The following is a 144,179-nucleotide window of genomic DNA, read 5'->3' as shown; positions in this document are numbered from 1 at the left end:
GGAAGAGACCTCCAAGTTCATCCAGTCCAACCTATCACCCTGCCCTATCCAATCAACTAGACCATGACACTAAGTGCCTCATCCAGTATACATACAGCTTATAGGAGACAGTAGAATGTAAGAATGGTCTTTAAAAAACAACCAAACAAAATGTCTAGACTTCAGTATTTAGGCTTCCAGCATAAACACTATCACTTTCCCTATAAGTAAATGTGAGAATTCAATCTTACCTCAGCCACCAGACAGGGCACTCACTCAAAGGAAGAGGATCTGCTACAAGCAGAGTCCATATTGATGGATGTGAATCAGGTTTTTCCATAGAATCATAGAATCAACCAAGTTGGAAGTGACCTCCAAGATCATCCAGTCCAAACTAGCACCCAGCCCTAGCCAGTCAACTAGACCATGGCACTAAGTGCCTCAGCCAGTCTTTTTTTGAACACCTCCAGGGATGGTACCTCCACCACCTCCCTGGGCAGCCCATTCCAATGCCAATCACTCTCTCTGGGAAGAACTTCCTCCTAACATCCAGTCTATACCTACCCTGGCACAATTTGAGACTGTGTCCCCTTGTTCTATTGCTGGTTGTCTGGGAGAAGAGGCCACCCCCCACCTGGATACAATGTCCCTTCAGGTAGTTGTAGACAGCAATGAGGTCACTCCTGAGCCTCCTCTTTTCTAGGCTAAACAACCCCAGCTCCCTCAGCCTCTCCTCACAGGGTTTGTGCTCCAGGCCCCTCACCAGCTTCCTCACCCTTCTCTGGACACGTTCCAGCACCTCAACATCTCTCTTGAATTGAGGGGCCCAGAACTGGACACAGCACTCAAGGTGTGGCCTGACCAGTGTTGAGAACAGGGGCAGAATACCCTCCCTTGTCCTACTGGCCATTTCTATGACAATGTCATAGCCTGTGAATAATTTAAAAAAAAAAAAAAATTTCCTTGGAACTTTAGGGGAATAGGTGGGGGGTGGTGAGAGAAAGGCTGCTTGCTTTCCTAGCAAAGGAACCTATTTCAGATGTAACATAGATATGTTGCCCTACCAAGCAAAATATCAGCTGCATGCCATAACTGTGAAGCCACTATTTAAATCCAGATAATTGTCATTCTTCTTTATTTTATTCTGTAGGGAAAGTCTATTCTGACTTGAGAAATCTTCCCAATGAAAATTTACTTTTAGCCAATAAAACATAGCCTCATGACTATGAGGCTGATATTACCAGAAGTTTACTCACATCCAAAAAGAAAAAAAGTGTCTTTCAAAAGTTTTGGACTGGCTTTAGGATGGACTTTGAGAGTTGCATGTAACTACTTTCAGTGTCTGATCAACATATTTACATATCTTGCCTTGTTACATATATGATCAAGCACAGTGTAGACAGGCATGCTGCCCAATAAAATCCCAAAAAGCAGTGAAATATTTCCATCAGTGCAAGCAACCATCCTCAGTATAAATAATAGTCTTGTCATCTCTCCCCAGGCTTCTTCTCTTTCCTTTCTTTCTTTCTCGCCTGCATTTCCTCAGAGATATTCTTTCTCCGTCAACATAGCCTCATGTTACTTCTCTGCAGCTCTGCTGCCCTCCATTCTAAAATCTGGCATTACAGTGAAACTTCCAAGAATTCCATTCTCTGAAGCATTATGAGTCACACTGTAGTCTTCAGCAATATTTTTAAAACACCAATGTTTTTTTAATCACTCTTGAGACCCACAGAAGAAAGTAAGATTATTATCTTGCTAACTTACAGTCGTGGTTGTTTTTTCTATTGCCACCCACACTCTCTCATCTTTCTCCAGATACTCTGCTCCAGCCTCTCAATAGTGCAGGCATATGGTATTCAAGCATGCCAGAGTCTGACTTCAAGTTTTAGTCATTTTTCTTCCTGTAAAAAGGATGGAGGGACAGTAAGCCTATAACCATTTGTGAGCTTTCTTTATGTAAGAGTTTTATTAGGGTTTATAGCTTAATAAATGAAAGTATATGCTATACCATAAAAAGAACAAAGTCCAGAGCTGAGCCACAGTTTGCCATATCTGGATACTCGCAATGCCATGTGTCTCGTATGTCAGAGGCAGTGCAGAATTCACTGGTGCAACAGTGAACATAGGAAAGGGAGAATTCCTGCCTGCTCCATGCAGTGATTTCCAAAAAAAAAAAAAAGGCTGTTAACAGAGGAGCTGGCTGTGTGTAGGAGTTATAGATTCAAATACTGTCCCTGATAATAAAAATATAAATCTTTCTTCAACAATTTGAAGACCTGTCCATTTTAATAAGAAGATAAATATTACTAAGCTATGGTAAAATATCAGTCAATTTTCATGGCATGTTTTAATGCTTTCTCCCTTTTCCTGTGCATGGGGGATGAGGCAGCTTGCATTACAAAGGAGTTATTTGCAGCTTAGGACAAAAGTTCTGCAAATTGCTGTTATCTGCCCTGCAGATGCTCATGTGACACACTGAATAAATATACCTCAAGGCAAGCACATAACACTGGACAATGGGTGTTCAATAAAGTAGATCCATGAAGGCAACAGTTATCTGAGCTGCTTTTGGGATCAGCTTCTTGCATAAAGCATCCAAGGATGACTAGCTGCCCCATGATAGTCTTTAGAAAAAGCTGTCAGGAAATAAGAGGGTGAAGAGACCTAGATTTCCAATTACCACCTGATCATATGAAGAAAGTACATTCTTAGGTCTCAAAAGTTACTGAAAAATGGTCAGTGAGCTTGCCTGTGCAAGAGATGGTTGAGAGAACTGTGAAAATAAACACATCATTGAGAAATGGAGGTAGGATGGGTGTGATTGCTTAAGAAAAGGTGAGAACAGTGTTAAGCGAAATAGAAAAGGATACATATTAAATAGTAGCATTAATGCAGCAAACCAGGAAACTAAGAGCAATCAAGACTCCTTGAGAATCAAAGGTAGATGAGGGATCATGGAGCAGATCCTCCTGAAGGCTCCACTAAGGCAAATGGAGAAAAAAGCAGAGGTGATTGGTGGTAATGAGCAATGGCTTCACCAAAGGCAAATCATGCATGACAAATTTAGTGGCTTTTTATGATGAAGTCACAGCAACAGTGGACAAGGGAAGGGCAACTGACATCATCTATCTGGACCTGAGTAAGACATTTGGCTCTGTCCCACATGGCTGGACCTGAGCAAGGCCTTTGACACTATCCCACACCACATCCTGGTCTCTAACTGGTGAAACATAGGTTTGATGGGTGGACCACTAGATGGATAAAGAACTGGCTTGATGGCTGCACCCAAAGAGTGTCTGTCAATGGGTCCATGCCCCAGTGGAGGCCAGTGACAAGTGGAGTCCCTCAGGGATCAGACTTGTTCAACATCTTTGTCAGTGACATGGACAGAGGCATTGAGTGCACCCTCAGCAAGTTTGCTGATGACACCAAGCTGTGTGGTGCAGCAGACACGCTGGAGGGAAGAGATGCCATCCAGATAGGCCTGGACAGGCTGGAGAGGTGGGCACAACCCAGCCTCATGAGGTACAACAAGACCAAATGCAAGGTCCTGCCTCTGGGTCGAGGCAATCCCAAGCACACATAGAGGCTGGGCAGTGAGTGGCTGGAGAGCAGCCCTGAGGAGAGGGACTTGGAGGTGCTGGTGAACGAGAAGCTCAGCAAGAGCCAGCAGTGTGCACTTGCAGCCCAGAGGGCAAACCAGATCCGGGGCTGTGTCAGAGAAGTGTGGCCAGCAAGGCCAGGGAGGTGATTCTCCCCCTCTACTCTGCTCTGCTGAGACCCCACCTGGAGTACTGCATCCAGTTCTGGAGTCCCCATTACAAGAGGTATGTGGATGTGCTGGAGCGTGTCCAGAGAAGGGCCACCAGGTTGATCTGAGGGCTGGAGCACCTCTCCTGTGAGGACAGACTGAAAGGGTTGGGGCTGTTGTGTCTGGAGAAGAGGAGGCTCCCAGGCAACCTTCTTGTGGCCTTCGAGTATCTGAAGGTGGCCTACAAAAAAGCTGGGGAGGGACTTTTGAGGCTATCAGGTAGTGACAGGAGAAGGGAGAATGGAGCAAAGCTGGAAGTGGGGCGATTCAGACTGGATGCAAGGATGAAGTTCTTCACTAGGAGTGCTGAGAGCCTGGAATGGGCTGCCCGGGGAGGTGGTTGAGGCCCCATCCCTGGAGGTGTTTAAGGCCAGTCTGGATGAGGCTCTGACCAGCCTGATCTAGGGTAGGGTGTCCTTGTCCGTGGCAGAGGAGTTGGAACTAGATGACCCTTTTGGTCCCTTCCAACCCTGACTGATTCTATGATTCTATGACATCCTGCTCACCAAACTGGAAAAACAGAGAGCTGATGGGAGGAGCACTGCTGGCTGAGGAACTGGCTGGATGATCGGATGCAGAGAGTGGTGATCAACAGCACAGTGTCCACCCGGAGACCAGTGACAAGTGGTGCCTCTCAGGGGTCAGTGCTGGCACCAGTGCTGTTTAACGTCTTCCTCAGTGACATGGGCAGAGGGATCGAGTGTACTCTCAGCAAGTTTGCAGATGACACCAAGCTGTGTGGCACAGTAGACTTGCTAGAGTGCAGGGATGCCATCCAGAGGGACCTGGACAGGCTGGAGAGGTGGGCCCTCATGACATTCAACAAGGCCAAGGGTATGGTCCTGCACCTGGGTCGGTGCAATCCCAAGCACAGGTACAGGCTGGGTGATTAATGGCTGAGAGCAACCCTGAGGAAAAGGACCTGGGGGTCTGGGTTGATGAAAAGCTCAACATGAGCCAGCAGTGTGCGAGTGCAGCCCAGACAGCAGCTGTGTGCTGGGCTGCAGCAAGAGAAGTGTGGCCAGCAGGGCAAGGGAGGGGATTCTCCCCCTTTGCTCTTGCCAGACCCCACCTGGAGTACTGTGTGCAGTTCAGTCCAGAGGAGGGCCACAAAGATGCTCAGAGGGCTGGAGCACCTCTGCTATGAGGAAAGGCTACAAGAGCTGTGGCTCTTCAGCCTGGAGAAGAGAAGGCCTTGAGGAGAGCTTATAGAGGCCTTCCAGTACCTGAAGGGGGCCTGCAGGAAGGCTGGGGAGGGACTATTGACAAGGTCTTGTAATGGCAGGACAAGGAGTAATGGGTTTAAACTGGCAGAAGGGAGATTCAAACTAGATGTTGGGAAGTTCTTTCCTGTGAGAGTGGTGAGACACTGGCACAGGCTGCCCAGGGAGGTTGTGGCTTCTCCCCCCCTGGAGGTGTGCAAGGCCAGGTCGGATGAGGCCTTGAGCAACCTGTTTTAGTGGGAAGTGTCCCTGCCTGTGGCAGGGGGTTGGAGCTGGATGACCCTCGAGGTCCCTTCCAACCTAAACCATTCTATGATTCTATGATTTTACACACAGAGGTATATATATTTATGTTTATTTACATAGCATAAAGCACATGCACACTGAAACTGCTCATTTTATAGCCAGCTCGTAGAGGGCTTTTCTCCCTCACTGCCTCATTTTCAGAAATGTGGAAAAGCAGCAAAATTATCACTCCTTTTAGTAGGATTTTGATCCTAGTCTATGCATCTTTAAGAGATTTAAGCATTTTTTTAACTTGATTGAGCCAATCCTAAGTTCTTGGAAGATGCTCTACCAGGCCAAGGTATTTAGAAATTGCTTTACTCACTGTGGGTTTTTTAAGATCAAAAAGAAAATTATCATTTTTCTTGGAAATAGGACCAAAATATTAGCACAGTTTCCTAATGTTAAGCTTTTCAATCCGTATTTGATCTCCCTAGTATCAGTAAAGTTACACCTCAGTGATGGATATCCACATATTTCCCTGAATAGCTGTGAGACACAACCCAAATAAACATCAACCTATGTATAAATTTGTCATCATCATAGATTCAGAAGCATATTTAAAACAGAAGCATCACATTTTGAACGTTTGTCCTAAGACTGTAGCAGTGATGGGCTGAGAACTTTGCTAACTGCTGGTGTCATGGATCAGCTGTAAAGATTTTAATTTTTCAGCAAAAGAGCACATATTTAAGCACCTTCTGTTTCATTATTTTGTATTACTTCTAAGAGAAAGACCTGAATCTTCTCTGAACTCCCTTCACTGCAGTTTTGTGCCTTGGACAGAACAGGATGCAACGGACACCACAAACAACCTCTGGCCTGGGCAGCACACGTCAGGCTTAGCAAAAGGATTTTAATTTTTCAGCAAAAGAGCACATATTTAAGCACCTTCTGTTTCATTATTTTGTATTACTTCTAAGTGAAAGACCTGAATCTTCTCTGAACTCCCTTCACTGCAGTTTTGTGCCCTGGACAGAACAGGATGCAACGGACACCACAGACAACCTCTGGCCTGGGCAGCACACGTCAGGCTTAGCAAAAGGATTTTAACTTTTCAGCAAAAGAGCACATATTTAAGCACCTTCTGTTTCATTATTTTGTATTACTTCTAAGTGAAAGACCTGAATCTTCTCTGAACTCCCTTCACTGCAGTTTTGTGCCCTGGACAGAACAGGATGCAATGGACACCACAAACAACTTCTGGCCTGGGCAGCACACGTCAGGCTTAGCAAAAGGAAAGTCGTCAAAGATCAGTAGCTGAAACTTCCAGCTTAGTCTGAATCATTCCCCTGAGTGCCCTTCGTACTGCCTCTTACTGGCTTTCCAGGGCTAATTAGAAACAGGCAGTAGTTGTACCATTTCTGTAAGTTTGAGGCAAGCTGAAAGTCAGAATTGAGTTGCTACATTTTCAACAAGGGAAAACGTCAACAGCGCAGGCAACTTTCATTTGAATTGAAACACACTTTCTTCTCAGTGATTTACAGAAAGAAAAGCCAATTGACACAATAGGGAAACCTAGCACATGCCAAGTATGAAGCTCTGAATATCAAGACTGTTGTGAAATTTAGAAACATGATATTGATGTGAACGTGCATGTCTCTGAAACAGACTCTTACAGATCTCAGATTTGTATATGCCAGACATAGCTGAATGAAAACCAAAGCTTAGATTAATCCACTTTCTATAAAACTTGCCTACGTATCTATCTAAAAATCAAAGCACAGAAAGCAATACCAGAAAGCTCATAAAGAAAATAGTATTTTATATGTTACAGATTGGTAAGCAATTAGTTCAGGAACTGAATCACCTTGGAAGATTTTTTTAGTTTGATTTTTCTTGTACAAAAGACACTTCCAGGATTTCATTTTCTTTATAAGCATTCTTCAATAAACTCCCCAGAACTAATTACTTAGTCACAAAAATAAGTTATTTTGATCACTCTTGCTTTATTTTTCTATAATATATCTCCCTCAATATAATTTATGGGGAAAAAAAAACCTTGGGGTAATGAAAAGGTAAGCATCCCAACAATCCAGAAGACAAAGACTGCATAGTTTACCCTAGCACAACAATATAATGGGAGTTACATCTGTAACAGAGATTTTACCTGGGGAAAAGCTGAAGCAGATTTGCAGATGGAAGTCGTGTCTCAAAAATGTGTTAGGCTTGTCTAAAGTGTTAGGCTTGTCTAAAGGAACGTGTGGATAAGATAACCCGGTAATTGTGGTGTTACAATTCTACACCTGGGTGCATATGACTTGAATTTCCATACAGCTTTGGGAAAAATCCCAGGCCTTTAAAAGAGTGAAGCTACCATAGTACAAGAGGAATGGTCCTGGCATGCATTATTTGCTTTGTCCAAGTTAGGAAAGAAGGGTCAACTGTCAGAAGGGAGAAAGGTTACTTGCAAAGCACTACAAGGTCTCTGCTGGAGAGCTTACTGTTCAGCATAGACATGAGTAATCTCAAATACAGAGTAAATAGAAACTTTATACACTCTGCTGGTGATATGAAATTACTCAGGATAGTCAAAACTAAAGTTGTTTGAGACAAAATCTAGAAGCATCTCACAGTTCCAAATGACTAGCTGGTGAAGTGACAGATCAAATAAAATGCCATTGCTAAGTTGGGAAAAAAAGATGTGCACACATTTTTGCACATATTGGCAGCCTGATGTGACTCTGAACAACAGATTCTATGGAGATTTACAAGAAATAAAACTATTTATTTTCATTAATTCATATCAGTGATTCAGAGAATTTCTGATAGTGCCTTCTGGTTTTGTTGAAAGTTGGTGGTATTGAGACTATCTACTACAGCATTTTATCATTCCATCGGGGCACTGACTTTCTGTGTCTTTTACAGTGCTTAATAAATATGAATTAATTATCCTAACACCCTGTGAGCTCAGTAAAATGTATAATTCTCTTTTCACATAGGAAGAAAACTGAGGTGCCTCAGTTAAATTATTTGCACAGAGTGCTAAAAATCTGTGGAGCAACTGTCCACTAGAAAACTGTCATTTACACTAAACCTCTTACTAAAAGAAATTAAATTTGATTCTGGCTTTTCTTTACGAAGTGGAAAACACTTCTAAAATTCAAGCACAGCTCAATGAGACATTTCTGGAAAAGAAAGGTTCACATTTTCACGTTACAAGATTTCATATTTTAAATTTCACAAGCAGTTAAACCAAATATATTCATTTTAGCCAAACAATGTAACTCAAATGACCCAAAGTAGCATTGATTTGAATAGGGTTTTTTTTCCTGAAGATGGTCAGCAACTTGTCTTTCTGTTCTCGCTCAGGATGACTTTCTTTTACAAAGTCTCTTTTTTTTTTTTTAAAGAGGAAGAAAAATATTCATTCTCTGGCCCCATCTGTTTGTCCATGAGTTGACAACATCACGAGAATTATCTATGAGCATTTCTTAGCAAAATGTTATATTGGAAGATGAAGAAAGACAGGACTGCAGGAGTGATTGCTCAGTGTGCTCTGCAGGCTGTAACACATTGAAGTATTTGAATAACACAGCTCCAGCATGCCCACACATACATCCACACCAAGGGCACCACTTCTGATGGGTGTGGTGATCTAGTCCTGTCAAATTCCAGGTACATTTTATGTCCACACAGACAGAATGCCATGGGACCAAGAGATGTTATTTCCCAATGCCATAATTTCTCATTTTTAGACCTGCCTCAACACAAATAAGCTCTGATCATAACAAATAGCTCCACTTTGAGAAAGTTACGAAAATCAAGTGTATTGTTCCAAATATATTTGTCATGTGATGAAACACAACAAATGCATCTAAGTTATTAATTCCAGAAGGCATTAGCATGGCAAACTTTCTAGCTCATCCATTGAAGCACCTGAAGAAAAAAAGCAGTAGTCACCACACCACCATTATAGTCTCTCAAATGCCTCAGTAACAACCTGGAAGAGAAGGCAACAAGAATATCCCAGTCACACACACATCACTGCATCATCTCCTGAGTTATTATTCTGAAAGGAAGGAAGGAAGGAAGGAAGGAAGGAAGGAAGGAAGGAAGGAAGGAAGGAAGGAAGGAAGGAAGGAAGGAAGGAAGGAAGGAAGGAAGGAAGGAAGGAAGGAAGGAAGGAAGGAAGGAGAAGGAAGGAGAAGGAAGGAGAAGGAAGGAGAAGGAAGGAGAAGGAAGGAGAAGGAAGGAGAAGGAAGGAGAAGGAAGGAGAAGGAAGGAGAAGGAAGGAGAAGGAAGGAGAAGGAAGGAGAAGGAAGAAGAAGGAAGGAGAAGGAAGGAGAACGAGGAAGAAGAAGGAAGGAGAAGGAAGGAGAAGGAAGGAGAAGGAAGGAGAAGGAAGGAGAAGGAAGGAGAAGGAAGAAGGAGGAAGGAGAAGGAAGGAGAAGGAAGGAGAAGGAAGGAGAAGGAAGGAGAAGGAAGGAGAAGGAAGGAGAAGGAAGGAGAAGGAAGGAGAAGGAAGGAGAAGGAAGGAGAAGGAAGGAGAAGGAAGGAGAAGGAAGGAGAAGGAAGGAGAAGGAAGGAGAAGGAAGGAGAAGGAAGGAGAAGGAAGGAAGGAGAAGGAAGGAAGGAAGGAAGGAAGGAAGGAAGGAAGGAAGGAAGGAAGGAAGGAAGGAAGGAAGGAAGGAAGGAAGGAAGGAAGGAAGGAAGGAAGGAAGGAAGGAAGGAAGGAAGGAAGGAAGGAAGGAAGGAAGGAAGGAAGGAAGGAGAGAGAGAAAGAGAGAGAGGGGGGAAAGAAGGAAAGAAAGAGCAAAAGAAAGAGTGGAAGGAAGGAAGGAAGGAAGGAAGGAAGGAAGGAAGGAAGGAAGGAAGGAAGGAAGGAAGGAAGACAAAGAGAACACAATCCACCTACAATTTTAATAGAGGAACTCATATGAATTTTAAAGTCTGTGGTAGCAACACCACAGAACTGTGATCTAAACTGGTTAGTGTCACCTGCTCAATCTGCATACAGCTCAGCTAAGGCTCTCTGTGTACGAATATAAGGCATTAGGTAACTACCTGTGCCTTTTCAGATGTTTTTCAGCTGCTGGTCTTTACCTTTGCAGGCTCCCTGTTAAGTATAAAATCAAAACGTGCTAAAATAACCCTGTGCTGGGAGAGAAGTAATTGAAAAGTAGCTTTGCGGAAAAGAACCCCAGGGTCCGTTGGATATCAAGTTGGAAATGAGCCAATTACTTTGCAGTAAACAAAGATGGACAAAGTTACTCTGGACTTCCTTAGGAGGTGTGTTGTGAGCAGGTCAGGCAATAAGCTCATTTCCTTCTGCTCAATACTGGTAAGGCCACCTCTGGAGCACTGTATCCAGTTCTGGGCTTCCCAGCACAAGTGACACATAGAGCTACTGGCAAGAGTTCATCAAGGAACTACATCACTTCACTCGAGGAGAGAGGTGATGGCTATATAACCTAGAGGAGAGAGGGTTCTGGAGGACATCCTCAGGGAAGGTGTAGAAAAGTAGGTTCTTTTCATCAGTGCCCAGTGACAGGACAAGAGGCAATGTGCACAAACTAAAACATGGGAATTTCCATTTGAACCTCAGGAAACACTTCTTTACTGTGAGGGTGATTGAGTACTGGCACAGGTTGCCCAGCTGGGTTCTGTACTCTCCATAAATAGACCATTTCTATCAACATGGCTTTGGGCAACTGGTTCTAAGTGGTCTTTCTTGAGAAGCAGGGGTGAACCAGGTTCCTTCCAATCCCAGCCATTCTGTGATTTATGATTATGTGAAATGTTACTCAAATTGATAGAATGTTAAAGAGAGAAAATGAAAGAATAGAGGAACAATTCAGAAAAATTAAGTGTTTACCAAGAAAACTATGGAGAAGATTCCTGAGCAACTAGAGCAGCAGAATCTTCCTGGTACATTTATTTATATCAGTACTTAATAAAACAGCTAGAAAAAAAAAGTACAAACCAGAAGGAGGACATATGCATCCCCAGATCATAAAGGAATTAGTTACTTAATTTATGAACCACTGACAATTATATTGATATGTCAAGAGGAGAAGGCACTGAGAAATGAAAAAACTCCAAAGGGGAAAATATGGATTAGTATTTTCCCTGTGGATGTCTAAGGAATTCTAGCTGTCACTTTCCAGTATCCCTCACTTCTTCCAAAAAATAAGAAAAAAATAATTGACTAAATGTTATTAGGAAAAAATGTGTAAATCCAGAGAGAGATCAAGAGCATACTAGAATCATAAGCAACAGAAAACATGAAGAGGATAGAAAGATCATAGAATAATTCAGGTTGGAAAGTATCTGGATTTGATATAGTCCAGTCTCTTCTGGCTTACAGCAGGGTCAGCTATGAGATCTGACCAAATTGCTCATGCAGTCTGGTCTTAAAAACCACCAAAACACTTCTCTGATAAATCTGTCCCAATGCTTGTCTATCCTCACTATATAAAAGCTTATTCTTATATCCACTCTGACCTTGCCCTGTTTCAACTTCTGTCCATTCTCTTCTCCTCCTATGCTTGATTCCATCCCCTTGGTGATCTCACACCATAAGGTGCTCCAAAAGCAATATATTTTCCAGGCTGAACAAGTCTCAGCTTTTCCTGCTACAGCACATCCTTCAATGTCTTGACCATCTTGGTGGTCCTCTGCTAAAAATCACTTCAAAGATAACTGTACTGTAGTGGTGAATAGTCTTCACAGCTATCAACTTTGTAGAACAGTTTGGAATTGTTCATCTTAGAGAACTCATATACAAAAGACACAATTTGAAAAGACCTCCCATTCTCTTTATTCAGGAATGAACATTAAGTTTTGCTTAAATTTGAGACTGAAATCACACTTAACAATTACATAGAATCAACCAAGTTGGAAGAAACCTCCAAGACCATCCAGTCCAACCTATCACCAAGCCCTATCCAATCAACTAGATCATGGCACTAAGTGCCTCATCCAGTCATTTCTTGAACACCTCCAGGGATGGTGACTCCACCACCTCCCTGGGCAGCCCAGGTTAAAATCTATTTTCATTTCTTAACAAGGATAGATTTAAGCACATGTTAAAGTGCTTTCCTGAATCTGGGCAGAAGTTATTATAGATAGAATATAATCTACAACTGGACTTTATATCTGATTACAGTGCCTTTCAAAACTTTACCCACAAATGATTCACATTTTCCCAAACACTGACAAAACCTTATGAACTGCAAAGTAATTAAAAGACTGAAACAAAAGGTAATGGAAGAACATATATCAAATTTGGAAAGAGATGGTAGCACACACAAGAGTTCACTCAGTTTTACTTAAGATTTCCAATAGCTATCCATGGTGACAGATAAACAGCCCTTATGTTTCTAAATTATGTTGTATAATTAAGAGAGGTAGTGAAGAGAATTAAATACAGTACAAAGGAGCCTGAAAATATCAGACTATGGAAGCTGATATTGCTTGTCTTGCTTATATAAAATCCCTATTAAAACAATAAGGTGTGCAGAATTTGGCTCCTGGATATAGGAAATAAAGGAACAAATCCAAAGCCCACTGAAGTCAATAGGAGACATTCTTCTGACCTCAATGGGCTTTGGATATCACCCAAAATTATATTCATTCTGGAAGAATGCAAGCTGAAGGAAATAATAATTCAAAAAATATCTGGGAGAGAGAAGTTTAGAAAACCTGAAAATCAAAGAATAGCTAGGAGATTTTGTATAATATATGATACATGACAAGAGCTTATAAACACCCTTACAAGATTGTACCTTTTCTAAAGGCTTATTGGTCTAGAAATGAAGACAAAGTGTAAGAGAGAAGAAAACAACCCGTTCCATCCAGTTAGGGAGCAGAACTCACAGGGCTATCACATCAGAGTGCAGGCAGGTTGTTTTGTATGGAATTTATGATGTACAGGGCATCCAATAAAGGCACAGCCCTAAAGGTAGTCATCCTGCTTGAGAAGTCACAGATATCTCAGCTATTGTCCTAGGACAAGTCTGCTAGCATCCACAAAGATGAAAAGAACAAATAGTTTGTGTAATAGGAGCTTATGCGGTTTGGTGTCCCCATTTTAGTTATGAAGGTCAGGGGAACCTTTTAAGTTTTTGTCTTTCTGACTACACATCAACACCTTTTGCTAAATCAAGGATGTCCTTCCTCCTCTTTGATGGATGGACACTCACTTTCATTCTCTTGTGTAATTTGCTGCTGTCAGATGGAGAAAATTTCCATGAGTACACATACAGCTCAGTATAAGAAGGTCTGATTTTAGTCTCAAATGAACTCAGCATATGAAGTGTAAATTCTCAAGCTACCTATCCTCAGAACTTGTTTTCCTACAATCTCATTGTTGAGAACTGGACAATGACATCTGTAAGCACCTGGAAAACAGTGTAAAACAATGATAGAGCTAGTTTCCTCCCACCTAGTCTTTTGCCAGCAGAAGCACTTCTGTCTCCATTTATGCAGCGAAAGAAACTAAGAATGGTTTGCATAAAGAATAAATGTATTGAACTGAAAAGCTATGGGCTGCCTGACTAACCCACCTACTGCAGTTCTGAATGAACTGATCCTTCTCTGATGTCAACTTTGTTTCTCACCATAAGAAAAAAAAACCCTCCAACCCTCCCCAAACCCCTCGAATGCCAATACCAAACATGTGTGGCTCAACGAGTAAGATTCATCAGGCTTTCTAACCTGCTGTTTCATTGGTTCAGACCATCTCTATATCTTTGCTTGTGAGACACAGATAAGAAAAAGGGTGAAGACAACCAGACATACCTGAATAAATGTACTGGGATAAATAACTGTAATAGTATTACAATACAGGCTATTAAGCTCCAGTTCATTCTGCAGTGTCTTTAGGTTTCTGACGCTGTAGATTATATGCATAATTTCTGGTTGAAAATACTTCTCAGAGTTTAAAACAAGATCTGATTTTGGGGTTTTTGGAAAACAAGAGTTGTTTTTTGGGTTTAGTGGTTTGCTTTTTCCTTGGTTTTGTTTTTTTTGTTGGTTTTTTTTTATTGTATAGCTGACCCTTCACAGAAAATGTTGGAAAATATTTTATTTTGAAACATTCTGCTTATGTTTCATATATTTATTTTTTAACACTTTGCACTTAAAGCTCATTGGCTTTTGCTAGAAAACCATATCTCGACATGACTAATTCTTTTCAGTGGGCTTAATCCTCTGAAACCCTGAGCACTAACTTCTGCTAGTTCTTAGGTTTTCTCTGGATCTGATCTTCTATGACATCATAAAAATTTCAATGGAATGAAGTCACAAATAGAGAATTAATGCACACGTGTAGGTATAAAAAGGAGCACATGGATGTTAAAAGATAAAGCTTGCAAAGAAAATGCCTCAATAAAACAAAGTGGAAAAGAGACATTGTGCATTACTTGACACAGAAGAGAACATTTCTGAGTAGATTGTTTTGCAAAAATCTTTTTATGAAGCTTGGGCAGGTTTTTTTAGAAGGCAGATCCCTATGCTCTTATTCTAAATCCTCCTTGATTTGATACCATTGATACTGGAAAAATCGAATGTCTCTCCTGAAAGCTCTAATTCAATTCACAAAGATGTTAAGCTTTTTTTTTAAGATATGTGAAAAGAGTGACAGGATTATAGACCACCAAATAGTTGGTATTTTAAGAATCTGACAGGCTCAGCACCATGTGCCATTCTAGCCTTTCTGTGTATCCTTTGTGGTTAAAACTCTTAAGCACTTTAAATTCTTTTGGTCAGTATTTTTTTTCCCCTTTTAGGGCAGACAACTAGAAGCACATTCCAAGTAACCATTTATGGTGTACAGAAAATTATAAGATACCAAAATCACCTCTTTGAAGGTGTTTCCAGACTTTGGATAGTAAAACAAATATTTTATTTATAAAAAACCAAAGTTGTTGTCTTAAATCTAGAAGGTAATTATCTGTGTTCCAATTCAAATGAAAGACAGTAACAGCACAAGGACACAGAAAAAAAAACACATGTCAAATCCTTTACTTGGGCAAATCTCCCATCGAGCTTTGGTGGCAGCTTTGCCAGTTGAAATATTGGTGAGCTGCACCTGAAATAAATAAAACTTCAACAAGCAACACCAGTTGAATCAGTTATGAAACAACAAAGGAAGTATTTCTTTTTTCTTGTATCTGAAAAGTAATGACAAACTGGTGAATTATGAGTACAAAAGTGGAAGACCACTTAAACAGCAGATTTGCCTACCTAGACAGAGTAGAGGACCAAAAACATGTTTGAAGGAGCAGATGACTTTCCACAATATTTGGTATAGACTGAAAGAAATACACAAACAAAATTTTCAAATCATCAAGTTTTGGCAAACAAAACTGACTGCAGCTTTGAATAGCTTTATTACAAATAGCTCAGCCCTTCCATGTTTTTTCTTTCCCAGTGAATAACACGAAGCTGTAGACTGGTCCTGTGCAGATGACCTATCTAGATGCTGAGGCTTACACTGGGGAAGAGGTCAGCATTTCATCAGTGCAGCCAGGAAACATGCCAAGAAGCACGTTCTTTGAAGCCCAAGAACTTGGTAAGGACTGGTGGACATGTAGCTCAGGAGACTGTCCCATTCATCAGACCAGCACACTGGGAGACACAGGAAGCAGCTGCCAACCACCTGCAGCTGGTATATCAGGTCACAGAATAGGAGAAAGATTCTGGCTCTGTGCTAGGAAAGTATTTAAGACATACCCCTAACTGTGGGGGTGCATCGATGTTGGAGCCAAATCTATGAGTCTCACACTCAGTGGACAAAAACTTAACAGCTTAGATGGATGAGTAAAATCTGTATCAGTGTAGAAACTGCATAAGATGAAAGCTTCACAGCTCTGCAGAGGAATCTGGTTCTGCTCTGTACCATCTGTGCACCAGTTGTGTGGATTTCTGTTGAGCTTTGTTTGTTTGTTTTTTTAATTTGGGAAAGACAGAGAAGTCAGTAAAAAGAATCCACTTTAGGTCACTAACTCTTGAGCTTTTTATTTCTTTTCTTTTTTTTTCCCCATGTTACTGTAAATTACAGGTTCATATTTCTCAGAAGAGTCAAAAAGAAGATTCATACTTGATTACTATTTTCTGCCATTTGTATCATTTCAAAGATAACAATTTAATTTTGAAGTTTGTCCACGTTACTGAGGGAAGTAGAGAAAAGCCAGAAATATAAGACAGGTAAGATTCAAGGTTTGATTTTTCAATGTTAGATCCTTGCAGCTGACAGTATATTTCTATGTGCATGTATTACATATACAGCCTGTTTGAAACCTAATGACCACATGATAGTGAATGAATGGCAGATCCAGACCTTGAAGGGGATGCTCCCATCAGATTTGAGCTAATACCACCAATACTTTTGTTTGTTTGCATGTATTCTTACAGTTTGCATACAAATTAGATGGAACAGTTCCTAGCCACAAGTAAGTGCAACATAATGCAATAACATGCTTATACATAGATGAACTGGTTTTTCACATATGCACATTTGATGTGCATCTAATAAACACATTTCAGTCTACGTGCATCTAATAAACCCATTTTAGACAAAGATTTAAGAGATGTCCACAGGCCCTCCAAATGTGCTGTGGCATTCAGAGTGAAATCTGAGAGTATTAAAAACAAATGGGAGCCTTGCTTAATCAGGGCTCTGCAGAGTGCAGAAGCTCAGAGGGGCAGCCAAGAGAATTCTTGATGAAAATTAAGATTACAACGACATCTAGGTGAAAAAAAGCCATTGCTCTTGTCTGCTTCTCCAGAAGCTTCTCTTGACTTACAGGAAACACAGCACCTTATGCTCTCAACTAACAGCAAGGAGCAGTTGAAGAGATGGATGAAGAGTTGCATAAACATTGGTAAATGTCTTACAGGAATGTTTTTTAAAATTGTGATGTTCTTTTTTGGCTTCTGGGGTTTTGGCAGGAACACCAGTCTCTAGGCCCAGTTCTGTGTACACACTTTAATGATGGGCTTGATTAAGAGGCAGCAATTCCCTGGAGGTTTAGCTATCTTAGTTATTGACATGAACATGGGTACGACATCAAAATCACAAGGTTATGTCCCAAACAAATGGGAAAATCACAGATGCAAAAAAAATAATGGGTTCTTCACTCTTTAGATTTCATGTATTTCTGTCATATAAGCTTTATAATCTAACCAACACTCAACCTGGCCTTGAAAGAGATTACCTTCCACCGCATAACATGCAGTAGCAAAAACACCAGCCTACATCTGCCCCAGGGGAATTACATTGAGGTCCAGTTATATTTGTCCCAGTAACTCTGCCTGCCAAGTGAGCCAGCTTCCCTCAAATGAGGATCTAAAGCAAGAACACAGATGTTGGTTCTGGGATAAGCAAAGGAAAATTCTAGACAATGAACTGTTACAGAGTAGTTCAGGAGTCAACCTCAAAGGAAAACAAGGAAATGAGTCCTGCAACCTTCTCCAGTACAGGATTTCAGATTTCCAGTGAGGCCAATAGGAATTGCAGGCACATAATATAACTCAGAAGAGGACTTCATATTCAAAGCTCACCTTATTTCAATGAAGTGCAACCACCATTTCTGGGATGACACTTGTTTAATAGTGATAGGGCACAAAATGAATCTATCCAGCAAAGCAGAATGTGGGCAGGGCAGCACACTTAGCACTTATAGTATTTGGGAATCATAGAATCATAGAATCAACCAGGTTGGAAGAGACCTCAAACATCATCCAGGCCAACCTATCACCCAGCCCTATCCAATCAACTAGACCATGGCACTAAGTGCCTCAGCCAGTCTTTTCTTGAAGACCCCCAGGGACGGTGCCTCCACCACCTCCTTGGGCAGCCCATTCCAATGGCAAAATCATTACTGATCACAGAATTTGTATCTCTAAGATTACTTGGAGATCAAAGATAATACATTCAGAAATAGAAACAAAAGGTAATACAAAGAAACAAATCCTTGCCAGCACCTGTACTAAACTAGCGGCAATGAACTTCAGGCTAATTGACTCTTGTCTTCTTCCTCTCACTGGATGGAAGGGTCAAGCATAAGAACCTTCTCCTATGGCTCTGTATTCCCATGAAAACTTGGTCTTCTGAAGCCTTCCCTCTCACAGGAGAAGGTGGAGATGCTTCACAGCCTGCAGTTCTCCCATATATTCTTTTACAGAAATAAGAAATGTTTCTAGATCAACAACTTAAGAAGCCAGTGGAGCATCTGTGTGCCAACATTGAAGTCTCTCTTCATCTGTGAGAATTCCATGCTTTCTAAAAGCTTTGCATTCCCATAGGAAGATAGCCAAAATCTTACTGAGATTGTGGCAGAAATCTAGAAATTTCCATCACATTATTTCTGTTTTTTAAATACAGCTCAGTGCATGAGCATACATTATTTTGTATGGTTTAATTGCTGTTTTGTTTTTTTTTTTCCTTCAGTTTGACATTCATTTGATTTTTGGTGTATTACACAATTGTGAATATTTTATCTTTCATCCTTTTTTTCATTTTGCAGTAGTTCTCATTCTGGTGCTTAGTGACTTTGTCCTTCGCTCTTGTTTTTTTGTTTGCTTTTGTTTTCCCTTGAGGCTGCAAGCCTTTCTTGTGCTGCTGTATGGAAATGAGGGAAGCTGTCAGCCAAGTTCTGATGCACACGCAGTAAAAGTCCTCTCACCACCAGGTGAATCAGAGAATCAGCCAGGTTGGAAGAGACCTCCAAGATCATCCAGTCCAACCTAGCACCCAGTCCTATCCAGTCAACTAGACCATGGCACTAAGTGCCTCATCCAGGCTTTTCTTCAACACCTTCAGGGACAGTGACTCCACCACCTCCCTGGGCAGCCCATTCCAATGCCAATCACTCTCTCTGGCAAGAACTTCCTCCTAACATCCAGCCTGTACTTCCCCTGGCACAACTTGCGACTGTGTGCCCTTGTTCTGTTGCTGGTTGCCTGGGAGAAGAGGCCAACCCCCACCTGGCTACATTTCTTATTTCAGTAAAAGAATGTATGGGAGAATTGCAGGCTGTGGAGCATCTCCACCTTCTCCTGCAAGAGGGAAGGCTTCAGAAGACCAAGTTTTCATGGGAATACAAAGCCATAGGAGAAGGTTCCTATCCTTGACCCTTCCATCCAGTGAGAGGAAGAAGACAAGAGTCAATTAGCCTGAAGTTCTTTGCCACTAGTTTAGTACAGGTGCTGGCAAGGATTTGTTTCTTCATATTACCTTTTGTTTCTATTTATGAATGTATTATCTTTGATCTCCAAGTACAAGATACATTTTATCATGAGAGGTAATTGTGAACTCTCCATTTGTCACAAGATTTATATATATCATATGCATAGATATTTATAACATAACATGATAATGTAGCAAGAACTTATATATATATTATACATATGAATGCATATAACATTTTCCAATATACCAAGGAGCACAACAAATTCTTAAACTATCTGGTACTTGCAAACACCACTACATGAACAGAACAAAATATAGTTGTCAACTGAAAATATTCATGTACAAGGAATATATATATATATATATATATATATATATATATATATGCTATATTTGATTTTTTATTTAATTTTTTAAAAGATACTTAGATCACAAAATAGAATATTTTCATCAGCTCTGTCTATATGAAATCTGATCATTCATTTGCTGAAACAGAAGCCCAACATGTGATAACCTTAAAGAATCAGTGACTGGATGATCTTGGAGGTCTCTTCCAACCTGGTTGATTCTATGATTCTATGATTCTATGATTAACTCAATACAAAAAGCCTTTCCAGTCTAGTTTCTTGTTTTGACAAACTGCAAAGCCCAAATATTGAATCTGAGGAATATAAATGATGTTGTAATTTGAGTAAGTGTGCCATGGAAGACACTGATCTCTTTTGGAAACCGAATTACATAGAAGGCCAAAGTGAGAATCTAGTACAGCAGAGAAAAAAACCTGAAAAACAATTAACTATGTAAAGGTTATTGATGGTGCAATGAGTTTTTGAATATTGTATTCAAGTCTTCTTCAAAAGATATTTAGCTGAAGAGAGAAGTGTCAAAGACAGGTAATGAAGTTGTAGTTGAAGGTACAATATGGCCCTGTTATAAGAGGAGGCTGAAATGAGTAAGTTATAGTATGACACAGTCACCAGATAGTGAAATTTTGGCCAATTACAGTTATGTCCATGAGGCTAACAGGAATTTGTAGAAAAGAAACACGTAAAAGAAGCATGTTGCTGATCACTATGTAACAAAGAAAGAAAATAGAGGGAGTCAGTCATGACTAAGGAAACCAGAAGCTGTTTGATTTTCAGACAACAAAGATGAAGTGGAAAAAAAAAAAAAAAAACAAAGTGGAGAAGCTCTGGGTAGATATTTTTCTGGTAGAAAAAGACAGACACGATACTTCATTGCATTGGAACAATACAACTGACTGGAGACTGTTTAGTTTTATTAAATTAACAACTAAAAAGCATTAGTTCTTCAGATATACACTGAAGATGTTTAAGCAAGGTACAGAGAGCTTTGGAAAAACAGAAATTCAATTGGAAAGTGTGCTTTTCATTATCAATGATGCTCCTGTGGAAGTTCAACACAACTATGGAGTCAATCTTCCTAATGCATTAATGGACTGACTAGGATAGACTCTTTGAGAAGAGATTGGACTGGATGATCTTGGAGGTCTCTTCCAACCTGGTTGATTCTATGATTCTACCAGAAACCACTGATGCACGAGAAGGAGATAGCGACACAGAGGTATGAATGTATCTAGAACAAATCTCTTCTTGTATGCCAACAGCAGGATATAACCTAGTAAGGTAATGAATTCTGCAAAACACTTTTTAACACATTTCATGAGATATTAATTCATACTTGCCAGTGATGGTTGACAAAAGTAGTTGCACATTCAAGTATGGTCATCACATAACTTCCTCAAATTAGTTTTGACTTTATCACTCAACATTGCTCCTGTGTATGCACAAGTGACCTGTGTTTCCTCCAACTCTGGAAGTTGATATGGCAGTCACATCACTGCATGCAAATTATACTTGTTCTGTAATCAGAAGTTAAGCCAACCAGCAGTGGTCTGAAAGACTACTGGAAAGACAGCTTTTCTTAAAAAATCCACCATTTGAGAGCCAAAGTAAGGCAAAAGTCAGCAGTCCCTAGCCCAAGGAGACCATGCTGCATTGTATAGCATGAGCGACACACTGGCCTCTCAGATCCAGCCCTACTGGTATTATCTTTCTGTTTGCTTATCATTCTCTATTTCTTGGGTACTATATTCTCCCTAATTAGATATTTAATGATTTCTTTACTATCTCTTACTGGTGTGTCATGATTTAAGCTCATCTAGCCAACACCAAACACCACACAGCACTTGCTCACACCTACTCCTCTCTGGTGGAAAACATAAGACATGACTTCACATCAAAATTGACTGTCTTACATTCTCCACAGTGTTTAGTATCATATGCATTGAAATAATTTTATCAAGCTATTTGTTGTATCTTTTCACTAAGTATTCATATGTCCAATAAGTATCCTTATGTCCTGTAGCATGAGTTAGGAAAGTAGGAGCAACTAAATCAGGAAAGCCAAGCTGAAGGAGTTACAGAAAGAAAGCATTTAAATAAGCAACGTTCACCACTAGAAAATGTAGAGAAAGAAACAGAAAAGGTGACCATCTTAAGTCCTACAACTATTCAGGAAGAAGCATTCTTAAATAGTTTTTTAAATATTCTGCAGTGGCACACATTTTTTCTTCCACATACTCAGCACTGTGACAAACAAGTGTAACACAAGAAACGAAGACAGTTTCAAGAAAGAAAAAAAATCAACTTGCTATTCAAGCCATGGGTCTGGTAACAGGTGGAAATTGAACTTCTTAGACTGTTCTTACCATAATGACTACTTGGAGAGCTTACTACCTCAAATCGTAGCCACGGTTAGCACTTTTTAAGGGCACACATGCAATAAAGCTCTGAGACAGGCCTAATGCACACAAAAAAAATATCCTGTTTTCTGTTGGCTTATAGCCCTCTGCAACTGGAAAAGGATGAATCTTTTCACCGCTTGCCCATATTTCCTCAGTGTCCTGTTTACAGGGGATGGGTTTGTCTTTGTGATTTTTAGTGACACCTGCAGTTCTATAAGAGAAATGCAGCGAGCAGTGCTTTTCCTGTGGAGCAACGCCAGCACAGTGCGTTCTTGCCTCGTTTATCTACCACTAACGGCACTGGGCATACACCAAAAGGCACAAACCGAGATTTGCCAGTGGCTGTTGGAACATCCCACTGAGGCCACTGGCACTTAGCATACCTGGGACTTAGACCAACTCAGAGCATTCTTTTGCTGTCAGAGAACTTAAACAAAACTTTCCTCCCTCTACCTTTGGCAGCCCCATGATGTATCCCAGTTGCAGCTCAAGGGTTACCTCTTTATTGACACAGTCAATGTCTCTCCTATCTACCAAATCAGAGACAGAACTTAGTGCTATGTAGCTACACACTTAACATGCTTTGCAAATCCTAATGCCACTTCCTTTAGCTCCTTCTCACAGAATTTTGTGCAATGTCATTAACAGATATACATTTGAGTGATTGTTAAACGTTACCTAGAGAAAAGTAATTGATTCAGAAAGCAAAGATAGAGTTCCTGTTATGAAATGAACTTCTGACATCGACAGCCTGTAATGATGCTGCTGCCTATCACACATAATTGCTCTCTGTTTAAAAGGCTTCCAAGAAACTCTGAGAAGGCCTATTGGTATTTCTCCCAAAACATGAATGTTAGCCTGCAGTTGGAATGGAAAGTAATAACACTTCAAAAAAGAAAAACCAACCCAACCTAGCCAAATTTTAATTGTAGCTATACAGCAAATAAAACCTTTTCCTAAGGAAAAGCAGTCTCTGAAAACAAAGCTGTATCAATGATTTTTTGGGTTATTTTCACACCAAAAGCCTAAACAATCGGAAGTGTATGCAGGAAAGTATTCAGAAACCCTGGAATGGATAAAGAAAAGCCAAAGCTTTTATTCCAGAAAACAGTGAGGTGAATACTGATGTATTTTTCCAGCGTGAAGATGCTTAGGAATCTGATACACTTAGCAATCTGATATTCCCAGTCCCATCTGCTCATTCTTAAACTTTTTAAATTAATCATAGTGATTTTCATTCTGCAGCTTTAAACTAAGTGTCAGTATGCTCCAAAGGCTTCACTGCCTCTTAAATTTTCACATTCCCAAGAAGTCATTAAACAATTGCTTTTCATTGTAAACACTGTTTCCTTCTTGGAGTAATGTTTATCTTTAATGGATAATGGTCCAGTGAATATTCTGGAGTAGATCAATTGTGTATCACTACAACTTGTAAACTTGTCCAGTAATGAAGAGATAACTGCTATTCTGTAATTCAGGAAAGGAAAAATACATGGCACTTAAACATGCAATTATTGCCTTTTGTTTATAAGACACACATACTAAAATTCATTCAGCAAAGCAGTCTGGAATTGTTAATTCCTTTGAGGATTACACTTCCTGGAAAACTTTGTATAGAAGCTTCTTCTGTAATTCATACTGACACCTTACTAAATCCAAGCTAAATACTCTGGATCAAGACTATAGTTGCTGTGTTCCATAAACAAGGATTGTCTGGCAAAAATACCCTTAGAATGCCTAAATCTCCACAAAATACCAAAAGCAGTCACTTGAAAGCTTGCATAAAGCCTGAGATTATGGCAAAATTAAAATGTAGCCAAGGGCTATGCAGTAAAGTTGTAAAGGCTTAGTTGGGGAACTTATGTGCCTGTCTTAGCACTGTCTAGACCAGAGACATTATTAGAGATTCTCTTCCATTTGAAGAACAAGATCATCAAGCATCCTGAAGAACAAAGCTTTTTCTAGGGGTTAATGGTAATACCATCATATAGAATATGACCACTAGGCACTACAATTCATCCCTTTCAGCAACTAATGAATTCTAACAAAAGACAATTTATTCATTGACTTCCTCCTTCAAGCACTTGGATCACTAGACATGTCCAAGCCAGAATGCCTAGCTCGCCAGCTATTCCAATAATCTTCTCCAGTAGCCAGATGCTCCACCCAAAAACAGTACAGAATGTAGAAAATAGGGGGATCCTGTATCTACTGCATGTTCCCTAGTTGGAAGGAAATAGAAATTGTGGACCCAAAATGGATAATGCATTGCCAAGGCCTACAATCTTCAAAGACTGTAGAGGCACATACCATCTAATATTAGTAATTAGAGAGACATTGTTCCCTTTGCAACAGAAGACTCTCGGCGAACAGAACTGGTCTATGAATTCTTAAGACAGTAGAGTGGAGTTTAGCTCTGGAAATGAAAATGAAGGAATGATTAGACAGCAAATTCTCAAGAAGTGTTACATGTCCTAAAAGAGACAGAGCTCTACAGCTATGAAAATTGCCACCGTTGAGTAGGTAATGCAATAGAATGGAAACTCACCTGCCACATTGAGAACAGCTTGGAACAATGTGATGCATAGGAAACCATGTGGCTTTAGTTAAAAAGAGAAAAGAAAGTATTAGGACATAAAAACACAGAGAATAAACCTGTCAAGCAGTTAGAAATCTGTGTCTAGAAAACAAATCCAAATGATTCAGCAGCCATCACTGCACTGATGTTGAGAAATGTGCAAGCCCACTCAGACTGATGAGAAAGGAGACTGATCCACATAAGCCAGTTCAAGAAGCTGCTATATACATAGTATTGGGTGCTGACATTGAATGTTTATACTCCCTGGTCTGGGCTCTTCTTCTAATGAAAATATCTTTTCTCAACATTTCTTCTAGCAGAATGCTTTACATCCATGAGTATCAAACAAATAACACTGTTGCTGCCAGGGATAAATGAAGAGATTTTAAGCATCAAGATTTCAGGAAGTAGAACCATGCAGGCAGGACAATGTGTATGCTACTGATCATAGTAGCCTTATTGATCTAAAAGATCAAAGAAGCAGAGCCACCAGGTCAGAAACATTCAGGAAGCAATAGCAAATGAGTCATAGAATCATAGAATCAAACAGGTTGGAAGAGACCTCCAAGATCATCCAGTCAACATGTGTACTGTCCTACTGTGCTCTCTGAATGCTGTCAAAGCTGATATGGCTGCATAGCAAACTGAAGCTGTATGAGACAAGTGTGTGTGAACTTCTAGCATTTTCCCCATAGACTGTAGAGAGTAAATCTCTAGGGTGCCTGACGTCCCTGGTGATATAATTAGCCAATGTACTTACCCAGGTGGCACAAGAAATTTTGCCTCCCTGAGGAGACCATGAAAAGACAAAATCCTTCCTATCTGAGAAGAAAACTTCATAGTACAGCTGCCTTTTGCACAGCATTTGCATCTTGGACAGCCATCATAGAGAAAATTATTGAGAAACATGTCCCTAGTTGAACAAAACAAGGTATCCCACATGTAGGCTTGATCACAGGACAAACTTCACCTGTTCTGCACAAGTGAAATGAGGCTTCGGACTAAATACTCAACAGAGGAGAAGCAAAAGGCAATATATTTCCAAGGGATCTGCAAAACATTCCGCTTCAACTAGAGAATTTCCTTTCGTGGCATGTGCTGAGCAGCAAGGAAAGGAGCCACAGCACACCTCTACTAATACTGCAAAGTCAAACTTTTACGTCTTGAGTGCCTGGGCTATAGCAAACCCATTATAACAGCTAACATGGATCCATTCCAAGAACTTGCAGTTTAGTGACTGCAACTTAGACTTGCAAGAGATTAGTGACTCTGGTGAAGACCAGAGGGCATATCTAGAATGAAGCTTTATTTCTCCAGCATCAATAGTGTCTGAGGTAGAGAATATAACCTCTAAAAAGGTTGATCTGGCAGTAAATGGAAACAGCAGTGCTAAATATGAAAGGCATTTTTTAGGGCCTGTTTCTCCAAATAAATAAAGATTTAAGGCAGATGCCAGGCTTACAGGGGAGAAAAGAAAAGTGAGGACTGTTCCTCATCAAAGAGATTATTGGATAATGGGGAAATACCAGGAGAAAAGCTTAAATTACTGCAGCTGATTCTTCTTCCCACAAGGTAAACTGCAAGTCTGTTCTTTCCATAAGCCACAACCCATGCCTAAAATGTTAAATTGTTCACAAGGATAATTACACATTTATTTCTGGTTGCACACAATATCACTCTTAAAACTGTGCTTTGTCAATGCACTTTGGGAATTCACCACAGTGCTCAGAATGTAAACAGTGCTAAAGTTCTTCTCTCACATAAAAACCCATCCCAGGTAACTTTTAATCTTTCCAAGCATCCAGGTGCACGTTGGTGTCCTAGGCCCTGATCCTTGTAAACAAGGTCAAAGAAGAAATTTCCATTGATTTCAATAATGCAGTATCTAATCCAAATGCTTCAACTCAATAATCTTGAAGGTCTTTTCCTGCCTTGATGATTCTATGTAACACTAGACAAGAGACTGTCTTATTTTCAGGCAGGTTCTTAGTCAAAGACCTCTTGCTTAAGGACAGTGTTTTTTGCAAAAATCCTGTGTGAACATTAAAAAAAAAAAAAAAGGTTAAGCAGAAAGACTTTAAATAAAAAACTTTTCAGCTCTTCCCATTTTTATCCCTATTCAAATCATATCTCCTCAAAAAAAAAAAATAGTGAATTACTTAAACAGCTGCAGCTGGTACAGAATGCATTTGGAATAACCATTAATTTCTACAGCTTCAACAGCAGCATGCTTTGGCTTAAACAAAGGATGGCTCAAAATCTATTCATCTCTTTGTCAAATAAGTGCTTTCTACCTTGTGTGAAAAAAATGTGTTACATGCCAAAGCAGGAAATTAAACAGTTTGAGATTTAACAAAGGATTGCAAAAAACATAAGCTTCCATTTGATCTGACCAAAAAAAATGTAGACTGATCAATTAACTGTCTACATGGACTTGAAAGTTTGATGCATACTAATTGGCTTAATTACTTCAATTACAACTAACAGCATATGGACAGATTAAGAAGAAGTATTATTGGTGATAAAAATCAGTCGGACAGACAAATCTAAAACTTGCTGCAAGGATTTGCAGAAGAATTAGAGAGTACTGAGGAACAGGAAACAAAATTCATTAACTACAAAGACAGTATCTCTGACTCTGGAATTTCCTGAACTGCAAACTGCTGGAGCTGGGGAGAATATTCTGACAAAGTACCAATGCATCATTGCTCTGTTCTAGTGTTGGTGTTTGGTTGGTTTTTTTTCCAACAGCATTTTATTTTAGCCACTCTTGGAGACAGGAAACAGGCCTAGAGCAACCTTTGGTCTAACCTAATATAATGATACTGATGCTTTTAAAATGAACAATGGATGGATGAAAATTAATAAAGGTAGCATAATACACAAGGTGGCAACATTTGACACCAAGCTAGGAGCAGATATTGATCTGTTGGAAGGTAGGAGAGCCCTGCAGAGGGACCTGGACAGGCTGGATGGGTGGGCAGAGGCCAACAGGATGAGATTTAACAAGGCCAAGTGCAGGGTTCTATACTTTGGCCACAGCAACCCCAAGCAGCGCTACAGAATGGGAACAAAGTGTCAGGAGAGCAGCCAGGCAGAAAGGGACCTGGGGGTACTGGTGGATAGTAGGCTGAAGATGAGCCAGCAGTGTGCCCAGGTGGCCAAGAGAGCCAATGGCATCCTGGCCTGCATCAGGAACAGTGTGGCCAGTTGGACAAGGGAGGTTATTCTTCCCCTGTACTCAGCACCGGTCAGGCCACACCTTGAGTCCTGTGTCCAGTTCTGGGCCCCTCAATTTAAGAGAGATGTTGAGGTGCTGGAGCATGTCCAGAGAAGGGCAACAAAGCTGGTGAGGGGCCTGGAACACAAACCCTATGAGGAGAGGCTGAGGGAGCTGGGGGTGTTTAGCCTGGAGAAGAGGAGGCTCAGGGGTGACCTCATTGCTGTCTACAACTATCTGAAGGGAGGCTGTAGCCAGCTGGGGGTCGGTCTCTTCTCCCAGGTGTCCCGGGTTTGGGCTGATCCCTCCCCCGGGAAGAAATTCACAACACAAACCCCCCTACTTTTTTTGAAAGTCAGGGAAAGATGAAATTGTATTTTCTTATAATATAAGTATAACAATGTAAAGAGAAATAATAACTAGAGAAGGAAGGAAGGGAAAAAAAAAAAAAAAAAACAATACAATAACCTTAAGGGAGATGGGGAGGGGGTCAAGCGGCGGCGAAGCAGCAGAAGCAGCAGTAGCCAAAACAGCAGCCGGGGAAGATAGGCGAAGCTGCAGCAGCAGAAGCCAGCGGGAGAAGGGGGAGAACAAACTGTGCTTCTAGACATTAAGTTCTTGATGCTCCAATGAAATTATATTAATTTATCTATTGTTGCCATTTATGTGGCCTATCCCTGGAATGTTCATCTCTCCCCTATGTCTGAGCTAGAGGATCAGCTCAAACGGCCACACCAGGCAACCAGCAACAGAACAAGGGGACACAGTCGCAAGTTGTGCTGGGGGAGGTATAGGCTGGATGTTAGGAGGAAGTTCTTGACAGAGAGAGTGACTGGTATTGGAATGGGCTGCCCAGGGAGGTGGTGGAGGCACCATCCCTGAAGGTGTTCAAGAAAAGCCTGGCTGAGGCACTTGGTGCCATGGTCTAGTTGACTGGCTAGGGCTGGGTGCTAGTTTGGACTGGATGATCTTGGAGGTCTCTTCCAACTTGGTTGATTCTATGATTCTATGATATAAAAATACGATTCAAAAAAGCAAACACCACAGACTACCAGAAATGAGATAAAACAATTCTGAGACAATATAAACCTACCATGTTTCCATCATCTATGAAGTAAGAAATTCTGATATCCCATCTTAGGGAAAAAAAAAAAAAGGTCCTGTGAAACTATAATTTTAGTTCATAAAAACTACAGTTTCCATGAAACTATGGAGTGTCAAAGATAAATAGATGAACGTAACAGCTTCACAAAAGAGAAAGAAAACAAACTAAGGTGCTTCACTTCAAAAATAAAACAACTCAGAAGACTAAAAGCAGACTAACGTCATCAATGTAATTAAGACAGTTAATGAAAACCACCAGTCTCACACAGCAGGTGAGAGGCAATATTAAGCTCAGATGAACATGTGTTCTCATTTAATGTGGCCGATCTTATATGCTACATGACATGAAGTAAATGAAGTCAAGAACTTCTATGTAAATATTCATATGGTTATAATATAAACACAGCAGATGTTCACAATTACTGTAATTATTTTATCCATTTTATGGAAAGAGCTAGTGAAAGTTGAAGCAGATTAGCAATCAGAGTTCAGGAAAAGACCAACAACAGTAGTTTCCTGTAACATTCTTATATCTTCTTTTGCGTAAGGGAGGACACAGGACCAGATGGAATTCTTCTACTCAGAGTAACATAAAAGGCAAGTCTTTGAAGTTCGAATTTTTCACAATTCCTGAATAATTTTCATTTCATACACACTCCAGCCAATACATTTGAAAGGTCTTGTTTACTGTTCTGTATTGCCAATATGTCTCAAACCTACTTCCCAGGACTGTATCTTTGACAGTGTCACATCCCACTGCCCAAGCACACCCATGTTTTGCCTTTTTTTTCAAACTCCAAAAAGACTTAGGCACACTGAGTAAACAGATTTAATAAGCTGAACTCAATCGTGACTTCTCCAGTTACATTTTGTGGCAGAAAATGCCTTTCTGAGTTTCTATTTCAGTAAAACTCACTTAATACAAACAAGCAGAGTAGGCTTTGATCCACAAAGTTAAAATACACGGAGAAAGAATAACGCTGGGAAAATACTCTCTTGGCAAATAAAAGCTGCAGCAAACTAATCCCATCAATTTCCCACCTTTAAGAGTTCAAAGCTTGCCAGCACTAATAATACTTAAATAGCCATTAACATTTCTATAAAAGTAATTAGAACAGATCTTTGGACTTGCCAGTAGGATCGGAAGCTATTGGAACTTCTATCATATGAGCAAGATCAAAACCAAAGCAGCTCCCTTGCTTTTTTTTTTTCCTTTTGCATTAAGTAACTTTCATAGATCAAGCATCTGACTATCATCTTAACTTAAAGCACTTGGCTGTGAACCAAAGACAAGTTCAAATAAGGTTCTTTGGTTCGCCACACATGCACACATTCTTTCGATCCTCTCTTCTTCCGCATACATAAGTCAACATGAGAGAAAGGCAGTCAGCACCTCAAAACACATTCAGCACTTTGTAAGGGGGGGGGGGGGGGGGGGCTGTCTTAGTAGAATAGAATAGTTTGCATACAGCAGTTCTGTAAATTTAATGGCAGTGAGGAATTAGAAAATTCAGTAGTCTTCTGGACATCATTTATAGATCAAAGCAGTCATTAGTGTCTGGAAGATGCAGTCCTGAATGCACATTTAAATTCCAAACCAAAAGTGACTTGAACTTTTTGGAAGATTGCCAGCAATCTGATTGTTTGTGAGCCTGTAAAGGTGCTGAGGAACCATATTTTATCACCTAAGCTAGACAATATTAGTTCAAATGTTTTGGACTTTACTTCTGACTACTACAATGTACTACAGTAAATCACAGTGTATTTAACTGTATAAACATTTTGTTTATTAATTAAAACTCATACTAGCAAAGTAGCAATCAATAAATTCCCCACAAAATTTTAGAGGAGTCAGGTTGGAGGATTGTCCCGTTGGAATATGAACTGTGGAAATAGCAGAGCAGGATGTTTCATTATTGGCTTGTTAACCAGAATACAGTCTACAACTGTCTACAACTGTCTGAAGGGAGGTTGTAGCCAGGTGGGGGTTAGCCTCTTCTCCCAGGCAACAGAACAAGGGGATACAGTCTCAAGTTGTGCTGAGGGAGGTATAGGCTGGATGTCAGGAGGAAGTTCTTGACAGAGAGAGTGATTTGCCATTGGAATGGGCTGCCCAGGGAGGTGGTGGAGTCGCTGTCCCTGGAGGTGTTCAAGAAAAGCCTGGATGAGGCACTTAGTGCCATGGTGTAGTTGACTGGCTAGGGCTGGGTGCTAGGTTGGACTGGATGATCTTGCAGGTCTCTTCCAACTTGGTTGATTCTATGATTCTATGAAAATTTCTAATTTTGAGGAGTCAAGTAAAAGGAAGAAAAAGTCTTCCTCCTTTTGAGAGACACTGGTTGTTTGAAACTTTGGTGTTATCTTTCATTTTTCTTTCTACTTGAGCATCACCACTTTGTGTCCTGTTTCCAATTAAATGAAATACAAACTGAGTTTTAATACCTTTTCACAAGTCCACTAGAAACTATGGGAAGGAAACAGTTATCAAGACAGATAAAAGCACACCTAAAGTACTTGCCACACACATTAACACACTCCAGCTTCTTTAAGCAATCTCCTGAGTAGTGTTTGACTGGTTACATCTTCTTTCCAGGACTCTAATTATCTATAAACCAGGTATCATGCTTCTTATCAGAAAAAGCATCTCTTTACTTCATTAATATTTGTTAAGTAATTAAAAATTGTTAGATTATTCACATTAAATAAAAAATACTGCAAACAACTTGAAGACTCCTTATTTAGCAAGTCTCATGAGATAGTTTATTAGCAAATAGATTCTCAGTGAGAAAATGAGAACGTTACCCACATATTAATGTATAAATTGAACATTTTAAAATGCCATCCACATAACTTTTATTATTGTTGTTGTTGCTGTTATTATTAGGTACTAGAATCACAGAATCACAGAATTTCTTAGGTAGGAAATGACCTTCAAGATCATCAAGTCCAATTATTAGTTTCATGCTGACAAGTCATTGACTAAACCAAATCCCTCAGCACAACATCTAATCACTATGAATTGCTATGGTTAGAAAGGACCACCAGGATCATCCACTCCAACCTTCATCCAAGCATCCTTAATCACTAGACCATGGCCTCAAGCACCACATCCACTCTTTTTTTAAACACCTCCAGGGATGGCGACTGCACCACCTCCCTGGGCAGCCTGTTCCAGTGCCTGACCACCTGCTCAGGAAAGAACTTCCTCCCAACATCCAACTTAAACCCCTCCTGATGCAACTTGAGGCCATTTCTTCTTGTCCTATCATGAGCAATTCAGGAGGCTTACAGCCCTCACTATTGGTATGCTCACTATACCTATATTTACTGCTTCAGTAGTGTTGATACCTCACTAAGTCAGTATGCAGTTTTATAATAGCAAGATTTAAGGTACTCCACAGCTCATTCCTTCCAACAAATCAGTGATAGGAATCCTAAAATTGTTAGGCACTCTCTTTTCAAATTTGGAAGTGTTACACTAGGGCCAATCTCAAAGCATGCAACTGATCCACCTAAACACAAATATACTTTTTAATCTACACCACATTAAAGAGTTATTGATAAGTCACATAAATGTGACTAGCTAGATAGCATTTCATTTAAACACAGGCAGGATTTTTTTCCCTTGTGAGGGTGACAGAACACTGGAACAGGCTGCCCAGGGGAGTTGTGAAGTCTCCCTTTCTGGATAGAATTCCTTGATCACAAAAATCAATCCTAGCTGCCTAGAATAAAGTATAACCAATTCCTGTAGTCTAAATTAGTAACTAGATGGTCTTCAAAGTCACTTCCTACACAAATCATTCTATGATTCAGGAAACAGGCACAGAACATAGGCAAAACAATTCCAGTTGGTGGACTGTGCATCGTGTGGATTGCAATTATGCTTAGTGGTCCCCTTTTTGTAACGCTGCAAGAGCCGATGTAAGAGTGAATTCAGAATCTGAATCTCCCTGCTGGTCCTTTATTTTCCTTTGCCACGAAAACCAGTCCATTATAAATTGTGAATCATCATTTCAATGGTTTAATTGTACACCTCTTGCAGAAGCAGTGCTTAGAAAGACATTTGGTTAATTACAGCAGTAAAGCCTAGATGCCTAAAATCCTCATGTTGCCCCCTTTCCAGGCATCCCCTACTATATATAATTGCTGAGTTGCAATTCCAATGGGGTTCTTTTGTACAACTCTTACATGCATTCTTAAATACATATAAATGATGTTCTTTCTGTAAGTAACAAGAGCACTGTTCTACAAACCTCAGTAATGTTTTAGAGTTATGATTTTAAATCTATTCATGCTAATTAAAATTCTGCTTGTGCAAGGACAGCCACATCAGGGACTAGTCAGGAATATGGAAAAAGCAGAGTACTGTGACTAATATTGTTCATGCCTCTTTACACAAGATTACAGAGTCACATTCTCAAATCCTGAGGGAATTTGGCTTAGTAGCTCACCCTCTTTGATACTTTTAAAGAACAGAATGTAATATGCTAAAAACATTCATTTGGCAAGAAAACAGTCTGAGACACTTCTAAGGGTGAAAGAATTTCACAGTAGGTGGGTCCAGGCATCGGAAAATGTTTGGGAGGTAACAAAGAAACTGAAGAGTGTTGTGATTAACATACAAGATGACATCACGGAGTCATGTTCTTCATTCCTCAAAAGAAATGTGACCAGTAACAAACTCACTGCATGATATGTTTCTCAAAGTTTCTGCTTATTTCTTCTGAGTAGCACATCACTTAGAAAAGAATATTATAAAACAAGACAGATGAAGAATCTTGGACTGTAGATTCTTGTGTGGTTTTTTTTAATCTAGTTTAAAAATAACAATTAGTAGCAATGAGTTTGTTTTAGAACCAAATTAAATAAGCAGACACCATATAGTAGGATTATTACTTAATTTTCAAAAGCACTTTCACCTAACATTGCTAACTCCCACACAAGTTTGTATGTCCAAACTGAAAAGAAGAATGTAGAATTTAATGACTGGGTGTTTTTTTTTACAGATAAGGTAATGAAGAATGTGTTCTGTCCTGGAAAGAGCAGAGGCTGACATAATTAGTCAGAAAAATTAAGAATGAATACTATTTTAGAGTATTATAGCAATACAGCACTATGTGGTACAGGTAAAAATGCTTATTATTCTTAAAGGACTTGGTCCTATCATATTCTGCTACCAATAAGTTTAGTACTGCTGTTTCCCAGGACACAGCTGTTCAAATAAAGAAAAGGCACTCCCCAGAAAAGCTGTGTGATAAATCTGGGAGTACTTTTGTTACATAATATTTTGATCAAATATTTACAGGTCTTTCTTAATGCAAGATTCTTTTTTTTTTCCCCCACATCTGATTTGTTCACTTCATCAAATATAAAACCAGGATCTCACATCCTAAACCAAACTACTAATCACTTTAGTACCATGTCCTTCCAGCCATAGTCAGCAAATTCTATTTCAAAGACAGGAAAGAAATACAGACCTAAATATTCTGTAACTTGTGACTTGAAGAAACAATTTTCTCCCCTCATCTCTAAAGGTTCTCAGTTTAAAACACAAGGCATGATGCTTAACAGGAGAAGGCTCCCAGAGCCAGAATATGAATGATTTTCCTTTTTTCATAACGGTGAATACTTCGTCTCTTACAATAGTCCCAATTCAGCAAATCAGACTACTTTTTCTATTTGTTTATTTTATTAAGTTCTGCTTTTCTGTTCTACTTGGTAACAAATTAGTAGTTTAAAAACTTGTAATAGTAGTTTTGTAATAGTTAGAATCACAGAATCAGTCAGGGTTGGAAGGGACCACAAGGATCATCTAGTTCCAACCCCCCTGCCATGGGCAGGGACACCCTACCCTAGATCAGGCTGGCCAGAGCTCCATCCAGCCTGGCCTTAAACACTTCCAGGAATGGGTCCTCAATATTTCCATATGCAATATTATTTTTCAAGTGAGAAGTAGGGACAGAGCTTCTTTTTCAATATCACCAGTCAACTTCTTTTTTCTCATATAAGATTTGAAATCTCATCACCAGAAAGAATATACCAGCTTGTACCCTATGTTTGTGTCGAATCCAAAGAGGTGCTACCCCTTTCACAAGCCAAACTCTAATCCATACCATATCTAAGAACACTGCTTTAAAAGACTGTAAAGTGAAAAAATAAGGTACTTTTTTCTCCTCACAAGTTACATGAAGTTGTATAGTGAAACCAGTTTAAAATAGAAAAGTTACAGAAAGATTATATTAAACATCTACCACCATCAAAAAATACAGTATTCAGTCATAAAATTTCCTCTCTCTGTTTTTTTTTTTTAGTAAACACTTTTATTTCCCCCCCCTGGGTCCATAGTATGGGAGACCACAAGGCTTTTCTATTCCAGAAAGATTAATCAGTTGACCAAGGATTTAACTTAGCAGAAGATCCTGCTTGTCTGTACTTCTACATTATAAAGACTACTTTACAGCTACACTTCATTATACTTCACATTTTGCATTTTTAGCGCCTATTATGCATTCTAATTAATTAGAATAAATATTTAGCACGTGCCTGTATGATCTGTCTATTCAATTTACATTAAAAAGCAGTTCTTAATACTCTTCAGGTACTCAGCTTGGGCAGTAATACTAATGAGAGTGAGTTGTACCGAAAGGTTTAGGCCAAATCTAGCATGACAGTAACTAAAATGAATGAAGACAGGATTTCAGATCTATTGACATAGCTCTGCCACATACCATTGGTCTGCTTTCTCTAACTGGAGTTGTCAGGGCTCTTTTTTAAGACCAACTGCTTCCAGATGTACAGGATAATGTCAGTGGAGAGAAAGATGAGGTGTAATTCCCGCTGGCATAATTGAAATCTTAGTGAAAAAGCAGCCTCCACAAATCGAAGTCCATCTCTTCAGTGACTTGTTTCTTCTGTCCTCTGTTACACACTGCATTTTTCTTATGTATTTAGTCAACCACTCAAAAAAATGAGACATTTTGCCTGTGAAATTTCTTTGCTGATGTAATAGGACTCTGCTGCCTTATTCAGAGCAAGGTGACATCCTTATTCTCACAGATCACCCGCCCTAATGAATTTACTTCAGTGAAGCCATTTGTAAAGTGGTGCATTCACCAAATGAAAGATCACTGCATTTTAATCATGACATGCAGCATGCTGTTACACCATAACAGGGACCCATTCAGCAGGTTATTAGTGGAAGGTCATTCTGCCCCTGTACTCTGCACTGGTTAGACCACACCCTGAGTACTGTGTCCAGTTCTGGGCCCCTCAGTTTAGGAGGGACATTGAGATGCTCAAGCATGTCCAGAGAAGGGCGACGAGGCTGGTGAGAGGCCTTGAGCACAGCCCTACAAGGAGAGGCTGAGGGAGCTGGGATTGTTTAGCCTGGAGAAGAGGAGGCTCAGGGGTGACCTCATTGCTGTCTACAACTACCTGAAGGGTGGTTGTGGCCAGGAGGAGGTTGCTCTCTTCTCTCAGGTGGCCAGCACCAGAACAAGAGGACACAGCCTCAAGCTGCACTAGGGGAGATTTAGGCTGGAGGTGAGGAGAAAGCTCTTCACTGAGAGAGTCATTGGACACTGGAATGGGCTGCCCGGGGAGGTGGTGGAGTCGCTGTCCCTGGAGCTGTTCAAGGCAAGATTGGATGTGGCACTTGGTGCCATGGTCTAGCCTTGAGCTCTGTGGTAAAGGGTTGGACTTGATGATCTGTGAGGTCTCTTCCAACCTGATGATACTGTAATACTGTGAAATGGAGTATGACTCTGCTAGTTCACATTCATTAGTATGCACTTATTACTTGTGTGACATTAGAGCTCTCCAGTAACTGGTGAGAAATACATTTGGTTATTTCGTTTCTAGTGTTTCTTTACAGATTTCTAACAGAAGAGAACACTTAGCCACTACTGTGCTCTTTTTGTGCACATCAGCAGGCAGCCCAAGTTTTAAATGAGTGCATTAAATGGACCATGTCATGGGTCAGGAGAGAAGGAAGTTATCCAAGGAGCCTTGGCTATTCTTCCTGTGTTGCCTGGCTAATTCAGAGCTTCAGAGCTAGTAGTCAAGCCCCATTAGAAAATACAATAACAGATAAGAACATCTCTGTTTATTGCAGAGCTCTTCTAAAGCCTACTCTACACTTTAACAGAAAACTGAGAAAACATTGCACCAGAATCCCAAATGATAAACAATTAGACTGCAATGCTTCAGAGCCAAACGTAATGGGAAATACAGCAAAGTTAAAGGTGGGTAGATTTGGATTGGGTGTTGGGAGGAGGTTCTTCACCATGAGGGTGGTGAGACACTGGAACGGGTTGCCCAGAGAGGCAGTGGAAGCCCCATCCCTGGAGGTCTTCAAGGCCAGGCTAGATGGGGCTCTGAGCAGCCTGATCTGGTGTGAGGCCAGTGGCAAAGGGGTTTGAGCTGGATGAGCCTTGGGATCGCTTCCAGCCCTGACAATTCTATGAGTCTATGATTCCTCCATGCTAATTCAAGCTTCTTAAAAGGCTTCATGGATTTATTCCTGGCTTTTTTACAGTTTTACAGGTGAGCAGAAAGAAGCAGCTAAACAGAAAGGAGCTCAGCCTAAGTAAAGACACCTAGCTAGTGATGTTAGAGTGACCATCAACTCTCTGCCCTGCCTAACTGGATAGCCTTTCTGTCCCCTTCCCATTCACCCAGTGTACCCCTTGGGAACTCACCAGAGGTGACAGGAGAATGCCTCTGCCCAGTTTGCACAGCCTGGGGCTTCCACTTTTCCTGAGGGCTGATTAAAAAGGGGAGTGGGCAGGGAGGGTAAAACGGTCATACCTGGGATGGGAGGAGACTCCAACAGAAGCCAGGTGCTCTGAGTTTGAGGGGAAAAAAAAGGGAAAATGCAGTGTGGGATGGGGAAGGGGCAGATATTGAGGAATAAAGGAGGTGGTGCTGAAAGGAGGGTAGATGGAAGGGGAAAAGATGGAGAGGAAAAGGATGAAGATGAAGTGAAAAGAGGAAGATGGGAGGAAAGAAAGGAGGTGGAGAGGAAAGGCGGAAGGTAGGGGAAAATAGGAGATGGAGAGGAAAGGAGGAGGATGGGGGAGAAGTGAGATTAAAAAAAATCATGAAAATGAAAACTGGACTGCAGTGTTTGCACTGAAACCAGCCTTTGCACGACCAACCCTTTGTCATTTCTGTTTGGAGTAGTAATGAGACTTCTTCACTGGCTCACTATGTTGGCTGGAGAAGAGCAAGTCACACATGTCTAGGAAGACAAAATGAGGAAATAAAGAGGAAAAGTAAGAAATAAACAATGAAAAACAAAAACTAATACAAATTATAAATATATACATATACAAAGCATGAGGTCTTTCAGCAAGTTCCACATGGGCACTGGCCTCCCAATGTGCCCTTGTGGCCAAGAGAGCCAATGGCATCCTGGGCTGCATCAAGAAGTGTGCCCAGCAGATCTAGGGACATTCTTCTCCCCCTCTACTCTGCCCTGGTGAGACCACACCTGGAATACTGCACCCAGTTTCAGGATCCCCATATCAAAAGAGACAGGGATCTGCTAGAGAGAGTCTGACAGAGAGCCGCAAGGATGAATGGGGGGAGGCTGAGACACCGAGGGCTGTTTAGACTGGAGCGGCTGAGAGGGGATCTGATCAGTGTCTATGAATACCTGAGTGATGGGTGTCAAGTGGATGAGGCCAATCTCTTTTCAGTGGTGCATGGTAATAAGACAAGGATCAATGGGTACAAACTAGAAAATGGAAGTTTTCACCTCAATGTGAGAAACTTCCTTACAGTAGGGATGACAGAGTCCTGGAGCAGGCTGTCTGGGGAGGTTGTGGAGTCTCCTTCTCTGGAGGCTTTCAAAGTCCACCTGGATGCATTCCTGTGCAGACTGCCCTGGGTGATCCTGCTTTTTGCAGGGAGGTTGGGCTCGAATTCTGGAAGTCTTTTCCAACCTCTAAAATTCTGTGAATCTATGATAATGTTTTCAACTGCTTCTTCACAGAGAGAGTGATTTGCCATTGGAATGGGCTGCCCAGGGAGGTGGTGGAGGCACCGTCCCTGGAGGTCTTCAAGAAAAGCCTGGCTGAGGCACTTAGTGCCATGGTCTAGTTGACTGGCTAGGGCTGGGTGCTAGGTTGGACTGGATGATCTTGGAGGTCTCTTCCAACCTGGTTGATTCTATGATTCTATGGTTCTATGAAGAGTTCCAGACTCTCATATGCAGGTGGATCTGGGTCAGTAAAGACCTGATGGATAGGCTTTACAGCCCAGATTACTCTTGTGCCACCAAAAGAACAACTCTTAAAGTCAAATACTTGTATTTAAGGTAACATTCATGCAATTACCAACATGTGAAACTGCAAATTATATTTAATGTTTGGTTTATTGTACTGCTTAATACATAAACACAGTATTTTTTAGAAGAAAATTTTAAAAGGCTTCCTTTTCAGGGCAAAAAGAAAACACAACCCATTCCAAAAGACACTGATAGAGTCATCAACTGAGCATGCATTTTTCAGTAACACAATATCAAATTGATTTGGTTTCAGTCAACACTAAAACACATAGCAACCCACATAACAGAAAATTCCAGCTTCTCATACCCTTAAGTTATTAGTTCTAAGTATATGGAATAAAGAAACACAGAGTTCAAGAGAACTGAGCAAGTGGAAGTAGGAACAAGAGACAGATTCACCTGATGATACTGACATATTTAAGAGAATGTGGAGCTAAGATCAAAGTTTCTTTGCTCTTTCTACATCACTAACTTATTTCAGTATAGCTTAAGAGATAAAGAGCATCATTTTGATCACCTATGATATAGGGCCTGTCTTCAGGCAAACAGATGGCAGCCTGTCACTAACATGCAGCTTCTTTTCACAGGTCCTCACAAGCATTTCCACCAGGCTGTCTACACACTGTTTATCTCATCTCTGACATTACTTTACAGTTATTTATTTATCTGTAGGACAGACACAATAGAAGCAGACACTCTGAGACTTCTCTGTATTTTCCACTGACAGTGCTTAACTTTCAGAGAAGGTTGTCTATGTCAATGGAAAATACAGAGCACTGGAGAGGCTGGAGAGGTGAGCCCAGGCCAACCTCATGACATTCAACAAGGCCAAGGGTAAGGTTCTGCACCTGGGTTGTCGCAATCCCAAGCACAGGTACAGGCTGGGTGGTTAATGGCTGAGAGCAGCCCTGAGGAAAAGGACCTGGGGGTCTGGGTTGATGAAAAGCTCAACATGAGCCAGCAGCGTGCATGTGCAGCCCAGACAGCAGCCGTGTGCTGGGCTGCAGCAAGAGAAGTGTGGCCAGCAGGGCAAGGGAGGGGATTCTCCCCCTTTACTCTGCTCTTGTCAGACCCCACCTGGAGTACTGTGTGCAGTTCTGGAGCCCCCAACATAAGAAAGACATGGACCTGTTGGAGTGAGTCCAGAGAAGGGCCACAAAGATGCTCAGAGGGCTGGAGCACCTCTGCTATGAGGATTGGCTACAAGAGCTGTGGCTCTTCAGCCAGGAGAAGAGGAGAGATCTTATAGTAGCCTTCCAGTACCTGAAGGGGGCCTGCAGGAAGGCTGGGTAGGGACTATTGACAAGGTCTTGTAATGGCAGGACAAGGAGTAATGGGTTTAAACTGGCAGAGGGGAGATTCAAACTAGATGTTAGGAAAAGGTTCTTTCCAGTGAGGGTGGTGAGACACTGGACTAGGTTGCCCAGGGAGATTATGGCTGCTCCCTCCCTGAAGGCGTTCAAGGCCAGGTTGGATGAGGCCTCAAGTGACCTGTTCTAGTGAGAGGTGTCCCTGCCTATGGTGTGGGGTTGGAACGGGATGATCTTTGAGGTCCCTTCCAAGCTAAACCATTCTGTGATTCTATGACTCTAAGAACTAGAGACCAGAGTCTTCATTCAGACACTGGCAACAAACACTGCCAGCAAAATCACCAGTTGGAGTTTTCCATAGTGAGCCAATCTGCAGTGTAAACTTCTAGCTGTATTCTTTGGGAGCTGGACTCACACAGTTCATTCATGAAACAGTGCTCTACGATCTGCCATTACACAGTATTTTGTCACTAGCAATGTGAGCTGGAATTAAACTGAAGAATCAGAAGCAAAGGGCTCCATAATTCGCCACAAGCCCTTGAATAACATCTTTCAGGTGTAATAACATCTGAACTCTTCACAAGACATCTTTAAAATAACACTGCTCATTGCACAGTTACATCTGACCCTTACTGGGGCCCCACTTTAATCCTAATAGCTTTTATTGGCACTAAAAACAATTGTTGTCTGGTTCATGAGAATTTTTTCATGACTGTTTATTGTTCTCTGGCTACAGTCATGTTGTCACAAGTTTTATATTTTCACACTGCAGTTTACCACTGCCCTTTAAATCATAGAAACATAGAATCAGTCAGGGCTGGAAGGGATCCACAAGGATCATCATGGTCAGGGACACCCTACCCTAGATCAGGCTGGTCAGAGCCTCAGCCAGCCTGCCCTTAAACACCTCCAGGGATGGGACGTCAACTACCTCCCTGGGCAACCCATTCCAGCCTCTCACCACTCTCATGCTGAACAACTTCCTCCTCACATCCAGGCTGAATCTCCCCACCTCCAGCTTTGCTCCATCCCCCTAGTCCTGTCACTCCCTGATAGCCTCAAAAGTCCCTCCCCAGCTTTTTTGTAGGCCCCCTTCAGATCCTGGAAGGCCACAGGAAGGTCACCTGGGAGCCTCCTCTTCTCCAGACTGAACAGCCCCAACTCTTTCAGTTGTCACAAATTACAAGACTATGACTTCTCTTTGGCATATGAACTACACAGATCAAGTATCTCCTTTGGTGCAAGAGCAGATCTCAGAGGGGAAGGGAGGAAAAAAAACCCAGAAACACCAAGCAGAAAGATGACTGTTGTAGGATTTTTTACATGCACACATAAGTTCTCTAACTTCCAGAAAAGTAACAATTTTAAACAACAAAGAAGAAATCATTTAGATTTTGGTAACATCTATCTTCAGAGCAAGCAAATACCCTTTTAGTCTGGACTGGCCTTTCAAGTGGGTAAGTTTGAAAGTGATGCATTGGAATCTCAGAGTTTCTTCTCTTGCATAAAATTTTGCTTTTCCTCTATTTCCCTTAAGCTTTCCCTTAACATTTTAAAATGAAAAATGAAATTAAGAATATTTTATGTGCTTGCAGATGCCAGTTTCTAGAGGCACTCACCATGAGAATGAGAGTTTAATATCAGAGCTCAAGAATAGGCTAAAAATGAACTAGTAATCCTACCAATGCATATATGAGAAAACTATCAACACAGAATACAACTACAGAGGTTTTATAGTCTGTGAAATCAAAAGAAATCATTCATATATATATATATATATATATATGACAACCCCAGCAGCCCTATGGGCTGGGGGAGGATGGGCTGGAGAGCTGCCTGGCAGAAGAGGACCTGGGGGTGTTGGTGGGCAGCTGGCTGAACATGAGCCAGCAGTGTGCCCAGGTGGCCAAGAAGGACAACAGCATCCTGGCCTGTATCAATTGGTGTGACTGGCAGGAGTAGGAAGGTGATCATGCCCCTATACTCAGCACTTGGGGGACCACACCTCAAGTACTGTGTCCAGTTTTGGTCACCACAGTATAGGAGGGACATTGAGGTGTTGGACTGCATGCAGAGAAAGGCGACAAGGCTGGGGAGAGGTCTGGAAAACATGACTTATGAGGAGCAGCTGAGGGAACTGGTGTTGTTTAGTCTGGAAAAGAGAAGGCTGGGAGGGGACCTTATTGCCCTCTACAACTACCTAAAAGGAGGTTGTAGTGAGGCTGGAGCTGGTGTCTTCTCCTGAACTACTAATGATAGGACAAGACTAAATGGCCTCAAGTTACATCAGGAGGGGTTTAAGTTGAATGTTGGGAGGAAGTTCTTTCCTGAGCAGGTGGTCAGGCACTGGAACAGGCTGCCCAGGGAGGTGGTGCAGTCGCCATCCCTGGAGGTGTTTAAAAAAAGAGTGGATGTGGTGCTTGAGGCCATGGTCTAGTGATTAAGGATGCTGGGATGAAGGTTGGAGTGGATGATCCTGGTGGTCCTTTCCAACCATAGCAATTCATAGTGATTAGATGTTGTGCTGAGGGATTTGGTTTAGTGAAAGACTTGTCAGCATGAAACTAATGATTGGATTCGATGATCTTGACGGTCTTTTCCCATCTAAGAAATTCTGTGATTCTGTGATATATGCTCTGTATTATAGTCACATAAAAATACACACAGTGCAGTTGATGATGGTGGTTGAAGCATTTATTGCCATCACATTGCATGCAGCATGTCGTTAATCAACAAAACTCTGACTCTATCAACAACAACGTGGCCAGCAAGCCATCTTCTCAACACGCCTAAACCGACTCACACGGATGGAGACGGCGACTTGTGCTAACACAAGCTACCACCAGGGGGCAGTGTTGCCATACCACTATGCATCCCCATTAAGCACACGAAGCCCGTGGGGCACCTGTAAAGTTCAAGCCATTTCCTTCCTGAAGTCAGCAAAGGGAAAAGGACAGTCCTGTTTCAATTAAGGAGTTCTCTTTTCTGCCTGGAAAACCCCGAAATCTTTTTTTTTTTTCAAAGTAAAAACTGAGGAGAAAAGTCATGCAGCAGAATTTCTTGTTAGTTTGTAGTCTGTAAAATATTCAATGTGCTATTTGTTTTCAAGCAAGTGACAGGCATCTACCTCAGGCTGAGTGTGCTGTGTGGTAATCTCCTGGGAGAAGACAGTTCTGTGCAGTGGCCTGGAGAGCGGCCAGACAGAGAGGGATCTGGGGGTGCTGACTGATACCCGCCTGAACATGAGCCAGCAGTGTGCCCAGGTGGCCAAGAGAGCCAGTGGCATCCTGGCCTGCATCAGGAATGGTGTGGTCAGCAGGAGCAGGGAGGTCATTCTGCCCCTGTACTCTGCACTGGTTAGACCACATCTTGAGTACTGTGTTCAGTGCTGGGCTCCCCAGTTTAGAAGGGACATTGAGATGCTTGAGCGTGTCCAGAGAAGGGCGACGAGGCTGGTGAGAGGCCTTGAGCACAGCCCTACGAGGAGAGGCTGAGGGAGCTGGGATTGTTTAGCCTGGAGAAGAGGAGGCTCAGGGGTGACCTTATTGCTGTCTACAACTACCTGAGGGGTGGTTGTGGCCAGGAGGAGGTTGCTCTCTTCTCTCAGGTGGCCAGCACCAGAACGAGAGGACACAGCCTCAGGCTGTGCCAGGGGAGATTTAGGCTGGAGGTGAGGAGAAAGTTCTTCACTGAGAGAGTCATTGGACACTGGAATGGGCTGCCTGGGGAGGTGGTGGAGTCGCCGTCCCTGGGGCTGTTCAAGGCAGGATTGGACGTGGCACTTGGTGCCATGGTCTGGCCTTGAGCTCTGTGGTAAAGGGTTGGACTTGATGATCTCTGAGGTCTCTTCCAACCCTGATGATACTGTGATACTGTGATACTGTGACATAAGCAGATAACTGAGTTTTACTGTGCTGCTGCTGGAAATACATGATCTGAGCTGTTTGTGAAACATGACGCAGATCATGGTAACCTAAGCTGGCCTAAGTGCTTGGTGCTACATTTCTACTCTCTTCTCTTGTGTTCTCCCTTGCTCTATACCGACTCTTTCCACCACATACTTTAGTAAGTTTTCTGGAGGTGTTCAAGAAAAGCCTGGATGAGGCACTTGGTGCCATGGTCTAGTTGACTGGATAGGGCTGGGGGATAGGTTGGACTGGATGATCTTGGAGATCTCTTCCAACCTGGTTGATTTCTATGATTCTATGATTCCAAACTGATTCTCTGTGATCAAGGAGATAGTGGTCAGCACAAAAGACGAGCAAGAATATACTGCCCCAGCAATGTGTGGCACTGAAGCCACTTCAAATCAAACTGTTTTGTAATCAGTGTAGAAAAACTTGCTCTCCAATTAAAAATCTATCTTTTTCTGTTGCAGCTAGTATAGCAATTAAATAGAAATAAATAGGGGGGGGGTTGAGTTTTAAAATTAATTGCATAACTATTGACACCAACTGTATAACCTTTTGACAGTGTCATATATACTATAAAAATGGGCTACTATAAAAAGGGGGTATTCATAGAATCATAGAATCAACCAGGTTGGAAGAGACCTCCAAGATCATCCAGTCCAACCTAGCACCCATCCCTAACCAACCAACTAGACCAAGGCACTAAGTGCCTCAGCTAGGCTTTTCTTGAACACCTCCAGGGATGGTGACTCCACCACCTCCCTGGGCAGCCCATTCCAATGCCAATCACTCTCTCTGGCAAGAACTTCCTTCTAACATCCAACTTATACCTCCCTCAGCACAACTTGAGACTGTGTCCCCTTGTTCTGTTGCTGGTTGCCTGGGAGAAGAGGCCAACCCCCACCTGGCTACATCCTCCCTTCAGGTAGCTGTACACAGCAATGAGGTCACCCCTGAGCCTCCTCTTCTCCAGGCTAAACAACCCCAGCTCCCTCAGCCTCTCTTCATATGGTTTGTGTTCCAGGCCCTTCACCAGCTTTGTTGCTCTTCTCTGGACCTGTTCCAGTACCCCAACATCTCTCCTGACTTGAGGAGCCCAGACCTAGACACAGTACTCAAGGCATGGTCTGACCAGTGCTAAGTACAGGGGAAGAATAACCACCCTTGTCCTACTGGCCACACTGTTCCTGATACAGGACAGGATGCCATTGGCTCTCTTGGCACACTGCTGGCTCATGTTCAGCTACTATCTACCATTACCCCCAGGTCCCTTTCTTCCTGGCTGCTCTTCAGCCACTCTGTCCCCAGCCTGTAGCACAAAGGCAGGAAAACTGCAGAGATTTGTATCTGATATGTCTTCAAGTGTTTTGGCCAGAGAGATACTACCTAACGTTAGAAAAAATAATAATTGTAGATTAAAAAGAACTTTTATTTTGCAAATTATCAAGGATTACACCTTTATGCCATTCTCTCCCAGGCATAGAACTACTTTCCCAGTGTATACAAACTGCCCCTCTAAGGAAAAAAATATATAAATCAATATTTCAAAAGACTAAGACTTTCAGTGAGAACTTAACAGCTAATACTGTCATGTTTTGACTGCAAGCTTTAATTCTGAAGACTTTTCAGATCATACTGTGCAACAACTCAAAAGAAAACAACTCCCTCAAATGCTAAGAATATAGGCTTTCGTTTTGAATGGCTTAAGTTCTAATGCAATCATGTTATTGTGTCTGGTGGAAGTGTTTATTAATAAACATTTAAACACTGTCCAAACCAAACAAAAGAGATATTTTTTGCCATCTTTCTGGCACTGACATTTCCACTGTCTTTGATACAGCTGCACCAGTTTCTGACAGCATTACGCTCCCTAAGTCTCAAAGATTACCCTACTCATTATGTGATTTCTATTATCAAGTACTAGATTAGCACAGCTCTGTTAGCTGTAATAAACTATTGATACAAGTTACTCTTTTTTTGCTCCCACTCTCTCTTTCCAAAGGTACTTTGAAGTAGTGATAAAACCTATTAAAGTAGTATGGATTCTTATGCAAAAACTAAGCAACCTCATGCTCATGGATCAATTTTAAAGTCACATCATTAGTTTCAATTCCCTTTGTCACCTAAAATAGAAAATACCAAGCAATTTGCCATGGGTACTAAGGAGATGTTAGAGCTCAGAAGCTAGATAATGCCGACATAGCTCGTGCTGGTAGCATTAATAGTAGCATAGAAGATGGAGTACAATCCATGGATACATTATTAATGCATTTTCTTCTCAAATCAGCAGATGGACACTGAATGGCTCAGGTGACTGGCAATGGGATACACAGCTTTTCATCTCAAAGTAACTGCCTCAGACCTGCTTCATGTTGATCATACCTGACAGTCACTACTTGACAGGTACTCAATAGCGAGTACGTATTACCCAGTCTTAGTCTAGCTTTTCCTGTACAATCAGGTTAAGAAAGCTGGTATGCTGTTTGTAAACTTAGATCTGACCAGGCCAGAAGACTTTATTATCCTTTTATGTCTAAAGATTCAAATAAGTTTGAAACCCAGGTGCCAGTGGGACAACAGATTTAGAAGATATTGCACTTTGTGAGTTGTCAGTTTCCAGTATTGTCTGCCAAGTACTTCTCTCAGTGGCCAAAATAACTTTTAAGAAAATCAACCTGAGATAAATGGGCAAATGGTCAGCAGGAGCAGGGAGGTCATTCTCCTCCTGTACTCTGCACTGGTTAGACCACACCTTGAGTACTGTGTTCAGTTCTGGGCCCCCCAGTTTAGGAGGGACATTGAGATGCTTGAGCGTGTCCAGAGAAGGGCGACAAGGCTGGGGAGAGGCCTCGAGCACAGCCCTATGAGGAGAGGCTGAGGGAGCTGGGATTGGTTAGCCTGGAGAAGAGGAGGCTCAGGGGTGACCTTATTGCTGTCTACAACTACCTGAGGGGTGGTTGTGGCCAGGAGGAGGTTGCTCTCTTCTCTCAGGTGGCCAGCACCAGAACGAGAGGACACAGCCTCAGGCTGCGCCAGGGGAGATTTAGGCTGGAGGTGAGGAGAAAGTTCTTCACTGAGAGAGTCATTGGACACTGGAATGGGCTGCCTGGGGAGGTGGTGGAGTCGCCGTCCCTGGGGCTGTTCAAGGCAGGATTGGACGTGGCACTTGGTGCCATGGTCTAACCTTGAGCTCTGTGGTAAAGGGTTGGACTTGATGATCTGTGAGGTCTCTTTTAACCTTGGTGATACTGTGATACTGTGATAAATAAAGGAAGCTTTGCCATGTGAATTGTGGACAGACAATTATCAAGCTGCTTCTTTTACATGCTAATAAGAAGGATTTTCCATTTCAGTTTAGACTGAGAAGCAGTTAACCCTAGTTCAAATGCCTGCTAATTCTTCCTAGGGGGAAAAGAAAGGCATCTCTAAAGTAACCTGTGCATTTATTCTAAAAGTTCAAACAAAATCAAAACCAACCACCAACAACAAAAAGCTACCCATAAACCCACAAGATTGGCTGCTTCTGTGAAAGGAAGGGGGAAACAGCTCTCGAAATTGATTCTTGAATCAATGTTACATGTATATAGAGTATTTCTCTAAACAGCCAAGAAATATATGAACAGAAAGTCCTCTGAAAAAAAGCTTCGTAGTACAGCAATGAACATAGAGCATGCTGAAGACATGAGGTGGTTTGTAGGAATTGAAATCTGTAAGAACAGCTGTGGTTAATCAGCTCAGCTCACATCAGTAAATGTCATTTTCATGGACAGGAAAAAACTATGGGCAGCAAAAAAAAAATAAAGAGAAAAAAGAAAGCATAAAGTTAATTAAAACCCTAAGCCCCCTTTAAAAAGGAAAAGCACTGAGTGCAAAGATTGTGTATTATGCTTTTTTGTAAGGCAAAAAAAAACCAATCTCTTGATTTTTTGTCTTCTTATTAGTTGTTTTCTTATTGTCTCCAAGTAATTTTATTCAACTTCCTGGTGAATCAACTAGTATTCAACTATCCACGATGATACAAAAGTTCTTCACTGAGAGAGTCATTGGGCACTGGAATGGGCTGCCTGGGGAGGTGGTGGAGTCGTCGTCCCTGGGGCAGTTCAAGGCAAGGTTGGATGTGGCACTTGGTGCCATGGTCTAGCCTTGGGCACTGTGGTAAAGGGTTGGACTTGATGATCTGTGAGGTCTCTTCCAACCTTGGTGATACTGTGATACTGTGATACTGTGATACTGTGATACAACCTTTTAAAGCAAAATACTGAACACAAGGTACAGACAAAGTTAACTTTGGGGCAAAGTCTGTTCAGGCATAGCAGACGGTCAGTGCACAGCATGATATAATACAGATGGAAAAGCAGTCTGTAGTTAAGTTTACCTAACACTTCCTATTAGAAGGTTCTAGTTTGAAATGTCTAAAAACTTTGCCAATGGCTCAATCTAAATTGTTTCAGAGTATCTTTTTTAAACCTTCAGTAAAAACAGAGATGACACCTTCTAAAATGTGACTAAGCAAAAATATTCTGGTTTGCCAAAGCTGACAAATTCTTGTAACTCCTAGGCTGAAAACATGAATCTAGAATGATGGACTTGAGAGTCATGTCCCAGTAGAATCTACAGCTGAGTAACAGACCAAAGCTCCCAACATAACACAAAAGGAGATTTCATAGAATCATAGAATCAACCAGGTTGGAAAAGACCTCCAAGATCATCCAGTCCAACCTAGCACCCAGCCCTAGCCAGTCAACTAGACCATGGCACTAAATGCCTCATCCAGTCTTTTATTCAACACCTCTAGGGACAGTGACCCCACCACCTCCCTGGGCAGCCCATTCCAGTGCCAATCACTCTGACAACAACTTCCTCCTAATGCACCAGTGAATTAGTTTCAATAATCACTTGTTTTGTTCCAAACCCCTCTTCCTTAAAATTCATTCTGTGCATGCTTGATTATTCCTGGAGTCGCCTTGTACTGGTTTGAGGCTAATTGGAATATTTTAATGAGAAAAATTAGATTATAAGATGTGAAAATAAAACCTTGATTATGTCTACTTCACTCATAGGCTTGCTGAGACATTAAAAGCAAGGACACAAACATAGATAAAACAGTCTGTCAGGGTCTGTTTCTCTTCTGCTCGAATCGGTGTAACTCAATCATTCTGCTTCTAACTGCCCTTACTGATCCTCCCAACTCACCTTTCATGTAAGAGAGACTCTGCGACAAAGTAGAGGGGTGGAGAGAAGGTGGAAGGGTGGTTGGGACTCCCTCCTCAGTACTCTGATTTCTGGGAGGGGTATTGTGTTTCTGTATTACTTTTAACTTGCATATTTCTGTATATAAGGGTAAATATTTCTAATATATTGTAAATATCTGCTTGTATATTGTGCTAAGCTGTGAATATAAAGCTTCATTCCTTAACTTCCAGACAGCTGAGTCTAGCTTAATTCATTGTTGGAGAGGGTGGGTAACTCCCAAACTATCACACACCTTCAAAGAAAAATAACAAGGCTTCTGCTTGGACAAAACCTAGAAGCCATTCCAGGAACTGGTTTGTGTACAAAGCCTCCCTCCTTCCACTTGATGGACCAACATCATCCTTGCAAGTCTTTTGCCTGGCATGCATGCATAACATGTCTCTCTGGTAACATGCTATAATGGCAAGTACGTGTCATGCTGCAAACAGTTTTCTTTTGATTCTTGACCACAAAACCAGAGTATTTATTATTAAAGAACCTTTCAAAATTGGTCAGATGTCTCTCATGTGAAGACAGGCCTCAAGAGCTGACCCTGATTTCCAAAAGAGATGTGGTAGGACAGCTTGGTGCTGAAGGATTTCAGTATAGCCCCCCAAGCAACAGTACTTAAAAAAAAACTTTGTCCATCTTAATGTACACAGTAAGAACTGACATGATCACAAGATGCTGTGTATGGAAAAAGTGTATGGAAAAGACTATAGAAGACTACAAGATCCCTCCATCTGCACTGCATGGTGGAGATGCAGGCAGTCTGCCATAGAGGAGCAAGCTAAAAGCTGTGTTGGTGGAACCTACTCCCATTCTGACCAAGAAGCACAGATGTCTCCTGAAGCAGATCACAAATCCAGCATGTGTATCACCTGAGAAAGTGGACAGTTCTGAGAATACTCAGAAGTGGACCCTAACACACCTACAAACTTATGGAACACGCAGGGTTAAGTCCTCAGTATGCCTTCTGAGTCTGTCTTTCAACTCTTCCCACACTGAGATAAGAATACATAGCTACATTAGCTATGACAATTCCTTAAAAAGGCAGAAAAAAAATATGAAGTGTTGAAAGATAAAATCTTGTATGGCATCAACAGGAGGTACAATTAATTGGATCTCTTCACTCATTCTATAAATACCAACTTAAACATTGTATAAAAGAAAATGTAGGAGTCCTAGCTGCAGTCACCTTTATGTTATTAATCTCACTCATCTGATACAAAATTAGTCTTCCCTTCAATATCATGTGTGAGGAGAAAACGGTAGTATATGAATAGGAACACTGTACTTAATGCAGCAAAAACCTCAAAATAACAAAGCTTCCTACAAATCACACCACAATAATAATCAATTTGGACAGGAAAAAGAGTTGAACTGTCAAATAAACCTGTCCCTTTGCATGCTTAGGCACAGCCAATAAATCTAAAATAAATTACTGTCTCATATTTTAAAGTATCTCTCAACTAATTATAAATAAAAAAGGACCCAAAAAAGGGCAGAAACATGAAAGCAGACATCCTGATTTCACACATGTTACCAGGTGAGTTGCACCTGAGTTTATTTTCTTGGAAAGATTCTACTACATGACATGCAGCAAAGTCTTGCTTTTATGGTCTTTTAATTCACTTCGCTGAGGCAGAGGAATGTCAAGTGTTATAATGTTACTATTTTTGCAATTCCTATCTCCATGGAATTTTGGTACCAGCAAAAAAGTGCAAGCACTTTTCAGAGGAATTGACAAATAGGGTCATAGGGTAAGACAAATAGTTCATCCAGCTTAGTAGCCAATCTTTTATTTTGACCATGATGTGCATGCTCACATATAGGTTATTTTAATACTTAATAACCACTATGCAAAACAGTAGCCACACACAAATACAATGTTTTAGCTACCATCAGATATTATTAGATATTGGTGTTATATATTATTTATCCAGAACATTATTGAACCTCAGTAATGATATGTTGTGATTTAACCCCAGCACCACCCAGCTGCCTGCTCATTTACTCACATGGGAAGGGGGAGAGAGTCAAAAAGGTAGAGTCGTGACATGTCATAGGTTGAAATAAAGACAGTCTAGTAGTCATTCAAAATCAACCAATCAAACAAACACAACAACAAACAGCAGAACAAACCAAAGAAAATAATAAAGTAGGGGGGAAAAAGAAAGACAAATGAATGATGCAAAACACCTCAAACAATTGCTCACCACCAGCAATCAATGGCCAGCCAGTCCCCTAGCAAGGGCCACCACAGTCAAGCTCCTCACCTCTCTATCCAGTTTTATTGCCAAGCATGAGGTCACACAGCCTGGGATGTGTCTTTGATCAGTTGGGGTCAGCTGTCCCAGCTGTGTCACCCCCCAGGTCCTTGTGCACTCACAGACTACTCAATGGTGGGGAAGTATAAGAAGCAGAAAAGGCCTTGAAGCTGTGTAAGTGCTGCCCAACAATAACTAAAACATCCATATATTATTAATACTGTTTTCATCACAAATCCAAAGCACAACTTACCCCAGACTAGCTACTATGGAGAAATGTAACCCCAGCCCAGCCCAAACCACTACAATGCCTCAGTAACACAGCATGTTCTCCATGGTCATCATTTATGTTTTTCTTGTTCACTCTAAAATTAAGAAGGTCCAAACAGAAATCCAGAATTAATGTGTTCATGAATATGGACAACAGCTACTGATGATGGCTAATACTAGGCTAGCCACCAATCATGTATGACATTGTTTCTAACTGGTCCAGGAACTACATTTAAGCTCTGGTCTGGGTACCTGAACCTGGTCTGCTTTGTCACAGTTTTATCTGCGTCCAGCCCTGTCTCCTTCCACCTTGATTATTGGCTGAGCTTCCTGGATGGAGCCCAGGCACACACTGACTGTACTCTTGTTCCAGGCCTTACTCCTATGTGTTGAGTTGAATCTGCTGCTGTTATTCATACCACACAGCAGTCAATCCAGCTTCAAAAGTGAAAGAATTAGCTGGAGCAAAGTATTATGGGGCTTGAAGTTCACACTGTAACATGGGAGGCTTCCTGTTCCGGTTGCTGCTTCTGGGTTTCAGGTTTTTGGGTGTTGGCTCTTCCACAGGGATAGTGGTGAGACAAGTGGGAGTGGGGTAGCTTATTGGGGTTCTTTTATGCTGTTTTTTCCCCTATATTTTCCTGGGTTTCTTCTGCAAATAGGCTAAGATAAGGTAATCATGCATTGCATTATTCAATTGATGAAACTATTAGCTAATTGTGCCCTTATGTTGTCTAATTTATTGAGTAAACTCTTATCTCTTTATCTGAACCCCCAGTTTTTGTATGTTACTTTTCCCTCACTTCTGTGTTGGGGGAACAGACATTGCATTAAAACATTACACCTTGTTTCAAGTAGTTCTCTCTTTGGGCTTGTCTCGTGTAAGCTCAGACTTGCATTACAGGTAGTGTTGCTTCCATGTTGGACTTCAGCCCTGTCTCCTGTTGTTCCTGAGTAGACTTCATGGATAGACTTCTGACTTGTGATGTTGCCTTGTCTCAAACTGGTGACTATCACCACCCTGACCCCACCAGGATGGTACCCCTGGTTAGAAAGGCTCTGCCTTTGCTGTAGACATGCTCTTGACCCATCTCTTTCTCTCAAGTGAAGCTGCTTCACTCTTTCTCTCAAGTGAAGCAGCTCCACTCTTGATGCTCCCCAGTAAGTCATAACGCAAGCTGATTTCTGGTTTTGCCAATAAGCCTCTGGGAGCATGGTGAAAAGGAGGCTTATCATGACCTTTCACTACTTACCTGAATGAGAATGCTGAATTTTTAACAGAAGTGAAACTTCTCCTAGCAAACATTTTCTATAATGCTTCAATTGCCTAAATATCTGCTATTACTATGTTCAAAAGGAAATATCTTTTTTTTTTTACCCTTAAAAGGCGAGAAAGGGAATGAGAATGAAGATGTTAACAGGCAAAACTCGAGGATCTGCATTCCAATACAGTACTTCCACATAGCCACTGAAAATTCTTAAAGCTAAGATTTAGATAGTATAATTAATCATATATGAGCACATTTTATCAGCCTCAAATTTATAGAAATATGGAATAATTCCACTAGGAGGTATCCAATACAGACACTACCATATGTACATATGATTAATTATGGTTCTGAATGTGCATCTCTGGTTCTTTGTTAAGTGATGCAAACAATTGCAACTCCCCTGGAAGTTTTTAAGGCCAGTCTGCGTGGGAGTCTAAGCAACCTGATCTAGTGGAAAGTGTCCCTGCCTATGGAAAGGAGGTTGGAACTAAATGATCCCTTCCAACCCTGACAGTTCTGTGATTTTGTATGATTCTGTGTAACTAACTGGTCACACATGGGGCTAAGTTTTCATGTGCTTACGTGCATGCAGTTCTAAAATTTGACCTTTTTCTCATTACTTCAAAAAAGTCTGACTTTTATGCAGCTTTGATCACACTATTTTGTAACCTTTACAACACTGTCCCAAATCATGACAGTAAGGAACCCAAGAGCAACAGATACTAAAAGCACTGAGAAGAACTAAAGCTTTACAGTTAGACAGAGAACAGACCAAGAATTACTTAATGTAATTTAGGGCAAGCAGAATAAATCCATGCTAGTGGAGATGGTTTCTGAAAGACATTTAAGCTTTTGTGTGACATTGAACATACTGGCTTTTCAGCTTTTGATGCTAGGCTGTGTAGAAGCAGCCAAACACAGGTGCTGTTGAATTTATTCCCCTAATTAGTTCCTCCAGACATAATCTGGCAGTTTCACTGCTCCTAAGAAGAAAGTTACCTTAACTAGTAGTTTAGCCTGCACATCTATTTCAGCCTCACTATTGCCAGTGCTGCTTCAGTTTTCAGTTCTCTCTTCACATTTGACACAAAGTGCCAGAAAAGAGATCTGTTTCAGTCAGTAAAGAAGTGTTTTGAGAAATGGCCTGCCAGCATTTGACAGTTAGGTATAATAATGATACTTCACTGGCTTTGCAAACCTTGTCCACAAGTACAGTTGCATAGTTTCAGTTGAGCCAGCTTGCTAGCAAAATATCTCACTGTCTCCTGTCTTCCCTGTTGTGGTAGTTTGTGAGTTTCCTGGGGCCCCATGAATTCACCAGACTAACTCAGCAGGCTGGAAGTTATGGAATGAAACTATATTTACAGCGTGGCACAATTTACAAGCATATATACACAATATATACAGATATTTACAGCCATATACAATTATATACAAGTTAAAAGTAACACAGAAATACAAAACCCCTTCTGAACAGCAGAATTGCCCAGGAGGGCTTTCAAATCAACTCCCCTCCTTCATTTCATCCCTCCTCCCTTATCTCAGAATCTCTTACTTGCAAGGGGTGAGATGCAGGAAGACAGATAGGGAATTAAAAGCAGAATAATTAGCTTGAGTTATACAGGTCCAGGCAGAGGAATTAGTTAAGTGGCAGCCAGACAGAGACTGACTGATTTTTGTTTATGTCTCTTGTTTTTTTATCTCTCAGCAGCACAAATGAGTGATACAGACATCACTATTATTTTCACAGCCAATGATCTAATGTCTCTCATTAAAATATTCCAATTAGCCTCAAACCAGCACACCTGTTCAGAGAGTTTTCTGCCATTTTAGTAAGTCGAACAGGCATACCATTCCATTAAAGAGTGCATGGAAAGCAGTAAAATCATCCAACTGAGGATGGTAGATATTATCCCTATCACAGTGATAGTGACTTGTTCAATAAATCTGGGCCAGAGCATGACTGCAAAAAGAAGAATATCCAATGTAGTTGGGAAGGACTAACTATGTAAATATTCCACTTCTGTTGGCACACAGGACACTTGCCCCAGTTTTGAGGCACTATATATTACCCAGGTGTTTTACACAAGACTTGAAATTATTTGGTGATTTAACTTTTGCAAGTTTAGACAATTTAATTTATACTGTTTTGAAAGTGCATGTTGCTAGCTATGCTACAAGCATTAGCTTTTGCTATTTTAATTACAGAGATAGCCTGTCATCCTGTATCTGATTTTGTTTTTGAAAACATCTAGTTTGCATGAAACATGTTCAGAAGTGAATGCAAATATTAATATAGTCATATTCACACTCATATTACATCATCTTATTCATAGAGTTAATCCTACTCTTCAGCAGAATAATTAGGCCCAGAGTGATGTACCATTGTGGTAAAAATGTGATTTCATCTCAGTGCCATGTGAAAATGTAAGTCGCTTGTCTTATTCTCCTATTTTATAAAGACACTGGAGCATGCAGATGGAGCTATTTTTCTTGTAAACTACCTCCACCCACTGATTATTTCATATAATACAGCAGGCCTTGAAAAACACAATTGCTTTTTGTTACTGGTGGGGTGAGGGGGCGTCAAGTTTTTACAAGAGTTTCTGTATCTGTGGTCACAAAGAAAACCTCCCAGATGTTAACTGAGTCAGTGCCATCACTTGAACCTGTACTCAGTCTGGCATATTGATTCAAGGTTTCCTAGCTAACATCAAAATAAGAGCAGACAATTGCTGGTGCTACTCAGAAGTATTTGGATAACAACGATACTGACAGTTTTTCCATTATTTGGAAAAACTATGAGCATTACCAAGCACAAAAGAGGCCAAGAGCCAATGAGAAACTCATTAAGCTGCTTAAACTGATCTAAATCTAGGCTGCTGAGGTCACATCCCGCCCCCGCCACATATTTCCACCCCCTTCCTTCAGCCAATGCTGATGTTTACAGAAGCAGGTGGTGGTGTGCCAGTTCAAGGGAAAAGAAGCCAACCAAATAACAGATCAGTTTGGAGGGAGAGTTTTCAAGCTGATCAATTCTATGAACTGGTTTAAGCAGCTGCATAGTACAAGCATCAGTGGCAGAGGAGGTAGACAGGTACGAACAGCTGGGAACTGAGAGTAGTTTATGCTTCTATGAAAATCAAACCTATCGAAGAACTGGAAGCTCTCAACCTTACCCTCAGCTGTAAAAACTGTTTCACAAACTTTAAGCTACAGATGGAAGTAGACTTTTTTCTTTTACTGTCTCTTAGTATGTTCAAAATCGGCCTTGTTCTGTTGGCAAAAAGTCTCATTTAGCAGCAATTTGTTCATGGCTGGCTCCAAACAGAAGCACAATAGTGATAACTGTGCCTGATTTCTAAATCCTCAAACCAGAGTAAAACAGGAAAACAAGGCAGTTCCTAAAATTTAAAGCACAGATGCTTGCCCTTGCTGGCTTCGATACTCACAGGCTGGGTATGGAAAGAGATCAATTTCACTTCTATAGTGGAATTTGTTAGGCTGCAATTTTTGTATCTTTTAGTAGCATTTAATAAGCATGTCTAATCTAAAGTTTAAATGTTTTATGCATTATTATTATGAGACTTAATATTCCCTGTACTTTTTACTCAGCTAACAGTAATTTGAGGCTTAATCTAGCCATGTGAGGGTAAGTTTGTACAATTTTCCAGATGAAGTACATGCACCTTTCTTCTTTTGTCTGAGAAGACTGTTCTGATTTTTGCATTCTGGCTTGGAGAGATTAGAGTGACGTCTGAAAAAAAACCTAATCCTGGTACAGGTGGGCATCACTAAAGTAAGCCCATCCTTACCCAGGCTTTAAAAATAAATAAGGGATAAAGATATTATTATATACCAGGTACACGAAGCTCACATTTTCCTTATCCATACACTCAAATCCTATATTGAAGTCCTCAACTCATGATGACCACAGTGAATTTGAACGAGGGCCAACGTGCCTCAAATACACTGTCTTGGTGGGTTATTTTCCTCCTTAACCATTTGCCGCTTTCCAGCGACAGGCTCCTGGACCCCGCACGGTGGTCCCAGCTTTCCCTGCATCCACAGCGGCGGAGCTCAAATCCGTTGTTCCAGAGAGGGCTCCGGTAGGCAACTCGGGCCTCGGGGTCTGCAGGGCACTCTCACGTCCCACGGGCTGCCGTGGTCTGCGGGAGATCCCGCTAGAGGCCCAGGGCACCTGGAAAAGATCAGCCTGCCCCACTGTCCCCTCTTAGACAAGCGGCAGGACTCCACTGCGGAGGCGGAACGACTCAAACCTACGGGATCCACCCCAAGGCGTGGCTGGCGTTACTGGGCTCGTCCCACAGCCCGGGCAGAACGGAGAAGCCCGGGCCCGGGCCCGGGCCCAGGTCCAGGCCCAAGCCCAAGCCCAAGCCCAACTCCTAGCCCGCCGGGCACCGCCAGCGCTCGGTGACAGGCGGGGCGGGGGGCGGGGAGCCGCCGTTAACCCCGCCCGCCAGTGACGCTGCGGGGCCGCGGGTCACGTGAGGCGCGCAGCCAATGGCGGGGCAGAGGCTCGCTCTCGGCGGGCGGGGGGCGGAGGAGGAAGGGGCAGGGGGAGGGCTGAGGCTGCCGCCGTTGCCGAGGCCGGGGGTAGCGGCAGCGCGGGGCGGGCGCAGCGCGAAGCGGGGCCGCCGGGGGTTGCGCCTCTCCGGTCGTGGCGCGTGGGGCGGCCATGCCGAATAAAAACAAGAAGGAGAAAGTGAGTCGATGGGGTTCGGGGTGAGCCAGGCCCCGCGGCAAAGCTGTGGGGTGCAGGCCCCGCGGGGAGGAGGGGCTTGGGGCAGAGCGCGGCGGGGGGCAGCGGCGAGCGGAGCCCGGCGTCGAGGCGGCCGTCGAGGCGCTCCTTGCCGCTGGAGAGAGCCAGGCGAGAGGCAGCCCCCTCACATCACCACTGTGTGCCGGCCACCTTCTTCTCGGAGCCGGGTGCTGGGGAGGGGGCAGCTCCTGGTGGGGCCTAGTCCAAAGGGTGCTGTGGTGGCCGTTTCTGGGGGGTGTCCCAGTATCGACTCGCCGGGTCCTGAGATCCCGCCCCGCCAAAGTGGGGGTGCCAAGCCCGCGATGGGCGGACGCGGATTTGGAGGCAGCCAGAGAGAGGGAGTCAGTGGAGGGAGGCCATGGTTTTGGCGTGCGGGGGAGTGCTGGAGAGAGGGGCTGGGAAACGTGTCCTCCAGTCGTGTCTGGCGAAGGGGCGAGCTGGGAGGGGGGCGGCTCGGATGTGTTGAGCAGGACGTAATGTTTTTCTTGGTGGCACAGCAGGGCTTAGGGGAGTGGGCGTGGGTGTCTGTGCCCGCAGCTGCTTAGCCGGTCTCTGTCCTGGGAAGTTTCGCTGCTGCGTGTCTCTGGCTGCAGTTGGAGTTGTGCATAGGGAATCACCATAAGCATTCAAGGAGCACTAATTGCCGCTCGAAGTATTTTCCCCTCCTTTTCCTGACAATGGAAGAGGATCTAGTTTTAGCCTCGCTTTGCCTTAGTTTTCCTCGGTGGTCCCAGGAGTGATTTGTGCAGCAGTCGCGTAAGGGGCTTGCACAAGTAATGTTCACAGAAAATTTCTGAATCTAACCAGAAAGTTAACTGGATTGCACTTTATTAGATGTGATAGGCGATTAGCCGTATGAGTGGAAGTCAGAAACAGTGACTGGTACCCCTTTAGACCTCCGTTTGGTTGGCTTCTGCTTATCTTTTCGTTTTTCAACACAGTTTTAAAATCAGATGCAGGGAGGATGGTGTTACAGTTTGTGGGTGCTTGTTTGTTTTGGCTTTTTCTCAATATCCTTGCCAGCTTTGATATTAAAAACATTCAAACTTTTCTTCTCTGAGAATGAAAAAAAACTCAAAACTCTGCTATATGTGAAGGATGCAAGTTGAAATACAGTGCCGGGAGGGAGAAATTTCAGTTGCTTCTAATACTGGACTTTCTAACTCCTAGAACAGATGAAATAATAATGTGTAAGTTGTGCACTGTACTGATTTCAAAGGCATATTAAATATTCTTAAAACTGAAGAAAGCAGGGTTAGCTCTTAGACACAGTTCAAATCACTTGCATTCTTTATCCACACTTGCTTACTTCTAGGAAAGCTCATCTTTCTATGTCCATAGGTGAATTTTGAGGCATAAATAACATTCAGAAACTTTTCTGCATGTGAAATATGTTTAAAGCAGATTTTTAGAGACTGATAGTTCAATATTATGGTCTTCAAATAAAACAGTATTACTTTTTCCCCCATTGATTGTAATATTCTTAGCGAGTATCTAACGTAGAAAAACTAAACCTTATTTCTTGACTTGAAAAATCTATCTAGATCTCCTCTATCTCGATCTCCTTTTCAAAGTAACTAAGGCTGTAAACTTTTCTTTTAAGGAACCTGCAAAATCAGTCAAGAGTGGAAAAAGTGGCAAAGATGGACAAGATAACCAAGAACATGAGGTAAATATTTGTAAAATATGTAATTTATTTCCACACAAATGTGTCATGACTCCTGAAGAGTGTTTTAGGGTTTTCTAAATTGTTATAATCTTGATGTAACAGGTGATGTAAAAGTGATTGTAAGCTTCTGCCCTGGTATTTGACACAGAAGTGTTTTGAAGACTTAAGATGCTTTTGAGAAAGTTAATTTTTAGTAAATGCATGCTTGTTTCCTACAATCTTAGATACTCATCTGTTTCCTTTTTCATTATGAGACGTTTAGCTATCCTGTTTTCTAGTCTTACCATGAATATTAGTGCGTGTCTTATAGTTGGTCATTGCAGTTTTATTGTTCTTTGCAATTCCCAGAGCTCTCATTGTCAATGTTGGCATGTCAGTTAAGTGTTACATTGTCAGGAGACTTCAGCCTTAATCAAAGGCTGCCATTTGTTTTGTGTGATTTCTTTTTATAGGTACACAATGGAGAGTTTAATTTTTGACTGATTATTCTGCTGTTGGTACCGATTTATTTTATTTTTTCTTTCTGTGTTGTTCTCTGTTTTGCCCAACAACAAGGTACAGAGACTTGAAAGGGGTCACTTAAATATTCACTCATTTTCTCACAGTAATCCAGAAACTCAGCATTAGGAATTTGGTTATTTAGAAAGCCACTCTTCAGGCAGATTCTGAAATTTCCTTCAAAATGTTCATGCCAATCTGAATGTAAAATCCTACGCTGAAAAGCTTATGTATTTCAGCTTCTAAACTATATGTTTTTCAGTATAAAGATAATGTTTGAGAACAAAATACTTATCCAGCTTTACCATTTTCTGCTCCCCAAAATGATGGTTGGGGTACATGAGTGGAAATACTTAGTGTACTCTTTGTCATGCACTTCAGAGAGTTCTCCTTAGCTTGCTGTGCAGATAGATGCAGTGCTACTATTGCAAATTAATAAGATCCATTGAAACTTGTAAACTGCCTGTAAAAGTATTTTGGCAAATTCGGATAAAAGAGCAACTGAGTTTTGGTGGAGTCTATTCAGCTGCTGGGAGAGTTTGGAGAATGAAATATGAACTGTATCAGTGTAAATGTTTGTGTGGTGTATATTGATGTATTTTATTGTAATATACCATCTTCATAATATGTTGTCTTGGCATTGAAAAGAACATTACTTCCTGGCTATAATTTTAGTTCCTGTGCAATAGTAAGGCTTATCATTACCAGCATCTTTACTGTAAGTTTGTTGACTGCTTATTTTCTCAGACTTCTGAATGACAAGTTGCTGACACCAAATGGATTTTTTATTTCTTCTTGATGCTTTATGATAGAGTAAAGCTCATGTAGTTAATTAGTGGAGAGCTTTAAATATTATCAGAAAATTTATATTCAGTTTCATTTGTAATCTCTTTTCATGTTTCCAGATCTGTTTCACTTTTTTTCATTTGAAATATGAGAGAGATTAATCTCAACAGGGGAATATGTTGTAGTGTTCATGCATCTTTCTTTTTCAGTAGTCCTTCCACGTAGAATTCCCTGTGAAAAGTAGTTTATCTGCAATACTTAATCATATGTGAGTAGGGGCAGAATGGGAAAGGCACTGGGAATGTGACTAGCGCATACAGTATGATTTCCATTCCCAGTGGGCATTATTCAGTCTCCATGCAATTTTGAACACCTCAGTGCTTGACTCATTAACTTAATTAATAAAATACTTGCACAGAAATAGCATTGTAGACTTTGCACTCTAATGTGGCTGGCTCTAAAGCTGCTGTCTGTTAGCTAGTGCTTATATGATCAGAAAAGAGGGTATTAACATAGTGAAGATTAGTAAACAAAAATACTCTGGAACATACTCAATACATTTTTATTTTTAAAATTGTCTTCATGCCTTGTGCATGTGTTTTAACATGGCTTTTTAAAAAATCTAGACTATGAATGCATTTAGAAACAATTGTGTTTTTTGTTTTTTTTTCCTTAAAACGCATTTAGTGCTAATGGCAGACTGTAAAAACTAGAAACTGTCTGCTATTCAAAGAACAGGGACAACACAAGCAGCAGCATCCCACAAACACTTTATAGATACTTTCATAGCACTTAACTAAATTCATGATGCCTTAGAGCTCTGTAGGCAAAAGTACAACAGATCTCAACATTCACAAAAATGAACAAGTGTGTTTTCCTGTCGTGCAGCCATGGAAGCGAGATCTTAGTTGAAGCTGTACAGTAAGCTTGAAAAGGGATTGAAATGATTCTTAGTATGTCAGTCAGGATGCTTATGCCAAACGGATGAAAACAACTTAAAATGATGCTTTCTTGTGAAAATTACAGTTAAACATATACAGAAGTGCTGCATAGAGGCTGAAGTGCACAGATGACCTACTGAAGTAGATGCCACTTCATTTAAATCTCATAGAATTCCATTGTAGTTGTTCTGGAAATCCATGTCCATCTTGCCTATTTCTCTGTCTCCAGCATTCTCACATAGCAGATTGTTAAGGTGAAAGAACAAAAGGCAATTATTCATGTTTTATCTGTGCCTTGATTACTTGATGTAGTATTAAAATTCCTGCTACTTTTTGGACCTCTTTTTTTTTGCTTGCCATGTCATCAGTAGTTGATACTCAAGAAGATAGATTCAGAAATGGAATAGACATGTGGTCTTCCATCCTGATATGCTTTAAGCCAGCGTGTGACTTGGAAGATTGCTTAACAGAGGTGGTGTGTGTAAAATTGATGGTTTTTATATTATGAATTATTTCATTATTTTCTTATATAGTCATCTTTAGCTTCTACCAAGCCCTATGTAATCTCCTTTAGGTGGGATTATCCATCTCTATTTCCATCTTTTGTTCTTTCTGTGACAAAGGTACCAGAAATGCACCCTATGTATGAGATGAGGTTAAATTTTTGTTCTGTACCCTAATGTTGTCATTCCAGTTTCCAGTTGCACATATTGTTCACATTTTAAACATTGAAGAGCTAATATGATTGAGTACCCATCAGTTTTTAGTTCATAATCTGTTAGTAAAAATTAGTGCGTTAGAACTAGGGTCACAGAGTGCTGGAAGAGGCTTCCCAGAGAGGTCATGGATCTCCTTCTCTGTCTGGATGTGTTCCTCTGTGATCTGTGTTAGACAGTATTGTCCTGCTCTGGCAGGGGGGTTGGACTCAGTGATCTCCTTGGGTCCCTTCCAACCCCTAATATCCTGTGAACAAATAGTTGCCAGAACAATTTAATTGGTTCCTCTAAGTATAACCTCTAACTTCAGTAATCACTCCAGAATATTAGTGTCTCTAGGTTGTGAATAAAAACTTAATTTGTTCTGTATTGGTTTTCATTTGTGTGGAAGTAGTATCCCCACTTTGGTAAAATACCTGGGAGGTTTGTTTAGCAATGCCTAAAACCCATACTCACACAAAAAATAAAGTGGAAAAAAAATGCCTGAATGTGAGGATTGGCTCTTGCAACACTTGGCAACTTGTGAACATAGTCCTGAGACATAACTGGCCTTTGCAGAAGTCATTTGCCTCACAGATAAGCTTTGTTGTAGCATTCTGTTTTGTCATGGGTGTAGAGATCTGCTTTGGAGTTAAGGCAGTAATAATTTTTGATCAGTATAATTTCTTCAGAAAGATGTGGCTTGGTAATCATCAATGATTATTGACAAACTTTACATTTTTTTTCTCTCTAGCAAAAAACCTGACACTTCTAAAAATTGAAGTGCAGTACTTTAACAGTGGTTTTCAGATGTAACCACAGGGGAAGGAAGTTAAAATTTTAACCCTGTTTACTCTTATTTCTGTCTGTGTTGCCTGTGGGAAGGTATGTGCTAAAACTTGCGCTTTTTCCCAGTCACTGAAATGATGTGTGACCACTTGGACAATTAATTGCTGTGGTTCACCGAGGGAATTGAAAGGTCAGAAGTAGCCAACAACCCTTAATACAAGACAATAGTAGAAGCAGTAGCATCTTCTGGGTCTAATTGGACTGTTTAAAGAAGACACAAAACTTGGGAATTTAATTTTTTTTTCATTTTGAATCTATGTGCTGAGCATGAGTAGTCTCTAGAAGGGAAGGACTACTTTTGTTTAAAAAATTAGTGACTTAATGACTTTCGAGACATGAGAACAGAAACAATAATGTTTTCTTCAAGTTCTCCTGCCAACGTGGTTTGAGGAGAGTGTGTGTGTATTTGTGTGTATTATCTCATTGTTTCCATGTGTTGCACTGGTTAGTTCTTTGTGTTTTAAAGATCAGTGTTGGGGTTTTTTTTATACAGACAAATCAAAATGTAATAAAATACAAACTGCACTGACCAGTTTTCTTGCTGTGCACAAAACTGCTTGATTTTACTGACAGCAGGCATTACTAACTTTAGACTATAATCACTTTTGAGACCAGTTTTTAAAATTAGTAGAAAAACTTTTAAGTGCTGGTCCATGCTTCTGTCCTGCCTCTGCCTCACAGCTATCACTTTTCAGTAGGTTTATTAAACAGTGGTAATAGCTTCCAGTGCAGCAGTTTTGTCAGGCTTTGTTTTCAGAGTTTTTTTTTCCTTGTGTTGTGAAGCCTTTTTTGTTTAAAAAAAGGTATTCAACATAGAGATTTTTTTTTCATGTATAGAATGAAATGACAGATACCACTTTTTAATGGGCTATCTTTAAAATACTTCAGCAGAAGTAAGGATTTTCATGTCTTTGGAGGAACCTTGAGAAGTAGCTATCTGGTTTTCTGTGGTTGCTTTTCCTATGATAGCCAAGACACAATGAGGAAAGATTATCAGTATTCTCATTGTTACATTTACTGATTCCTGGTTACTTATGATGGCTACTTACCTTAAAAATAATAATTTTAGAAAGGGGTGGACATTGATGCTTTTGTCTGAGTTTCTTAGCAGAAATTATATGTAGAATTATGTTAATGCTAAAAAGAGAAGTAGGTGTAGACAAAAGCAAAAATCTGTTATTTTTTTGTGTTAACGGATTCCTGTGATTGGCAATAGCAATTTATTTAGAAAGTTGACTCCATGTTTTCTATGTACTGTAGTGCTTTTTTCCTCATGCTTCATGTTTGTGATTTTTCATTACAATTCTGTACCAGGTATTAGTAATCCTGAGAAACAAACATGCCAGATACGATGCTGTAAAAATCTCCATATGCCATCATCAACATCTAGCTGGTGACTAGAGTGTTCTACTTCAGAACTTTTAAAGCTGTAGTTGCAAGTCTTAGCACAGATATGTATTTATTAGACAGCTCCCTAGGGACTGCACCAGAGTTGCTGAAGACTTGGAGGCTGTAGAGAGGAGATAATTTTCCATTAGTTCTGGAGTTCTTTCCCTCTCTGCCATGTTTATATGTATCAGGACTAGTTCTGCTCCTAAGTAATTTCTGGAAATATCTTCACACTGGAGAGCATTCTTTTAATCTGCTGAGATTATTATTTTTCAATTATTTAGCAGGCTAGTTTGTGCCTGCATGTAATTGACTGTGTGTATGTATATATAGTCAAAGTAACTGTCGTTTAAGCTCTCTTCTGTTGTTAGATGGGCGGTCTCTGTCATTCAGTGGCACAGATTGTTTGGCTGCATTGAGTTCAGTGTCTCTGAGGTGTATGATTCTTTTGTATTTGTCGATCTTCATAGAAGCAGATCTTTCTAAAAAGAGTTATATTTAGCATAGATTGAATTTATCTCCTTTGATTAATGCACAAGGTAATAATTTATAACGTGAAACTGTTTTAAGAACTTTGAGAGTGCTCTTTACCATACTGTTAATTTGATGCTGGTTGTATTGCTGTCTAGATCAGGAATGGTTTGATAGCCTCTAATAAAGCATCCTAAAACCTCCAAGTTTTCAGTGAACGAAATCAATAAGCTGTGTTTGTCTGGTGTATATGGTACATAAGGAACCTATCTGTATCCTAGCTGGAACACATTATTCCTGAATACATACTGAAGAAGCGGCTAAACTCACAGGCAGAATAGCCAGTGTTTTTATAACTCCATGCCACGCAGTAGATGCTGCTGTAAGCAAGTATTTTGCTACCTAAAAGGAGATGCTTTTGAAAGTGGAGTACTATGCCATTCTAGTTTTTACACAGGGCTGACAGCTACTTGCATAATACACGATATGTGAAGTCTTTGGCTTGTAGTTTGCTTCAGTATTTCCTTTCTTCTAATTTCTAATCGTGCTTTTCAACTCTGAATCATTCCCGAATGAAAACACAGCAATGAAGACAAATACTGTTCTATTCAAAAGGAGCAAAGTGGCCTTCAAAAATAGTTGTGGGCAGTTTGTAAACTGAAAACACCCTTTTCATCCTTTATGTCAAATTGTTTCTCTTTCTTCTGTAAGAGTTAAGGTCTAACGCTCCTTAAGTTTGCAGAAGACTTGGGTGTTCATTAGTGCATATATTTATCTTATAGGGAATGCAAATAGTGAGAGAAACCAAGTAGCTGTTTAATCCACCCATATGTTAATGGGCCTTCAAACCTTAAAGCTGGTTGTTCTGGGGTTGTTTGCTTTTGTTGGTTGTTTTTTCCCTCTTCAGTTTTCATTTGAAGCTGGAATAAATTTCTTTTTTGTTCATGACTTTTCACACACCCCAATCCTAACAGGCTTTGGGATCCAATTAAAAACTAAAAGAAAACACCCCAAACTTAACCTCATTCTTAAAAGATGGCTGCTGAATAATATTATTTGCTACACCTTTACAGTGACTATAACTTAATACACTTCATCACTTCTCAGTTAAGTAATGTGAAGTACTGAGATGTTAACTTTTCTAATAACTTGAAAATAAAAGCATGATGAGAGGCAAAGATGAAATTATTTTCTAAAAGAAACATTTCTTCACAAGTGGTCAAAGTTATACTACTAAAATGCCCAGGAACCTTGTTATGGACTGTTAACATTCTTATGTAGCATCTAATACAACCAAATTGGTGCATAGGGAGTAGAGCAAAAAATACTTCAGTGTAAGTGAAATGAGAAACTATTGTGAATGGATCAGGAAGCGCAGGAAGACAGGCATCATTGGTAAAGTCATACACATATGTACATATACAGTAGTCTTAGCTCATCAGTACCTTTGTATAATTAAAATTTACAGTAGCATAGAGGAGTTGAGGCTTAAATGAGGTGAGTTTGTATGTGTTCCTTCAAATGTGGAAATATTCTATATGTGTGTATATATATATGTGTGTGAAGAACCACAAAGGTAGTTCTTGTTGAGTTTTTTGGAAAGTAAAATGATGATTCAGACTGATCATAAATAAACTGTAAATGAAAATGAAGGCCATCATTTACTTGGAGTCTTCATCTCAATTCGTATAAACGCTCTGAAATAATATTTAGGACATAAACATGATTAAAATCAGATTAATTAGCTAGCTGATAGTTGCATGCACCAAATCTTATTTTTTGCTTCTTAGAAGGTTCATTATAGAAGATGAATTAAGAAACAACTGTTGCTTTACTGCCTGCATTTGTGAAGTACCAGGTGCTCACTGATGGTGGTGTTTTCAGCAAGCACAGAACAGTGTGAATCCACTTAACATTGTGTGTCTTGGCACCCCTTAATTTTTGCCAATACTCTGCAACCTGAGACTGTAGATCTGATCTCTGATTGAAAGGAATCAAATGTTAGTTTGTTCCTAGAGTAAACCAGCTGAAACAAAATTAAGTTTGCAAGTAGCAAATGGAAACCAAGCCTTATGCTGCTGATGAATAACTGTGAATATAAAATTACAGTGCAAGAATGCCAAAGATGCAGTACGCTGAGCTGAGACATTTCTGACAATTGTCAGGATTGATTTGGTGTGTTGCAAGTCAAGCATGTTGCACGTAGCTCTGATACAATTCTTTAGAAGGTAATATTTGAGCTGTATTTGTAAGCAGCTACCAGGAAATACAAAAATAATGCTCTGTCATGAAAAATAAATGCTATCAAGAAAGGCCAAAGAGCTTCAGTAAGTTGTAGATCAGTCTTCTAAAGTGGTCTGTGCCTGTAAAACTTGCCACAGTAAAGAGACCCAGGTGACCTTCATTACTCATAAAGAACTTTCCAGTCATTGATGCAATTCGGCATACTCCGTGTGTCTGAAAAGACTAATAAAACTCAGTAGCTAGGCATTAGGAATAGCTAGCAGTAGCATTGCTATATGTGAATGAAAATCATAGCTGCTGAACAAGTGCTACAACGTAAATCACTGAGTAGTGGTTACAGTGTGCTAGAATATATAAACTTTGTCCTCACCACCCTGTTGAAATGTTAATCTTTTTGCTTATCATTATAATAACTTGGATCCTTAAAGCTTTAGACTGCAGCTTTTGCTGTCTTACCAAATAAAAACATAAGTTATGCGGAGACCACCACTGGACCATCCAGTGTATTTTAACCATGGAGACAAGCTTTAGTGATAATAAACATACTTGCTAGAAAGGCATCCACAAAGATCACTCTAGTTGTCCAATCCACATATCGTTCTGTCAAATTATTTCATTGATGAAGAACAATAGAAACCTACATTTTGGGCTGTGTGAAACCAACCAAAGTCCTTAGCACCATGAACTGCACCTCCAGAGACTGTTCCATAACTTGTCTCTCCAAAAAGTCCTGTGGTGTTGGAACCAGTGAATACAAGTGGCATGGTAGCAAGACTCTTCAGTAGAGTGGAAACCTCAGAAGTGTTTGCTCTCCAAAATGGCACCCAGCAATATGTGGCTTCCCTGACATTTTTATCTGGATTGTTTATGGTTCAGTGGCCCTTTTTATGTGTTCAGATGATTAGGAATTCATATCAAGCTTTGCATAGTTTGCACTGAGTCTCCCTGGATTGAAAATACTGATGATAAAGGTCATAGCTAGTTGTTCCATCAATCAGTAGTGGATGAGCACTACTTGACGTAATGGAGGGGTAACTAATTAATGCAACATTTTTGCTGAATTAATATGGTTTATGAATGTTGATATTCAGAACTCCCACCACTCCTGACCACTAATTTTAATAATAATCGATTCTTTGCAAGGTCACAGAAATGTTATACAGAGGAATAATTGTTCTGTTACTGTCAGCCACAGGGGGTTCTGATTCTTCCCAGGCTTCAGAGTGCTGGTAAAGGAGACAGACAATCTCTGACCTTATCTTGATATCTCTGGGCAATCTATATATCTCCAGGACTTTCCATCTTGGCAGGAGACTTTCAGGTGTAGGTAGAGTGTCTTGGGATGTGCAGTCTTTGCATGATGTCATGCTGGCTATGCAGGCTGATCGAGTGGAGGCACTTAGAGCCTGTTCCTGATAAACTCAAGGCTGTGTAATTTCCAGACAAACAAATCCCAAGTATCAGGATTTGTTACTTTGTGGCAGAGCTAGTTTATAGCTCAGCATAGCATGGCAAAATGCATTAGGCAGTAAGGCAGTATACTTCCAGGAACAGAGAGCAATAGCAGTAGACAACGGCAGGCACAGCTACAATGGCTAAGCACGGCAGAGCACCTTGTGTTACCTGTTCATCTCTTTGTATCAGTGTAGCCCAAGACTAATTGGCCTTTGGACACATAATAGCCAATCAGAGTGGCAGTTAGCCAAGGTGAAGCCATAAGCTTGCTTTACCCAAATTTGGGAAAAGCATAGGCCTTGCACAAGGCGGGCACAAACTAAGTATGTGTACCTTGTTTACCATAGGAGCAAACCAAGTCTGGACGGGCCAGAGTCCTTAGACTCAGTGGCTCCAAGTTCTTTGTCCTCTTTCCTGTGATTCCTTCTCCCCTGTCGTGGTTTTTGGAGAGAGCTGACTGCCTTACCTGGCAGGGGAGACACCATGATCAGGCAGGTGGTTTTCCCAGGGCGAGGCTCCTCCTTTGCACTGCAGATGTGCTGACCCCTGCAATTTCCCCAAATGCGGGAAACTCGACTGTGTAATTTGTGGCAGTGGGGGAGGGACTGCGTTCATGCTCTCCCCTTTAGGAGGATTGGATCACTGGGGAATGTAGATTTAGTTTTTTGGGCATCGGGAAAACGTGGAGGGGATTTGCCGTGGTAATTGCTTTGTAATGTCTATCTCTGTATTTCTCTCTCTAAGTATAATTCTGTATTTTCTCTCCCATTTGATTTTGAGCTCTCTTTAAAAACCACAACAGAATTTTTGGTGGCCTGTACAGGGAAGATAGGCAGGTGCAGCTCAAGCAGCAGAAGCCAGCAAAAAGGGGAGAACAAACTGTGCTTCTAGACATTAAGCTCTTGATGCCTATCCGTGGAATGTTCACCTGTCTCCTATGTCTGATCTAGAAAAATCAGCTCAAATGGGCACATCCCCAAAACAGAAGGAGGGAGAGCAAGCATAAAAACATAAGTCTATTTTTGGCTATCAGGCCTACCATGACACTTGCATGAACTGGAATTACTGTAGGTTGTCTGGATAACTCTCTTTGGGTTGTATATTTAATAACAAGAGTTTATTCTGCTGTCCTCTTTGAAGACGCTGAAATTAGCAGCCAAACAGTGCTCTCCTGGTAGTATGTGATCTTGAACAGCTTTACCTTGGTCCCAACTGCCAATATAACACCACTAGCTCATTTACTGAGTATATTTATCAGCTTTATGGCTACAGGGCCATATGTTAAGTATGGTCTGTCTCCTTTCCAGCCTCTAAAACAGTAAATGAAGGTCTGCAAAGGTGAGAGCTCTGCAGCAGAATTCAAGATTCCTGGAATGTTCAAAGTAGTGTGAATATCTCTGAAGTTAACACACTGGGAGAAAAAAATGCATAGAAAACTTTTTACTGCTTTCCACTCATTTTTTGCTTCTTGATCTTTGATTTCAGTTCTCATTTCAGGAGATAAAGTTCAATTTCTCAGCCTAATTACATTGATTATGTATTGGGCTTCAACTTCATAGCCAAATTATTTTGATTATGTGCTGGGCCTTCATACACTTTTGAAAATGAAGCTGTAAATATCACTTCCATGTTTTCTCATGTTCTTTGTTTTGTTACAGTACGTTGTATTTCAGTTTCATTGTATTTTAGATACAGTACAGAATGCTTTCATAGCCTCTTCTAAGGGTGCCTTGGGCAAGAGCTCTTCTTGGCGCTATAGATCAAAAGCAAGTCCATGGAGGCAGTTTCTTGTACCAAAAGGAGAAGAAGGGAGGGATTAATTCTGTATTAATATAAGCATTCTCCTTTTCTCAGGTTTATGCTAATGAATCTCATAAAACATGTTACATGCTTTTTGCTCTGCACTTGCATTTCACAGGGAGTCTCAATCATGTGTAATTGATATGAGGTTCCCATACCTATGGTTTTTATTGAGGTTCTTTCTGGTGTGAGGCTTGCTGCTGCTGTACCACGATGATGAACACATTGATACAGACTTCAATTCAGTGGTGATGTACATTAGAGGGAACAAATTGCATAGCATTAGACTGATCTGTGTCAAGAAACTCCATATAGGGTGATGCCTAGCACTGCATTTACTTCAGGCAGAGAAAGGCTCTCTTGTGCTTAGGAGGTGAGCTGATTTTTGTCACTACTAAGCCATCTCATTTATTAAAAACTCAAATGACACCTAATTTTTGTCATCTTCAAATCCTCATCCTGCTCTGACCATCTTAACTTAAAAATTAGTATGAAAGCTTGCATCATGGTTATAGAGGTGACCTCACCCTAGTTCTGGTCTGGCCAGGCTCTTGGTTTTATGGAGTAAAAGGCTTTGTGTGCTTTGGTGTAACTCCCTTGTTAGTGAGTGTGCTTTGAATGGTTGGGTTGGGTACAGTTCTGGTTGTCCATGTTTGCTGAACATGGCCTGAATGCCAGTTTTGTGAGAGACTGTCAGAAAGGGAAGAATTGGATCTTTAAAAAGACTTGATGACATACAGACATACATGGGATGCAGAATGGGCTCTCCTTGCACAGTCCAGTTTCTCTCTCTTACGTCTTAGGTGACTGGCCAGAAGTAAGTGTTGCCGTGTGTGCTGTTTGATGGCAATATTTTTATTGTTTGGTTTTTTTTCCTAAAAAGAAAAAAAACGTCTGTGGCTATAGATGTGCTCTGTCTACTCCTATCTTTTGTTTTATGCTTACAAACTTCATGTCATATGCTGATCTGTACCTGCCAGTAAAGAAATCTGGGGATGAAGGATCCAGCTTTGCTCCAAACAATGATATTAAGACCAGCAATGTATCACATCCTACTTGATGCAGGAGGATTCAAGGGAAGAAAGGATACAAGGACTATATCCTGAACTATTGTGACTGGCAAGAAATATCTGCTCCTTGCCTTTCGCTCTCTTGAATATGTTTTAAACTTATTCAAGAGCATTGAAGAAGATAAACTACTTTTTCAGTTCTAAGACTCCAATTCATACTTTCATAAACATTTAGGTAATAGGGAACAGAACTTTTAAAAAACTAAATTGATCAGAAAACCTGAGAGTTTTATTTTAATTATGATCTGAAGAACCATATTATTAATCTGACTATTTTTTCAATGTAATATGTACATAGTGGCAGGAATTTATCAGCGTTTTTGGAATTGAATGTGTCTGAGCATATGAAACTTCAAGTATGAGGGAGCTGTTTGCCAGAACAAGAGGAAGAAGAGGTATTTCCCATTCTAGTCACAGGAAGGGAATTGATAGGAACATATCTGTAGTTTGACTGTTACGGTGTTGAGTAAGTTGAACTGCTCACTGATGTAACCGAATGTCCATCAGTTATACTCAGGAGTTGTGGTTTCTGAAGTAGTTTGTTACAGGGAGGAAGAAGCTAAGCTTTTCTATCTGAGCTAATGAGCACTCTACCTTCATAAAAAGTTAAATATGCTACTTTTAGCAAATGAATACAGAGTTGTTTTCTGAATTTGTTTTCTTTTTAGAGGGATGGTTAAAATTGCCTAGCTCTGTGACATGACTTAACTCACTTTATCCAGGTGCCCTTCTGCACGGTCGTCTGCAAGCTCTAAAGGCCAGTTCTCCTGTGGTAGCACCAGAATGCCATTTAGAGAGGTCATTTGGTACAGCTGTGTAGTATTAAAATAATGATGAACTGGAAACTCTTTGGGCAGCTTTCTGGTATGTGCTGGCTGAATGGATGGAGCATGACAGAAAAGTGGGGATAATCATGGCTGATGGTAGAAAGGAGGAAGTCTGTTGACTAAATTGCCCAGCAATTCAGAATTACACTGGAGTCATTACTGTTAGATGGGAAGTGGTCATAGCAACAAAAAAATGCTTCCTTTTACCATAATTAATTAGAAATGTTACCCATCTTCTTAATCACTTCTGGCTAATTTTGGAATGTATCTGCAATTTAGAATAGTTGTTTCCCTGAGATGTGTGTTACCTCAAGATACTGTAGTGTGCACATGCATGCAGGCACGTGAGCACTTGTTAATTTGAAATTGAGAATTTGTTTGGGAATAGAGGAAACAGGAAAGTGGCTTTTCCTGTTCCAAGTAATGAACAATGAACAGGTGGCAGTGGAAGATAGGTTGTTCTGAAAACACCATTAGATTCAAGCACAGTGTTGAAAAATGTGGAATTCTGTGCAGTAGTAATGTTTATAATACATTTTAATTAACTTTTATTATTTAATACATGGTAACTCATTGCTTCCTAATTTTTAGTACATTTACGTTCTGTGCAGTCTATTAATATTTTTATTTGGAATGCCTTATTCTTAATTTGAATTAATGGATAGAATTTACCTTGCTGGTCACTTGTATTTCAGCAAAAATATTCTTAAGCATTTAGTGTTTGGGATTAAAAAAAGTGAATTAATCTGAAAAATGCAGCATTAAGAGGTGTTAGTTATACAAAAATGTTTTTAAAATGCCACTGTGTACCATTTTAACTGAAACAAGTTTTAGAGATTCTTTTGGTAACTTGAGACTCTTGAGTGTTCAGTGGGTGTTGTTTCCTTTTATTTGTTCTATAGGGGGGTTTGCCATTATAATAGTCTCCAAATGGTTGTCATAAATGTGTTTAATGAAAACTAGATTTCAGTCGTATCTTTGATGAGTCAAGTACTGTGAGTATAATATAACACAGTTGTTAATCTGTTGTTGAAGCATATACATTTCTCTCCCAGTTATACTACTAGAAAAAAAATGAAATAGTTACTGTCTTAAATTTTATCTGCCTTGTAAAAGTCTCTGTGCATGGTAAAATTTCAGTGTATGCTGGATATGTATACTCCCAGACCACATGGAAATTGTTGATAAATACGTTATTCTGGAAATCATTTTTAGAACATCAAGTGTGGTCTCATGTTTTAGTCATGTCCCTGTGAAAATGCCATTTATCTCGTTCCATGAAACACTGCTTTCATATATTCTATACTTAACACAACTCTTAATTAAATCCATTCAGACTACCAAAGCAGCAGCATTACAACCTGATTTCCAGCCCGAATCCCATTCTGGTCTGACCTTTTGCCTGTTTCTTCCCCTTTTCAGAAAGTACTCATGGGAGAATATGGGGTTTACTGTAACAGAAAAGTGACAGGGTGTATTTTCAGGTGTTTGTTTCAGTATAAAATAGTTTACAGATTTGAAAGGCTTTCACAGGAAGTTAAGTTAAATGAGTTGCAAAACTTGCAGATTTCCTGCTCAGTTGTTACTGTATTTTCAGTGTGGATCATTCCTAGGTGTTTGTACCATTCTTGTCTACAATTTTATGACGTTCTTTACAATAGTTAACTTTTTAAGTACTTTAAACCTGCTTTTTCTACTTTAAAAAAATGAATGAGGAAGGCAGCATTACACGTTCTGACAGGCTTTTGTTAATGATGCATTTTATTCAGCTTGAGAGAAGAGTGCAATGTCAAGTATAGTCTGGGAAATAATAGCAAAATAGAAATAAAAAGGTAGCAACAATTTTTCTGATTCTGTGTTACAAACAAACTTCTTACAGAGGTACAGTGACAATCTGATAAGGATTATTACAGTAAAAGGAACTTGCTCTGAGTGGGCAGTTAACTGCCACAAATTTCAATACATTTTAGAAGGTGCTGAACGTACTGCAATAAGAAGATTCACTCATTTAACTCTATTTCAAAGCCTGAATACCCTAGCCAAGCTTATGACTCTAGCAATGAAAAACAGTACAAACAGGCAGTGAAAGGTTCACCTCTTGTAAACAGACAAGATCTTGTGGTCCCTTTGAAGCTGAAGACAGCCAAATACCTGTGAGACCTGGACTTCTCAGGGAAAATGAGAGTAGCTGAAAAGCTGCACCATTTGAAAATTTCTTCTCAGTTGGCCCAAATAAATCATAGAACAGAATCATAGAATCACCTGGTTGGAAGAGACCTTAAGATCATTGAGTCCAACCATAACCTCACATCTGCGTGTACACAGTTGTTAGACCATGTCCCTGAGCATTTTGTCTTTTAAACACATCCAGGGATGGTGACTCCCTGGGCAGCCTGTTCCAGTGCCTCATGACCCTTTTGGTGAAGATTTTTTTTCATAATATCTAATCTAAACCTCCCTTAGTGCAACTTGAAGCCATTTCTTCTTGTCCTGTCACTTGTTACCTATGAGAAGAGGCTGGACCCCACCTTGCTACAACATCCTTTCAAGTAGTTGTAGAAAACGAGGTCTCCCCTCGGCAGCCTTCTGCAGGCTGAACAAGCCCAGCTATTTCAGCCTATCCTCACAGGACCTGTGTTCAGGACCCCTAATTGGCCTTCTCTGGACATGCTTCAGCACCTCAATGTCCTTCTTACAGCAAGGGCCCAAAAACTGAACATAGTACTCAAGATACAGCCTTACCATTGCCAAGTACCAGGGTAAGATTACTTCCCTGATCCTGCTGGCCATGCTGTTTGTTATACAAGCCAGTATGCTCCTGGCTTTCTTGACCATCAAGGTTGTCAATAAACATCTTAAACAGAACTAACCCAAATACCAAGCTCTGAGGAACACCACTTTTGACTGGCTGTCAGATGGATTTAACTATGTTCACGACCACTCTCTGGGCCTGGCCATCCAAATAGTTTTTTAATCAGCAAAGTTTGCACCTGTCCAGACCATGGGCTGCTGGTTTGTCCAAGAGGATGATGTGGAGAACCATGTCAAAGGCTTTACTAGAATCCAGGTACCCCACATCCACAGCCTTTCCCTTATCCACTAAATGGGTCACCTTGTCATAAGAGATCAGGTTTGTCAAGAGGGACCTGCCTTTCATAAACTCATGCTGATTTGTACTGATTCACTGGTTATTGTGGATATGTCCCATGATCATAGAATCATAGAATGGTTTAGGTGGGGAGGGACCTCAAGGACCATCCAGTTCCAACCCCTTGGGACACATCCCACTAGAACAGGTTACTCAAGGCCTCATCCAACCTGGCCTTAAACACCTCCAGAGGGGGAGCATCCACAGCCTCCCTGGGCAACCTGTTCCAGTGTTTCACCATCCTCACTGTAAAGAACTTCTTCATAACATCTAGTTACGAATCTCCCCTCTTCAAGTTTAAACCCATTACCCCCTGTCCTGTCATTACAAGACCTTGTAAATAGCCCCTCATGATGGCATGACCTTCCCTAGCACCGAGTTTAGACTAAGCCAGTATATATAGCAGGGTAATCTCTTCCCATCTATATAAGGGCATTGTTACAGAAATTAACACTGAAAAGATGGAATAGAAGAACAGATAGCTATACATCCAGAGGATGATGAATAGAGAAATTTGAATAAAAGTTTTGCTTCATTTTTATATCTGGTACAAAAATCAGTTTTTAGAAGATAGCTAAGTTCAGCTGTGATTAACTGCTTTCCTTTATTTTTTAAACAGGTGTCAAACAAAAAATCAAACAGCGCTCCTCCCCCAGCACAACTATCTAAAATCAAAGTACCAGCACCACAGACAGTACTGAAGAAGGAAAAGCGTCAGAGTTCTTCAAGGTTTAATGTTAGCAATAACAGGGAGCTTCAAAAACTGCCAGCTTTGAAAGGTATGTGTTTCTAAATTAGAATGACTTGCATGAGTTCTTGGGCATGAGACAGATACATACATTATGTATCAAGTGTATACATGTGCAGACTTGCACATACTCATATGCTCAAACACACTGGGTGCTTTTTCTTTTCTTTCATTCCTGATACGGGACTTCAGTGTGTTTCCTTTTGGCAGTCGATATGCCAAATATCTGTTTCTTAAACTTAGAAAAGGTCTGTGACAGTATGCTGGCTTATCTCATATAAAACCAGAATATTTGGACTCTGTATGTAAAACATTGATCTGTCCTCAGCCCAGTATGCTCAAACCCTGTTTTGTTTGTACAAGCATATCTCTTGGCACTGCAAGAAGACACTATCTATTACTGTTTATTGATCTGATTTTTCTGAGCATGGGTCAGGCAGAGCAGCATCATTTTAGTGACTTTTTAAGTGACTTTTAAGACTTTGTGGTGATTTGTGGCGTTTTCTCTTGCTAACATGGCTTGTATTGTATTTATTTTATCTACTGTCTGTTGTGTAGATACTCAGCATACTTAAATATGAAGAAATGGTAAAAGTATTTTGTGTAGGCATTGTATTTGCCACTCGGTCTGCAGACACACCTCTCCACTCTCAAGTGAATTCAAATAAGAGATCTTGAGCTTATCTCTTGTGGATGGCTGATGTTGTATGTGTGTCCTCAGGCTATCAAGGGTCACACTTTGTGGTGAAACACTGCTGCAGCTGCTGATGGATAATAATTACTGTCTTTACTAATAAAGCTATGTCCAGTCTCTTGGATCATAGCAGGTGTCTAATTGCTGTGCTCACTCATGACTTAATTCTGGCTGTTAGGGTTGCTAAGAACATTGTTGGCCAGTCACCCCATTCTCTAATGTATATACAGATGCATGACTTGATGTGCTTTCTGTGGATCAAGTGAAGCTGGGAAACTTTCTTTTTGAATAGCTTTAAGTGTGTTCTCTATGTCTAGACAGGAGTTAAAGTGGACTGGCAGGCTGTAATTTCGAGAACTGAGATGATTAAGGCAGATTTGACTTCTATAAAGTGCTGGGAAGAATTTAGCATTCCTTCAGATTACCTGTGTTTAACCATCTTTTACACTCGAATTACTTGTAACTACTGGCTGTATTTGTATAGCTACAGTACCTGGGAAACCTTTCTATCTGTAGTAGACCAAAAGATGTTTAATTTCTTAATTGGTGTTCACTATGGTATACTGTGATGTGCCTTACACAAGATCGTATTTTAAGCACATGTAGAATGGGGTTGGTTTTGCATACTTTAAGGTCTGTATGAGATTTATGAAAGCTTGTAACTGGTAAGCTCTGAATGGCCACAGTACTGCTGAGAAGTACCTTGCTTTTGTGCCGTGGGGCTGGAGTTAAGGTCAGTGGATCACCTGAAATAGTGACAAGGGAAAGGAGGAGCTGCAAAGTAGGTTTTCATCAAGGTTTTTTATTTAGGCAGTACTATTTGATCTTCAGTCATGCTATGAACTCTCTCTTGGGCGTTGCACAGAATTGCTTATGATAGACTTCTGGAAATACCAGCCTATTTGCCCTGGTGACTGGTATTGGTGTGATATAGGTTATATTAATTGGAGCAGCTTATCATTTACATTAGTACATCTCCAGTTCAATCAGGAAATGTAGGAGCAGAATAGCTCAGGTAATGCAAAAAGAAAGGGAAGTAAATTGTGAGTTAAGAGGCTCTAGGAATAGTGATGAACATAGAAGAGAGAAGTCTCTGATGCAATTGGTGTGTGGAGCATTGAGATCCATAAACTAGCAAAGATGCAAACCACCAAAGCTCCCTGCAGCACAGTGCAATGCAGCCTGATTTAGTTCAGGTAGAACAGGTGGTTTGTTTTCCCACAGACAGCTCTGACATATCTCTAGAGAAATGCCTCCAAAATTATCAAACGTCTTGAAAATAAGATAACCTGTTTCTGGATATTTGTTGGGGGAAAATTAGGTTAAGAAGTAAAGGTGTATTTTGTTTTAGGATTTCAAAACTTGCAGATTAATGCTTTGGTTATATCAGAGATAAATGGCAGAGGATGTTTCATCCTTCAAAAACTTATCAGCTTCTTTAGTTTTGCTTCTTTAAGAAAACATTTTGTAACTTGGGTTATATTAAAATTGCTTGTGAATTCAAGCATGTGTTCCTCAGTTTGTGTAAGGGGATTTTAATTTGTGTAAGAGATAAACAATAGAAATGTTCAATATGCTTGCTTAATAAATATAATTTAAAGGTATCATATCTGAACTTGTGTGTGCTTGTATTGCACTGGCGCACTGAAGTAGTCTGTGCTCTTTGAAACTGCTTGCTTCAACTTTATGCAAGATGCTTGAATTCACTGTTAATGTTAATGATAATTTTTTCATGGTTAATTAGTAGATAATTACACAGCATCTATGATTTAGTTTGTGTGCTGGCATTTATTTCTGATGATGTTGATAAATCAACTTCAATTTAGTTCTTGATTCTAGGTTACTTCTATGAACTTCTGACACCCAAATACATTAGATACTGGAAAAAGCTCTGGAACTTGAGTATGTAGTGTATATGTGTTACTCATCTAGCAGTGTTAATTCAGATCTGGGAAGAAACTTATCAGAGTGTGATGATACGTTATGAATTCCATGCTTGTGTGCTTCACAATTTCAGTAATACATTTTCAATTAATCCCTCACAATGTGCCAAGACCATTATATATATATATATATATCAAGTCTCTAGAATTTTAAACAACAAAATAAAAATCACCTGCTTGTAATACTGAGGGAAAGGAAGGCCATCTTTTTTTTTTCTTCAATGAGATAATTGCATGTACTTTGGGAACTAGCTGTTGGTTGGTTGTTGTTTTATGTGCATATTAATAAAACTTACTATGCAAACATTTGTGAATTCTACAAGCTTAGTTTACTGTCTAAAACACTGAATTTTTCCTGGAATAATTTTTGATAATTGTTTTTTAAACTGCAAATTAGGGTTCTAGTTTTTTCTCTCTGGCTTCACTGAGAATATAGTTGTCCCTTACCACCTAGCAGTGGGTGAGTAGCAGCATCTGCAGGATTGACGTTGGTGCTGTGGACTCATTAAGTAATAGACCAAGATCAAAAAAGAACAAAAAAATACAGCAGCCAAACATGTGTTTCATAACTGGCAACCTAAGTGTTAATGTGTTTGACTTCTGTTCAAAACTATAACTACAGAAAAGTAAAATTTAAGGATTCAAAAGTGTATGTTACTAAAAATGAGAATTTGTATTCATAAGTATTTATAATTTTAGTAATACTTCCATTACAGGTTGACTCTTTTTTCCTGTAGTACAGTCTTGCTAATTGTGTACTTGTGCATACACCATTGTGTGTGCTTATACACTACGAGAGATCTTTAACAGTACAAGTAGAATCATATAGAATCATAGAATCAACCAGGTTGGAAGAGACCTCCAAGATCATCCAGTCCAACCTAGCACCCAGCCCTAGCCAGTCAACTAGACCATGGCACTAAGTGCCTCATCCAGGCTTTTCTTGAAGACCCCCAGGGACGGTGCCTCCACCACCTCCCTGGGCAGCCCATTCCAATGCCAATCGCTCTCTCTGTGAAGAACTTCCCCCTAACATCCAGCCTATACCTACCCTGGCACAACTTGAGACTGTGTCCCCTTGTTCTATTGCTGGTTGCCTGGCAGAAGAGGCCACCCCCCACCTGGCTACAATGTGCTTTTAGGTAGTTGTAGACAGTAATAAGATCACCCCTGAGCCTCATACTTGTATGCATTTTAGAAGGATGTGACTTTAGTAAACTCTGTATATGTATAGAATTTAGAGACAAATTTTGTACAAAGTGGTGAGATGTTTAAGGATGTGGTCTGAAACCCTACAATATGAAACAGAATGTTGCAATGAGAATTCCTAGATACAGAGCTAAGATGCCCTGAATGGGATTTAAGGTCTCATACACTGTCAAATGCAACTGTATCACAAATCTGACTTTAACATGCAACACTCATTAAAAAGTAACACTTTATGTCAGTCCTAGAATAATAAATAAGAAAAAAAAAACCAAATTCAGTGCTCCTTAATATTCTGAAGTGTTGCAAAATTTCCTAATGAACATATGTTAGTCATGCATGTGTAAATTCGAGTATGATTCAAAACCAGGCAATTTGGTAGCATTTCTGTATGTTGTTTGAAAGCTGGATAGACTCCTTTTACAGCCTTATCGAGGATTCCTATAGTACCAGTGCCATGGTTTTGTTTGATGGTTTGGGGTTGGATTTTTTTGTTTCTTTTGTAGAATGAACATTGTTTTATGTAACCTTAAAGATAGGAATGGAAATTCAGCCTTTATTTTCAGAAACAGTTACTAATTTATTTACAGAATTACTGTTTACCTCTTGGAGTTGGATTTTTGATGTAAAGGATGTGGATACAGTAGTCTTATAGGTGTATATCAAGGTAGGAAGAAGTGAGCTACATTGACAGATGTGAGCATATATACTAACTTTAAATGCTGAGAAGTACAGAATATCAAATAATGTACTGCTTTCTAAATGTAGAGTAACTGCATGTGATACAATTAAACAGATTCCAGAATCTAATCATTGATGATCTTATTGTGCATGCTTATTAGTCCATCAGACCTGGTGGAGATGCCTGTTTCTGACTTAGCATGATTGTAACATGAAAAAAATATAACAATGAACATAACAGGTCTCAAGGGTGCCATTTTTGTGAACACATTTCATGCAGAGTGCATGGGGTTTTTTTTTTCTTTTTTCCTTTTTTGTGCTTTTTTTACTTTTTTTCCCTTTTTCCCCTTCTTTTCCTGTTCTCTTTTTTTTAATTTTTTTTTCCCCCTGGGTTTTTTTCTGTTTTTTTCTTGTTTTCTTTTTCCCTGTTTTTCTTTTTCCCTGTTTTTCTTTTTCCCTGTTTTTCTTTTTCCCTGTTTTTCTTTTTTCCCCTTTTTTTCCTTTTTTTTTCTAAGCAGATTTTTTAGAGTCTGTGCCAAATTCTGAGTCTGTTCTGTGTGAAAGGAGAACATCAGGGTGGTGTCTCAACTTGTCTGCCTGTGATATAGGACTGCAATAGAGAGGCAAGCATTATTAAAGCTTTCCTAATGTTTATTAAGTCATAAATGGCTGTCTATGAGATAGATCTGCAGCCTGTACAGTATTAAAGTCTGATGAATCAAGATTGCCGAAGAGATTATTCCAGTTTAAGATTCTGATACTTAGAAAAACAACTGGACCAAAATTTCATTGATAAAACTGTTGTAACCATGAGGAAGGAGGAATAAGTGAGAATTTCTCATAAGGTCAGAAATGTAAGCAATCAGACAGCAAGGTAAATTAAGAAGCAGGCAAGTATTGTTCTCTGTACTAGAGAGAAATTCAACATTGTGTGTTGGTGATTTCCACAAACTCCTGTCAGGGTTAAGTTCAAACTTAGGCAGCAGAAGGTGTTAGCTGTTACTTTGCAACTAGTGTCTAATTTTGTGATACAAAATTCACTGACTGGATATACACAATATAAGTGAATTTGTGGGAATCATAGCGATAATGGACTACTTTGAGGCTTGAGGAGCATTTTACTTATAAGCTGCTGAAACTGCAGAACTCAATGTTTAATGCCATTTTCATCACAGAAACATGTTCCTGCCAGTTGTAGATTAGGTAGAGAACAAAAGTTCAGTCCTTTGGCCCTTTTAGTTTAATTGTGCTTCTTTGTGTGCATGGGCAGGCTTGAGAAGTGTGCTCAAACCAACCTCATGAAGTTCAGCAAAGCCAAATGCAACATCAGGCACCTGGATTGGGGCAATCCCAGGCAGAGGTGTAGTGTGGGTGAGGAGTGACTTGAAAGTAGTCTCAAGGAGAAGGACTTTGGGATGTCAGCTGATGAAAAACTCAGCATGAGCTGGCAATGTGTGCTTGCAGCTCTGAAGGCAAACTGTACCCTAGGCTGTATCAAAAGAAACATGACCAACAGGACAAGGGAGGTGATCCTGTCCCTCAACTCTGCTCTTGTGAGACCCTGCCTGGGGTATTCTATCCAGTACCGGTGCCCTCAGCATAAGAGGAACATTGAACTGCTAGACCAGGCCCAGAAGAGATCCATGAGTATGGTCAGAGGGCTGGGGCACCTTCCCTACGGGGACAGGCTGAGAGAGCTGGGTCTGTTCAGCCTGGAGAAAACACAGCTTCAAAGAGACCTTATAGTATCTTTCCCATATTGAAGGGGGCCTTCAAGAAAGCTGGGAAGGGACTCTTTACTTATAGTGATAGGACATGAGGGAATGAATTGAATTCAGGTTGAGGAGGGTAGATTTAGACTAGATATAAGGAAGAAATTCTTCATAGTGAGGGTGGTGAGACACTGGAGCAGGTTGCTCAGAGAGGTCATGAATGCCCCTCCCCAGAGGTGTTCAAGGCCAGGTTGGATGAAGCTGATCCAGGTGAATTACCTGATCCTAGTAGAAGATGTCTCTGCCCATGGCAGGAGGGTTGGAACTAGATGACCTTTAAGGTCCCTTACAGCCTAAATAATGGTGGTAGCATTGCTTTAAAGTTAACTTTTAAGTTAAAAAGTGGTTTTTGCAATGTGAGAGAATACATTCAACAAGGTATTGCTACTCCTAAAGATAATTTACCCTAATAAAACATTCTAAAGGCAAAACGTTGAGGCAAAACAAATCAATTCTCATGCAAAACATTGATGAATACAGTTTTGTGAAACAGATGATATTATTCTGCATTGTATACAAACCTACATTAGACTAACTTGGTCTGTTAAGTGCTATCCTTCTGGCCCCAGCTGTGCAGCCCAGTACTGTGTTGAATTTATTGGGACTGAAAGACCATAATGGAAAAGAACTGCAGAAACTTCACTGCAGCAATATGGTTAGATGTCAGTGAGTGTGTGTATTTTAGCACATGGAAGAATTGTTGGAGACTTTCTTTGACATTTAGTGGCTTTGTCTTGGAACTTTGATCTTAACATTGTCATGTAGTGTTGCATGCACAGACTCTCCTATACTCATTTATCTTTTAAATATTTAGAAGAATTACTAAAATACATATGTGGTAAGCATATAACTTGCTTAAAGCAAAAATGTCAATTGTTTGGTGTTCATGCAGGAAAGTAACACATGAGTAAATATTTTAATACTTAATGATTATAAAATTATTATTATTAAAATATTTAGCAATTAACCAGTCTGAATAACTATGTAACATTGTAAAGATTAAGAAATCTGTTAGTGAGTGAATAATTTCCAAAAGAAAAGGTTATAGAGAAAAATACTTCACTTGAGTGTGTAAAGTTTTCTTTCTTTAGTTTGCTTCACATGAAATCATAGGCTTGGATTAATAAGCCATTTTTCATTTCAACTGCCCGATCCAACACCTACTTATTACTCAGCAGCTGAAAGTGTTAGAAGAATGCTCTAAATCTGTCACTGGCAGCATTTCCTACCAAACTTGTTTCCACTGAAGCTTGGAAAGAATCCATGAATTTAGGATTTCAAGCACAGTATTGTCTTTTCTAGATTCTAACCTGTTTCTGAATTCAGAGTTTAGAGACCTCTTAGGTGCTTTTGTTTACTAAAAGAACTTTTCATCCCATTGCACAGGCCTTTATTATAATCAGTCCTAAACATAGCTGCTGCTGCACTAAACTCACTTTACCTCTACTGATCACACATTGAATGCAATATTTATACACTGAATGCAATATTTATACATGTAAGTATCACAGTATCATCAGGGTTGGAAGAGACCTCACAGATCATCAAGTCCAACCCTTTACCACAGAGCTCAAGGCTAGACCATGGCACCAAGTGCCACGTCCAACCTTGCCTTGAACAGCTCCAGGGACGGTGACTCCACCACCTCCCCAGGCAGCCCATTCCAGTGTCCAATGACTCTCAGTGAAGAACTTTCTCCTCACCTCGAGCCTAAATTTCCCCTGGCACAGCCTGAGGCTGTGTCCTCTCGTTCTGGTGCTGGCCACCTGAGAGAAGAGAGCAACCTCCTCCTGGCCACAACCACCCCTCAGGTAGTTGTAGACAGCAATGAGGTCTCCCCTGAGCCTCCTCTTCTCCAGGCTAAACAATCCCAGCTCCCTCAGCCTCTCCTCATAGGGCTGTGCTCAAGGCCTCTCACCAGCCTTGTCGCTGGTGATAATGAGCATGCTCAAGTTTTTGCTCTTAAATGTTATATTTAATGCTTAATTTCTTGAAAATTACACATGTGACCTATACAATAAGGCCACAGACAAGAGTGAGTTTGGTATGCATGCTAGCTTTTATACTGAGCTTGGTTAAACTAGTAATACTTCACATGAGGTCCTGCAATCAGCTCTGGAAAATATGTTTTTGTACCAGATACTATTCTTAAAATGTATTTTCTTTTTAAGGTAGGTAACTAGCATTTTTTTTTTTTATGTGTGTTGTACAGCTTTCTGAATTCACCAGCAGACTAGTGTTTGTGGGGTTTTTTTTTCCCTCTTTCTCACACCCCTCCACTTAAAAAAGCTTTTCAATAAGCAATATTAGCTGAAGGAAATATTGGTGCTATTGAGTCTGTGTGCTACAGTGGCCATGCAAATAGTAGGAAATCTGAATAGATACAAATCCAGTCAAAAGCAGATATTTGCCAATGCCACTTGCAATCAGTTTTTCTTGTATTAGGAGGAGTAAAAAATCTTGATTTCTCATCAAGAAACATAGAATTTTGCTACATTTCAGTCTTTTGGTGTGTTTCAGTCAAAGGAATACTTTAAGGAAGCAAAATAGTAGGTCATACCTATTTCTTTTACCCAGGTGAGGGTCTTCTTCTTATCTGTGTATCCTTTTGATAGCTAGGTACTAACATGGTGTTTACTGCCTCTGTTTCTTTGAAGAATTTATTGTTGGCTGCCTTCTGGAATTGAGTCAGAACTTTGTAGGAGAAGCTCAGTATTATTCCCATTTCTGTGGTTTCTCTTCTACAGTGTGTATATCCAGGCCTTTTCTTCCCTAAAGCTAAGTTATTGTCCCAGGGTAATTAATTATTCAGAGCTGTGAAGAGACCCTCATCTTCTACAGCCTGACATGATTGGATATTAGGAAAGAGTGCACATGCCTTAGAATAGGTTGCCCAGGGAAATGGTGGAGTCACCATCTTTGGACATGTTCACAAACTGTGGATGTGGCTTAATGTCTGTAGCAGTATTAGGTCAACGGTTTGACTCGATTTTAGAGGTCTTTTCCAACCACAACAATTCTATGATATTCGAGCATGGTAACTTTTATTTGGGCTATAATTGGAAGGGAAAAAACCCACAAGTTGGTCCTGCCAGTAAAAGCAACTCAAATTTATCCCTGTCTTTTTTTTTTTTTTTTTTTTTTTTTGATGGCTGTCTGGTGACCCAGATAATGGCTCAAACTTGCCCTTTTCCTTTTCTCTTTAGCTCTGCTCGATTTCCTAATCTGGTTCAACCATGCAGCTGCACAAGCCCTTGCACAGCAGCTTCAGATGGTTGTGCATGTGTGCCTCAGAGGTGGGAGCGCAGCAGTAGCTTTCATTGGTATAGCTCAGCTTAGGCTGCCATGGCACATGGTTTTAAGTTAACAGGAAACCAACCTGACAATAAAGTGACTGCCTCTTGGTTTAGTGGACTAAGCTACTTCAGCTGTCTGGCTGATGACTACTGAAGAAGACAAGTGCAAAATACAGCAGAGGGGAGTTCAGGAAGGGGAGCAAAGCAGTCTGTAACTAGGGTGGCTTAGGCTGCTGAGAAATAGAATTATGTCTTTTGTTACTTTACGGTTTTCATTAGCCCAGTCCTTCTGCCAGTGTGAAAATGAAAACTCATCTAGTCTGAGGGGTAGCCAACTTGTTCAACATATTTGCATGTACATAGCAGTTAATCCAATTTTAGTCTTCTCATACATAGTGGATTCTCGTGCTTTCAGTTAGAATACTAAGTAGTTCAGAATGGAAATAGAGGCAGCCTTTGGGCTGGTGAATTCATTGGTAGGGGTCCTGGGTGGGTAGGGCTGGTTGTTTTTTAAATCACAACCCAAATAAAATATTTAGTTTGAAAGAAATCCTACATGACTTCATGGTGTAAAACTAATTCACCAGCTGTAGTGCTAGTTCCTAAATGTAACAAGGTCAATTATATTCTGAGAATTTTACAGTATTTTCCTTCATCCCCATCATCAGGAAGTTCAAGTGATGAGCAGGGTTTAGAAGAAACCTGTAATAACTAATTTTGCTATACTGTCCATATGTTTTTTCATTTGTTTAATTCTAAAAATGGATAGCTGAATTTAATGTTTTTTGATTCTTTTGTAACAGAAGTGTCTTCATAAATTTCCTCAAGTAACCTCTTCCTCTTCCCATTGATATTCATTAGCGTCATTCCATTCACACTAATATTCGTTATCTCTCTGTTAGTAAGTCAATTCCTAGCTCAATTTTCTTCACAATTTTTTTCCCAAATGAGGTATTTAAGTAAATATATCCCTTTGGTGGCAAATCAAATCACTTAAAACTGAAACAGAAAGAGTGTACACAAACCTCCTGAGCAGAATGTACCTCTCCATCTGCACAACTGATGAGAAGACAGACGTTGTTAACAAGTGGAAGTCTCACATTTCAGATTGTATTACTGTAGTGTGATAGAACTTTTCTAGCAGAGTATGCATATTCCCTATAATTTTTCTTGCAGTTTCATCAGCGAATTACATAGTCTCTCTTCTGCCTTTTTTTTAGTGTTCTCCTTGTTTTGGGGGCAGATATAAGTTAGGACAGTGTTTATAGATAAGGTAATTTCAATATTTAAACAGCATTTGGGGAGAAGCACAGGTTTGGAGATGAAATAAGTATTACATTGCCTGTTTCACTGAATATCACTCCCAGAGCTGCTTTATCCCTGAGCTTCACATAATTAATGGTAAAAATAAATGTGAAAGCATCATATGAAGGACAACAGGGTGCTTGTGGTTTTGTTCCAAATACCTTAAGTGATTTAACTGAAATGTTGAGAAATTTTTAAGCAGTGCTGTGCTGCCTGTTTTTTTTTCTTGTGAGACTTAGCAGCAAAACTCTCTTCTTGTGCCTTTATACTTTTTTCAGTATTACAGACTAAATACTGAACTTGTCTAGAAAGGAAAACCTGCATTTTGCAATTGCAAATTGCAATTCACATAAACTTAAGGTAGGTCCATTTCTAGACTGCAATACTCAAATGAATATGAATCATCATGTTTTCATTTCCCTGAATGTGTAGGTATTCATCCTATACATTATAGCAACCTGACATAAAACACTTGAATGGGAATGCTCATCACTTTTTATGTTTATAGGTTACTAATTCAAAGACCTGCGTCTTAGTATGGGCTGCCTTTTTAATACGGCTCTTGAAAGACTCAGTTGTAGATGCTGCCTTTATTGCTGCGTTTTCCCAGGGTTAAGTTGGAGCGTTGGCAATTCCTGGCAGCCCCGGTGAAGGAAGGGTTAAGCCTTCGGCGTTTTCGGGAAGAGACACGATTTAAAATGCATGTGCTTATTCTAGCAGGTGCGTTCTCGATATTGCCGGGGCGGAGACGACGCGGGGGTGGGGGGTGGAGGGATAACTAAGCAGCGATAGGATGAGCTTGGTTTAAAAAGAAACGCACGCAACAGACCCGTCACCTCCTCCGGGCGGGGTTCCCCGCTCCGCGGGTGCGAGGCGAGGCGCGGGGCCGGCGCAGGAGCGCAGTGACAGCCCCGCGCCGCCTCCGCTCGTTTGCGGCCTTCTCCGCGTCGTTTTGACTTGCTGCCGTGAGCCAATGGGGCTCCATCCGCCCGCTGACATCATGAACTAGCCAGTTCCCTCCAGCTGCAGAGCTCTTCAGTTTCTGTCTTTTTTTAAACTAAAATGGAGGCTGGGTTCTTGCCTTAAGGAATACACTGCCTTGCCTGCTGGAGCCTAGATGTTGACATGTAACAGAGCTGGCAGCAGGATGGTGGTGGACGCAGCCAATTCCAATGGGCCGTTCCAGCCCGTGGCCCTTTTGCATATTAGAGGTGAGTTATTGTGCGGCGGGGAGAGATTCGCGACCCTCCGGCGAGCTAATAAATGGCTATTGTGGCGCCAGGGTCAGGGGCAAGGGACGTCCTTTGTAGCCCCGTGCCCTTCTGGCTGTCACAGCCGCAGGAACAGATCGAAACCCGCTTTCTGTTAAGAGCATTTGGGGAAGCTTCGTAGAGGCATTGCATGCATAGTTAAAAGCAGGTTTTACTGCTTTCAGCCGTGACTCTCCCATCCCCCTTTCAAGCTGCGCTGATGTCAAAGGATGTGAAGTCACTACCCCAGAAAGGTAGTGTGTTGGGGGAGGGAAGAGCCAAGTTCTCACTGTACAGTTTCTATAGAATAAGGGCAAATGCTGATGTGCTTCAAAGCCCTTTTTTGTGTGAATCGGCCATATAGGGCTCCTTTAAAATCCACTGCGGCTTCTAAAAGAATTGGAAGTGGGGAGGAGAGGGGAGGGGAGATGTGACATTTATGAAAATATCCTTTATGTATTCAGAAAGCATTTCCTAGAAGAGATGTGGCTCAGCTTCAACAAGCAAGCTCTTATGTGCCTGCCACTTTGTGCAGCTCCGACTGTTCAGTTTCCTGACAGAACTGTCTTCTTTTTGGCTTATAAAATGAGTGTATTGCAAATCTGTATTTAATATAATTCATTGGTGTGACATCTCTGCATCATAGTGTGTGTCTCTTGTTTTTTTGCAGTTTGTAAGATGTTGCATTGCTATGGATTTTTTTTTTCTTAATTTTTTTTGCTGGCTGTTAACCAACCAAGCCTGCTTTTCTTTTTTTTTTTTTTAACTTAAAGATGGCTTTGGCTCAGAACTTTTTATGGAAGCAGAACCTGTCTGTGTTTGCTGGAATCAGTACACCTTGAAGAGTGGCATTTATATGCAAGAAATAAGGAACATAGCTAGCCGATAGCATTCTTACCTTTGCTTCTCAGTTTTCGTTGGCATAGGCTAGATGTTAGTGCTGAAAGGAGTGTTTTTGTCATTAATTTATACAATGAAAAAATCTTGCGTTAAAAGTTTAACCAAAAAATCCACAGCTGTTGAGAAGGCTGTTCCTTTAAGCAGTAGCACCGATCTTTGTCTTCGTGTACTAAAAGGTGATTTCCCGTAACCTTTTGAAAGAGCCCTTTCCTCCTCTGAAGTGAGGCTGAATGTATTCTAGAAGACTCTACGTTTGGTCTGTGGGCAGGAAGGAAATGTGATAAAATTCCCTCGAGTTAAGTAGGGATTGTGCTTGCTGTCAGGAGAATATAAATATAATTGCCTGACCCATGGGCTTTTGTTTTTACACAAATCACCTTAATTCTCTGTCAGGTGATGCCTTTTGGAAGGGGAGAAGCACCATCTTTTAAAGGTGCAAGTCAGGACAGAGAGCCAGGGTTGTAATCAGAATGATGAAATGTTACAATGCTGAACCTTTGTAGTCCTTTGGCTCAATATGACAGCAAAGTAAATTTCAGTCAGTGAATTTCTTAGCACTGTTGTTGCTTCCAGTCAGATATATAAATTGTGGAAGCAACAGATTTTAAGAAATTATTCTGAAATTTATTTTCTCCAAGACCTATACTTCTGTATTATCCAGTGCACCAGAACTAAAGTAGAAGTTAAGGGCTTTTGTGGTTTGGTTTGTACTTTGGGTTTTTTAAATGGATTATAAGAGTGGACTTTCTTGTAAGCAATTAAGAAATAACTGGGAGATTATTTTTGGTTTTCAGGTGGTAGGAAATAAAATGGGTCTCTGATATTGTAGCCCAGAGGAGTTGCTTGACAGTGAGAGGATAAGCATGTCTTCCATCCATACATGTATGCAGAAGTTAGTTTGGTTTTTTGAACGTGCCTCATCTCACTAGCTGTTTTGATGTTGTCAGTACTGATCCGCCTCCAAGATGAGGCCTGTCAGAACAATACATACAAAATTACTATATGTAGAAATTAACTGGTAACTTTGAAGCCTACTGACACATTTACTGTTTGCTCAAATACATCTTGCTTTTATAGTTAAAGTCTTTTTACATCATCTGTTCTTTGCAACTGTAAAAGCTAAAACTTCAAAGACAGAAGAGACACAAGCACCTCACTTGTTTCTGATGGACTTAAGTTGCTGTAATAGAGAAGAATATGATTTATCACCTATAACATATAATCTTTACAATAAAATGTTGAGGTGATGTATTGTATTTTACCCTTATATTGTAGCCACCGTGTTTGGCCTTAATTTTCTAGAAAAAAAAAGCCACTCTATGGAGCTTTGTGGACTGTACTGTCAGGACTTATTTGAAAACAAAAAATGCAATCTTGCTTTTAAAGTTAATTCTAAAGCATTTCCTATACCTGGATCACATGGAGTATGTAATACTTGCAGAATAAAAAGGAAATCTTCTGATCTGATTTGGGATGGGAGCTTGCTTCCCTTCCTCCTGGCCTTCCTGAACTGCCAACAGCCTTATTGTCTGTGCTACTTGAGCTTTGCTGAAAAAAACATTTGGAAAAAATAGATGCAAGTGCTTTGTAAAAAATGTTATGAGCCTTGTAAATAGGAAATAAGGGTCAGAATTTTTGTTGCTTCTGGTTCGTGTTACTGATATTTGCACTGTCAGCAATAAAGAGACCAGCAGATATTGGCAGGCTCCAAGTTCCCTATCCTCCAACAGTTCATTTGGTGCAGCCGTGTAATCTTGAGTTGGATTGCTGTGGAAGTAGCCATCAGAAGGCTTGTTCAAGTTCCTTTTGATTCAGGAATTGTCTTTTGGGCTTGGCTGTTACCTAAGCTAAATTGCAGGTGTGCAGTTGTCAAGACACATATGTTGCTGGTAAGAGAAAACTGCCATATGATGAAAGGCTGAGAGAATTGGTTTTGTTCAGCCTTGACAAAAGAAGGCTATGGGAGACCCTATCACCATGTTCCAGTAATTAAATTATGACTCAGAGAAGATGGAGACTCTTTTTACAAGGATTCACATGGAAAGACTAGAGGTAATGGGTGCAGCTTTTTCTTGGGGTGATTCTGATTGAATGTGAAAGGAAAATTTTTCATAACAAGAACCATCAGCCATTCAAATTATCTTCCCAGGAACTCTGATGGATTCCCCAGCATTGGACATTTTTAAGATTCAGCTGGACAGGGTGCTAGACCATCATAAAAGGTTGAGCCAGATGATTCTTGAGGTCACTTCCAAGATACTCTAGAATGAATCTTAAAGTGTTGAGTTACCTGGCTTAGTGGGCATCTTCAGTATAGATTGGTTCAGCAACCACTGGATTGTTGACTGACCTGAGCACTGTCAGTGCACCTGCTTTCCTTTCCTCATTCAAGTACAGAGAGATTATGCCCTTCGTGGCAACTGTAGACTGTTGGCAGTTGTCCAAGACCAACTATGTAGAAATCAAGTCTGCAGAGATGACTTTGAACCCATTGTTGGAAAAATCCAAGCACCAAATAACTTAATCCACATTGAACACAAGTAGCATGGAGTGATTACTGGATATTATTTGCTTATGCTGAAAGCTCTGGCTCAGTGAGAGTGTTTGGTGTGCTGGGGTAGTGAGCCCTTGGTCATTCAACCTGCAGCAGGCTTTCCAGGAGTCCAGAGTGACACTGCTGCTGCTGCTTTGATCTTTTTAGAATACAGCTACAGTGCATAATGAGCAGCTGAGCTGCTTGTCACTGGTTATCGTGGTGAACTGAAAACTTACCTCATATTGGAATGATTCAAAGCTTCTAAGAAAACAAAAATTGTAGTTTGAGCAGCCGTTGTGGCCATGGAATGACTGCTGTGACTTGTGATCCTGGTTGTAGGCTTGAGCTTGTAGCTGGCTGTGAAACAATTCGTGTAGCCAAAGCAACCAGTCATGTGGTATCTGCAGGGAGAGCTCCTTTAGGATATTTGTGCACAGACAGACCACCAGCTGTGGAGATGAGATTAGGACAGCACAGAGAAAAGGGTTATTAGGTATTATGAATTTAAGGATTTTGTAACAAGGAGGACAGCAGAGCTGGATGGTATTTTAAAGATGCATCTTTCTTCCTTATGGAGCCCTTCTAGCATCTGAACCCCAAGGGTGATGGAAGTTCACCCAAAGCCCAGATAGAACAATTCACATAAATGAGTTGAGGCCTTGGGGAAGAAATCCAGGTCGTTTTGACTTCCATCTCAGCACTTCAAGGGAAAAAAAGGAGCTGTAAAAGCACCATGCATTAGGACAAACAGTATGTATTTGTCACCAGACTTCAGAATTACCATTTTGTACTAACTGTTGGGAGTTCTCTTGCTGAAACCTGTAGCTGTAGTAGAGAGTGTAGTTACTTGAAAATAGTCATAGTTCATTTTTTAGGCAGATTATAAATGTTTATTCATTGGATGAGCAGACATTTTTAATTAAGAAATACAGTTCAATGGTGCTAAAAAATAAAACAAAAACTTAATACTGTTCTAGCAGTAAGCAGAAGTAGCCCAAATTCCAATGTGTTTATGAACTCAAGACACAAATGTTTGAACAAAAAGTAGGAAAAACTTCTGATCTGCAGTAGCATAATTAGCAGAATGTAAAAGTTACTTTAGTGCTTAAGTTACTGACCAGCTAGAACTGGTAATGTCTGTTTATGCTTTTCAGAAATTATTTTAAAGATGTTTTGCAAGACATAACTGAAAGTTGTGTGGGGAGGAGAGTCAGAATTCCCTGATGATCTGTTAACTCAAGCTGGTGTTTCCTGTAGGGTACAACCTGATTTCAGTATCTCATTACCCATTCTTCTCTGCTTTGCAGAGCAGTAGAGTTTTTTGACTGATTAGAGCTTGTTATTTTTTAAGTTACTTTATGTTAGGCAAAAGATGCTTTGACTTTTGTCACGTGATGTTAACTTCTCCTGTACTTTCTATGTGCTCCTTGTATGAATTAATCTTGAGTAAGTGATCATGGAAGTTAGTTCACATTTTATCTTCACATAGTCCTTTTCTGCAGGGCTAAAAAATGTCAGTGGTAATGTTTTTGTGATGTAAATGAGTATTTAGAAATTTGCATCCTTGTCAGAGCATGATGTAAGGTCATTGTTCTGTTGGATTAAATATTAACATCAAGCACCTGTCTGTATTCCCTGAGCTCGGGCTACTTTGGGTCTGGAGCTGAAAGATTACCTGCTCACCATGAACTATTTCAAATTCATAAAGAAACCAGGTGCTATCTAACTATTGCATTTCCACTTACTTTATATTTTGGCCATGAAAGATCAAGCCCCTTTTGCAATGTGTAAACCATAAGGAATAACTTTTGAGTGAGCTGTTTAGGCGAGCTTCATAATGTGTTTGAACCTGTAGTGTGCAATTTATTTATTAAAGGAGAAAAACTTAGCACTTTGATCTTGGAAAGAAGCCAATGTGTGTTTCTTCAAAAAAAAAGTTACATGAAGATTCTTTTATCTAATCATAGTTGTAAAAAAAACAGGAAGGTTCTTGCTTTGCAGGTGATGTTTGTAAGATTAAAAAGGAAAAAAAAAATCCATGTTGTAATTAAATGGGAAACAGAGGCCAGAGCTCACACTTCAATACAGACCAATTTCAACATACAGACCAGTAGCCATTAATCTACAGATGTACAAAAGGGGGCTGAAAGAACTGGGTTAGTTAGACCTGAAGAGAGGTCTAAGAAGAGATCTTATCTTCAGTTAACTGATGGAAGTGTGTAGAGGACAGAGCCAGGCTCTTGTAAGTGATTGAGAAGTGACCAATGTGAGTAGCAACATAGGAGATTGCAGTTGTATACTTGGAAAAAAAATCCCTATAGAAGAGGTTAAACACCAGAAAAAGATTCCAGAAGGGGCTGTAAAAAAATGTGTACTCTCTGTCATTCTCTGTTGCATATGAGAGCAAGAAAAAAAAGTCTGGCCTTACCCTCACTTCAAAATTAATATAATATTTTCATGTGCTTCTTTTTCATTCATAGTGAAGTATTGTAAACTTTTTCTTTTCCTCCTTCTTTTCCCTTCTGTACTAAAGCAGATTTTTTTGTGTGTGTGTTTGGTGCCAGTATGCCTATTGGTGGTGCCTCTGAGTGAATTCTCAATTTTTAGTGTTAGAATGTTTTAAATTATTCTTGCCATAGTTAAAGATGAGTGACTGGAACTACATGCAGTATTAAAGGTATTGGCACACTAAGAGTGCTTTGTTCAGTTCTTAATATTCTGCTGGAAGCTCAGCAGTAGTGAGAAAAAAGATGTGGCAAGTATGTGTTTTTTACACACAATCCATGGCTCTAAAAATATCTTCTGAATAAGCTAGAGCTCAAGTGTACAGAGTCAGCTATTTCACCCACATTCTTTACATTTTATCAGCTTTGGGTTAAGATCTAATAGATTGAATTCATTTGCTCAGTATTGTGACATTTTCATGTGTCTCTTTTTAACAAGGTTTAAACTGGCAATGAATACAGCATTCACAAATGGTGACCTTGCTATTCATCTTCTGTGGTGTTGATGAAAATGTTAAACACTGCAGTTCCTACCACAAATCCTTAACAACATGCTTCTGGTAAAAAAAACCAAGAGATAATTGTAATTTAGCAGCTTTCTAATACTTTGCAAGAACTTGATAAATTTCTAGCATAATTTTCATGTGCTCAGTTTGCCTTTCTGGGAGTATTGATGTTTTATTGTAGTCTGAAACTGGCCTATCCTGGTTATGAAAATGTATCTAAGAGTCTCAGGAAGTCAGCTTTTATGAATCTTGTTTTAGTGCTTCTCTGTAATGCTAATGTTAACCTTCACATTTCCCCATAAGAATTTAACTGGTTTTAGTATGTATGTTTATTTAAATATTATTTTTCTTTTAATTGTTCAACACATTTAGCAAACATTTAAAGTGACTTTGCTGTGAGAGGTAAAATCATTCTTGTAAGAAAGGTAATCATAATCTTCAGAGATGCTCCACTATAGTAACAAATAGTGCTAATTCTCTTTCAGTGAATTCTGAATTTAACAAGTACAGCTACTTGTAAAATTGCAGGGTTTGAAATGGTATGTGGTGGTTGGTTTAGGGGGTGTTTTGTTTTGGAGTTGGTGGTTTTTGGTGATGGGGTTTTTTTTGTTGTTGTTTGGATTTTTTTTGTGTCTGTTTTTTTGTTTGATTGATTGGAGGGTTTGGGTTTGTTTTTTTTTAACTTCTGTGGAAATATTCCGGTACAGTAGACCTTGAACTTTTTTTTTTCATTCCTTCTAATCCAATAAATGGGATTTTGCACAGCCAGCACAGATCTTCTGTTCTGCCTGTGGGTCATAGTTGTTGGGTTTGGATCAAATGGCTAAGGCTCCACTGAGATTTAAAGGAGATAAATGCTTTTTCTTCCTGTTTTTTCCTATATGTGAACCAATTAAACTTGATAATGTGAAAGTAGTGAGAATGAGAACCAGCTGTGTATTTGGGCTGATAGCTGTGCCTTCCTGCTGTGCCACTCAAGCTCCATTGATAACTCAGTCTAACACCTGGACTTGGTAGTCAATCTTGCCAAAAGTTTCCAGGATCCTCATAGCAAGTTTTCCACTAGTGCTGTTCTTTAACATTCCTTCAACCACTGATTAGCCACAGAATTGTTAGCTTTGAAGTCTGTGCACTGTTTCTTTCTGAAAGTGTTGCATCAAAAGGAGAAAGTACTCTCTTAAGAACAAGCAGCAGTTCAGTGAACCCTGAGACCCTTGTATCTATATTACTGTAAAATATTTACTTAAGAATTTCATCACTTAGGATTAGATAATCATCAGAATTGTTGAAGGACTGATAACTGGTACAAATGGCTCTTATTGCCTCTTGCATGGTTTTGCTAGATTATTTGACTGGATTTTAGGGGGTTTGTTTGGTTTTAATCAAATGATATCAAACACATCACCAGTCTCTGTGTGTCTGCTGTTGCTTGCTCTTTTTTTTGGTATATACAGAAGCAACTGGTGGGGAGTGCTTTGACACTTGACTAAAGCAGGCTTAAAGAAGGTGATTTAGTTATCACTCCTGATGCATTTAATGTGGTGATACACTTCCTAAGTAGAATAATATAATCAGCCAGGTTGGAAGAGACCTTCACGATCATCCAGTCCAGCCTGTCACCCAGCCCTATCCAATCAACTACACTATGGCACTAAGTGCCTCATCCAGTCTTTTTAGAACACCTCCAGGGACAGCGACTCCACCACCTCCCTGGGCAGCCCATTCCAAAGGCAAATCACTCTCTCTGGCAACAACTTCCTCCTAACATCCAGCCTAGACCTCCCCCAGCACAACTTGAGACTGTATCCCCTTGTTCTGTTGCTGATTGCTTGGGAGAAGAGACCAACCCCCACCTGGCTACAGCCTCCCTTCAGGTAGCTGTAGACAGCAATGAGGTCACCCCTGAGCCTCCTCTTCTCCAGGCTAAACAGCCCCAGCTCCCGCAGCCTCTCCTCATAGGGTTTGTGTTCCAGGCCCCTCACCAGCTTTGTTGCCCTTCTCTGAACATGTTCCAGCACCTCAACATCTCTCTTGAATTGAGAAGCCCAGAACTGGACACAGTCCTCAAGGTGTGGCCTGACAAGTGCTGAGTACAGGTTAAGAATAACCTCGCTCATCCTACTGGCCACACTGTTCCTGATCCAGGCCAGGATGCCATTGGCTCTCCTGACCACCTGGGCACAGCACTGGCTCATGTTCAGCCTACTCTCTACCAGCACCCCAGGTCCCTTTCTGCCTGGCTGCTCTCCAGCCACTCTGTCCCCGGCCTGTAGCACTGCTTTGGGTTGTGGCCAAAATGTAGAACCTTGCACTTGGCCTTGTTAAATCTCATCCCATTGTCCTCTGCCCATCCATCCATCCATCCTGACAAGGTCTCTCTGCAGGGCTCTCCTACCCTACAACAGATCAACACCTGCTCCTAGCTTGGTGTCATCTGCAGACTTAGTGATGATGGACTCAATCCTCTCGTCCAGATCATCAGTAAAGATACTGAACACAACTGAGCCCAGCACTAATCCTTAGGGGACACCACTAGTGACTGGCTGCCAACTGGATGTGGCACCATTCACTACCACTTTCTGGGCCAACCCCTTCAGCCAATTCTCAATCCACGTTAGAGTCAATCTGTCCAAGCCTTAAACCTTAAAAATGTGAGCTCTTATTTGCTTACTGTGCAGCACTGTGTCAGAATATATTTTACCTTTACCTTGTTAATTGCTTTTCCTCTTGTGCTCCATCGTTCCTCTTTCTCTGTAATAGGTTGGTTTTCTCTTTGTGTAGATCTTTTGCCCATAGGAAGACTCTGTGTATAAATCCTACTGCTGGTAACAATGAGGATGTTAAATGTGCGCACTACACTTAAAATCGCTACGGTTATGACTGTAAAACATCTCTGGAGGGGACTTTTTGTTGAGGTGAAAATTCCATTGAATTCTAGGATGGTAGTCAGCTGGAATTTTTAAGTTACATTTACTGACTCATGATGTAATTTGTGCAGCCTTTCAAGGAAGCCAAATGTTCTCAACATAGATGCATATTTTCCCTATTGTTACTCATACATCAAAAGTCAAATGTTTTGTGACTCTTGGTATGATACACATTTTAAGATTAAAATTGTGTCAGATGTTTCTGAGGAATATTTTCTTTCCCTTTATGTCCAAAGCTTTTAAAAATTAAACTTCTGTAGAGTCAGCTAATTCTCTCCATGCACTATCAAATACTGTTAGCTGTTGAAACCACATTTTAAACTCTGCAGATTAAGTGAACACCAGCAATAGTTAATAGATAGAGGAATATTTGCATCATATACAGACAAGATGTTCCTCTGGTGGAGATGGCTTTTATATCCTAATCTTTGTGCCAGAGATAAACACCCTGTGCCAATGGAAGTACACTCTTGTCAGCCTAACAGTGTCGGTGCTTGATTCCTGCCTGTGTGCTTGTTTCAAATGACAAAACTGAATTAAGTGCTGCTCTGGGTGTGTGATATTTTAAAGCTGCATCTGCACTTCTTTTAATCAATTCCACTTAATGCACATACAAATCATGCAGTACCATTTCTGCTAGAACTTGCTAATTAGGTTTTCTTTCTCAAATGCAGTTAAAATTAGGGGTGTGTGCTGACTCTGGATCATCAGTGGTGGAAGTAACAGGTTTATGTCAATTTTTATAATTACTCTTGTTACTGATAATGATTGTATTTTATTAATATTTTCTTTACAAGCTACAAAAAAAAATATATGAAATGTAAAATATAAACATGAAGTAAAATTGATCTGGTGGATCACAGAGAGAGTGATTTGCCATTGGAATGGGCTGCCCAGGGAGGTGGTGGAGTCACTGTCCCTGGAGGTGTTCAAGAAAAGCCTGGATGAGGCACTCGGTGCCATGGTCTAGTTGACTGGATAGGGCTGGGTGCTAGGTTGGACTGGATGATCTTGGAGATCTTTTCCAACCTGGTTGATTCTATGATTCTGTGATTTTCTTTTTAATTAAATTTACCAGCTGTGTGATGTCACACAACCTCTAGAACTGAATACAAAAATACAAAAGCAGTACAGTAATGTCAATGACCCTGTGTGCATTCAAGCCATGTTGGAATGAAAGCTTGAATAAAGTTGATCAGTGCTCAAAATGCTATAAATACTTTAAGGAAAGGGTGTAATGTCTGTCCTTTGAGTGTGATAAGGTTTTCTTCAAAAATAGCTTCCAAACAAATTGTAACTAGTCTTAAGATTAGAATCTTTCTTTTCACCTATTAATATTAAAAAAAAAACAAACAACTTAGTGTCTTTTGCTCCAGTCATGTACAAACTTCTGTAGAAAGTAACTTAAAATCCAAAAATTGATGCATTTTGTGGAAGAGTGTCTGTTAGAGTTATTTTGACCACTTCTGTGTGGTTTGTGTCTCACTAAGAAATTAAGATCTTAGGAGCCTTTGAGAGTAAACATAACAGCTCTAAAATTTTGAGGATATACTTAACAATGGAATTTACCTCATTCAGTATTCCTTAGTGTAATTGAAGGGATAAAGAATCCTGAAGCTTATTTTGAAATGGAAAAAATAGAAATAAATTGCTCTCATAGCACATCTAAATCTTCTGTTTAAAAAGAAAATTATTAATAATTGATATTTTGGAAAGTGTTCTGGGATTGAGATGTCTAAACATATCCGGGGCTTCTGGAGATGCAATAATGGTCAGAGTTAGTTTGATAGCTAATAAAGCCAAGCAACTTGTTTGTGCCCTGTCAATTTACAGATTCATTGGAAGCTCTGATTTAAATGTATTACACACTCTTTCTGCTGTGGGAGGGAGTGGAAATTTGTTGCGAGTCATCAGCAGAATATCAGCTTCTGTGGCAGCTAAGCAACATGCTCTGTTATGGACAGTGTTGCTAATAGGTGTAATTTCTATGCTTAATAGAATTTCTTTGTAATACTGAAGATTAGTTTGAGGAGAGATTGAAGACATCTGTTTGAAGGAAGTGTACATGTTTTCAGACAAAGATAATAGGAAAACAACATTGGATTGTACAGGAATGAATTTTGAGTTAAATGGAAAATTAAGCACTTCATTCTTGAGAAAACAAGCAAGTAGATTATATTGTTAATTTTCTTTCAGTATGTCTGTGTCAAAAGAACATGATTTTCTATGTTTTGAAGCAGTTGTTAGCGTTTGACATGATCAACATTGACTGGTAAGGAAGTCACTGACCAAGCTTGAAAATGTTGGGGTTTTTTCCTTCTTCTGAAAACATTGTTGGTTTCACAATTGACCATTTTGTTTGCCTGTCACATCATACAAAGTGCCTAAATTTCACAAGTATGTGAAACTAATGAAGTGTTGCTTATGTAAAAGAATGAGGGAATATGAACACCACCCTCTGCCCCCAACACCAAACAAGAACAATTCTGAATGAAAAAAAAAACCACAAGCAACCAGACCCACATGCAGGGGATGAGACTTACTGTGTATTAAAATTCATTAAGAAATTGCACTCAGTAAAATCAGGAAAAGGTCTTGGTGGTATTTGCTGATACTTTTATATATACTGTAATGATTAAATGAGGTTTGAATGACACATGATGGTCTGGGATGATTTTAATCGTTGATCAGCTATTCAGTACCTTAGTCGCATCTCAACTCAGTGTTACTTGCACTAATAAAACTCTTTGTATGAATAGATTTTTTTCAAGAAACTTACAGTATTCTCCATCCTATTTTGGATTTCAGAAACAATGGAGAATGTAGAAAGCTGATTCAGTGTTTTCATCAAAGAAAGATTATAGAAGTTTTTGTTAATTTAAAGATCAATGCCGGCACAAGCAAGCTGAAATGTGTATGTAGTTGCACCTTAACATGTCGGGACATTTGATTTAGGTTGCATCAGGATGTGAAACACTTAAATTAGGCTGTAGAAAACTGAGGGGCTTTATTTCTTCATGCGTTCTGATCTACCATGTCATTCCGTTCTAAACCAACACATGACTCAGCATCCTTCAATGAATTTTTATGACTTTCTATTAAATGTCATCATTAAGTTCACCTATTCTGTCATTCATAAGCATCCAACACAGCACAGCCACAGCCCCTAGGATATAGTGTGTGTCAAGGGGAGTGAGGGGAGGAGGAAGCAGGCTGATACAGTCTGGGGAAGTAACCCAAGTTATTTTAGATTTTGACTTCTGATTTTTCCTTAACTTGTATTTATCCTAGATGAGTGACAGTTAGCATTGATTGACATATTCCTCAGATTTGAGACTGATATCTGACTAGAACTACAAGTGGTTGTGTAGCATTTTAGTATGTTACAGGAAATGGCACTCATACTTTCAGCAGTGGGTTAGGCTTGACTAACCCATACTTACTTTGACCAGATATCCAAAATGAAAGTGTTTATTCAGTGGTTCATAAGTTTCTTTGGTTTACTTAATATAAATCTCATTAATTACATTGCGCAATTGAATTATATTCTGTATTGTGACTGAAGTCTGGTCTTTCCACAGTAGTGCTTCATTTTTCAGAGAGACTGTTAGGTTGTTGGTTGTTTTGGTTTTGTTTTGTTTTGAACAGTTTTAAAGTTTTCACATGCAGTTGAAGATATTGTGTAATAATTATATTTTTAAGGTGCAAGAATGGATTTAAGTACACTGTAATGGCTAGGAAATTGAGGATTTTTCTTTTAGATTAATAGTAAGTGCTTCGTGTTTAAAAATTACTATCCCATTAACTGTATCTAAGCAAAAAAAAGCTCTACTGAGAATCTCTTATCTGTTTGGTTTTTCTCTTCCTTCGTTAAGACAGTTTTTTTCTTCCATTGTCTTTTTGATTATTCTCCCTGTCATTTTTATCCCTGATTTTCAGGTGAAATTTTTATTTCATTAGCTCAAGCCCATTTCTGCTTGTTTCACTTGTCATTCCATGTATAAGCATTCTTATTTTACTCTTTATGGTACATTACCTTTAAAGCTTTTATACAATTATCACTTTGGTTCTTACCTTCTATTTTTAAACATTTTAATATAATCTAGGAGTCCTTATTTCTTTTAAATAGTTTTTACCAGGCTGTTGTCAAGGGTTTTCTTTTATTATTATTTGACTTCTAAGAACATAGATGACCTCTGATAAAACTGTTTGTAAAGCAGAAGCTTAGGTACAGAGTGGTGTTGGTCCACTTTTTTAAAAAGCCAGATAATTAGGTGAACAGATTATTCACTGTTGATCTGCTTCTATCATCATTAGACTTATGGTGTACACCTGGCAAACACATTATTGGAAGTAATTTCAGTGCCTCAGCTTGTTTAATATGTGAAAATTATGTGAACTGCTATAAGATGACAGCAGACTTTTTACTGCATTACTGTTTAGCCCCTAAAATCTCCCATCTTAAATCTGTGGTAGTCAAATGACATTACTTTGGTCTCCATCCTCATAACCACTATGTAATCTTGTATTTGGGAGGTGGCTGCTACAAGCAACAGCCTTCAGCACTGGATTCCCCAACAACTGCAGCTTTCAGAGGGGATTAGTGTTATGAAGCACCTGTTTTGAGCTTTGCTCCAAGACTGAGGAAACATGTGCTTCTCATTCCTTTCACACACTTTTTCAGTGTGGATCTTTTGGCTGGTGACTTTTTTTTCCTCTTTTGCTGTTGCTGTTTAAGTAGTTTGATAATAACTCATTTGATATGATAGTAATAGCTTTTTTTTTTTTGTCCCATTAAATGCAAGAATATATTGCTGTTAAAGTCTCATAAGCAGTGAAAAACTGCTTATTTGAGAATTTAGACAACAATTTTCTTTACACAGAGACCAAAAACTTTAAATATTGTGTACCATTCTGCTTAAAAATTCCCAACATCTTGCTCCTCCCCCCTCTCCACTTCTGTATCATGATTAAGACTAATTTCATATACAAATTGTCGTAGATGAAATTCCTTTATCCTTTGGCTAGATCCAGACTGCAGGTCAGCATAGAAGCAATATATTGATATTGTTGTTTTATTGAAATAGTAAATTTGAATATTGACTACTAACCAGAACTTGTTTGCTGTCCAGAAATTTGAACTACTTAAAAATAAAGCTTGCTTTTGAATTTTAGGTAGAAAATGTGCTACATCCTATATAGGGTTAAGCATTGGTTACAAACACATCAATATATGGGAAAGTAGTTTCATATTCTAGGTGCTAGTCTTTTTCAAATGCATTACCAAATTTGAAACAGCAACAGTTCATAACAATGACATTTCTTCAAATGCAGGGAAATTAAATTTAGCTATTGTTTCCAATTATAAATTGCTGTTATCTGAAGAGCAGCCAGAAGGTATTTCTGACAGTAGCTCAGTTTGGTGAAAACGAAGCAGTGGGTGTAGCTTGTAATTACTTGCTACTTTGCCTCCCTCTCTTGAATGCCTGGACTGCTGCTGGGTGTCATGGTGGGACACAAAGACAGTTGATGGAGGCAGGGTTCAGGCTCTGGCAGTTTCAGTCTGCTGTGCAAGTACTGCTTGAGACTGAGAACTTCCCTTGTGCATCCACCTATCTTTCTCAGCTCACTTTCTTGCTGGCCTAGAACAACTTTACTATGATGATAGATGGTTGGAATAGTGTTCTCTTGTAATCCTTATGGATGCTTTAAATACCTGTAAAGTGGTTTTAATTGTTGATCAGGAGCTGTTTGGGAATCATGGACTTTGTTGTTGTAGAGCACAGTGAAAGTCTGTCTGATCTTCAGTGTCCTGTTGATGATGAGAAATCTGTTAGGTAATTTAAGAAGAAGAAATCCCACATTGTTGAGAGCTACTCAGGAATGTTTATAGGTACAACATATGGCAAGTGGAAAAGGACTTCAGACTTACAGCTGAGTTCTTCTGGAGTAGGCTTGCATTCTTGTGCAACACTTCACACCACATATATATACATCCCTTTATCATCAGTGATGAAATAAAGAAAGGAAGCTTTTTCCTCTTCTGTGCCACTTAAAATGTTTATATATCGTGCTTTCTTGAGTCTTAATACAAGCAGTCTTGTTTTTCCATGAGTGTTCCTCTGGCTTCAGTCAGTGTGGTATTTTTTCTTGTTTTAAGTGGGGTTTTTTTTTTTGGGCAAACAATTGCTTCTGCAGGATCAATAATGTTTAAACTATAACGACTGGATGAGGCACTTAGTGCCATGGTCTAGTTCATTGGATAGGGCTGGGGGATAGGTTGGACTGGATGATCTTGGAGGTCTCTTCCAACCTGGTTGATTATATGATTGGTATGTTAATGTATTTTGTAATCCCATGTATAAATACAACTATATCTTACCTGCTTTTAGTTGTCTGCAGCCAAACTTCCACTCCCAAGGGTCCCAGTTATTGTATAGAATGTATTGCATATTATGTATAATACTTTTTTGTATTCTTCAAGTTTATCTTCAAGGGCTGCTAGAAGTAAAAGCTTTAATTAAACTTCTCCATGCATGAATTGAAAGATTTCTTCCCTCCTTATTTCTAACACCATATGTTAGGATAATATACTGTTAACGCAGAGTGTGTCATCTCTAAGCAGTGTTAATTGTCATCATTACTCAGTAAGGTCAGTGATGACTGTAATGAGTTTGCCAAATAGAAATGCCATAAAAATTAAGTTCTATAGCCCAGAAAATTATTCCTTACTTTGGATTCTGATAGTAGGTCATAGGAAAAAAAAAGGGGAACTAAAAATCACATGCTTCCTTAAGACACTGGTGTAGAGCAAGAGTCTGAGCTTGAAAGGTGACTCCAGCTTGCAAGTAGATGAGACATCTTATGACATGTGTCTGCAAACTTACTGAAGGGATATGTTTTCTTAATTACATGGGAAAACACCCAATATTTATCTGTCAGCTAGGGTGCTGGCCAGAATGTATCAAGTATATTGATAACATGGCCCTTTCTGTTGGTCAGAAATAAGTGTAAGTCTATTTCAAATTGATGGCCACCGGAAAAGCAAGCAGCATTAAAAGCAAAGCTTTGTAATTTGCACTGTGTAGTTGTACTTCAGCAAGAGGAGTGAACTATTTGCAGTGTTTCCTTAGACACTTCACTTGACAGTACCATGACAGTATTTTTTTAAAGAATAAGCAGAGTTCCATTTCTCTCACTCAAGATACTGAAATTGCCAAACATGAAGGCAAAGGGACTACAAAGTGAGGGGGAAAGGGCATAATCTGTCAAAACATGTATTTACCAGATTTTTTTTCCTATGACCTTAATTTTACTCCTCCTGTGTGGTGGACTAGTATTCTTGGACTTAAACCCCTGTGCATTTCAACATGAAATTATTTAGCTGCCCATTTGAAATGAGATGAACTGTTTTCCTGATATCTGTTCACATAGTCTGATTGGTAGCTATGAGCTTTGGGTAGTTTCAAAGAAAAAAAAAAAGTGCAATTTTTATTTTAATTAAATGTGGAGCTGTCAACTGAGTAAAAGTGCTGCTTCCACTGAGCAAGAAAGTGCTCACACAGTTGAATTGAATTTTATGGTCTGTATTTTCTGCAAATTATTAACCATGTCTCTTCTGTTTTCAGAATGATGTAACAGGAAGTTTTACTGATAACAAATTGCATTTCATGGTAGAAATTGTATCAACTGTTTTTCCTGTCAGGACACAACCTAAAAACAGAGAGCCTTGCTTCAGTTCCAATCTGTACTAGGAAACAGCTGATCTATTTGACATCTCTGGGTCACCCACTTTCCCTGCCTTGCCTTTTGTCCTCTATTCAGCAGCTATTAAGTTACACTGTTTCCACAGAAAAATGTGCTATTACGAAATAAAGAGGATGGATCAATTATCATAGAATCATAGAGTCAACCAGGTTGGAAGAGACCTCCAAGATCATCCAGTCCAACCTAGCACCCAGCCCTATCCAGTCAACTAGACCATGGCACTAAGTGCCTCATCCAGGCTTTTCTTGAAGACCCCCAGGGACGGTGCCTCCACCACTTCCCTGGGCAGCCCATTCCAATGGGAAATCACTCTCTTTGTGAAGAACTTCTTCCTAATATCCAGCCTATACCTCCCCTGACACAACTTGAGACAGTGTCCAGTGATGACACAGTTAGAATAAAACCTAAAAATCTGACTTGAAGATTTGAAGGAACATTTTAAAATGTTATCCAGAGAACAGCAAGTTCTTCAGTGTTACAGTACAAAAATATTCATGTATCATACAGTAGCAAACATATGTTCAGGCACTTAAAAACTGAATTTGAGTGTTTTCTGGTTTCTTTTTACTTTCTCTAATTTTTGTAAATCAGGCTAAAATTGTTTTAATATTAAGACAGAAAAAAATCTTCATTTGATAACTATGTTTTAGTTATCCTATACATTGAAAATGGTGGTTTCTGAAGGTGCTGTGGCCTGTGGGTAGCTGTTGGGTGGAGAATGATGTTGCACATTGGCTGAGAAGCAAGGGAGGACAGGTATCAGTGTGAACAGTTGGTTTGCAGGAAGCTCATTGATCTCTAACTGGCAGTAAAAATGCCTGAAGACATGCAGGATGCTTCCAAAGAATATGTTTTCATCTGTTTATATTTCAGCTTTTACAACTAATCATATATGTTCTACTAAAGCAGTCAGTAGCTGAGTACCTGAGGTTTCTCCAACTGTTTCAAACTGAGATGTGAGCTGAAACTGCTGCCTTTCACAGGGTGAGGTAGTACAGGAGTCTGATAGTAAAAGTGAAACTGGTGTCAGTTATACCGTGGAAAGAAACCCTTCAGCTAGTTTATTTGGCAAGGCCACAGTTGGAGAGGACGTTGAAGATTTGAAACTGTATGGCTATTTCTGTGTCAGTACTATTTGGGGTAGAGCTTGCATCTCTCTTGGTTGTTGGTGTAAGTAGATCTGATAGTTATACTGGGATTACAGGGAAAGAAACTACAAAAAAAAATGAAGAAGGCAAAAAGCTGATTCCTTCAGGCTCAGGGACGACTTCTTGTCATAGTACCTATCTTCTTGTGCTACTTTATACATTACAGAAAGGACAGTAGCCTGAATAATACAGATTTAGAATAGCCATTACAATATGTCTGTAAATCCATGTCACAGTTTGTGATGGTTTGGGTGTTTCCCCCCCTCCACCTCCCCCACTTTAGAAGTCACCCAGACTAGACTCAGCCAGCTCTGGAAATATGAATGAAGCTTACTGTTTACAGCTAGCACAATATACAAGCAGATATTTACAATATATACAGTTATATACAGAAATATACAAGGTAAAAGGTAATACAGAAACACAACTCCCCTCCCAGAAACCTGAGTCCCCAGGAGGGGCTCTCAACCACCCTTCCACCTTCCTCCTGCCCCTCTCAACCTTACCCCAGTCCCTAGGAAGAGTGGAGGTTTGGCCAGGGGGTTAGGAAGCAAAGTGGATTAGTCCAAAGTGGAGGGTGAGATTAGAGAGTAAGATGCAGCTCAGCCAGCAGCCCAAGTGAGAGTGGTTATCTATGTTTTTATTTCTTGTTCCTATACTTCTCAGCAGGCCTATGAGGGAAGTAGACATCACCATTGTTTTCCTTTCACAGCCTGTAATCTAGTTCTTCTCACCAAAGTATTCTAGCCTGCTTCAAACTAGCACAGAATTTGCTGGACATCCAATTCCAACGTGACTGAAATTCTTCGTTTACAGAAACTATGCTCCTGTTCTGTCTACAACTACCTGAGGGGAGGTTGTGGCCAGGAGGAGGTTGCTCTCTTCTCTCAGGTGGCCAGCACCAGAACGAGAGGACACAGCCTCAGGCTGCGCCAGGGGAAATTTAGGCTCAAGGTGAGGAGAAAGTTCTTCACTGAGAGAGTCATTGGACACTGGAATGGGCTGCCCGGGGAGGTAGTGGAGTCGCCGTCCCTGGAGCTGTTCAAGGCAAGATTGGACGTGGCACTTGGTGCCATGGTCTAGCCTTGAGCTCTGTGGTAAAGGGTTGGACTTGATGATCTGTGAGGTCTCTTCCAACCCTGATGATACTGTGGTACTGATACTGTGTTCCACTTCAAAACTAGAAATAGTACTCAAAAGTGTGATTACTGATAGGAATAAGTGTTCAGCTTGAATAAAGAGTCTTAAGATTATATTAGTGCTACTGTTTAGAAATAAATCTGTGGAATCATGTAGATAGTGCCTAGCGAATGGAAGGGAGTGTTGGCTGTAAAATATTTTGGTTTGGGGGTTAGTGTTTGCTTTGTTCTGTGGTGTTTGGCTTTTGTTTGCTTGGTTTGTTTAAAAGTTATAAAAATACAAGCCAAAAAAAACCCCAAACACACAAGTGCAAAAAACGATCACTGCTCTGAATACCTCCAAATGTCAGTTTTGGTGTAAGTGTAAGGAGTAGCTTCTGAGTACCATGGCTTTCCCATGGCTATTGAGCATCTGAGCACCAGAGTTCCTCAGTGACAGGAACTTTCACTTAATGTCTTTCCTCAAATATGTCAGTTAACTTTAGCAATTAGAAGTCAGGGATTATTGCTTAATAGAAGTGGAAGGGTAGTGTGGCAGTCACCATGCAGTTAAGTGGAAGAACATAACCAGATAATCCCTGGCATTTAAAATGTCCACTTCTAAAGGAGGGGGGGGAAACCCCAACCAAACAAGATGGAGTGTTCCTTAGTCTGGATCCACTTGTGGGGTTCCAATATGTGGGATTCTCAGTTTGTATAAAGAACATCTCCTCTGGAATAACAAGGATGACTTAAATTACTTAAGCTGCTTCCAAGTAAATGGTAGCTTGCCATGTTGAGAGTGTTTCTTGACCCTCCTAGTTGTCAGTCTTTAACTTTCAAGATTAGTACTAATTATGGGTTTAAATGCTTCCTCTCCTTCCAGGTTAATGTACTGTAAATCGCTGTCTATTACTTGTATGATTATAGTCTCTATTTAGCCTTTGGATTTGTGAAGTATCCATTCACAGCACAGTATGCCAAACTGGAATTATGTTGTTATGCTTCAGCTTGACCTATTTTGTCCATCCATAACTTGTTACATGCAGATCATAAATTTGTCTGGCTTTCAGTATGCAAATTACCCAGTTAAATACTCTTTATACAGGAGAAACTTTTCATTGCTATAGCTTTTAATCCAAAGAAACAGAAATGTGTATTCAAATAGAGAATGTGTGGCTTAAATTTGTTCAAAGCACTGGGTGCAGTACTGCTTGCTTTGCCTCTGGCCAGTTACTTGAATATTTTGTGAGTATTGAAAGCCAGTGTCCTGATCCTGGAAATTTTTGCTATGTGTAATTTCACATGTCAATTACTCATGGGATTACTTAAGTGAAAAACAAAGCACATGCAGAAATTTCTGATCAAGTCTGAAGCTCTGTAGAATTTTTGAAAGGGTAAGTTTGTCTCTAACTGTTGAGATGTTAGCCATAGGTGGTATTGTAATTGGTCAACATAAGAATGTTTATAAACAGTAGTTTAGTGTTAGTTATTTCTTAACAGTAACCTAAACTGTATTTGGGCTTGGTAATTTAGGTTCACATTGGTTTCAAATTACAGTTGGTGGGTTTATGTTGTTGTGAGCATGCTTTTAATTTTGTGAAGATTCCTTACTCTGGAACCTGCTGATGGCAAAAGTAATGCTGACTTATTAATTGTGTGTTTGAAGTTTGAGCGGTGCAGCCTAATGTCACCTTACCTGCAAGCACTAAATAGTTGTGGAGGATCAGAGGGAGGATTAAGGTGTAAAGCACAGGGGGGTAAACATTCTAAAACTTTTAATACATTGGTACCCTGGTCAAACAAAAATAACCCTACACAAAGACTGTATAAGGCAAGGCAATCTTTGTCTGAAAAGGTTGTATAGCAGTGATACAGATAGCGAATTAAAGACTGCAACCAAAAGGGGCACATATTCTGTCTGTCTTGTTTCTTGTCTTACTTTATTACTGAAGATGAAGTCTGGTCTCAGGATATTTGAGGCTTCTGAAATATTTTTAATAGGTATCACAAAAGAGAGCAATCAGAAGTTTTTTTATCAGCTGCATCTGAGTGATTAAACAATGAATAAATATGCAATGAGATATTTATTTGATTTTAAATGTACTGTTATTTTTTCATATTGTATATTCATGTTGGTGAACTGTATGGCCAATGTTTCCATTTGCCATGCTGGCCATAGTTGACCAGACAGACTCCTGCAAGGGCTGACATAGGTGGGTGAAAGTCTAACTCGTACACGTGAAAGAAACATTCAAAATAGTGTTACAAAATGACTAAATAGTTTCTTTAGATATTTCTTGTGTGAATGAAGTTTTAAATGATCTTGTATAGCTATTCTATGCCTGGGTTTCATTACTGCAGCCAGTTCTGTCTTAGGAAGCTCTTAGTATAAAAATGGACTTTGTAAAGTGGCAGCTTACAAAGATGGCTCTGCCTTAAATCTAATGCTGAAAGCAAAGATCCACTCATTAGTCTCTAATATTAAACCCAGAGTATTTCTGTAGATGGGGCATGATATTCTTTACACATACTCAGCTCTCTGGGGAGTTCCTTGAGGCATTTTTTTCAAGGCTTTTTTTTTCCCATGCAGTATCTATTTCTGGCAAAGGCAAGTATGCATCACTGTTGCAATTTTGTTAAATCCTGTCCAGTCTAGTGTGGTTTACTGCAGTTCCTTTATATTCCTGAAAGTTGTTTATGAATTTGCTACGCCCTGTATCTGGGAAATGAAAATGGGGAGAAAAGTGAAGTCCACTACAGTGTGTTTTATAACCACTTATTTTTACTTTGCAGATGTTCCTCCTGCTGATCAAGAAAAGCTTTTTATCCAGAAGTTACGACAATGTTGTGTACTTTTTGACTTTGTTTCTGATCCACTAAGTGACCTAAAGTGGAAGGAAGTAAAACGAGCAGCTTTAAGTGAAATGGTAGAATATATCACACACAATCGCAATGTGATTACAGAACCTATTTACCCTGAAGTAGTACATATGGTAAGTAGCTTAACAGTGAGAACTGTCTTGACAATTTTTCACTCCCAGTTGTTTCTTCAGGTGTACCAAGTTAAGAAATCTTACTGAATTCTTTTAAAAAGATCAATTCTATTTGCATGTCTGCAAAATGGTAATATAGCAGTGCTTTCAAATCCCATTGTTGAAATTGATTCTTCATTTCATAAGGCAGAAACTAGACACATAGATGAAGTGGAAGTAGAGTTGTGATTTAAGTTGGTAAAAACTAAATTTGTTTAATAAGAAGTTTTTTCCCTCCAGATTTTTTTTTTAATATCTGTGTTTAAAACTAGGGAGGAAAGTTAAGTCCATCTAACTGTTAAAAAAACATTGAATACAAAACTGAAAATCTAAAAGAGGTTTAGCAAAATAGTTAAAATCACCTGTGTGGATTTAGCACTTAATCTTAGGTAATGCACTACCACCAATCCATTTATTATGTATCCAGGGGTGAGAATGAGAGTCAAACTTTGGCAGAGGAGGTTTCTGCTGGAAGAATCTATGAGAGCCATTCAGCCCTGCATTGTTTCTCCTTTCTCACTACCCAAGTCTTAGCCATCTTAGACCTAGTTTGTTTTTCTGTTGTGCTTAAGTCCTGTCTAGAGGAGGAGGCTGTGAAACTACAGCAGTCTTTTCAGCTTTTATTGTGGTGACTAAACCCCAGCTGCCTGGAGTAACAGTTGGTTTGAGGTCTGTAGATGTCTGCAATGCACTGAGAACAAAAGCATCTTTTGAAATTCCTGCCTACTTAGTCTACAAAAAACTGTTGACCGTGTGTGATGTGCTGTTTTTTTTTCTGAGACTTTTTAGCTTGGAATGAATTTTCATGGAGATGAGAAAACAGTGTGTTTTTAACATAAATATTTACTTAGTAAAATTTTGTGGCCCTTCCACAACTTGGAGACTGAGACTTCTTCAAAAGATTCTAAGGATGTGTAGTATGAAAGATGGTTGCTTATTCTGAAGATTGCTTGTTATCTAAATCAGCCATCAATATTTACTGATAAAGAATTTAATGGGAACTTCAGAGTATATGAGGATTATGTGTAACTCAAGACATCAAACATGTATAGATAGCATTGAGGATTGTTGATGAGATGTGGGATCATGGCTTTTCCCATGTCTTCATAGCTTATTTATATCTCTGGTATTGCTTTGGATAGCTCTTGAGTACTTGTCAGACATTGCTCAGTGTGAGAGGTCTTAACTGCCCATAACATTTGCCTTGTGTGGCTGCATTATCTGTCACACAGTTGTGGCAGAAGTACATTTGGCTGAAGAGAATATATGTTTTACTTGCTTTTACATGCAGCTAATGGGAATAAAATCTGCACTTTTAAAAAATAAATCATAGTGTAGAATTTGGCCACTGTCTGAAGTGCCAGCATTTTGCTGTGAGCGCACAGCATCTGTTTGACAGTTCAAATGAATTTAAAATGCTTTTTATGTGCATGATTCTAAAGGCTGTGGGATTTTCTTGCATGTGACTTCTATAGCGCTGCGGTAGACACTTGTCAGCAAAGGCATATGGACTAGTACTTTGAGGTTAAATTCAAATAGCAATTTTTTAGGCTGCTTTAGTGGAACAGTTTTCTTCTGATGATCTGTTTTGAGACAACTGTATTCCTCCTGCAGTACTGTTGCTAACTTCTTTCGTGCAGGTACACGTAGGTGTACTTCTGCTAAGTTCTAGTAGCAAATTTGAGTTGACTGTGTAGATTCTAAGGGGACAATCTAATGTCTTTGTGCACTTCAGGATACTTCCAAGAGACACTGATAAATGGTGTGCTGCTGCCACCACTGAATTATATTGATAATTTTACTGAAAGGACTATTTCTTCTGGGAATGAATAAGAAATATTCAGATTTGAGAATGGTTCTTGGTTTGGAAAGTTTGTGGAGTTGGTAGGTAACTAGCATAGATTTGTGACTTTACTGTGCCATTCTATTCACCTTCACAATTTGAAGGTTACTCTTATGTAGATATAGCTATACATGTATGTATATGTATGGGTCTAATTTGGGGGGCTTTGTTAACATATTAAGACAAACACTTAGGGCAATGAATTGCACAAGTTACCTGTTTAATAATGATACACTTCCTTTTCAATTGCTTCAAATCTTTCTCTCTGACAAGAGAATAATATGCCTTATTGTGTGGTTGTTTTTATTCTTCAATTGTAGTGCTCATGCCATGTTCATCCACTCCCACCTTCACCATTCTTTTCACACTTCCAATGTCCTCTGCTAAGTTCAAGTAAGGTCTTGTCTTTAAACAATCTATTCATCTAGTAGCTTAGTTAAGTTATTCAATGTTAAGCATAAGTCTTCTTTGAAAGGAGATGAAATTAATTTCTAAAACAGAGTTAGTGTTCTTCTGCAGAGTGAATGCAAGTGTTTCTTCCTTTTGTTCTTTAGCACCAGCTGATATGTTCTTCAAATTATTTTCCTATGACATACTTGCTCAAAAATGTAAAATGTTTTAATGCTTGTATAGCAAGTTCCATTTCTCAGGTATAATAAAGGTTGCAGGACCTTAGCGGTTCTCAAAACCGTGTGACAGTCAAATGTCTGAATAAGTCTTGTAAATAATAAATTTAAGGTTTTCTTTATTGAAAGCATCTGTTACAGATTCTTACTTAGAAAATAATATATACTGGTGTATTTGGTTGGTTTTTTTTAAGCTGACTTTTGAAGAAAACCAGGCTTTATGAGACTGTCCTGTTGTGCACTAGTTTATCAGAAGCACAGAGAGGGTATTCATTTAGTAGAACTTCTTGAGAATTGCTAACTATGTAGGATACAGGCCCAAATTCATGCCACTTTCCACCTCAGGGAAAGTTGGGCAATATCTTATTGTACCTGTTTTAACTGTGAAAGTGAACATCCCTATGAATATTCTGCTTTGCCGAGACTCCACCTGCAGTACTGCATCCAGTTCCAGAGCCTCTATTACAAGAGAGATGGGAACATGCTGGAGCATGTCCAGAGAGGGGCCATAAGGATGATCAGAGGGCTGGAGCACCTCTCCTATGGAGGACAGACTGAAAAAGCTGGGGAGGGACTTTTTAGGATATCAGGTAGTGATTGGACTAGGGGGAATGGAGCAAAGCTAGAGGTGGGTAGGGTCAGACTGGATGTGAGGAGGAAGTTGTTCAGCATGAGAGTGATGAGACCCTGGAATAGGTTGCCCAGGGAGGTGGTTGAGGCCCCATCCCTGGAGGTGTTTAAGGCCAGGCTGGCTGAGGCTCTGGCCAGCCTGATCTCAGGTAGAATGTCCCTGCCCATGGCAGGGGGGTTGGAACTGGATGATCCTTATGGTCCCTTCCAACCCTGGCTGTTTCTATATTCTCTTCCCCAGTTAGCCAGCCAGAGGGTATTAAGATGAGGCTAAAGCACTACTAACTGTGGAGGTCCAGGGTTGTAGTGTTTCGCAGTGCTCTGAGAAATAAATAGATCAAAAGTACATATAAGTATGGCTTAATTGTTTTTGTAGGTCTTAGAGTAATTTTCTTGGTGGTGTTGTACTTGTAGATTGATAATTTTTAGGAACAGGTCTAATTTTATTCAGCAACTGAAGAAGTTTTCATAGCAGCTTTTCATGCATTATAGAAATGAAATTACATACTTAGTTATACCCATGGGAAGTTGTTTTTTTGGTTGGTTGGTTTGGTTTTTTTTTGCTTGGGGGTTTTGCAGGGTGGTTTTTTTTTTGTTTGGGGATTTTTTGGTTGTCTTTTTTACTCTGATCTTTGATCTGGAGTAAGACATTGTACTGTGAACAGAAGTGGACTATTTGTGACTCTGTGTAGCTACTAGGATGTCTTTATTCACACGAATATAGAAGGCACAGGCCTAGAGATTTTATAGCTTCTCATTCAGAGATGTTCATGCCAGGTTTCCTGTAGGCCGCTCACCAGAAGGGAGGAGAAAATGTTTAATAATCTCTTATGCTTACTTGCTTGGAAATATTATGCAGTGTTAAACAAAATGGGTCACCAGAAAAACAGGGTGCATAACTGCTATCACAGTAAACATCTTTGAAGTGGTAAAATTGCAGGTTGTTTAATTTTCTTAGATCCTTTGGAGACAAATTTCATCAGTGCCAACAGCGTAGCGAATTTTGGCAAACTAGCCCAGTCTTTGTAAAGACTCACATTTAGTAAAAACAGGGAGGGAGCTGTGATGGGGATGTGTTCTGAGTTCTGCTATGTTTATATAGTACTTCTATGAGAAATAAACTGTAGAGGAAATCAGACTTTGCAGCTTGTTTTGTCTGTTTAGACAGGTTAAACCCAGCAGGCAGCTAGGCTCCACAGAGCCACTTGCTCACTCCCCTTCAGGTGAGATGGGGGAGAGAACCAGAAGGATAGAAGGGTTAAGGTAAAGACATCTGGTAAAGCAGAAGACACACAAAACAAGAAATTCATTCACTTCTTCCCATCAGCAGGGAGGTATTTGTCCATCTCCAGGAAGGCAGGACTCCACCATATGTTACTTGGAAAGTCAAACACTGTCACTTCAAATATGTTCCTTGCACCTCCTTCCTCCTGCATCTTTATATACTGAGTATGACATCAGATGGTATGGAATGTCCTTGGGTTAGTTAGAATCAGCTGTTCCCCCTCCTGATTTCTTGTACATCCCCAGCCTACTCAGCTGGTGGTGTGGTGTGAGAGGCGGAAAAGGCCATGACATTGTGTAAGCACAGCTTAGTTATAAGGAAAATATCCCAGAACTATCAACACTGTTTCCAGCACAAGTCGAAAACACAGCCTCCTATTAGCTACTATGAAGAAAATTCACTCTATTCCAGCCCAACTCAGTACATTCTTCACACCTTAATCAATGTCCTCAATACCCAATGCATCCTCATTAAATAATCCCCTGCTGCCTTCCCATCCTTTGATATGGTATGCAGATATCATTCTTTTAGTTTATGGACAGTGTCTGCAAAGTGTCCATAAGTGCAAGTCATCTTTTGAGTTTCTTTAGTTCATAACTTGGCTCTGTCTGTTACAGTGATTGCTCAAAACAGAAGAGGTGGTGTATTGCATGGAGTTACTGGGCACCAAAGGCAGCTCAGGACAGGTCACTGCTGCACTTAACTGCTTCTTGTAAAGCTGTCCTCCATTGGTTCAGACTGTTCTTGCTCTAGTAATTCCTAGAAAATGGAACTGAGTTTGTGGGTTACAACAATGTAAAGATACAGCCGTTAAAATCTCTGCCTCTGGGAGAGGAATCCTTTGGGACAGGTTATAGAGTTTAACATTGCAATGAGCTCCTCCCCTTGCTTGCCCTCACTCCAGCTTGACTTGTCCACAGACTACAATTCCTTAGAGATGTACTTCAAGTGGAGCTTTATCTATGAGACACAGCTTCTCCAGGGGTGTACCTGCTGCAGAATAGACTTGTCCACAGCCACAGTTGCTTTGAGATGCACATGTTCTGGCATGACCACCTCCATGGGCCACAACATCTTCAGAGACAGACTTATTCCACCATGGCTTTTCTCACAGCCACACTCCTTCAGGGATGTACCTGCTCTGTCCTGGGCTTATCCATAGCCTCATGCACAGCCACTGATGTCTCAGGGCATACCTGCTGCAGCATGGACTTATCCAACAGCCACAGAACGGTGCCTTCCCCAATGCAGACTTACTCTTCAGCCACAATCCCTTCAGAGGTATACCTGCTGCAAAACAGATACAGCCATGATCACAGCTGCCTCACGATGTACCTACTTTGGCATTGGTTTATCCATAATCACTTTGACACTTCTTGCTCAGGCATGGACTCATCCACAGATGACAGTCCCTTTGATTTGAGATTGCACTGAGGTTTCAGCCTGTCCTGTATAGAAGCACCACAACAGTGGCAATACCCATCTGCCAGTCCAGGAGCATTGCTGTTGGTGTTCCCAGGCACAGCAGAGTAAGATTAATGGTGCAGCAAGCAGAGAAAGGAAAAAGCAGCTGCTGATGAGCACTGGACTCTAATTTGCAGTAAGGCAGACCAGCCCTGTGGCAAGCACAGGAACATGACAATTAATAGCGAAACAGTAATAACAGCTATAAATTCAGCTTAGCCTATTCCAGTCAAACCTGTTACTGCCTCAAACAGTTCAAGCCCCACATTAGGTGCAGAAGAACTGTTGTGTTGTAACCCCAGACAGCAATAAAGCCCCACACAGCCTCTTGCTCACTTCTGCAGTGGGTTGGGGCAGAGAATCAGAAGTAAGAAAAAGCTCATGGGTTTAGATAAAGACAGTTCAGCAGGTGAAGCAAAAGCCATGCACATAAGCAAAGCATGAAAATGGAGTTATTTCCCTACTTTCCTGTGGACAGAACAGGAAAAGCAGAGCTCTAGCACTCACAACAGTTACTTGGAAAGTCAAGTGCCATCACTCCAAATGTCCTCCCCTTCATTCTTCTTCCCCAGGCTTTTTATACTGAGCATGATGTCACACGGTCTGGAATATCCCTTTGGTGAGTTGGAGTCAGCTGTCCCAGCTGTGTCCCTTCCCAATTTCTTGTGCAGTCCCAGCCTCCTACAACACCACCCCTGTGTTGTTTCCAGCACAAATCCTTTCAGGTTTATGTCTTCACTGAGAGATGCTGCACTCTGATTTGAGCAGGATATAAAACAAAACAGATCAAATAGGGCTTCATTGATTCCACTGCTCATGGGTCAAATTGTTCGGATTTAGCTTTTTAACACTTTACATTTTGTAACATCTCATATAACCTGTCTTCTTTATAGCAAGAACCTGAGACTCTGATCTAGAGAAGGCTGTTGATTATTCCATTGACTTAAGAACTATAGCAAGATTGAAGTTTCAAGCCTAGCCTTCCTGGGTTTGTTTTCTTGGAAGACCATTGATAGACCATTGGTTACTGTAGATTTTCACCATAAATTTTTAAACAAAGGTTGGAGGTTGTTGCTTGATGTCCATTCTTATCAAAAGGGGAACATGAAGATAGTTTGACTTTATTTTTAGTTCTTTGAATGAGTAATTAACTCTGATATGCCAGTCTGAGTCTGTATCAGACCTCCCTCTTAGCTGCTGAAATGAAGAAGGAGTTCTAAAGAAAATGGAGCATCATCAGGATGACTTTTCCTTCATGGGAATATGATGTAAGTCTTGCAGATTTAGTGGTGCAGTTTGATACTGCCTCCCACTGTCTGCTCTGCCATCTGTCACATGTGAGATGGCAGCACAGCACATACATCTGCTCCTTGGCCCTGCCAGTTAATAGGTAATTCACAGCATTATTTCAAACTGTGAATGGAGGTGTTAATGAGAAGTCAGAATGTGGAAGGGGAAACGTGGCATTCTGTTGCTGTTCTCAGAATCCCCCCAAAGATGGGTGGAATGCATTCCTCTGGGAAGTAGCATCCTACAGCCTAGACAGCTTAATCTTTCAGCCTTTGCATAAATCTTCAAATGATCAGCAAGTAAGCTCTGATGCTGTTTAAAAATAGCCAAAAATACCAGACTAACCAAAAACCCTCCTCAGTCAAATCTAAGAAAATAAGAAAAACGTATGTACAGCACATGTAATTGTGTTCTGCAGTGGGATTTAAATGTAATAAGGACTGTAATGAACATAGAGAATAGAATTTATATGTGGTATTGTGGTAGAGATTGTATTCTGAGTAGCTATGAGGTAAGTAAATGCAGACTTGTCAGGTTTGGGATTTTATTCCTTAAACTGAGCTGTGTTTTATGCTTGCTGAAAGAGTAGGAACCCTTCAGCTGATGAAATAGAAATGTTCTTTTCCATCCTCAAATGAGACATGCAGTTCACTGCAAGCTCCAATGGAGGGCTGTTTTCTTTTCTAGCTGATCCTAAAAATGTCCTGTACTGGCATGTTTGCTGAGCCAAGTAGTAGTTCTCTTTAAAAGGCTCTGTAAGTGTTTCTGCTGCTCCTAATGAGGTAGCCTTTTACAAAGAATTTTCTTTTTTCCTGGCCTCCCTGCCCTGTTGTTTCAGACTTTTGCTAGACTTAAGGAATGTAATCTCAGCTTTTCCACTAAATACTAGCAAGAAGATATCTCCAGTCTGTTACAACAACCAAATATCAATAACAATATGAAGGTTAACTTGTACTGCTCCAGGATGGAGCGGATGTGTGCCTCATGCTGAAGGTCCACGCAGTCAGCTCCAGCTGCTTTGACAAATCAGTTTTATGCAGGCCATACCTCTGCATTCAGCATGGTCAGCATTCTCATTGTGAGGGAATATTTGCCAAAATTTAAAACATCATATTTTTATAAAGCACAAAATATTCTGTGTATTTGGAAGCAGAATTTACTTTAGTGTTGTAAGAAGGAAAAGTCTTGAAGAAAATTTCTTTATGGAGACAAACATACTCAATTGCTAGGACAGTATGACCCTGTGGTTTTGTTTTGGCAGTCTTATTTCTACAGTCTGTTCAAGCTGCTCAGAGACTGAGGCATTTGTCTCCAAGAATCATTTTGAAGTGGCAGAGGTGGATTGTGTCCATATACTAATTTGAATTTATCTTAGGGAGTTTGTTTGTGGGTTTATTATTCCGTACAGAAGTAAGTTTGGTCTACTTGGCCCTACGAGGAGAGGCTGAGGGAGCTGGGATTGTTTAGCCTGGAGGAGGCTCAGGGGAGACCTCATTGCTGTCTACAACTACCTGAGGGGAGGTTGTAGCCAGGAGGAGGTTGCTCTCTTCTCTCAGGTGGCCAGCACCAGAACAAGAGGACACAGCCTCAAGCTACGCCAGGGGAAATTTAGGCTTGAGGTGAGGAGAAAGTTCTTCACTGAGAGAGTCATTGGACACTGGAATGGAGCTGTTCAAGGCAGGATTGGACGTGGCACTTGGTGCCATGGTCTAGCCTTGAGATCTGTGGTAAAGGGTTGGACTTGATGATCTGTGAGGTCTCTTCCAACCTTGGTGATACTTGATAGGGGTTTGTTAATGAGCAAACAAGAAAATAGAACAAGAAAGTCTCTATTATGTGCACTTAAGCAGCTAAATAGATTGTTTTTTTTTCTACTTGCTCAGCAGTTTGGTTGTGTCCTACCAACATCTGCCCTGCATAATACTCTGAATTTATCTGTATGTCAACAAGTCCTCCATGAGGATGCTAAATGATTTTCAAAGGTTTAAGAATTCAAACAATGTGAAAGATCAAAGAATTAGGATGTGCATTTCTCTGCCATCACTGCCCCTGTGAGGGGCATGGTTGAAGAGAAATACCGCGAAGAGAGGGAGGGAGGAAGCTGGATTTCAAGTATTTCCACATGTTTATACCTACAGTGTGAAACAGAGTAAAATTGCAGCTAATCTTTTCCCATCTCTGCTACTGACTTCCATTTTTGCAGGTTGTTGTAAAGCCCTTCAACGTGTACATAAAATGCTTGTGTAAACATTTTAGATGCTTCTGCTTGGATTTTCACAGTGTCTGTGCATGTAAAGAGGTCAGAGCAATATACTCATAAAGCACATCCTGACAGCAGGTTTGCTTTTTAAAGAGTAGTGCATGAAAATGTGTTCCCCAGGTTAGAAATCTTTCAAAGAGGAGTTAATGTATCTCATTGTTTAAAAATACTGGATTATCAAGCTTGTACATTTGCAAATACTAATTAATGTAGTTCACATAAAGAATTCTCAATCAAAACTATCTTTGAAGTCTTCTTAAAGGCATTCACATGTTTCAGAGTTCTTAAAGGCACATGCATGTGTTTTCAGTTTGCAGTTAATATGTTTCGAACACTACCACCATCTTCCAATCCAACGGGAGCAGAATTTGATCCAGAGGAAGATGAACCAACCTTAGAAGCTGCTTGGCCTCATTTACAGGTATTTAATGAAGACTAAGATGTCATAGTCTTAATAGAATTTTGACATTAAAGTCATTGTTTGTTAACCTAAAAAAATCTATTTGTAGATCTTCACTCAATTACACTTTTTTACACTATGTAAAATATATTTATTGAACGTAAATAGTCTTTTTTTAGTATTTCAGTTAAGGATATTAGCCAGGTGGGGGTTGGTCTCTTCTCCCAGGCAAGCAGCAACAGAACAAGGGGACACAGTCTTAAGTTGTGGCAGGGAGAATTATAGGCTGGATGTTAGGAGGAAGTTCTTCACAGAGAGAGTGATTTGCCTTTGGAATGGGCTGCCCAGGGAGGTGGTGGAGTCACCATCCCTGGGGGTCTTCAAGAAAAGCCTGGCTGAGGCACTTCGTGCCATGGTCTAGTTGACTGGCTTGGGCTGGGTGATAGGTTGGACTGGATGATCTTGGAGGTCTCTTCCAACCTGGTTGATTCTATGATTAGAGTTTAAAGACTCATTTCTTGTGGTATAGATGTAAGTGTTGTGATTTTAAATGAGCTTCTGTTTGTCACCATGAGTGCTTTGATCAGACTCTGGCACAGCTCTATCTTTGAGAGCTATCATGACAGAAGGGAGCAGAGAATTTTCAAAACACCTGCTTCTAGGCCTGATGAATATTAGATTACTGTATGTCATTTGAGTAAAATCCAGTGATGTAGCTAATCAGAATTTCAATGCAGTTTAAAGAATCTTAAGTAGTTGTTTTTTGTCAGGAGAGCAAGAGCAAAGCATTTATTGTTTGGTATAGAAAGAAATATAAAAGCGTAGTGCGTTTCTGAGCAACTAATTAATAATTTCATTAATGTGTTGTTTATAGAATGGTTCCTTGTTTAGACACTAATGCTGGATTTCATTGTTTTTGTTTTCAGCTTGTTTATGAATTTTTCTTAAGATTTTTAGAATCTCCAGACTTTCAGCCTAATATTGCTAAGAAGTATATCGATCAGAAGTTTGTATTACAGGTAAGGTGGAAAAAAAAACCCTTACTTTTTTTTATGACTTCAAGCTCTAAATTATTTTTGCCATGCATTACATTCTAATAATATGGATCTTTTCTCTCTGCAGCTTTTAGAGCTCTTTGACAGTGAAGATCCTCGTGAAAGAGATTTTCTTAAAACAACTCTTCACAGAATATATGGGAAATTCTTAGGCCTAAGGGCTTACATACGGAAACAAATTAATAATATATTTTATAGGTATGTATATCTTTGTATTGTGGTGCATGTGATCAGGAATACAGCTAAAATATTCAAAGACAATTATAGCAGTTTTTAACAATTCTTGGTGAATTTGTACCCAATGTAATTAATACCAGATTTAAATTAGAGTATTCTTGCACACGGTGTAAATTTGGCAGCTGAAATTTAGGTTAGTATGTGATTCAGTGTGATATCTTTATCTGTGAGGCTTCTTTTTCTTACTGGGTAGAGCATAGTGCCTTTATAAAATGCAGTGCTTCATAAGCTACCAGAAGTGAGGCTGTAGCCAGGTGGGAATCAGTCTCTTCTCCCAGGCAAGCAGCAACAGAACAAGGGGACACAGTCTCAAGTTGTGCCGGGGGAGGTATAGGCTGGATGTTAGGAAATTCTTGCCAGAGAGAGTGATTGGCATTGGAATGGGCTGCCCAGGGAGGTGGTGGAGTCGCCATCCCTGGAGGTGTTGAAGAAAAGCCTTGATGAGGCACTTAGTGCCATGGTCCAGTTGACTGGCTAGGGCTGGGTGCTAGGTTGGACTGGATGATCTTGAAGGTCTCTTCCAACCTGATAGATTCTATGATAATGCAGAAGTTAGGCATAAGTGAATGACAGAGATCTGGGATTTTCTGGAAGGCATGTATTTACTGCCTTTTCTTTCCTCAGAACTGAGATGTACCATTTAGACCTCAATGATATTTTTTAAATTGCTATAGAATGAATTGTAGTATTACCATCAAATAAAACAAAAAATGACTGCATTACCAAAGATATTCAGAAGCATGTTTTTTACTGCCATTATACTGAGTGTGAATCAAGATTATGGCACCCTTTTTTTGGTCTTTTGGCTTTGATACACTTCTGATTTCTACCAATAATTATATTTGGTATCAGTATTACACTTCTCTCATTGTACTTCCTTTTTTTCTCTACCAGTGTTGTTTTCATCCCAAAGTAAATGTATGATGCTACCCTTCACTTAGAATAGCAAAAAGCCGCCACATGCTCCATGCCATCTCATGAACGGCACCTGGCAGTGCCAGCTGTAGATGGAGTTCATCTTCCCTACCTATGCTAATGAGTCAGCCTTTGGAAGAGATACAGGGGGGCTACTTTTAAATGATTAGTAAACCTTCACTGTCTTGCAGACAACTGCAATTGACTGTATGTGTCACAAGCCAGTGTGTCTCGAGGAAAACACATATGCAGTTTTTTATCCCATGCAGTTTTTATTATATTAATTCCAAAATGCATCAGTTCTGTAAAATACCTGAACTAGATGGTGCAACAACACAGCACACTGAAATGCATTTCTGAAAGTGTTTTTGTTAGCTGCTTCTTGCACTTGACTTTCAGTGATGCAGAGTCTCCAAACATAATTCTGGTGCAAGGCTTTTCAAAGACAAAGAAATGTTCTGGTCATTAGATCAACTTTGTAATAGTTTGTGTGTGAAAAATATGTTTTCATTCTGAACTTTGTGTGGGAATTTGCATAACTTGCACTGTACAGTCTCCCTTTTTCTACCAAGTCATGGAGGGGGGAATAAGTGTTCACAGAAAACCTCAGTTGTGTAACATTCGGGAGCTAGAACTTGAGACACTTTGGATCCACATGTGAGCTATTGTTCCTGGAGCAGCAGGGAGGAAAATTGTTTTAGCTTCTGAATTAGTGGGTTGTGTATGATGAGTTTGTAAAGCACGTATAGAACTTTTCAAAACACTTCTTTTTCTCACACTCTCTCATGCAAGTCATTGATTTGCTTATTTAACAAATATGTGGTCTTTCTCTACTAGTTACTGACCAGATTTGCATGCGTTCCATTCTGATAGTGCATTAATCTTATTCTTTTTTTCTAATGTAATTTATTTTTTTAAGTTACTGAAGCTTTATGTTCCTGTCAGTGCAGTCCAAACCTTTTCATATTGTTTTCTTTAGTTTTGCTTGGAGTTACTGCTGTAAATCACATGCAAAGGTCTTTAAGGAGGAAAAGTCACATCAAATACTCTGAATTAAAAGCAGCTGTTAGAATGCTGTTATTTTTTTATAAGTGTATATTTTTATAACTATTTACAAAGTACCTGAAGTTGTGTATAGAACATTTTTCAATACTTTTATACTTGAACGATTGGGAGAGGTAAGCAGGGTCATTGCCTAGTAAATTATGGTGCTCCATCAAAATAAATTTCAGGAAAAATTTGCTGCTTCTGTTCATTACAGAGCTTTTTGTATGCATGAAAGTCTGCAGTGCCAAAGTAGTAACTGTCTGAACACCTTGTGCTTGAATGTGCTGTAGAAGGTTAAGTCACAGCATTTAATTCTGCCAGATGCTGTTGTGTTACTTTATTATTTAAAGCATTGTTTGCTTTGTGAAATTTTGCATTATTAAAATGGCATAGAATATGAAGATTGGAAAAAGCTCAAGTGCATGCTGCTTTGTTAGATGTGGGAGAAAAATGGCAAGCAAGTGTGAAAGTTACAAATGGCTTGTTATGCTCTTGATTTATGTTCCCACAAAGTTTCTTTTCCATTGCATATTTCGTTTTTGCTAAGTGACTAAAACCTGGAGGGTCAAAGCTGCCTGTAATGTTAGGTGAGGATGTTGGTGATAGATTTGTATCTCTCTTCAGCAGTAACCATGTGAAATTTCTCATTTATTTAGATTTATTTATGAAACAGAACATCACAATGGCATAGCAGAATTACTGGAAATACTGGGAAGGTGAGTTGTGGGTTTTGTTTAATTAAATTCATTTGGTCTTCAGAGTAGACTTTAAAATCAAGTTGGCAATAGGAAATGATTGATTTGAGACAAGATTAAAGTAATGGCAGCTCCCAGGGAGGTGGTGGAGTCACTGTCCCTGGAGGTGTTCAAGGAAAGGAGGTGTTCCTGATGTAGGGTAGGGTGTCCCTGCCCATGGCAGGAGGGTTGGAACTAGATGATCCTTGTGGTCCCTTCCAACCATGACTGATTCTATGATTGTGTGAAAAGCCTGGATGAGGCACTTAATGCCATGGTCTAGTTGACTGGCTAGGGCTGGGTGCTAGGTTGGACTGGGTGATCTTGGAGGTCTCTTCCAACCTAGCTTCATACTATGTGTCAAAGCTGTAATAAAGGAGTAAGTTTTGTGTAACATTGCTGAGACAGCAAAATCTTGAACCTTTTGGCAATCTTTTTGGAAATGACAATTAAAAAAAAACATTTGAATTACTATAGTCAAGTAATACTCATCAAGATACATTGAAGACTGAGTAAAGTTTAAATGCTAGAACATAGTCTTCAAAACTATTAAGTCACCAGCTTCTTCACAGTTTTGTTAGATGAGCTTTAACTCTTTAAAATTGAACTGTTAAATTGTTATGGAGGTTTTTCTCCTTAGGCTTTCAAATCAATATTTCCAGTAGCTAAATGAGGAATCCAAGCTGTAAATGTTCTATGTTGGTTATTCTTCTAGTTGATGAAGGAATTTCACAAAGCACAGTGTTGACGCAGAGCTTCTTCTGAATAATGATTTTCAATTTGGTTCCTGGGGTTTGACTTGTCAGAAATAGAAGAATTGAATTTCATGCTGAAGTAATGGATTTCGTTCTTGTCCAGTATCACACAGCACTTAGCAAAGGAAAAATGAAGTCTTCCAGTAGGTACTACTAACAGTTCCTACTGGAACAGCTATGGGTTTTTTTTTCTCACAATCATCTCTTGACAAAATTGCAGAATTTCTTAGTGCTCAAGGCCAAACTTGCCCTACAATCTGATTTTTTTTTTTTGTGGTTAGCAACCCTTAAAACATCTTGCAGAAAATTTTGTTTGGTGTTGGGTTTGATTTGTTTGGGTTTTTTTGTAATTAAGTGAAGTTCATGTACAGTTGTCAAGCATGTGGAAGTTGTGGCAAAACCACCATAGAAATGTTAGTGTAGAAATGGAGTTTTGATAATATACACTGAGATAGTTCAGGAGGAATAACCTTGTATCCTCAGAGTAGTTGTTATTATTACTTAATTTTTATTATTGTTGTTATTATTACTTGTAGTTGTTACATTACTTAGCAAGGATGAGCAAGTGTTGTTTAGTAAGCATTAATTCAGTGAAATCATCTGATGCCTCAGATGTGAAATAACACATGAATTTATTGTTTCCATGTCTTTTTTATAAGATGGTTTGGCAGTATCCTTTTACCTGAACATATTCTGTCCTTACCAGTAAGGAGAAAAGTATTTAAAATATTAAATGGACAATAGAAGTCTCAGCATTTTAACTGATGTTGATGAGTTAACAGGGAGTGAACTCATAACACCACTCGAGTGCTGTGTTTTTAGATGAAGGGTGCCATCGACCTGGTATTTAGCCACATTTGCACTCCCCTGTAACTGGGATGATATGTGCTGAGATGTTGTCTGGTTATATGCTAGCATCTTGTAGATAGTAATATTTTAGTGAAAGTTTTGTGTTGACTTGTCTGCTTAGATTGAGATATCTCTTCTACATTCAGTCTCTGGTTCATTCTTAAATTCCATGAAGAAGCAGGAAGAAATAGATATTTGAAGCTGTGGTGACAGCAAATGATGCATAGTGAAAGTTTGAGTCTGAAGTGTAGTTATAGCTGTATACGTTGCTTGAAAGAAGAATTTGGGACCTGTGAAACTATTGGGTGAGGTTGATTCAACTATTCTATTAGTTTATAATATTTAGAGGACTGGATCAACAATAAAATGACCTCTGGTGCATACTTGATTTATAAATTTTACTGTTGCTTCACGTTCTCCAGGAGATGGCAAAAAAAATGAAGTGCTGAAAACACAGGTTTTAGTATCTACTTTGTAGTAGTTCAGATTATGTATAATTGCTGATACTTCAAACATTCTTTTCCTGGCAGCATCATTAATGGATTTGCCTTACCATTAAAAGAAGAGCACAAAATATTCCTATTGAAGGTTTTGTTACCATTGCACAAAGTGAAATCACTCAGTGTCTACCATCCACAGGTGAGTTCTGATCAGCAGTTTTCACACAATTAAGCTTGTCTAGAGAGGACTCTGCTTGTCCTGTGGGGATTTTGTTTGAAGCTCCAGCACTTCCCTGCTAATTAGCCTTGGGGAAACTATTCACTAGATGAACCTAGAATGTTTCGTTTCCTGAGTTAAAGAAAATTAAAATATATATATGTGTGTGTACATAAAAATCAGTGCTTTGTTTTTCAAAAGTATTTTAGTGTTGTATCGGTGAAGTAGTTGGTTAATGTGAGAGTTCCCAATATTTATCCTTTTTTGTTTATGTTTTTCTTGACTGTCTGTGTTTAGACATAAAACCACACAGAGAATTTCATCCAGATTAATTACAACTGTGGATGCGCTGAAAGGAACCAGACATTTGCTAGGACATCATTATTCAGTAGATATTTTTAGGAGTACGTAGGGAAAAAGGGATCATCTGAGGTTTATCATGCTTTTAAACCAGCTGTATCTTTTGTGTGCTGAGATTATTTCTATTCAGAACATCTAGAGGAGTGGGAACTCCTACCATGTTAGAGAAAATATAGTATTGCTGTGATATACTGATATTTTCTCTGTGAGAGGTTGTTATGCGGCTTTGGCTGTTTTAATTTGTAAGTGCACTGTTTTCTGTGTAAGTTCAAGTGCTCCCATTTCTTCAAATAAAATTACTAACAATTTGTATTTTTAAAACCACTGTTTCTATAGATAGAGTTCTGTAGCTATTAGAGAAGCTTTCTAAGTATTTGCTATGGATCTTGCCAACTGGGGCTTGCATCAATTCCTGTTGAAGTAGGGGACTGGAGTGGCTCCCATTTAATTTTTTTTTTTTTTTCTAATGATATGAACATAACCTGTTGGGGTGTGGCCAGTCACCTTTCTTACAACCTCTTACTAGTGCAGACATCTGTGATTGCTGCCTTTCCTTCTACCTACTTAAGACGGATTGTTCTTTATATATTCCTCTTAATTCTCCAAAACCTTCAAGTGATTTGTCTTCCGCATTACCATCAATAGAAGGAAGACACTGATATGAGATACTTGTCTTACACATCCCACTGAGTGTAATGAGAAAGCACTTCAAGTGAATTTAGTGTACAAAACACCAGAGTAAATCCATAAAACTTCACATTGAACCAGTGGCAAATATTCAGAAGAATTTGCTGCCAAATCTGATATCCATTAAGAAAGGTAATTTCTGCATTCAATTCACATTTACTTTAGAAGAGTGGAGAACAGTAGATGTAATCATCTTCATACAGTCCTCAAATTATGTAGGGACATTCTTGGTAGCAATCATCAGAGAACAGGAAAGGAATTGGGCTCATCAGCTGAACTTCCATCAATGGAGAGACAGTAGAAGAATGGTTAAACAGTTCATGAGGTATGCAGTGACCTTCCCATTTACATTGGGACTACTGGCCTATTGATCAAAAATGATGTAATAGTTTTTGCCTTATAGGTACAGATAGGCAGTCTCAGTCCTAGAACTGAAGTTGGTATATATTGTCATTTTTGTATCAGCTCAACACTGCTATCCATATTTATCCTATGATTTACAACATAGTTATCCTACAATACCTACACTGCTATGCATAGTTATCTACTATTAGGTAATGAAATAGAAAATACTAGATCAGCATGGAACAGCAAAGTGTTAGCAAGTGGAAAGCACTTTTCAAATGTGGGACTTAAAGGTATGTTGAAATGCAGAGTAGAACGTCTTAAAAAGAAAACACCAAATGATGTGTTTGTCAATGTTACAACCCAGGGAAAGGTGACAACAGACATAGAAAGGTTGGGAGAATTTGGTAGAATGTATTTACTCTTTTTTAATTCACTTTGTCTGCCAAATATTTTTTGTGAAATAACAGAAGAACTTTGTGGGGTTTTGGTTTGGTTTTGTTGTGTTTCTTTCTTTCTATTTTTTTTTCATTCAGTAATATTCTCCACTTTAATGCTGTTGATTTCTCAGTGTCTTCAGTTTCACAGTAAGCATTGATAAAACTCTTTTCTTTTGCTGTAGCTGGCGTATTGTGTAGTTCAGTTCTTAGAAAAGGACAGCACGCTTACAGAACCAGTAAGTTTGTCTTGTTGTTAAATATTTTGGAATATTAATATCCCCTTCACCTGTAGAGTGTTTAAGGAGGGTTTAAGAACACAGTATTGGCATGTAACTGTTTTTATTAGGAAGAGTCAAATATTTTACCATTTTGATCTATCACCTTAGTGTTTTCCAGCAAAATTTAAATAACATTCTTGCAAACAGAGCAGTGTATTTTTGAAGATTCTTCAATAAAGGATGATGTGTTTAATAATTCCATTAATGCAGTGTCTAAATGTATTTAACTGGCATCATTTTTCAGACTTACATTCTTCTAACTAGATGTTCAGTTGATTTTAAAAAGTTGTGTTTTTTTTAATTAGACTAGAAACATTTCCCACAGATTGATAGTCTCTGTCTTAAGAGTTATGAGCCGACAGGCAGATGACTTAATTTGTGTCACATATGGTGGATCTTCTAAGTGTTTCCCCTGCCCAGCTTCCACTCACTGCCTTTTCTCCCACCTATCTTCTGAGAATTCATGGTTTGCTAGGCAAAAACTGCTGCAGCTGGCTCCGTAAATAAGTTAATTGTGAAGAAAGTTAAGATTGTGATTGTAAATAAAGTCTAATGTTTAAAAGCAACAGTGGTAGTAGATAATTTGTCAATTTGGGTATTTATAATAAAACTCTTCTTAAAACATAATGATAGAGCTTTGGACTACACCTCCCAAGAAATTAGAGACTGAAAGCTGCTATCAACTGAGTGATAGATAATTTTCTCTACAATATAGCAGCAAACTTTCACTTTGATCATGTAAGTCAGGGTACTTTTTCTAGTCTTTTAATTGTAAATTTTAAAGATGTCTTCTAAGTGTTTAACTTTGTTTCATGAAGAACTGTTTTTAGACCTATTAACAGTTATTTCTCTGACATGGTTCCATATCTGATTGTTGCTGTCATATGGGAAAAAGAAATCTGAGTTTTGTGTTCTGTTTAAAATAGCAGACTTCTTAATGAGAAGTTACTTAGTGCAAAGTAAATTCAAATTACGTTGAAGACTGAGTTTGCTTTGTCTCTGCAGGTTGTAATGGCGCTGCTGAAATACTGGCCAAAGACTCACAGTCCAAAAGAAGTCATGTTTTTAAACGAACTAGAAGAAATTTTAGATGTTATTGAACCCTCTGAATTTGTAAAGGTGATGGAGCCTCTTTTCAGACAGCTAGCCAAATGTGTGTCCAGTCCACACTTTCAGGTCTGTACTTATCTAATGCGCATTAATATGAATATTTTATGAAGTGGACTCAATAGTAGTATTACCTATTGGTATTCACTACAATTAATTTTATTTGTTGCAAAAGAGGACTTCAGTGTCAAATTTTAGGGATCCAAATGTTAGCTTTCTTCCTTCCAATGGTGTGGTGTGTTCATTCTTTTTGTGGATGATTCACTTCAGTGTTATGCTTAGTGTAGAAGTTCACATTTTTCAGGAGGACCTCAACCCGGTCAGTACATACTGTTTGCGTTTCACGGCTTGTAATAGAAGTCTGCAAATGTGCTTTCTTTAGGAAAATATTTCTTTGCTTGAAATTCAGAGTCTGTTTGATTCATGTTCATATCAAGGAAAAAGCAATTTTTCCATCTCTTTCCATCAACTCCATGACTCTCATTTGCTCTAGAAAAACGCAAATCTTGTTTCAGCTTCTCTTACCTTTCTCTTTATATTTGTGAAATGTTTAGATTATTTTCTCTTTAAGGGATTGTCTGAAAACCTGTTCCTTTTGATTTCTCATGCTGTCTTAGGTTGCAGAGCGAGCATTATACTACTGGAATAATGAATATATTATGAGCTTAATTAGTGATAATGCAGCAAAGATTTTACCCATCATGTTTCCATCCTTGTACCGGAATTCAAAGACGCATTGGAACAAGTAAGAGACACTTGTAGAAATAAAATTCTGCTACCTATGTCTATTTTTTTTTATGCTTAAAAGCAGTTCAGATCTTTGAGTTGCTAGTTCTAAGTGTGTTGAAGTGTTTGTTCTGTGATTTTAAAGTTGCTGCATAAAAAGGAGACTTCTGTCAAGAGTATTTTAAGAAATACTAAGGATTAAGGAAGATAGGTTTTCCTTTTTTCATTAAACAAGAAGCAGTTTTCATGTATCTGATCTATGACATATTTTTAATAATATGAAGCAAATTTGGAATTAATCTGTAGATTGGATACTTTTAAAGACCAACTTTGACTTTCAGTCTCTTAACCTCTTTGCTGATAATGCATTTCTTCTGCATACTAGGGGATTTTACAGAGCAGATAAGTTTTTCCTTTCCTCCTCTCCTGCCCCTGCTTTTCGCTTATTTTCTCTTCTTTCTCCATTGACTGTTTCAGTTCTTTTCCTCACAATAACGTAGTACTTAAACATGAAAACAGTCCTAGTCAGCTCCTTACTGCAGCTGTTCCATTGTAAAGTGCTTCTTTGTTTGAGCTATTGTGCAACTGCTGGGATGGTGAAAGTATCACAGTCTAGCTCCACCCATGAATTGACGACTGGCCAAGAATGAGTAATCAATCTGCCACTAAACACAGGGAAAGAAATGGAAGATGAAATGATGTTAAAGTGATTGGTTACTGTCGCTGGCTGTAAACACTAACAGATAGTGTACTCATTAATAAACTGAGTCAGTGATGCAATTGTACATAGCAAATGTAGATTACTGCTGCTTGTTTATTCTGGCTTTCAAGGCCGTGTGTTGATTTTATTCTCAGCCAGTCATGCTACTCAGTGCAGCTGCACTCTTACTTGCAACTCATATGTATGATACAAAGTAATCATTGATTCCTTTTTTGATTTGATGATCAGATTGTTCTGTAGAAGTGTTTCACAAGGCAGACTGTTTATGTTTAATTTTTCCAATGTTTTCTACTTTGCTTTTCTAACACTTCTCTAAAGAGTCCTGGCATAGTTGTATTGCAGTGAGTGCTGTTGCTGTGTGGTGGCTTTCTAAATGAATAGTGTCTTTTCTAGGCTCCTTTTAATCGTAAATGGTATTTTGCCTCTTGAATTTGTCAGTTACTGGTAAGCTATTTACATGGAGATATTTAACAGCATTTTGCATTTTCTTCCCTAACCCTAATTTGATCAGAGTCAGCTATTAAATTTCAGAACTAGTCCTATATATAGTATTAACTATGAAGTTCAAACATCAACAGAGTTGATGAGTAATACTACAGTGTAAGAAAACTGTATCCAAAGTTGTTCATTGTAGTGCTCATCTTAGCCCTTTTGAGGTTAAACTGAAATTTCCCCTAACTAGTTTTGTTTCCATATGTTCTGAAATGATGTAATCTTCCAGTTATGTAGGCTGTTGGCTACTGTTGACAGAAAAAAGTAGATTTCAAAGTTTAAAGTACTCTGAGTTTCAACCAGAAGTTTTACTTATAGGACAATACATGGCTTGATATACAATGCTCTGAAACTCTTCATGGAGATGAACCAAAAACTGTTTGATGACTGCACGCAGCAATTTAAAGCAGAAAAACTGAAGTAAGTTTTCATGTCAATGTGTCTGTCTGTTCTTGAACAATTTGTTTAGAGTGCTTTAGCTCTGAAAAAACAGTGTCTTTAGTGGGAAATTGCCCATTTGCTTACAGCACAGCAGCCTCAGAATCGACTTGGTAAAGCTTCTTTTTATATATGAACTGTAACATCTTAAGAACAGGATGCTTTATGTAGTGTTTTACCTAATACTGTGGGGGATCACAGTCTTGCTAAAACCAGATTTTTTTGAGACTGCTAGTCACAGAGGCCAGCATAAAAGATCTGTTAAACAGTTCAGTTTATTTTAGCGTGCTTTATTTACCTAGTGCGGTTTTCCTTCTTTTTGTCACTCGGTTCTTCCCAAAACACTTCCCCAGTGCTTTTCAGCATTGCATTGTGTGAACATATGTGAATGTTTGTCTGAAAATTACCCAAAATAATGTTGTTACTCTGTTGTAATACAGGGCATTCATATATTATTTGCCAGAGAAGTCTTGCTTAGTATATTCTTGAACAGGTTGGTCAACAAAGAGGTTTAGAAGCTGGTTTTTTTCTGTGTTTTGCCCAAAAATGCAGCTAACTTATGATTGTAAAGCCACTTCTCTTTTCCTGTTTGCAATTTTGTTGAATAGACTCAATTTTTTTTTAATATTGAGTATATTATGAAACCTACTAAAATGAGATTAAGTCAAACATATTAATGATTTGTGTCTAATTTTAAGGCTGAGGAGAGCGGTGAGAAAGTGGGTACTGAAAGTAACCTGGATCTGAATTTTATTTTCAGTTCCAAGTGAATGGGTATTTCTTCAAGTAGTGGTTCAAATTATACATCTATATTAAGCCATCAGACTGGAAGTAGTACAATTTCCCAGTAGATTCATGATTGGTCAGTGTTTTGAACATCCTTACTACACTTTAAGTAGAAATCACCTTGTATAACAATTTTTTTTAACATGTGTGTGTATTTACGGATTAACAATATGTGAACATTGGCTTTTGAAAAATAATATGTAAATCTCTGTTCCCTCATTGAAAATAAGTAGGATCCTTTTTAAATGAGAAAGCAATCTTATCTTCTCTGGGTTTTGGGTAGTGTTTTGAGTGCTGTGACACAGTAACTTAAACAAAAAATCTCCTACCACACAAGATCTTAAAATGGGATGGTTAAAGAGTTCTTCTCTCCCAAGCCCAAATTTAATTGAGAGTCGTGTATGTGCTTAGATGTAACTGCTTCCTCAATCTCTTCTTTCTTTTTAAACATGTGTATCATGGGATCTATGCATTGAAGCCTGAGAGCACTAAGTTAGCACTTCTAAGCTTCCAAAGACAGGTGTTTATTCTAGTCTCTGGAGTAAGTTATCTTGGAGCGACTGGCTCTTTTCACTTGCTCCCCATGATAGGACAGGGAGCAATGGGCGTAAGTTGCAGCCCAAGAGGTTCCACCTCAACACAAGGGGGAGCTTCTTTACTGTAAGGGTCACAGAGCACTGGAACAGGCTCCCTGGAGAGGCAGTGGAGTCTCCTCTGGAGACTTGCAAGGCCTGTCTGGATGCGTTCCTCTGTGATCTGTGCTAGAGTGTGTGGTCTTGCTCTGGCAGGGTCCTGGGTCCCTTCCAACCCCTAATATCCTGTGATCTGTAGGAAAGGGAGCAATTCCTGTATTTTACGATATTGAGTTACATTTGGTTTAAGGAAACAAACATTTCCTACTGAAAAAAACCACAAAGCATCATCCCCTGCCCTCCCTCTTGACTTGTAACTCCTTCGAATGAGTCTTTTGTCAGGTATTTTGTTAGTCTTTGATTCAAAATTTCACTGGGCCTTTACCAAAAGCCATCTGGCTAGCAGTGACAGTCTCTACTCTTTTTTTAGTCAGATATGCTTCAATACAGAAATCAAGTATGATAAAATTAAAACACAAACACACCTTCAGCATAGAGTGAGACTTTGTTGTCACTGTTAACAATGCGCAGTTATTAAAGATAAACTACTGTTGGTCAGTAAATGATATTTTGAGCAGTAGGCTGAAACAGGCACAACTAAATTATTCTGTTGAATTCTTCTAGAGAATTTTCTCATGTTTAAAGTACATGAGCTGTAAGCACAAACCCTATGAGGAGAGGCTGAGGGAGCTGGGGTTGTTTAGCCTGGAGAAGAGAAGGCTTAGGGCTGACCTCATTGCTGTCTACAACTCCCTGAAGGGAGGCTGTAGCCAGGTGGGGGTTGGTCTCTTCTCCCAGGAAATCAGCAATAGAACAAGGGGACACAGTCTCAAGTTGTGCTGGGGGAAGTATAGGGTGGATGTTAGGAGGAAGTTCTTGCTAGAGAGAGTGATTTCCCATTGGAATGGGCTGCCCAGGGAGGTGGTGGAGTCACCATCCCTGGAGGTGTTGAAGAAAAGCCTGGCTGAGGAACTTAGTGCCATGGTCTAGTTGACTGGCTAGGGCTGGGTGCTAGGTTGGACTGGATGATCTTGGAGGTCTCTTCCAACCTGGTTGATTCTATGATTCTGTACATGGCTTTGCCATTTTTGCTTCTAATTTTTTTTTTTTTTTTTTTTTTTTTAGAGAGAAGCTAAAATTGAAGGAACGGGAAGAAGCATGGGTTAAAATAGAAAATCTAGCCAAATCAAATCCCCAGGTATTTAGAAAAGATTAACATGTTCATGCTTAAATACTTGAGTTTTGTTAAATATCAATGGGATAAACAGTTCCGAATGATCATGGAAATAAAGAAATTTCACTAATTGTATTACAAAAGATATACAATAAAAGTACTTTTAAAGTTTGTAACCTTTCTCTTGTGCAAGTAATTATTTTAAAAAACAAAACGTTTCTGAAAAGTATGATAGGAAGTACTTTTTTTCTTATGAGATATACAATAGTGTGGTTTGAGTATTTTTTTTGTGCAAAATGATGGAAAATACAGGGATGCCATAATTGGTTTCTCTTGAAAAGCTGTTGTGCAAACAGTATTTTACAAAAGAGATCTTTCTGCAAACTATGAGTTATGACTGGTCAGTTTTCCTCTGTGTCAAATACATTAAAGCAATAACTGCATGTTCTTGTCTGCTGCATTTGTTCTCATACTTGCACTGGGCTGGGCTCCTGGTGAGCCCGCACCTCAGGTTCTTACTAAAAGGAAAACATGCTGTCAGACATTTCATGATGTAACTGAACATTTGATAAACAAAGGTCCTTTAGGCTGTTAATTGTAGTTTGAAATTATGGCAGAAGGGGTTGGACTCGCTGGGGCTTGAGTTTGTTGTGGTTTGTTGTTTTTTCTCTCCCTGTTTAATTTGCTAGGCAAATAGTGCCAGTTTGCCTTCATCTCAGTCATGCCAATTGCTACTGTGGGCAAAAAGAAACCTCAAACATTGAAATTATTTTACTATATTGCAGCAAGAAACTTACTGTACCTGTATCATTCCAGAGATGTGTAGCTGAGTTTAAAGTGGTGGGAGATGGAGTAATGGTACTGTATAAATAGAAGTGGAGCACTTTGATCTCAGTGCTATTTTAAAAAAGTAGGAGGTCATCTTTTTTTTTTCTTATTCCTTAAGAAGAAGGAATTTCATAAATTGTTTTATTCCCCTTGTGACATTTCTCAGGGAACAATTGCTAAACTGCTCAAATAAAATTGGTAACATTAAACAAAATGTCAGTTGATCAGATCAGTTAAATTAATCATTTGTATCAACACAGAAGCTGACTTTTGGTGACAAAACACTCCTCTGATCAGATAACACATACAAAAGCCTTGCTTGATTGAAGAGTATTTGATATATATGGTCGTTTCACAAGTGAAGAACTGTTGCACATCTGACTAAATAAAACTGGTTAGCACAACCTGTGTACAGTATGTTCTGCACAGTATGCTTGAAGAGAGCCAATAATTGTTAGCAATTTTTCCTTTAAAACGCTTCTTTGAACACTGGGTGTTCCAATGAATTGACGTAAGGATATAAATGCTTTTAGCACTCTCTATAATGGATTTTTAAGCACTGCTTTTTTCCTGGAATTTCTATTAACTTCATAATTTGTCTCATTACTGACAGTTCTCATTGTTCAGAGCTATTCCTGATTCTCGATGACACAAGAATACATTTTCAGCTATTAGATCATTATAATTATGTTCATTAAATCCTTGATGTCTGCTTTTTCAAGACCACCACATACATCTCATCCAAATTAAACCAGAATTTTAAATGCTGAGATTGCTGTACATTAAGTTTTAGATACTATACAAGTGTTTTAACAAGATTTTTTTAAATTCCCAATAGACTTCTATGGCTGTTTCACTTTCTCAAGACAGAAAAGCCTGATATTTTGGCTAGAAAATATTTTAAATGTATATTAACATCATTAATCCTTTTACCAATGTATTTTCTTTTTCAATATAAAATTGTACCAGAAAGCAAAGTCATCGTTAAATTGATTACAAATCACTAGACAAGGATTCAATTAAGTTATTGCCAATGTAGACATTAATTACTGACAAAATCTGAATATTTTCATTAAAATTCAGTCTCAGATAATAAAAGCACTTTTTTTTTTAATGATTCTGACTGTGTTTTTCAACAGGACACTTCTGCCAGGTGAAAATACTGGAGTTTCCATTTTAAAATTTATTACTTGGTGCCTGAAAGCATAAGATATTGAAGCTACTCTCAGATAACTAATCATGTTATTCAAATGCTCAAATACACTCTTAGTATTTAGGTATTACTACTAAGAATGATTATTTTAACACTTTGCATTTTATTAGTACCCAACATATAGTGACACGAGTTTGCTGAACAGTCCTGTTGCAATGGAAACAGATGGGCCTTTAATTGAAGATTTGCAGATGCTGAAAAAGACAGTGAAAGAAGAGGCTTGTCAGGTAAACCCATTTGAAGATAACAAAGTACTCTAAAGTATTAATCACTACTCTTTTTTTAAGCAACTGTTAATCATAGACATAAACTGGGGGTTTATTCTCAGCCCTGTAACCATTTCTCCTAGAGTAACAAACTTCATTAGAGCTACTACTTCTAAGTGATATGATAGCATCCAGGAATACACTGTTGCATGTCTATGCAGTAGACTGTATGGTCTCTTGACTTTCTTCTGCAGAAACTTTTTCTTCTACTTAAACAACTTTATGCTTTAAGGATAGTTAAAAATATAGCTAAAAATCTACCACATGATATTCTATTCTTTTCTCTATGTGATAGTTTTGGGATTTCAAAAGGAAAACTTGCATAAAATATAGTCAGATTCTAATGACAAGGATTTTGTTGTTCAGAGTCTTCTTAGTGACTAAAGGTACCACGCTTTGAAAAAAAAATGTGTGAAGTGTGCATTTGTCTTGCCCACTCATGGGTAGTCCTCCTCAGTCCACCATCTGTCACTCCATTACCTGCCACAGAGCAAGGGCTCTCAAGGTCATTCCAGTCTCTTTGTCTTTAGCTAATGCTTAGTAATCTTCAAGTATTTTTACTTCAGTTAAGTGGATCTATAATCCTAACATTCAAACTAGAGATTTAAATTTGGAATTGACAGAAAACTGAGAGGAGGAAGGGAGCACTGCAGTATCACTAAGATACCTGCTAGGAATATTAATATCTCTAAATTCATCAAAGGTTAAGACCAAAGAAATTATCTGAAGCTGGAAAAACTGGTTGAGCTCAGAGATAGTCTGTTAATTTGAACCAAAGTATCAAACAAGAAATTTATTGAAAACCTAACCTCCTACACTGCTTTCTTAAAATTCCATTGTCATTATCTTGCAATAGTATATTTATTATTTGTACAAAGACATTTTGCATAAAGGTCAAAATCAAAAGAAATGTTGGAATATCTCCAAGACAAGCTCAGTGATTGCTGGTTTTTTTAATGCTTCTCTCTGGAATTGAACACAATGCATTTCATGTAGATCTTAGTGTCTTCATTTGCATGCCTTTCCAGGGCAACAGAATCAAGTAGCATTCCCTCGAACAGGAAGACAGGTTAGGGCTAGCCAGTGAGGAGCACTAGGCTCATTAAAGTTTCTAAACTTCTGCTTTCTTCAAACCTTGGATAGTTTAACCAGGCTATCCACTGGTTAGAGTGGCTTCCTTTCAGTAGTTCCAGTTCCTAGAACCAGTTCTAGTGGAGAAAGATGCATAGAAAAATTATTCAATAAAAGGAGTGCTGCTTATTCTTAGAGTTGTATAGGTGGCAGTGTCCAGCTTTTACTGTGTTGTTACTTAGTGCATAGCCATTTTCTCAAGATTTATGATACCTTGGCTCACTTCCTGTCCTGGCCAGAGAAAATTAAAACTCATACCTCTTGCATCTGTTCTGGGGGAAAAACAGCCGAAGTATGACTGTATCCTAGTAGTTGGGACAGACAGTTAAGACAAAGTTCTTAGTCCAAGCTGTTGGGGGCATTTGGCAATTTGGACCAGTATGAAGTGCACACAAACAAAAAAACCATTGACTCTACCTTGGGGTTGTGTTTTTTTCTGCAAAGAGTGCTACTTCAGGAGCTATAAAGTAGAGGTTGTCATCAGCATCATTGATAGTATCCTCGCTGGAAAACGAGTGCATGGCTTTCCTGTGGATAAGCCTGATTCTCCCTGTTGTTAGAAAGAGTGGGGCTTAAAAAGTGACAATAATAGGAAAGAAGCAAACTGTAAATAGTTTTTTTAAGCATTTTCAAGTGGTAGGCACGATCATAATGTCAAGATAGCTGATAGCTTAGGATTTCTTCAACGTTTCCAGTGTTTGGGGTTTTTGTAGCAAAAAATGGTTTCAAGACTTCAAATTGGGTAGCTGTAAAGAGGAGAAAGTATAAACTTTTTCTATATATTTTAGATTTTTCTTGTCATAATTGAAAATTCTTATGTGCAAGAAATATTTTAAAGTAACTGTTTAGTAATTCACATTTTTGGCCAACTTTGTCCTATTTTCATTTCAGGCACAGAAAGATCAGAAAAAAGATCGTCCTTTTGTGCGACGCAAGTCAGAACTGCCTCAGGATATCTATACCATGAAAGCCTTGGAATCACATTGCAGAGCTGATGAATTAATATCACATGATGGGCATTAAACTACTAAAATTAAATATTTTGGAGGAAAAGTTTTTTTTTTCTGGACTCAGTTCTACAGTAGAACTTACTTTTTTGTGCCATACAAATCAGTTACACACAAAGTCAAAGCTTTCTTCAGCCCAGTTCTGTAGGCAATAACTTTTTAAGAGTATGCAGCTCAAGATTAGTAGTTCAAACAATGGTAAATTACCCAATTCCGTTTGCAGAATATTGGGTTGACTATAATCAAGTGGACACCATTTTCCTGGAGGTGTTATCATAGTACCATCTAGTTGATAACAGGCAGTTTTTATAGTCATATTTGAGAAAAGCATTCTATAAATTCTCACTAAATGAGTGACCAATAGTTGGTACTAATGATACATAAACATTCTCAAATTATTTGCAATTTAAGTATTAAACTTTTTCTAGGATTTCTCAACTTTACAGTTGTTTCCACATTGTTGCTGTCTTGTAATATACCAGAAGTTTTGAAAATAGAGTATTCTTTCGTATTATAAAACATGGCTTACAAACTGGTAACTTCCATGACAATCTGCAATCATCATTCCTTTCTAAGAGTTCTGTAAATTTGTTTCTCCTTTACTTAGGATAAAGATATATATCTATATATACCATGTCCTAATCCTTTATGTATATTTAAAGCCATATTTTCCAGTCTTTAGTGTATAATAAGGCACCAATATTCCAGGTATGAACTGGTAGAAGAATTTTTCCTAAAAGAAACATTTGTTTACTATGACTGGGAATAGACTGAATAGAAGACTTCATTTTAAGTTTTGTTTTTCAAGTCAGTGAAATACTCTTTCTCTGTTTTCTCCCTTATCTGAGCTTTTAATACTCAGCGTTTTTCTTGGGCTCTAGGAGTTCAATATTCTGTGACAGATACAATGCGTGGTTTCAGTTGCATCAGGTTTTATCAGGAAGATGGACATAAACTTTCAGGAAACACAACGTCACAAGCTTATTAAAATAACAAAACAGACCCTTGAATTCCATCATGTTGGAGTTTGAGGGGTTTTTGGTTTGATTTTTTTTTTTCAAATGAGTCTAAGAGCTGAGGAGATAGTAACCATAAATTTACCATGAAAATATTTTTGCTGTTATTGTAAAGAGCACATGTGCTGCAAATACACCTCACAAGTGAACTGAAAATGCATCTGAGTTGCTGATGATCTTCAAATGCTGCTATATATTCCACAAGATTACTTGCATGTAATGAGCTTTTTGTTGTAGATGGAAAAGCACGGAAGGAAAATCTCTTTTAAAATATAGTGCTTTGTCTTCAATATTTGATTTCTCTCAGGGTGGCCAGTATTTTGACTTACTTATCCTGCTTACAAGCTGTTTGAAATGTGTTCTGCTACTCTAAATGGGTGATTAGTTTCTTTTGTCTCTGGCAGTAACATGATATAGCTTAATGTTTAATGTCTTGATGCATAAAGAGATAAAAATGTGGCTTCTTTAAAAATAGTTTTGGTTTACTTTTTAAGGAAGTATAAAGTCTCCTGCATCCATTTAAAAAAAAAAACAATTGCAAAGCAGACATTCATAGTAACCTTGTGCAGATGTAGTGCCTGCTGTTCATTGGTTGCATTTAACATTCAATTTCCAGTATTTGTTACATTGTCTATTGGAAGAAAATTGTGGGTGATAACTATTGGCTTAAAAGAACTAAATTAAATGACCAACCCAGACTTTAAGTGGAATGTCCACTGTGTCTGAAAACATTTCCTGTAAAACTTGAAAAAGAATATGCTTTACCATTAGGATAAACTATATAGTAAAACAGTTTAAAGATGCCTTCTCATTTTGAGGGAAAAAGGGTGCTTTTTTAATTGTGTAAAGCAGTGTCTATGTATTTTGATATACCATTGTTTGAACTTCCATCTTTAGCTGGTAGATTATCAGTTACCTTTGATTTTGGGTGTTCAGTATGTTTGTGCAAGAGGTTGCTGAAAGGAATTATTCTTATGTTACCCAAGGGGAAAAAAAATACAGCCTGTATATCAATGTTTGATTGATTGTGTGATGCTCAACGTTTAAGAACATCTTTCACTGTCTGTATTTAATTTCTGTTCTTTACTGAAGATAAACACTCACCAAAAAGGGGAAATACTTGTTTTTTTAAGGCTTAGAGTTCACCATAAATTCATATTTGAAGTTTTGGACCACTGAACATTTGCTTAGGCAATGCTCCAAAATCTATTACCACTAATGGTTTAGCATGTTTATTATCAATATTTACATGCTGCTTATAATCCTATACTAAACCATTCTAAAACTAATACATCCAAAGCAAAAAGAAAACATGTAACTTTTGGTGACTGTTGTTCTTCATAAAGTTCTGTCTGACACCTTTCCCCATTTTCCAAAATTACACCTGTACATCAGGAATGTCAAAAGTAATATTCCAAGTGTCTTTTTAGTGTGGCTTTAGTATGGCTTCAGTTTAAAATTGTACATACATTGTACTTTGTTTTATGGTAATAAGTAATAAAAATGTAGACTTCATATTTTGTACAGAATTGTCCTATGTACAGAATAAAAAGTTCCTAGAAACAGCAAAAATAGGTAAGTGACACAATTATTTTTCATTAGACAATATCTGTAACATTGCGTTAGTGGAATGTTAAGTTCAAATATACGTACATATTTTTTAACCTTTTGTAATTCCATTTTTTTTTGTTCTGGCATTGTTTCTGAAGAACTTCATACACCTGCCATTTAATATGCTTTTATCTAATTTTAAAACTTAAAAAAAAAAAAATTGTATTATATGGACAAATAAAGAACATGTGAATTTTACTTGCTCATCATGAAACTAAATTTAGCGTAGGGCTTTTGAGGATGTATTCAGAATACTGTTGTTTGCAGAATTACCTGTACAAATTAATTTCCTAAATTTCACAAAAGAAAACAATTATGGAAAGGCCATTAGTTAAAAGAGTAGTGGATATTCAGTAGGAAATGCAGACAACTTTCAGACCAACTGTCAGTATTGAGAGGAATTTAATAGATCTCCAGTCTGCAAACAACACACCTTTCGTACCATAGTATTTTCCCCTATAGCACTCCCACATTGACTGGCTTCAAGCCAAGTAGCCATAAAATCAGGGATTAGATTGTGGTAGCTGGTGTGTGGTCAGAGGGAAAGGACATATGGAAAAACATCTGCAGTAGGAATTGTCTTTCCTCTGAAATTCATAAATGTCTTCAAAAGAACTAAGGAAATAACTCATAAAAGGCTGACTTCTAATAGTGGTGGATTTGCAATTGGAAGGGGAGTTGGAGAGAGAAGGAGTTGAACACCTGGGATCACTATTTGTCCACTGCCTTAACCTAAGATTTGAACTATAAACAAAGCCTTTGAATACTGAAAGAAGCAGTTTTTGCAATGAGCTCAGAAGTCATCGTATGCACTGCTAAGCTTAATCATAAATCAAAACCTAGATACTGAAACAACTGAGGATTCAGATTCTGAAATTAGGGTCAAGTACCTCTCAAAATACAATGCTTTGAAGTACTGGCAGTAATGGCTTTTTTTAATAAATACATTTCTGGGTTGCAAGCATGTTCAAGAAGTGAATTTGGGTCCTTTTCTCTCTAAGGGAATTAAGCTCCGGGGCTTTGACCACCAACCTTTTTTGGCATTGCCGATTTGGCTAGCCTTGTAGAAGTGGAAAGGAGTGTGCTAGTGTAACACAGCTCTGCATGTGTTTGGAGGTTTGCTGGTTTGCTTTGTTAAAATTATTTTTAGTACCTTACAAATGTACTTAGCTGTGATTCCAGGTTATCTCAGGTGTTCTGGATCCCATTATGGACCACTTATCTGAAAGTGCAGTGTTTCTGCTC

The 144,179-nt window shown here is 39.5% G+C and overlaps 1 protein-coding gene and 1 non-coding gene across 3 annotated transcripts; both read left to right on the top strand.

Annotated features, from left to right (window-relative positions):
• The first annotated feature begins 58,273 nt into the window (after window positions 1-58,273).
• PPP2R5C (protein phosphatase 2 regulatory subunit B'gamma) lies at window positions 58,274-142,987 on the top strand. Of its 2 annotated transcripts, XM_064171730.1 has the most exons (16): window positions 58,274-58,394; window positions 60,055-60,120; window positions 76,913-77,072; window positions 111,391-111,590; window positions 121,338-121,448; window positions 122,354-122,446; window positions 122,550-122,680; window positions 125,338-125,397; window positions 127,550-127,658; window positions 129,691-129,744; window positions 130,792-130,962; window positions 131,511-131,638; window positions 133,151-133,252; window positions 135,814-135,886; window positions 138,014-138,130; window positions 140,192-142,987. In XM_064171730.1, exons 1-16 carry the CDS (start codon window positions 58,368-58,370, stop codon window positions 140,321-140,323), a joined length of 1,734 nt encoding a protein of 577 aa, XP_064027800.1. In that variant the 5' UTR covers window positions 58,274-58,367; the 3' UTR covers window positions 140,324-142,987. The 2 variants fall into 2 exon arrangements, with proteins under 2 accessions (XP_064027800.1, XP_064027878.1); XM_064171808.1 differs by lacking the exons at window positions 58,274-58,394; window positions 60,055-60,120; window positions 76,913-77,072 and adding an exon at window positions 88,770-89,149.
• Window positions 69,907-70,074, top strand: LOC135181152 (U1 spliceosomal RNA). The gene has a single exon (XR_010304757.1). It is a non-coding gene; the product is annotated as a U1 spliceosomal RNA (small nuclear RNA).
• Window positions 142,988-144,179: the final 1,192 nt, after the last annotated feature.

Source organism: Pogoniulus pusillus, chromosome 1, assembly GCF_015220805.1.
Source record: "Pogoniulus pusillus isolate bPogPus1 chromosome 1, bPogPus1.pri, whole genome shotgun sequence".
Taxonomy (NCBI): Eukaryota; Metazoa; Chordata; class Aves; order Piciformes; family Lybiidae; genus Pogoniulus; species Pogoniulus pusillus.
This window is presented reverse-complemented; position numbering and strand designations above follow the sequence as displayed.

Coding starts and splice junctions, on each gene's coding strand:
- PPP2R5C (XM_064171730.1), top strand. CDS start 58,368: ATGCCGAATAAAAACAAGAAGGAGAAA. Junction 129,745..130,791: donor ACAGCACGCTTACAGAACCA/GTAAGTTTGTCT, acceptor TTGTCTCTGCAG/GTTGTAATGGCGCTGCTGAA. Junction 131,639..133,150: donor TCAAAGACGCATTGGAACAA/GTAAGAGACACT, acceptor TTTTACTTATAG/GACAATACATGGCTTGATAT.